Raw genomic sequence first — 121,814 nt, forward strand, 5'->3', positions numbered from 1 at the left:
GGGAGAGATTGGTTGTTAACCAGCTGAAAAACATCCTTGAACAAATTTTGAGAGGAGATATAAATGTGAACCAGAAACAGGAGGCATGACCCTTGGAGACTTGGGATAGTTTTGGCTGTTCATTGCTCCACTTCAAGACGCTCCGAGAGAGACCCACTTGAGGGAAGACTTCAGGGCTCTGGGCTCCAGCTGAGGTTCTGGGTTCACTTGCTCCAAGTTCTATCAGGAGAAATCCTGATGATTACACTAGGAGAGTCATTCCTTGGAGCTGATATCCTTACAGTTTCATTATTGTATTCTTTAATCTTCTTTTCCTATTGTTTAGGTTAGTTGGGTTATAAGTGAGGTACTTTCAGTTAATAAGTTTGTAAAAAAAAAAAAATATATATATATATATATATATATATATATATATATTTGTTAAGAACTTGAGCCTACAAGTGGTGCCCAATGTGGGGCATGAACCCATGACCCTAAGATTAAGAGTCTCATGCTCTACCGACTGAGCTAGCCGGGCTACACACACAAAGTTAGTCTTAGGAGGAAATTTAAAGTTTTGTATGCATACATTCAAAGAGTCCTATCTTAAGACCATGACAAAAGGGAAGCAGACTGAGCCTAACGGGAGCAGAATACAACTTAGTATAGAAATTAAGGGAAAAAAGAAAGTTGGACATTGTGGATTGGAACTTGGGGGTGCTGAGGTGGTTGGCTCATGAGTTTCAGACTAGCATTTTCTACATAGATCCTGAGATGTGGTGAGATGGTGGAAGGAGGTGGAATGAATGAAAGAGGAAGGAAGGAAGAGTAGAAGAAGGAGGAAAAAAGGGAAGAAAAACAAAGAATAGAAATAGTAAAGAGCCGGACATGGTGGCACACGCCTTTAATCCCAGCACTCGGGAGGCAGAGGCAGGCGGATCACTGTGAGTTCGAAGCCAGCCTGGTCTACAAAGTGAGTCCAGGACGGCCAAGGCTACACACAGAGAAACCCTGTCTCGAAAAACCAAAAAAAAAAAAAAAAAAAAAAAGCAAAGAAACTGAATGTTGGTTCTTTGATTTATTTCCATTCTGCAACATGGTCTCAAGTAGCTCAAGGTGGCCTCCAACTTACTACATACCTGAGCATGACCTTGTGTACTTTATTTCCTACCCGAATTCCTCCATTGAAGACTGTGTCACCATGCCGGATGTGATGACAATCAAGCTCATGGCTTCAGAGGGTCTACCCACAGGCCTTGGCTCCACACCCTGGTCTTCTCTGAGGAAGAGCATCATGGCAACAGGAATGAGGGGAAAGAGGGAAGAAAGCTGGAAAACTTTTGCTGTATTGACCGATAAATAAGAGAGATGACTCAAATTACCACAATCAGAAATGAATGGGAGAAAGGCAGCTCATGGTAGCTCATACCCATGATCCTAGCCCTGAAGTGGCTGAGGCAAGAGGATTAGCCCAGGAGTTGAGGGAGGTCTGGTTCTGAAGTGCCCTTCACAGGTTCATGTACTCAACTCTTGGCTCCACCCTCTTTTTTAGGGGGTCCTAGAAGCTTCAGGAAGTAGGGCCTAGCTGGAGGATGTAGGTCACTAAGGGGCCTTGGGGCTGTGTTTTGTCTCAGGCCTCACGCTTTCCTTCCTAAGGTAAACTGCCCTCTCTTCCACAAGTTCCTGTTGCCATAATGCTCTCCCTCAGAGAGATCAGGAGCGTGAGCCAAGGCCATTGGCTTGAACTCTCTGAAGTCATGAGCTAAGCAATCCTCTCTCTTACATTATTTCTCTCAGGTATTTGGGGACAGTAATGACCAGGCAACTATATGGAAGGGCAGATTATTACCATCCTTAGAGAAATAAAGTATAAAGCAATGTTGTGAGCCAGCCAGGTCTGGTGGCACACCTGTGATTCCAATACTCTGGGAGGCAGAGCCAGGTGGATCTCTGTCCGTTTGAGGCTAGCCTGGTCTACAAAGTGTGTCCAGGGCAGCCAGAGTGACACAGAGAAAACCTGTCTTGAAAAAACAAAAAAACAAAAAACGAAAGGAACTATAAGCCAGGCATGGTGGCATATGCCTTTAATCCCAGCTCTCGGGAGGCAGAGATGGGTGGATCTCTGTGAGTTCAAGGCCAGCCTGTTGTACAAAGAGAGTCCAGACCAACTAAGGCTACACAGAGAAACCCTGTCTCAAAAAACAACAACAAAAAGGAAACATTAAGAGCGAGGTGTTGGTAAAACATGCCTGCACTCCAGAGGTAGAGGCAGGTGGATATCTGTGAGTTATCAGGCCAGCCTGATCTACAGAGCAAGTTCCAGGATAGCCAGGGCTACACAGAGAAATCTTGTCTCGAAAAACCAAAATGTAGAAAACATAAACCAGGCAGATTTTAAGAAAGACATTATCAAAACTGACTGGGAAAGAAATAGGAGTCTAGATCAATCTACAGTGAGTAAAGAGATTGGAACAGCCATCCAATAACATCCCACCTGAGCACATGACAACAGTAGGGCATTCTAACAGACTCTAACAGAAGCACCAATGCTTCACAGACTCTTCCAAAAGCAGAAGAGGGCACTTCCCACTTTATTCTTCAGAGGCCAATATTAGATTGATACCCAAGTCAGAAGACACCACAAGTAAAGGAATCTGCAGCCCACACCTCCGCGCATGTGATTACTGAGATCCTAGCAAACTAGACATAAATCATAAAACTCTACGCTGAGACCAAGGTTGTTGAGATTTACCACTGTTGGACCCTCACACCCAACTCAGGAAGGGGGTCACCGTGAGAGACCACACGAGGCACAACGCACTGATACAAAGGCAAAGGTTTATTGCTGACACGCCAGGGTCCCTCAGCACTGGAGAGGCTAAGGACCCCAGTGACTGTTACAGGCTAGTTTTAAAGGCTAAAACCGCAAAGCAGGTGGGGTTGTTTATCAAGTTAGACCATATGGACATTAGGACATCTGGCATTGGGAAACCTCTTGTGGGGACTTGGGTGTGGGTCCCTAGGGCGGTTACTGGAAACCGTATGGGACCTCTGATATTTGGGAGCTCGCATGTAGCTATTCTGGGAACTAGGGTGGAACTCCTGAGGCTAGCAGTAATGAGAACTGGGAGAAGCTTCTGGGTAGGCAGGGCAAATAAGCGTTTTACATTTTATAATTTTACAGTTTCTCACCACAGCAATTCAAGGCAGGCTCAACATCTAAATATCAGATGTGACCTCGTCAATCCACATCTAACACACAGCGTCAACACAGTAAGAACTGAAGCCTCCTGTCCTCTCAAGAGACGGAGACAAAGCTTTTGGCAAGATGCCAAACTAATTCATGCTGAGGACAGTGAAGAGGACCAGAAGGCCGGTCCCCAACATTGCAGGGATCCAGGAAAACCCCAGTCAGCAGTGACAACAAAGGCCCCAGGGAAACACAAATGGGTTCATCCGAATTGCAGGCCACAAGGTTAACAAAAGAACCTAGCAGAAGTGAGTATGCGGCACACCTTTGCTGGGAGGGGTGGCAGCAGCAGGAGTGTGAGGCCAGCAGGGCTACTTAGGCAACTCCATCTCGAAACAGTAACAGCGGCCCCACTAAAAAAATCCCTTAGGAATTAATTATCAAAAGAAACGCAAACCTTATGGTATGAAAACCAGGCAGAACAACAGAAAGAAACTGCAGATGGGAGAAATGGACAGAGGCCATATGCTTTGACCATGGGCATTTGTTGGAGTGGTATCACTCTGCACTTGGACCTACACTGGGTTCTAGCTCACCCAAGGGCTTTTTAACGCACTGAAGTCACTGTTTACTATCTCAGTTCCTGTGGGGCAGGAACCCCCACAGCTTGGCTACTTCCTGCAGCTCAAGGTCTCACATGGGTTCCAGGCATCTCAAGATCCGACCAGATCAAGAAGATCCACTTGTGGCCATGCAATCAATTGGCAGTCTTTGTTTCTTCAAGGGCTGTGAGACTGAGGCTCTTGGGTCCTTCCTATGCCAGCCAGATTTCTCCCCCAAATCCGTTCACAGCATAGAAGCTTGCCTGCCCCAGCAGGAGTCATTCAACAGGAAGCCATGAGCTTGCTTGTGGTGGTTGTGTTTTCTTCTAAGACAGGGTCTCGGGCTGGAGAGATGGCTCAGAGGTTAGGAGCACTGCCTGCTCTTCCAAAGGTCCTGAGTTCAATTCCCAGCAACCACATGGTGGCTCATAACCATCTATAATGTGATCTGATGTCCTCTTCTAGTGTGCAGGTGTACATGGAGGCAGAACACTGTATAATAATAATAAATAAATAAATCTTTAAAAAATAAAAAGACAGGGTCTCACTGGGTAGCCCTGGCTGTCCTGTGCAGTGGGAATTTTGGTTTCTTTAAAAACACAGAAATGTTATATAAATATGTTTTTGTTTTAATCCCAGGTGTGAGATATGGGGCTGCTTCAGATTGTCCACAGCAGCTGACTATGACTTGTCTTGTGCTCTAGCAGGGGCATGATTTTGCCAGCTGCGGATAGTTTACATTTGGAATTCTGGGGGCTCTTCAGAGGGTATATAAATGCCAGAGCCCCAAGAGCAGAGCAGCTGCTCCCCCTGCTGCTGTTTGCTCCTCTTGCTGTTGCTGACAATGGAGGAATCAACTCGGCCCCAAGGAACTCGATGCCCCTGGTCAGCAGGAAGTAGTCTAACCATATCGATGCCCCCTTTCCCCTCTAACCTTCTTTCTCTCCTACCTGGTATTGGGGGGTTGAAAGGGATAGGGGTGGGATAGAGAGGTAGATAAAAGAACTCAATAAAATACTCAATATACAGCTACAGTCCTGGAACTCACTCTATAGACCAGGCTGGCCTCCAATTCACAAAACTCACCTGCCCTGTCTCCCGGATGCTGGGATTGAAGGTGAGTGCCATTGTGCTGGAAAATGTTTCTACAAGGAGTTTTGTCTTTGCTACAGAGTTTCTATAACCCAGTTTCAGAAGGTCATTTCATCTTGGTACTTCATTCATTATTGACGTTGAGCAAGTCGGGCATCTCCCTGACTCCCAAGGGGAAGGGATTGCATACAGCTGGCATTCTGGGAGGCAGGGATCATAGGCCACCCTGGAGGCTGCCCTTGATGACACACCTGTTACCCTCCTCACAGCCAGGGGATGAGGTAAACTGATGCAGGCATATGGCTTCGTTTGCTAGCATCTTCTACTGAGCTGTAAGCTCCACATACCCACAGGATATACACACACATATATATGCATATGATCATATATATGCTGCTACATTTTCTGTTTATTATGTGTGTGCATTTATTTGTATTATGTGCTTTTCCATTCTTGCCAATCTGGTAGGTGAACATGTGTGTGTGTGTGTGTGTGTGTGTGTGTTGTCATATGTTTCTTCATTATTTATGCAAATGGAAAATGAACATTTGTCACATGCTTAGGCGTGATTTGAATCCTAGGCTGCAGCAGGAGTGTGGAGAGTTTGGTACCTGTCTAGGCAACCCATTGACGTTAGTGAGCACATTACCGATGACAAGATGGGGGAGACTGTATTAAACAAACCTGTCCCCCAATTTTCTTTCCCATTTGCCCCTCTGTGCTAAACCAAGAACTGAAACAGCAAGAGCCCTTCACCTGCCATGGCAGACTCTGGAATTATGAGCAAATATGAACCTTTCTTTTTTAAAAACTACCAGTCTTGTGTATTCTGTTATAGCAACAGAAAATGGACTAAGGCAATGTGCACCTATCAATATGGAAAAAAGTCCACCATATGCTACGAGTGAAACATCTATAATGTCCACATTCTGACCTTAAGAATAAAATAGACTTGTGACCTGAGAAAACATGTAGTAAAATTTAGCATCTGTTATTGCTGGTAGTGAGTGAGATTATGGACATTTTATCCTTTTACTTATCTGTGTTTTAAAGCTTTTCTATAGTAAATGTGTGGTACTTGTAGAAATAAAAAAGAAATTAAAATTCTCTCTCTCTCTCTCTCTCTCTCTCTCTCTCTCTCTCTCTTTACTCTTCTATTGTGAGAGTTGCCTTTCTTAAGTTTTGTTTTTACATTTGTCACAGGATTTGGCTTTCTGTGCTGTAGGCTGGAATATGTGGCTGTTTCCTGCTGGAAAGGTTGGTTTTTTTCCAGGTTGCCTGAGAGGCTGAGGGTTTGGAACAAACAGGAGCTGCCCACTTCTCACCCCAGCAGCCCCCGAGGTCTGAGTCACACCCAGCCCTGGATTTCCAGCCTCACATGCTCACCCTGCGGCCCATGCGAGCCTCGTGCCCACTGCAAGCTGAGCAGAGCCTCCTGGCCTGTGCACGTGAGAGGCCATTTCTGAAACGGAGCTTCCAGGGGCCAGTCTTTAGGCCTGCAAAAGCCTGAGGCTCCTGTGGACCAACATTCTGTCTTCTGCACAGTCAGCCTGTCCAACACGTGCATGAGTTATGGTTGCCCCATTTTTGCTCATCAGATGGTAGAGCATCTCATTGAGTTTCAATCTTTTACCATCAAAGAGATTGGAGCTTGGTCTTCCGGGAGGTACCACAGCTGTGAAGACTGGAAGCCACAGGTCAGCCATCTCCAGACTACCTCCTCCCAGCCTAGGCGGGAGACACAGGGCTGTGGTTCCCAACCAGGCCACCCAGTAAACCAACCCTGCTGATTGACTTGCTAAAGTCCCCCATGCAAGTCTCTCACTGTGAGATGAACAAGCTGTTGGGGCTTACATTTCCTGGAAGTATGTTTCTCCTTATGACATAACATCCATGTAATTGCCTTCTCTACCAATGTGCTCCAACACTTAAAGAGTGCTTTCTCAAACCCTGTGTCATGATGCACACCTATAATCCCAGAACTAGAGAGGCCAGGGAGAAAAAGCCCAATGTCCAAGACCAGCCTGATCTACATAGCAAGAAACTCTAAAAACAAACAAACAAATAAATAAAACACTTAAAGCCCTTTCCTGGAACTAGACTACTAGACTTATCAAATATATGAATTGTAGATATTTTCTCCATTCTGAGCCTGTCTTTTTACTCTTATTAGTGTCTCTTTCAAAAAAAAATTTTTTTTTAATTTTTACCCAATGATGACCTTGACCTTCAGCTCCTTCTGTCTCTACCTCCAGAACACTGAGATTAAAGGCCTGTGCCACCATACCTGGCCTAAGCAGTGCTAGGGATCAAAGCCAAGGCTTCGAGCACTCTGCCAACTGAGCCCTCACTAACGTCTTCTGCTATGCAGACTTTTTTAGAGTAGCCCAGTTTATCTAGTCTTTCATTCATGGCATATGACTTCTGTGTCCTTTAAAACTGTTGTCAACGTTAAGGTTGTGGAGGTGTACTTCTGTAGCTCTGGCGAAAAGGAATATCCTGAGACTGGAGCCACCAGAGCAACAGGGGACTGGAGGCCAGGAACTTGGGACAGGCAAGCTGGCTGAAAGGTGTGCCCACCACTGACAGAACAAGGCTAAGTACCCCCCAAGAACCCAGAGCCTGGAACTGGGGTGAGGCAGAGATTGGTGCCTAGGGGCCCCTCACATACCTCTCAATGGCCGCCAGGACAGTGACCACCTCAAGGTGACATGGCTTACAGTGATTCTCCACAGGGTGATGGTGCCTGGTTGCCTCGTCTCAATTTGCCTATCTGTACCTCTGAGCCCACCATCTGTATACCAAGTTCCTGTGACCACCACATGCCCAGAAGATCTAGGAGCCGGTGTCTGCTATGCTTGAGGAAGTTATCTAATGGTTTGCACATTTAGATTTCTGTCTCTGAGGTACTTGTATTTGCGAGCAAAACCAGTGAAGTTCTACATTCATATAGTGGTTTAAATCCTGACTTTGCTCCCACTGTGGGACAGGAAGCTGAGGGCGAAGGCCACACTATTGCTTTGACCTGACCATGGCCAGGCTGTGCTTGGCTTACAGCCAGTTTGAGCAGGAAACACTTGTTGCTGGGAGTCCCAGACCCTTTGTGTCCAGGTTGCCAGGGCAAGGGCTTCCAGGGGAATCTCTGGGTGAAGTGGCTTTGTGGGCTGATATATAGGTCTCACTCATTCTACAGACCTAGGATATCTTTTTTTTCTTTTCTTTTAGTTTTTTGAGACAGGGTTTCTCTGTGTAGCCTTGGCTGTCCTGGACTCACTTTGTAGACCAGGCTGGCCTCGAACTCACAGCGATCCATACCTGCCTCTGCCTCCTGAGTGCTGGGATTAAATGCACGTGCCACGCCACCACCGCCCGGCTTATCTTTTTTTTTTTTTTTTTCAAGATAGAGTTTCTCTGTGTAGCCTTGGCTGTCCTGGACTCATTTTGTAGACCAGGCTGGTCTCGAACTCACAGCGATCTGCCAGCCTCTGCCTCCCGAGTGCTGGGATTGAAGGTGTGCGCCACCACGCCCAGCCCCTAGGATATCTTAGAAGTCCATTTTCATGCATTTTTTTCAGGTTTGGAACCCCTGCAGAACCTGGCTCTATGCCTCATCCCTTAGCAGACTCAAGTTGAAGTCCTCGGAGCCATGGGAGCCCAGTGTGTATTGCTAGCTTCCCCAAGCTAGTCACAGCCACTGTTTGGCTGGGGTGTGAACTTTGTGCACCTCCTTGAGAGAAAGCTGGAATTGTGTTCCCTACAGCCACTCATGGAAAATTCACACACTGAGAGCAAAGTAAACAGAGCCCCGGGGCACAGCCACCAGCAGTAGTAAGGCTATGGTGTGGAGGCTAGTGTGGGGAAGGAAGCCAGGGCTGGCTCCGTTTTACCTTTGAGAAAGAATCTGAGCTAGGGGGCTGTGGGATAGTCTAAGAAGGTCAGAAGCTCCCCCCCACCCCCACCCCACAAGGTTATTTAGCAAAGCAGGGTGAGAACCCAGGCCCCTCAGTTCCCAACCAGTTAGCATCTCTGAAGCATTTCTTTCTCAAGAAGGAGGGGGCGGGGGAGAAGGAGGAGCTTTATTTGTATGTTATATGTGTGAGTAATTTGCCTGCATATATGTCTGTAAACCATGTGCATGCAAAGCCTATGGAGGCCAGAAGATGGTGTTGGATCCCCTGGAACTATACGCTACTATGTGCTACTATGTGGGTGCTCCACAGGACGGAGTGCTCCTTCTTAAGGGGAAGGTGCGGAAGCCTACCCCATCGGAACTTGTGTTCGGTTGGTTGTGCAAGTCCAGACGCGGACGAGGGTGCTTGGATGTGATAGTGTCTTGTGTGCTTGTATTGTTTTTGTGCTTCTTGTTTTTTCTTTTCTTTTTCTTTAATGGGACAGACTGTGACGACCCCTTTATCTTTGACTTTGGACCACTGGACAGACATTAGGGCAAGAGGACATAATCTATCAGTGAAAGTTAAGAATGGACCCTCGGGCACTAGGAGCCGCCGTGGCGCGGCCCCTGAGGGGCCTGATTCTACCGTGGCTCTGCCCCTTAGGGCTGTTGGGCCGGCCCCTACAGGCCAAAATGAGTTACAACTCCTACAGTATTGGCCTTTTTCTTCCTCCAATCTCTATAATTGGAAAACTAACCACCCACCTTTTTCAGAGAACACTACGGGACTTACAGGTCTGATAGAGTCCCTGATGTTCTCCCACCAACCCACATGGGATGACTGTCAGCAGCTTCTACAGGTTTTATTCACCACCGAGGAGAGAGAAAGAATTCTCCTCGAGGCTCGAAAAAATGTCCAAGATGACACTGGACATCCCGTCCAGACCCTGGCTGAAATAGATGAAGGATTCCCCCTGACCCGTCCTCAGTGGGACTACAACACGGCAGAAGGTAGGGAATGGCTGTCCATTTACCACCGGGCTCTGGTGGCAGGTCTCAGAGGAGCCACAAGGAGGCCCACTAATTTGGCGAAGGTAAGAGAAGTCATGCAGGGAACAACCGAGCCCTCCCTCCTCGGTGTTTCTAGAGAGGCTCATGGAGGCTTACCGGAGATATACCCCTTTTGACCCTACATCAGAGGGACAGCGAGCCTCCATAATCATGGCTTTTATTGGACAGTCAGCACCTGATATTAGAAAGAAACTACAGCGCATTGAGGGCTTGCAAGATTATACCATTAGGGATGTGGTGAAGGAGGCTGAGAAAGTTTATCATAAAAGGGAGACAGAGGAAGAAAAACAGGAAAGAGAAAAGAAAGAGAGAGCTGAGGATTAGGAAAGAAAGAAGGCAGGAGAAGAATCTGACGAAAATATTGGCCGCAGTGATAGGAGAAGGAAGGCGTCAGGGAACAGGCAGGTCTAGGCAGACAGGGAACCTGGGCGACAACAGAAGGCAGGGGCCAAGGAGACCCAGAGAAGATCGATCATCTCTGGAAAGAAATCAGTGCGCATATTGCAAGGAGAAGGGCCATTGGGCCCGAGAGTGCCCTAAAAAGAAGGAGACAAAGGTACTGTCCTTAAAAGATAATGAAGATTAGGGGAGACAGGGCTCGGCCCCCATCCCCGAGCCTAGGGTAACCCTAAGAGTGGAGGGGACCCTCATAGACTTTCTAGTTGACACCGGAGCAGAATACTCTGTACTCAATAGACTTCTGGGAAAGATAAAAGACAAAAGGACGTTGGTAATTGGGGCAACAGGGCAAAAACAATATCCTTGGACCTCTTCTCGGACTATAGATCTCAGGAGGAATCAAGTATCCCACTCATTTTTAGTAATTCCAGAGTGCCCTACACCCTTACTAGGCAGAGACCTGTTAACCAAGTTAAAGGCCCAGATAAAATTTGCCCCCTCTGGACCAGAATTGTCCTGGGGGACAGAGACACCCCAAACTTTAGTGTTGTCCCTGCAGCTAGAAGAAAAATACCGGCTCCACCAAAAGAGAGGGAAGCCCCCTGAGGAACTGCGAGACTGACTAATTCGGTTTCCTCAGGCCTGGGCTGAGACAGGGGGAATGGGGATGGCCAGACAGGTCCTCCCTGTAGTAATTGAACTCAAGTCTGGAGCCACGCCCATTGGGGTCCGACAGTACCCCATGAACAAAGAGGCGAAGATTGTTACAACAGGGGATCTTAGTCCCTTGCAGGTCCTCATGGAACACTCCCTTATTGCCAGTAAAGAAGCCAGAGACCAATGATTATCGTCCAGTCCAAGACCTTAGGGAGGTTAATAAAGGGTATAAGACATCCACCCTACGGTGCCTACCCCCTACAACTTGCTCAGTACGCTGCCGCCTGAACAAACTTGGTATACAGTCCTAGATCTCAAAGATGCCTTCTTCTGTCTGAGATTACACCCTAACAGGCAATCCCTGTTTGCCTTTGAGTGGCGAGACCCCGAAAACGGAAGAACTGGACAGCTTACGTGGACAAGATTGCCCCAGGGGCTTAAAAACTCCCCCACCCTATTTGATGAAGCCCTACATCGGGACCTAGCCCCTTTCCATGCTAATAATCCCCAGGTGACACTTCTACAGTATGTAGATGATCTCCTATTGGCTGCAGAGACCCGTGAAGAATGCGAGCTTGTGACTCAGAAAATCTTGGCTGAGTTAGGTGAGTTGGGGTATCGGGCTTCTGTCAAAAAGGCACAACTGTGCCGGACTAAAGTGACATATCTGGGATACACCCTGAAAGATGGACAGCGGTGGCTCACAGAAGCCAGGAAACAAACAGTGACTCAGATCTCGACCCCAACCACCCTTCACCAGGTAAGAGAATTCCTAGGGACCACGGGATTCTGCAGGCTTTGGATTCCCAGGTTCGCCAGTCTGGCGGCCCCATTATACCCTCTAACAAGAGAAAAGGGGGTGTTCACTTGGACTAAGGAACATCAATTGGCTTTTGAGACCCTTAAAAAGGCACTGCTACTAGCCCCTGCCCTAGCACTGCCTGATCTGAATAAGCCTTTTACTCTGTACATCGACGAGCAGAAGGGGGTTGCCAGGGGGATCCTCACCCAAACTCTAGGACCCTGGAAGCCTGGAAGCTCCCAGTGGCCTATCTGTCAAAAAAACTGGATCCTGTGGCCAGTGGGTGGCCCTCTTGTCTGCGGGCGATAGCAACAATGGCTGTATTGGTAAAAGATGCCGATAAGTTAACCATGGGCCAAAATGTGATGGTGGTGGCCTCCCACGCCCTCGAGAGCACTATCAGACAACCACCAGATTGTTGGATGACCAGCACCCGGATGACCCACTACCAGAGCTTGTTGCTGACCGAGTGGGTGACTTTTGCTCCTCCCGCCATCCTTAACCCTGCCACCTTGCTACCCGAAGCTGGCAAGACCCCAGTACATCAATGTGAAGAGATATTGGCTGAAGAAACAGGGACTCGGTCAGACCTCACTGACCGGCTGTGGCCTGGGGTAAAAACTTGGTTCACCGACGGAAGTAGCTTCATGGTAGAAGGTAAGTGGAGGGCTGGGGCAGCGGTAGTAGACAAAAAGTCTGTCATCTGGGCCAGCAGTTTACCAGAAGGGACGTCGGCCCCAAAAGCTGAACTTACTGCTTTGACCCAAGCACTAAGACTGGTGGAGGGAAAAGCTATCAATATCTACACTGATAGCCGGTATGCTTTCGCAACAGCTCATGTCCACGGAGCGATTTATAGACAACGTGGGCTGCTGACTTTCAGCTGGCAAAGACATTAAAAATAAAAAAGAAATTCTTAGTTTGTTAGAGGCTGTCCATTTGCCCCGCAAGATGGCGATCATCCATTGCCAAGGACATCAAAAAGGGACCAGCCCCATAGAAAGGGGGAACCAAATGGCTGACCAGATGGCCAAAGAGGCGGCATAAGGACCAATGATTCTAATAGCTAAGGTTATGCCCCAACATGCTGAGGGGATTCCCCAGAGAAGGATCCTCACAGAAGAAGAGGGGCTAGAATACCTGGCTAATATACACCGCCTTACCCACCTAGGGCCCAAGAAGATGGCAGAACTGGTCAATAAGTCTCCCTATCACATCCCCAGACTACAAAAAACAGCAGAGGGTCTGGTAAAAAACTGCAAGGCTTGTGCCCTCACTAATGCCGGGTCCAGCAGACACTGTGCAGGAAAGCGCTTGCGGGGAGATCGACCTGGAACTTATTGGGAGGTTGATTTCACTGAAGTCAAACCGGCCCGATATAGTAATAAATACCTTCTAGTTTTCATAGACACCTTCTCAGGGTGGGTTGAAGCACTCCCCATGAAAAAAGAAACGGCAAATGTAGTGGCCAAGAAGATACTTGAAGAAATCCTTCCCCGGTTCAGGGATACCTAAGGTAATTGGATCAGACAACGGGCCTGCCTTCATCGCCCAGGTAAGTCAGGGACTGGCCAGACAAATAGGGATAAATTGGAAATTACATTGTGCTTATAGACCCCAGAGCTCAGGACAGGTAGAAAGGACAAATAGAACTCTAAAGGAGACCTTAACAAAACTGACCTTAGAGACCGGCGGGGGTGATTGGACAGCCCTTCTCTCCCTTGCCTTGTTCCGGGTATGGAACACACCTGGACCGTTGGGACTGACACCCTGTGAGATACTGTTTGGTGCACCACCACCTCTGTTTGAAACCCTAGAGAGTGTGGCGCATCCTGGTGACAGTTTTGTGCCTTCCACCCATCTTTTAACCCGTTTAAAGGCTCTTGAGATGATCAGGCGAGAGATTTGGGATCATGCTGCTGGTAATTTTAAAGATAAATTTGACTGTAGACCTAAAAGATACAAAAGAGAACCTGTATCCCTTACTTTAGCTATCTTACTGGGAGCAGGCATCACCGCTGGAATAGGGACAGGCGCTGCCGCATTAGCCACTGGACAGCAGGGCCTTAATGCTCTCAGTACTGCCATTAATGAAAATCTAAAGATACTAGAAAAATCCATCTCCAATTTAAAATAAAACAATACTCAAAAATTAGAACAGATATTCTAAGATTAGAATTATCAAGTAGAAGAAGAAGGGAATGAGAGAGAGAATTTTTAATTAGCTCTCTAAATGAGCCAAAACCCCTCATCCTATCTTATGGTGTTTGCTTAATCCCCCTTGAGGCCCGCACACAATGTTCCAGGTTTGAGTTTAACCAGATGTGTTGTTAGCTTAGATAAACATCTACCCTCGGGTGCTGAGGAAAACAGGAACTAAGGACGGTTCCCGTGTAACTAAGTCTGACCTTACCCCGGATCTGCCTACACAAAATGCTAATGTTCAAATGTTTGAAACAACCAATCGTGTGTGGCTGCGCCAAAATATCCCGCCCCCCCCCACCTTTGCCTATATAAACCCCAAGCCCCTGGGCTTCTGGGTTGACTCCTCTGTCTCCTGCACGTGTCGACCCAGAGCTCTGCCAATAAACTACCTCATGCGTTTACAGCAAGACGGTCGTTTGTGTGTCTTTGGGTCCGCGCCATCCTGAGGCTTGAGTGAGGGTCTCCCTTCGGGGATCTTTCACCACCATCAACACCCAGATGAAGCTGTGGTGATCCTAAATGAGCCTCTGTGCTGTTTAGTTTAAGTTCCTCAGAGCCCCCAGGGAGATGTTAGAACCTGGAAAACACCGGCACATAAAGACTGAGTGCAGGGGGAGGAGTGAGAGCAAGAGTAGGATTGGCACGTGGGAGGAGGGACCAGAACCAGGAAGACTTGAGTAAAGAAGAGTTAGGACAGTGCCAGTGTTGAGGGCCCATAGTCAAGGACAGTCTTGTGTAAACAGATGATGCCTCACACTGAGGATAAAAGTGTAGTGAGAACAGAGAGGGAGCCCAGAGAGGCAAACTGCTGCAGATTGATTGTGCTTCTTTGTGTGAAGTGTCAGCCATACTCCTTTGGAAGTGGTAGGGCCCCTGAGCAACCCTGGGGGTCATGGATGACATCAGCTTGCTTTCAGGAAGCTCCCGCTTCCTGTTTCTAAGAATAAGAGTAAACAGTGTTGCCTGAAGGATCTCCTGGCTGCCCAGGACTTGTGTGCTCAGCCCTTCATGCCCCAGCTGCTGCGACATTGCATTGCATCCCCTGGCTGTAGCGGTTGATGCTCACTGGGGTCCGGTTGGGCACTCAGGGACTTCCTTACCTCCCCTCTGGGCTGTCACAGCTGCTGAGAGAGCTGAACCCTCTTCTTGACCTGGCCTCCCTAGCTAGCTGTGGTAGCCACCATGTTCCTACCTGCTCACCAGCCCTTCCTCAGCTTCTGCATCTCGCCTGTCTATTGGGGAGCCCCACCTCTGGTTTCTGAGAACAGCTCCCCCTCATACCAGCTGGAGCAGGAAAGGGCATCAGCCCCATACCTGGAAAGCCTGGTGGCTCTTGGTTAAAAACTAGCAAAGAGAATTTCTTTCTGAAGTGGTCATGGAAGTGAGACCAGAAACCGGGTGTGGTGGTGCACGCCTTTAATCCCAGCACTTGGGAGGCAGAGGCAGAAGATTGTTGTGAGTTCGAGGCCAGCCTGGTCTACAAAGTGAATCTAGGACAGCCAAGGCTACACAGAAAAACCCTGTCTCGGAAAAAAAAAAAAAAAGTGAGACCAGAAATGAGTCCTCCTGAGGATAAAGGCTTGAGTCAGAGAAAGAGAAAGAGATTGTTGAAGTCGTTCTTTGAGATCTGTTGCCAGGACTTTTCAGTGAACAAGCCACTGATTTCCTGTTTGTGTATCAGCCACTTTGAATAGGGTTTCTGTCCCAGGGAGGACACTCTGCTGGACCCAGGGAGCCCCTTTCTTCTGGAAGAATGCCAGAAGGTGACTCCCAAGTAACCTGTTTGCAAACACTAAGATGTGAAAGAGCTAAGGAAGTAAGCCTGGCAGCTGGGTGGAGGCTGGGAGCCCACAGGTGTTCTTTGAGGTGGCCCAAGTACAGATGGAGATTTCCCGAGGCTCACACAGGGTTAGTGAGCCTACCTTATCCATCACCTGTTGCACTGACAATGGTCCCTGAGGCCCAAAGAGACAGGCATTGCCCAGGACCCAGCAATCAGATAGGCTCTGTCCACTCAGCAAATACAGGGGTCTCAGACCCCTGAGCCACAGCAGGGGGAGGCTTCCTGGGGACAAAGATTCTCCCTAAAACAGAAGCTTCATCAACCTGGAATGAACCAAGAGGCCCTGGCTCTACTTGTACACCCCGGGGTGCCGCAGTACAAGAGGGAAGCTAAGGTCTTGAGAGGGGTAGTATTCATCGGAATGGCCCAAGCTGTGACTGCAACAGAAGTCTGGGGCCTGGGCCAGGCTCTGCCTCAGCAAAGCCCACTCCTGAGGCGTGCGGCGGAGTATGGTAGCTGAGCGAGCTACTGAGATCAGAGCTCGAGGTCTGTGTGTGTATCTGTGTACCTGTTTAGCACTGTGTGCCAGTGTTTTTTGTTGTTGTTGTTGTTTGTTTTGTTTTGTTTTGTTGTTTTTCAAGACAGGGCCTCTCTGTGTAGCCTTGGCTGTCCTGGACTCGATTTGTAGACCAGGTTAGCCTCGAACTCACAGTGTGATCCACCTGCCTCTGCCTCCCGAGTGCTGGGATTAAAGGCGTGCACCACCACGCCCAGCCTATGCCAGTGTTTTTGACCCCAGACACAGTAAAAGGTTTGAACATTCTGACAAGGGCTCTCAGTTCCCAAGGAGCAGGAGGAATGGGGTGCGGGAGGTGGCCCCAAGATAGGCAGGATGTGTTGAATTGAGAGACACGGAGCAGGTAGGTATCTGAGCTGTGGCCAGAGCTCACTAGCTTCTCAGATGGCAAGTCAGGGTGGTGGGGTTGTTGTAGGCACCCCTCCCTTCCTTCACAGCTCCACCTTCAGGATGTCGCCTTCCAGGTCTCCTGCTAAGGAGCATTCCAAGTGAGGAGCCAAGGCAAGGAATCTGTGAGTGGAGTCATAGACTTTAGTAGAGGTGGGGAGTGGGGGGTGGGCGGGCTAGGGGTGTCTGTGATCATGGCTCAACTTAGAACACCACTGAGAAGATGTCTTTTTCCATGGCTGCAAAATCCTTCAGCTCTCCCACCTGCTTGTCCAGCCAGACTGAGCTCCCAAAAAGCCATCCCTTTAGCCCTGCATCCTGTGGGAGCCCACTCCAGAGGGCCACAGGCGTGACAGGACGTGGAGAGCAGGGCAGGGCAGGCACTCCCCGGACAGGTACAGCTGCATCTTCTTTACCTTCTCTGTGCCCTGGCCTTGTTTATCTGAAGAGGCAGAGACGCCCTTGTGGCTTGTTCCTTGATGTCTGGGCTGACAGTAGCTGACTGCTGTGGATTGAATCGGAAACATCTCCAACAGGGTGCCCAGTTGGGAGATTCTGACAGCTTTGGGAGTCAGGGTCTATCTGGAAGAAGTGGGTCGCTCAGGCTTGGCCTTTAGTTTATTATTCCTGGCTGCTGCTCGGCATTCTGTTTCCTGGCCCACTGTGCTGTGAACGGCCCCTCACATACTCCTGCTGCCATGAACCGAGTGTCTCACCCATGCCTGCCCAGCCATGTTAGGCAGAACCCTCTGAGACTATGAACCAAGCTAATTATTTCATCCTTCAAGTTGTTCTGCCAGGCATTTTGTCATGACAATGCACAATAACTGGGCCAGGTGTGATGGAACACACCTTTGATGCCAGCACTAAGGAGGCAGAGGTAGAGGAAGGTGGATCTCTGGGAGTTCAAGGCCAGCCTTATCTACATAGCCAGTTCCAGGACAGCCAGAACTACACAGTGAGACCCCCATGTCTTAGTAGTTATGGTTTCTATTACTGTGATGAAACACCATGACCAAAGGCAACCTAAAGAGGGAGGAGAGAGGAAAGGGTTTATATCATTCACAGTCCCATATAACAGTTCATTATCAAAGGCAGGAACTCAAAGCAGAAACCTGGAGACAGAAGCTGAGGACATGGAGGGGTGTTGCTTATTGGCTTGTTCCCCATGGCTTGCTCAGTCTGCTTTTCTTTTTTTGTTGTTGTTGTTGTTTTTGTTTTTTGTTTTGTTTTGTTTTGAGACAGGGTTTCTCTGTGTAGCCTTGGCTGTCCAGGACTTGCTTTGTAGACCAGGCTGGCCTCGAACTCACAGCGATCTGCCTGCCTCTGCCTCCTGAGTGCTGGGATTATAAGAGTGTATGACCACACCTGGGTGCCTGCTTTCTTATAGCACCCAGAACCACCAGTTCAAGAGTGTGCCCACTTCCAATGGCTGGACCCTTCCACTTCAATTGCTAATTGAGAAAATGCCCTACAGGCTTGCCTACAGCCTGATCTAATGGAGGCATTTTTAAAACTGACATTTCCTCTTCTCAGATGACTCTAGCTTGTGTCAGGTTGACATAAAACTAGCCAGTACACCCAGTCTCAAACCAAAACACCACCCCGCCACCACCACCGTCGTCACCACTACCACCACCACCACCCTCACCATCACCACCATCACCACCACCACCATCCCCACCACCACCATCACCATCACCACCATCACCACCATCACCACCCTCACCATTACCACCATCACCACCACCACCACCACCACCACCACCATCCCCACCACCACCACCATCACCACCACCATCACCACCACCACCATCACCACCATCACCACCACCACCATCACCACCATCACCACCATCACCACCATCACCACCACCACCATCACCACCATCACCACCATCACCACCATCACCACCACCATCACCACCACCATCATCACCACCATCACCACCACCACCACCACCATCACCACCACCACCATCCCCACCACCACCATCACCATCACCATCACCACCATCACCACCACCACCACCATCACCACCACCATCACCACCACCACCATCCCCACCACCACCATCACCATCACCATCACCACCATCACCACCACCACCACCATCACCACCACCATCACCACCACCACCACCACTACCATCATCACCACCACTACCACCACCACCATCACCACCATCACCACCATCACCACCACCATCACCACCACTACCACCACATGAACAAGAAAGAACACTCACAGTATACAGCTCACAATTCTATGACCATGGCCTGGGCTGTCCAGGTAGGAGGCATAGCATCTAGACTTGGTCTGTGGTTAGCACATTACTGTGAATCCCTAGGGCTGATATTTGAGGCAACATCACACCAATTTACTAAAATATAGACTTGGATCAGAGGAAAGGAGCCAGAACAGATTTGTTTCAGTAAGCCAAGACATACATGCGAGCATACATGCGCGTGCGCGCGCACACACACATGTTCTTACATCTTCCTGCTTCATCTGGGTTGAGATGTGCTTCAGTAGTAGAGCAAGCATTTTCATAGCACGTGTGAGGCTCTGGATTCAACCACCAGCACTATTGAGACAGAGAGAGAGAGAGAGAGAGAGAGAGAGAGGGAGAGATAGAAGTAGGGAGGGCAAAGTAGGCAAATACAGAAGGCAGAACCAACCCAGGAAGATGTACAATCTGGGATGGGGGGTCAAGGGTCAGAAGACAATTCCACATGGGCTTGGTCCTCTGGGCTCAGCTCCATTCTCTCCTCTCTCCACTGCTGCTTGTAGAGAGCTCCGCAGGTTTTGGCCCCTCAGACACTCCAGGCTTGCTAACTGCTATATTCAATCACCCGACAGTCTCTCATCTGTTCACACACAGAGGCCGTGTGAAACTCTCAGGTCCTAAGCTGGCTGTGCTCCTCTTCCATCTTGTCCCTGCAGGGCCACCCCTCTAGAAGTCCCAGGTGGGGGTCACTCCTGCCTGCAGCTTCCCTCCAGCTTGGCTTATGTGCACCTCTACAACTGTGACTCACACACAGGATCAATGTGCTCCTCAGAGTGCTTTAAATTTAGGGCATAGGCAAAAGTCAGGATGGAGCCAGGTGTGGCAGCACACCTGTAATCCGGTGTTTGGAGGCTGGAACAGGAAGATTGTGAGTTTGAGGGCAGCCAGAGCTGCGTGGCAAGACCCTGTGTCAAGCAACCGAATGAAACAACTACAAAACCACAATGGGCAAATGTTCCTTGAGACTGTGCAAGAACTGTGGTGACAGGTGACACCCCTTGTCAGTAAGTCCAGGCTCTCTGCCACTTGTAGTTAGAGTGGGTCCTGGTATCTCCAGTGGCGCTTCCAGACACTTTCCGTCTCTCTACTCTGAGGTCCTGAGAGACACTCGGGGCCCAAAGCCCCATCACGCTCACCTAGGGAGCAGGAAAGCCAGGGAAAACACCATGACCTCCCTCCCTGTCTGCCTCTTTGTTCTGGAGAGCACAGAGAGGAATGTGATGTCACAGCTGGCAGCACCAGGCTCAGACTGTGGTCTGAGAAGCAGAGTGCGCAGATCCTGACGGCTTTGAGTGAAAGCATTCAGAATCAGAGTCCGGAGGGCAGAACAAGAAGACCGGAGGTCAGTCATTTCAGGAGGTGCTGTTGCTCTGCCCGGGAGCTGAGGGGGCGGGGGAGAACGGGGGGGGGGGTGGGGGACAGCCAATGTCTGTCTACGTTTTACAGCCTTACACTGGATGCCTCGTGGACACAAAGCAGCTGCTGCAGCCCCCAGACATCCTAAGCATGTCACAGGCAGGAAGCATGAAAATCAAAGCTCTCTCATTCTCAGTATTTTATTCGAAAAGAAAAAAAAATTGTCCCAGCAAATTTTCTCTTTATACCTCATAGGCTAGAGTTTGGTGATGTGAGTCAGCCTGAGCTGCCCGGGAAGCCTGGAAAACCAGCATTTGGCAAGAGGAAGGACATGCGGCCTAGCCCATTTATGATTCATGCACTCAGCCTGGATAGTCGGCTACCTGAAGCAAATTTAGGCCTGTTAGCAAAAGGTGTGTCTGTCAGCAGCGGGGAGTGATCCTCGCTGGGTGACCAGCTGGCATCGCCCCACTCTTTCCTCAGTTAAACACGACACTCCACTGAGGTGGTGCCTGCCACTGCTCCTATTTTACAGATGATAAAGATGAGACTCAGAGACATGAATTGTGAGGTCATTATTTTCAACTTTGTATTTCACCAGTTCATCTAAGCAGCCATTCGGTTTGGATACTTGCTGCCTTGTAATGTATTTTAAAGCGCACAAACCTGCCGCCACCTTTAGCAATCCACCCACCAGCTCTGCACTGTTTTCCACTGGTCCCCAAAGGTTCCTGAAGTCCTGGGCACAATTCCAATGTAAATATCAGCAAACGATGGAAATTTGGGGGAAGGAGAGGAGGGTGAAAGACCAGTCGAGGCCCAAGAGTGTCAGTTCCTCATTAGCTTTGGAGCCATGGAAAGTTCTTTGTTCCTGCTTGCTGGCTTCTGGCCTCCAGGATCTGGGTGGGTATTGGCCTGGGCCAGCTTCCTGCTCAGATCACAGACAGTCTGGCGATCAGAGGCCAGAGCCAAGCTGGGTTCTTGAGAATAGACTTGGAGCCAGGGGGTCACTGCCCAGGAGCAACAGCCTGGTCTCCTCTGTGGGGGTCCCCACAGTCAGTTCCAAAGTGACTATGACAGGAAATGCCCACATTTCTCACTTGACATAGAGAAAAATGGGGTTGGGGACACAGTGAGCTCCTGGGATGGCCTTTGCTCCTCCCCCTAGTCAAGAGTGACTGGTAAGCCTTTTCCCAGGTTGTAACTCAGGGCTCAAGAGGAGGGCATTTGAGCCAGGCTGGCCTAACAGCCCAGCCCCACGGGGCCCAGTGCTCAGGTGCAAATAGCTGGCAGTTTCCATCCACAGTGCCTCAGCTAAGAGCTGGGACCCAAGGGCCAGAAGGCTGGGTGAGCTCCCTGCTCTACTGTCCACTAGGGTGTGGCTTTGCCTCCTCTGGCATAGAGAAGTTGCCCTTTGGAAGGACACAGTGAAGACGCCAGCTCTTCTAAGGCAGGAGAATGGTGAGCTTCAGGCCAGCCTGGCTAAGGAGACCCCATCTCACAGCAAGGTAGTTAGCTAACCTGCAGCGGGATCAGCTTAGAGCCAGGTCCCTAGTGGCTGTTGTGTGCTTCCCCACCCGAGGGGACCCCTCCTAGACAGAGATTCCCCACCCTGCCTCCAGCAGCTGCCTTCGTGAATAATCAACCAGGAGGGCCTGAACTGATTTGGATATGCAACTGAGGTGTGGAGCTCCAGGGAATTTGAGGCAAATAGAACTCAACTTGCAAATTCTGGTAGTTTCATGGAGTGTGGTGGTTGGGTGCCAAAGAACACGGTTCCACAGAAGCTTCCTTCCACCCCAAGGTCCAGTGATACCGGCTATGGCTAACCACTCTGGGAGACACCACACTCAGTGGTAACAGATTTCCCTAGTCTCCTGAGCCAGGGTTGGGTTGTAGCTTCAGGGAAAGTCCCCCAGAGAAGTAGAGGACATTCCTAGGTCACCCACAGGGTCAGGTCAGAGAGTTCTCCAAATATCTGCTTTGCACTGGCTAGGGCCCAGGCATCAAACGTCTTGGCCCTGCTCCGCTGAAGACCTGCCTGACTTTGTCAACTTTGCCCACATCTCTGAGCTCCAAGGAGCTACCTGGGGACCTGGAAAGGACCCAGAGCATTGCGGGGAGGGGGTGACCTGGCAGAAACGGAGCCCAGGCACTGAGCCACAATGACAGGATATCCCCAGGGAGCTGGGCTGGCTGCCCACACAGGGAACGCCGGGGTGGAGACCTGGCATAGCTGGACTAGAAGGCCCCAAAAGGCACAGAGAGGGAAAGTCAGGACAGCTGGTCCCTCCAGGCAGTGAATGGCCCAACATTGTCATGGAAAGTGTGACCACAAGTGAGAGTGAAGCAGAGGAAGTTGGGTGCCCACAAATAGAGATGTGAATTTTTTTCCACTGCCCCATTCTGAGAACCAAAGGCACCACTTTTTCCTGGGGTCTACATGACCACAGTCCACTAGCGATCTTAGAATTAGACTGGAGACTATTCCACCTGCCCTCCGGCTAGCTGTCTAGAGTACAAGGGGCTCTCCCCAACTCTGTAGCCAGGGCTCTGTTCAGAGGAATCCAAACTGGTCTGAGGATTTGACCAGCCATCCGAACTCGCCTGGAAGAACCTAGAAAAAGCACCCCAAGCCTCTACCCAATCCTGCACACAGTGCCTGGTTCTTAGGATCCCCAGAAACCTCCCCTCTGTTCCATGTGATAAATCCCACTTTTAAAGGCATGTCTCGGGGACCACAGCTTGGCTGGTGTGACAATTTCCAAGGCAAATCAAGATTCTGTGCCAACTCGCCTCTTGCTGAGGCTGTGCAAGCAGACTGGTCAGGTGAGTCCCCCACTTCCTGCCAGGCAGGCCCACTCCTCTCATTGCCAAGATGCTAGTAGTTGGAGCACATAACTGGCCAAGAGATTGTGCCTTCGTGACAGACACTGTGGTAGGTAAAGTAGCATGGAGGAGTCGTGGGCAGATTCCAGCTCCTCTCTGGGCCCTAAACCCCTGACTGCATGGCGTGATGCACCCCACTATATGAACACCCATAGATACGGTGTTCACTCATCCTCTTTTACTTGTCCTGACATCTCATCTGCTTCTCCTGCCCTATTGCACTGGCAAGGACGCATTAAACCCACGTCAATGAGAGTCTAGCAGGTGGTGGCTGAGGTGGTGGACGATTGGGTGCAACCCTCATTGCATCTCATTAGAGCGGAGCTCCAACAGCACCGCCCCCACCCTCTGGGCTCCTCATTAACCAGTGTGTTATGCTTCTGTGTTTGCCTGAATTCTCTCTGGCACCGTCCAATTGGCTTGTCCCTCCATTGTGGGTACCATCTGAACCATCACAGGTTGTCTCAGAGGCATCCTGGGCTAAAGGTCATTACAAAAACCAGCTTCCAGTCTGGGAATGTCATAAGAGGGTTTAGATGACAAAGAAGACTGGTCTCTCCCCACCCCCACCCCCACCCCCTGCGCCCCCAGAGAAGGTGACAGTGTGGACAAGGACAAAGAGAAAGCAAATCTTGGAGAAGGAATGGAACGGGTTGATGTGACTGGAATCTGAGGTGATGGAAGGGCAAGGGTATGAGATAAGCCTGGCAAGCTGGCCTTGAGGACAAGCCGTGGCATTGATCTTACTGAAGAAGGCTACAGGAGCCCTGGAAGGCTCTTAGCAAGGGTGAAGCCGCACAGCTGCTTTAGGAAGAAGAGGCTGTGGTTGCAACAAGGGAAGAGGAGGACCTTAAAAGTAGGCCTACCCTCTCATGACATGCTACTCTCCTGAGGTCCGGGGGTGCCTCTGGAGGGAAAGGACAACTTCCTTTCCTTAGTCTGGCTGAGGAGATAAGGGGGTGAGGACAGGAAGTTGCCTTAAGGAGTTAGCAGCATGGCTTGATGTCCCAGGCCTGGCCACTGTAGAGCCAGCCTATATGCAAGGGGAAGAGGCAGAAAATACAAAAAACAAACAACAACCAAAAACAAAACAAAACTCCATTTGGCACAAAATGTACAAGTGTCCTAGGCTGGCCAAAGTGGCACTGGACCCAAAGTGCCTCTCTCTGTTGTCCCCTGATGACAAGCCCCATTCCTTTGACCCTATAGGTAACATGCGCCCCTTCTAGGACAAGTATCATGCGTCTCCACAGTGAACAGCCATTCTAAGTCTAAGCCGAGTGTGGTGGCACACGCCTTTAATCCCAGCACTCAGGAGGCAGAAGCAGGCAGATCGCTGTGAGTTCGAGGCCAGCCTGGTCTACAAAGCTAGTCCAGGAGAGCCAAGGCTACACAGAGAAACTCTGTCTCAAAAAACCAAACCAAAAAAAAAAAAAAAAAAAAGCAAGTCCAGGATAGCCAGGACTGTTACACAGAGAAACCGTATCTTGAAAAACCTAAAATAATAATAACAATAACAACAATAATAAAAATCATTATGTAAATATCTGTGTTTGCTGAAGGTCTTAGGTGATCCCTGTAAAAGCATCACTTGATGCCCCGCTTCCAAAAGGTTGCAACCCACAGGTTGAGAACCATTGCTCTATGATCATCCTAGGTGGCCACTCTCAAGAGTGCCCACCAGATAGAGAATCAGGGGGAAAACAATAGCCAGGGTGCTGGTGAGAGCCGCACGGGGCTGTTAGAGCCCTGAAGATCTGGGAACACCCAGGAGTGAGCTGAAAGAGGAGGGACAGAATGAGTAAGAATTCAGAGGCCTGCCTCCTATTGTGAGCAGAGAACCAGATGTGTCCCCAAGGGTCCCCCATGGAGGCAGGAAGCGATCAGAAAAGGCCTGAAGACATGAGGATAAAGCGGGGTGAGGGAGCAGCTAGAGGAGGAGATAGGAGATGTGGGGACTCCTGGGAGGACCATCTCAGAGACAGAAAAAGAGGATATGAGGGTGGTTCCAGGCCAATGGGCTGATACCAGGAGGAGCGATGGAATATGCCAGAACATTCAAACAATACACCCAGGGTAGGGAAGGGTACCAGATGACTTAGGGGTCTCCCACTCTGAACCCCTGCCTGGAATCAAAGGGCTTGCCACCTGTACCCCCAAAAGTGGCTAACCAAGGGGAGGCCTGGGGCTTAAGACAATAGACTCAGCCAGATGGTGACACCCACCTTTAATCCCAGCACTAGGAAGGCAGAGGCAGGAGGATCTCTGTGTTGGAGGCCAGCCTGGTCTACAGAGTGAGCTCTAGGACAGCCAGGGCTACACAGAGAAACCCTGTCTCAAAAAAAAAAAAAAAAAAGAAAGAAAAAAGAGTCAAAGCAGTGCTCAGCAGTAGGGCTGAGGACACCTGAGGTGTCTGCAATGAGGTGCTTGTGGACCCCACCCCACCCCAGAAAAAAAATGGTAAGGTTCTCAAGCCTGTGAGCCTGAGTGGATTTTGTTTGGATTTTGTAAGGCATACCTGGGGTTGGCCCCAGCCTCCTGAGTGCAGGGACTAAAGGAATGCACTATCCCACCTGTGTGAAGGGACCAACTCTAAAGAGTTTAGTGCAGAGTCTGGCTGTGGTGCAGATACTCCTCAGCCGCCCTGATGACAGCTACATCCCTGCCTGGTGTGGAGGCTGCTCCCATCTCAAGGCCTTGGGTCTGAGCTCTGCTGCATCTAAGAGAAATCAGGGCTGTGGCCCCAGTGCCAGCCATAGAGCTCATGTGGAAGGCCTTTCTCCCCAGGAGCCATGTTTTCCATCTCCTTCTGTGGGAGTTATGCACTAACAGTCGCCTCAGGTCCCTCTGCAATTCCCACTATCATTTGGGTTAATTAATCTTAGTAAGTCTGTGCTGAACACATCCTGGTTCCCAACCCAATAGGTAGCCCCTGATTCTACCAATGCCTGTCTTCTACGTCCAGATACCAGAAGCCCCAGTAGACCCCTAGCTGGCATTTTACTGCCTCATGGGAGTGAAGAGACAGACTGAGCTCAGGCAGATCAAGGTACTCTTACGGCTCCATCAGACAACCATCTCTTTGTAGCACTGGGGATCAAAGCTGGGCTTTGGCTGTGTGGTGGTGGCACACTTGGGAGGCGGAGGCAGGTGGAGCTCTGTGAGTTCAAGGCCAGCCTGCTCTACATAGTGAGTTTCAGGACAGCCAAGGCTACACAGAGAAATCCTGTCTTAAAATCCAAAAACAAAATGAGTCTTTGCACATGTCAGCAGGTGCTCCACCATTAAAGTGTGTTATTCAGGCCAGAAATACCCCATCTCCTCTCTGCTGTGACACCCTCTTCCTCCTCCTCTTCTCTTTCCTCCTCTTCACCTCACATCATATAATTCAGCTGACCTCAAACTCCCAATCCTCTTGCCTGGGGTGTCCTGAACCCTAAGTTTCTGAGCCTGTCTGTGTTGCCGTGTTATCCTTGTAGCAACAAGCAAGATGGCTGCCAGCCCTCAGTAGATGACAGAGTGAAAATGTTCCCCCCATGTTTTAACAACATAAGTCAATATATCCGGTTAGAGGTGTTCTAGTCAATGCCACCTCTGAGATAACCAATCTCTGTGGCCAGGGAACTAAAGGTATCTCGTTGTCTAGGATCTCAGAAACAAGATCATTTCTAGGGCAGCCAGAGAATGGGAAGAGAAAGAAGGGGGCGGTTCTCAAGATGGAAACCAAAGAAAAGAGGATGCTGGTTGTAGGGCCCACTTCCTGGACTCTGGGAGTGGGCCGTTATGTCCATGTGTGGCTGAGAGCATTACCTTGTCCTCCTTCTCTTCTTCCTCCTTTCTTCTAAGCATAGATATACTACATTTCCCAGCTCCTCTTGCGGCTGAACTACAGCCTGTAGACTTTAGGAGTAAATGACATCATCACTCCCCAGGTCTGGCTGACGAAAACCTCCTACGACTGGGACCGTGTTCTTTCTCTCTCCTTGGCTCCATGACCTTGCCACCACAATGAAGAAGGCAGAGCCACCACAAAAAAAGCGCTTGTGTCTCAGGGTCGCCAGCCTGCTGAGTGTTCAGTAGGCCGCATGCTCTGCACCATCAGAAGCAAACTTTTGTCGCCTGTAGCCCTGATGTCTTTATTTTGGGATGTCTTTGTTGTGGCAGTTGACTTACCCTGACAAATGCTCCTGAGTAAAGTGAGGCCCAGAGCTGCGAAGCACCTTGTCCGAGGCCACACAGCCTAGAAGACTTGAAGCTCCTTGCCTCAGAAACCAAACCAGGTTGGGCTAAGCACTCGGGAGGAAGAGGCAGGTGAATCTCTGAGTATGAGGCCAGCCAAACCTACACAGAGAAACTTTGGCTCAAAAACAAAACAAAAAAAAATCAACCAACAAAACAAACAAACAAACAACAGAAAAAGACTACAAATGTCCAGAAATCTGTTCAAATACAGGCATGTCAATAGAAGGACATCACCTCAGGCCCCACGAACAGGGTGCCTCCCCGTCTCTCTACCCCACTCTCTCTCCCTCTCCCCACTTTCTGGATCTTTCTTAGCTCACTGCTCTCCTGCACTTAACTTTCCCTGCTTTTCCACCAGACACAACTCTGAGCCATACCCTCATGACCTCTGCTCTGAACACTGGTTCCCTCCTGGTAGGACCTCGGGCCTAAGGCTTAAACTGTCAGGAGAGAATCCTCTTGGCTCGCTTCATCCTGTTTGTACTGTTAGGTCCGGAGCTCTCTTCCCCTTGGTGTGTGTGTGGCAGAGGGGGTTTGGGGGGGCGGGGGTTTACAGGTGGCTTCGGCTGCCTCCCAGGAAACCCTCTTTATTCTCAAATAGAGAAGTGTTCTTTAACACCTCTCCCCGAGTACCTCAGGCCCCTGACACCCACTCGGCCTCCCAGGTTTCCTCTTTCTACCTCCTGTTGCCCTTCTCCCAGACCTGACCCCTACCCAGCAAGCTGAAGCCAGAAACTCTAGCTCAGATGTGACTCCACTTTTCTTTGCCCCACCCCCCACCCATCACTTCTCCATATTAGCTCGTGGAAGAATTTTCTAGAAAGCAAATCTGATCCTATCTCACATTGCTTAAAAGCCTTGAGGCCAAGACCAGGGTAATCAAGGCTTGTGTCCAAGCCTAGGCCCCTGATTTCTCTTCCAGACTGCCACCTCCTGCTCCCACAATGTAGTTGTGCTGGGTCTGGGTCTTTGTCTTCCACAGAAGGCTGATGCTTCTCGCATTTAATCCAAACAGCTTGTGACTGCTTTCAACACCCTCTTCATGTGTCCAAACCCTCCCAGGGAACACCTGCCTCCTCCTGACTATCCTGGCTCCTCACGTGAGGCAGCCAGGTGAGATTCTGCTGGGAAACTGCCGCCATCTGGCCTGTGGGAGAGTTAGAAAGACCTGGGACTAGCTAGGCCTGGAGCTGTGAGGCCATGACAGCTGCTGGAAAGTAGGGAGAACAGAGCTGCCCTTCGGACAACCTGCTTGTGACCATGCCACCATAGCCTTGAGCTGTCTGTCTAGGTGCAGGCAGAGGACAGAATTAGAAACACAGAAACGATGGGCAGGGGGTTGGAGCGTGTGTGGGACTTGAAGAAAGTGCAGAGGGGTGCTCAGAAGCCCTGATGAGGACAGCTGAGCAAGTGGGTACGCTGCCAGGTAGGAACCACCGTTTTATTCTGCCCATGGTGGTTTGAAGACAGGGTGGAGTGGGCTGGAGAAAAGGGTAGGGCTGCAAGAGCAAACAATCAGGCCTCAGGGCCCTGCCTTCTAGCAAACTCCAACTCACAGCTGTGGATGGAAGAGTGGGAGAGGTTAATGGGTTAATGTCCCCTAAGGTCAGCAGAGCAGGAATCAGCCCCAAACGTGTGCTGGGGAGGAAGTAGGGGTCTGCTGCTTGAATGCCTACAGCTTCATGTCTCGGATTGAGGTCTCTAGGATCGAGGTCTCTAGTGCGGAGCTATCCCTGGGTGGCTGTAGACAGCACAGTCTCACAGAGTTCTCTAGCAGCTTGCAAATGTAGAGACTGTCTGTGTGCTGTCCTGGTCAGAGGGAAAGGGATGGAGGAAGACACCTGGGCATGTTGGAGTTGAAACTTAAAATGTCAGAATAGGAGGCCAAGCATGGTAGCATACACGTGTAATCCTAACACCCTGGAAGCTGAGGCAGGAGGATTGCCAAGAGTTCGAAGACAGCCTGTACTACAGAGCAAGACCCTGTCTCAAAACAAACACCAAGTAAATAATCAGTTGGAAGAAGGCATGGGTATAAAAGCACCATTCCTTTATTGCTACACCAGCTGAGGCGCAGCTGATGTCAGAGAATCTGGACAGCCCTTCCAAAGCCACTAAAAGGCCCAACATGACCCTGTCCTCAACCACTCAATATTCGGAAGGCATAAAGAGGTGGAAGCACAGGTGAAAAACTCCCGGCTCTAGAGTGCCCTAGGTCAGGGCGCATGGATACTGTGGGCCCAGGTGCAAAGAGGCACGAACTGCCCTGGCAGCCGTAGCTACCCAGACACCGCCCTGAGTTCAGTAACGGGAGGAGCAGAGCTCACCTTCCAAAAGCTCCCCCTCTAATAAGGTTGGTGGTCTCTGTCTTCTCCCTCCTCCTCAGGCCTGCAGCCATTGGGCATTCCCTGGCAGTGCTGGTATTGGAGATTTCCCTTTGTCCCTGTCCCTCCATCTTTCAGGGTCCTGGGCACCCTAAGCAGGTAACCCCTCTGCCTCGCTCCTGCTCTTGGGGGATCTCCCTGAATCCCCACCCGCATCATTCACCTGCGGGGCTGAGGGATGGCGGGGGGCACGGAGACAGACCCTTGAATGGTACGTAACAGCTGGGTGCTCTTTACCTTTCTCCCTCCCTCCTGGGGCCTTTCTTAGGGTCTTAGAGACGCGAGTGCATGAGGAATGACCACTCAGTGCAGGACCTTTGCACACATTCAGCACCCGAGGAGGAAAGAGAGCATCAGGTGGCTTCCTCCGCAATAGACTCGCGAGTGCACTGCGTCTGCTTCCCGTCAGACCCCGGGTCCTGCGGTGCAGAGGTAGGACTGGGAAGTGGGGGGCACCCTATGGACAGCAGCAGTTTGCCCCGCCCCTAGTTCGAGACTTCCTGGCCTCAGCTTCAGTCCGGGGTTCGGTAGGACTGGAGGCGGCGGACTCGGTCCCCCGACTACCTCCCCCGCGCAGGGCGGGGCGGGCGGTGGCTGCGAGGGCGGCCGGAAGGGGTGTGGGTGCGGGGCGGGTCCCGCGCCGCCCCGCCCAGGGGACGGAGCCCCGGGCGCAGCATCCTGGCGCGGGCCGGGCCGCCTGCAGCCACTGCGGTCGGGGAAGGTCCCAGCGCGGTCATGGCCCCGCGAGGCGCCGGGCCCGGCCCAAGCGCACAGAACCCCGCGCAGTAGCCCGGAGGAGAGGCAGCCTGGACGTCGCGGACGGCCTGGCGGGCAGCATGGAGGAGGCGCACCTGCTCTCGGCTGCGGACGTGCTGCGCGGCTTCTCGGTGACAGCCGAGGGAGGCTTGAGCCAGGAGCAGGTGGCAGACGCGCGGGAGCGGTACGGCCCCAATGGTGAGCGCGGGTCCCCGCCCTGCGGTGGGGAGCGGTTGTCCCCCTCCTGGCAGGAAGCCGGGGCTCCATAAGCCTCACAGATGCGCGTGGGGCAACTGGCGGGGCCGCCTGGCCTCCTTCGCGGAAGAGGGCGGGTCTGGCTGCCTCCCTACTCCCCGTCACGATGCACCCCTGCAAACCCTAGCCCATTCAGTTCTAGGGCCTCTCTGGATGCCCGCAGCCGCGCTGCTGTGCGATCCGCGGGCACGCTGCAGGTGCAAGCTCTCAGGGACGCTAGCCAGCGACTCCGAAGCCCAGCCTATCAGCTGGCTCTGATGTCTCCCCGGAAAGTTCAATAAGGCGCCTGAGACGGTGCAGGTTGTCAGCTGTCAGCTTTGGTGCTCTTAAGCCCAGTCCCAGGTCTTCCTCTTTGTGCAACCTCAAGCGGATGTGGCTGGCGGGAGTTGATGTGGGTTTGAACTGCTGGGGCAAAGACCCACCTTCCTGGAGGGGCAGGTCAGAGGTCTGCAGGAGCTCCCTAGGAGGCTTCTCCCCAGCTGGTGGTCTTGGAGCGGTTCCTACCCCGTCTCTGGGCACAGAGGAAGCCCATGCACCCTTGCAGTTCACTGAGAAGAGGTATGGCTTCCTCACCTCCCTCAAAGGAGCATGGGATTCTCCTTCCTACCAAAAGCCTCACCGATGCCAGTAGACTGCACCCAGATGTGGCTCACACATTGCTAGGAGCCTGGAAGCAGGCATGCAGAGGTCCCCTGCAGTGTCCTGAGCAGGACCTGTCACTCCTGGCCCAGGGCCACAGCACCTGTAGGCCTGAATGGTTCAGAGAGAGACAGAGAGACAGAGACAGACAGAGAGAGAGAGAGAGACAGACACAGAGACAGAGAGAGAGACACACACACAGAGACAGAGAGACACAGAGACACAGACACACACACAGAGACAGAGAGACACAGACACACAGACACACACACACAGAGAAAGAGACAGAGAAAGACAGAGGGAGAGAGACAGACAGACACAGAGACAGAGAGAGACACACACAGAGAGAGACAGAGAGAGAGACAGAGAGACACAGACACACACACAGAGAAAGAGACAGAGAGACACAGACAGAGAGAGAGAGAGACAGAGACACACAGACACAAACACAAAGAGAGACAAAGACAGAGATACACAGAGACAGAGACACACAGAGGGAGACACACAGACACACACAGAGACAGAGAGACAGAGACACACACAGAGACGCACAGACACACATACACACACAACAGACACAGAGACAGAAACACACAGAGACAGACACACACACAGACGAACAGAGAGAGACACACAGACACAGAGACAAGAGACAGAGAGAGAGAATCCCACCGACCCCAAACTTGTATCTTTTTTGGAGAGCCTTGCCCTTCTTGCCCTTTCAGAGTTGCAATGCGCTGGGGGGAACCAGCGGGAACCACAGTCTGGTCTGGGCGTCCTGCTCAGACCAGGCTGGGAAACTAGGAAGAACCGTCAGAGAGGGTGCTTTGGGTTTGTATTGGTTTATGAAAAAACCCACCTCTTATGTAAATATTATCTTTCTGGAGCAGAAATCCTTTTTCAAAAAAATTAGTTGCTATATTTAGTTGAGCTGTGGGAGGAACTAGGAGATAAATATTATTTAATATCCCCCATTAATGACTTGGCAGTGAGGGTGTCCTTTGCCGAAGGAAGACAGGAGTAGCGCATCTGCCCTGACTCTGAGGGGGTGGAAGGCAGGTCTGGGGTCTGCAGTCTGTCTGATGTGACTTGTGGTGCTTGGCTCTCATACGAAGGTAGAGGCTCCGTCAGCCTTTAGTTCTGCCCCAGGTTACACGGGAGTCTGTTCCTGGGGGGCTCTGGCTCACACCTTCACTGGTCCAGAAGAGGAGATGAGCAGGAGAGAGGGAGCCCCCAGCCCTCTTACATCATGTAGTTTTGTTTGGTGAGGGAATCTCAGGGTGTATTGATGTGCATGATGCTGAGAGAGGACACTGGCTCAGTGTGGTATGAAAAGACATGGCAGAAAGGTTGGCATGGCGTTTCGGGAGCCTCTGCGATGAAGCTCCAAGGTCACAGTTGGTGATAGAGTTGGAGCCTCTCTTTAGGTCCCAGTTTTTCCTGTCTGGATCAGGCAGTTCTACCCCACCCCCACCCCACCCTACCCCCACCCCCCACCTCCCCAACCCCGGGCCGGCACCAGTACTAGGTGTTGGGGTTGTCTGGGAAGCAACTATTCCTGCTTCATTCCTCTGTCCGCTGAGTCCCTTTCATCCCTGGCTTGTTCTTCAGGAAGCTGGAAGTTGCCAGGTGAGCAGAGGGGAACCAGCTGTTCCTCCCTGCCTCCTGATCGCTGCCTGGGGATGGAGAGGGCTTTGGGTGTCCCCCAGTTTCTGCTCAGCCTCTGGCATGGAGCTGGTAGGGGTGAGCACCCTACCTGTGCTCTGTCCTAAGGCGGCCACTTGAACACTCTGCCTTGGCTTCCTTGTTGTGGGGCTACATACAGCGGAGCCCACGTCAGGGTTGTTTGTGCACAGTTAGTGAGGTCACTTATGTACAGTCATCCTGTCCTGTAGCCAGGAGGTGGGGCTGGGCTCTGGGCCAGAAGCTGGGTGATAGGGTAGGCAGGGTGTGCAGGCAAAGGGGACACCCCAGGGACTAGTGTTCCCCCTTCCCCAGGCAGCTATGCACCTGCAAGGTCATCAGCGCTGGAAACCACAAGGAAGTCATTTGCTTAAGTCCTCCAAAGTTTGCAAATTCTGCCTGGGGTGGAGAAAAGGTGGGGGCCCTGGGAGATCTCACCCTGCCGACTCCTCCCTTCCCTGATAGAAAACCTCAGAGACTGCTAGGAGCTTCACACAGCTATGGAACAGACCAGCCAGGAGGTCGGACACACATGAAAACACACCAGCCTTGCTAGCTTGGAACTTGGGGTTTTTCCTGCTTCAGTCTCCTGAGGGCTACGGTTATAGACCTGTGCCACCATGCTCAGCTTGAGTGATGTTTTGTTTTGTTTGTTTGTTTTGGGTTTTTGTTTTCTTTTGCTTGTTTTTCTAGACAGGGTTTCTCTGTGTAGCCTTAGCTGTCCTGGAACTTCCTTTGTAGGCCAGGCTGGCCTTGAACTCATTCAGAGATCCTCCTGCCTCTGCTGGGATTAAAGGTGTGAGCCAGCACCTCCAGCTTTTTTTTTTTTTCTTTTAACTGTGCTCAGGATTGACCCAGAGCTTTTCACATGTCAGGCAAGCTTTCTAACCACTGAGGTACATCCCTGAGGTACTTATTTTTAAATGAAAGGTTATACAAAGTATAATTTTCAAAGGGTTCAAAAAATATACAGTAAGGTCTCACCAACAAGCCCATTCCCAGGCACTACCTCCTTCATGGACACACAGAAGGGTGTGGAGGGAGTGGGGCTAGGATACAGGGTTTGTTTTTTACAGGGAAGGAGGTAGCCTGGTTGTGCTGGTCCTTTTGGCTAGAGCTCTTGGAGACATGTCCTAGGCAGCCTCTGAGTTTCCTTGTGCCTTCACAGCGTGTCACCACAGCAGGCTGCAGTTTCTTCACCCCATTTCCCGTGGCAGCTAGGTGGTTTGTGGCGTTTGCTGTTGCACACAGCATTATAAGGAACCCTCTGTCCCTACGTCATGTCACCATGGTACTGTGAATGGCATTCCAGGACAAGCTCCTAGTGGAAGTGGTGAGCAAAAATGTAGTGTTTTCACTTTTAGGCTCTGTGGCTGAGTGGCTGCCCGAGGGGTGGGGGTGTAACAGTCAACCCACCCACTTTACCGTCTAGCCAGTGGTGTCAAAGCCCATACTTGACCTGAGCTGATCTGACAGGAAAGTTCCTTTTATGGCTTTCCTTGCATTTTTGTTTTTTGGTTTTGTTTTGTTTTGTTTTGTTTTGTTTTTCTGTTTTCAAATCAGGTTCAGCATCTTTGGCTGCTCAGAAGCCATCTGACATCTGTATGTCCCTAAACAGCACAGGCCAAAGCTAGAGGCTAGATAGTGTTTGGCTCATCCTGACACAAACCCTCACCCCTGAGGACCCTTGGAGAGCCAAGGATGTTGGGTTGGGTGAAATCCCAGGAGGGATCAACAGTGCCTTGGCTGTGGCCTTGTTTCCTGCTTTCACCTCAGGCCCCAGCTGGCACCAGAAATAGGGGAAGCCCATATGCATGACCCCAGGAAACAAGTCAGTGAAGGGCATGGCAGGCACGGCCTCATGCTCCAGCTGACCTCTGGGATACCTTTTGGGTCCCAGCATCTTCTTAGGATCTGAAACTGCCTCTGTTGGGCAATATGTTACCTGCAGCCATTTTGGGCTTCACCCTAGTTGTCACATCTCCTGTCCTCTTACTGAGGACTGACAAGGGACAGTGTCAATCCTGCACCCAGGACCTCTCACTCCTGCGTACCCTTAGCAGTATGGGCTCTGCCCTGTGATGTGGCAAGACACACAGGTGTTGACAAGCCTTTCACCACCAGCTCTGGGTAGGCTGGTGTGCCTCTCTGCAGCACAGAAACCACCTCCCCCTTGGTCCCTCAGTGGGCCCCCTCAGAGCCAGGCCATCCACTCTAGGTGAACCTTGGAGACCGGGCAGAGCCAGGTGGGTTGGGCGGGCCCTGCCTGGCTAAAGTCTCTCCCTGCCTCGCTGCAAGTGACAATTTAATTGCTCTGTAAATTTGTCTTAGAGGAAGACCTTGGTGAGTGCCTGCCTCTCCCAGCTGCAACTGACATTTAGAAGCTGAAATTCCAGTTTTCAATGTTGAGAGAAGGAAGGATATTGGAGGGGGAAATTAGAGGCACAGGTGGTGCGTGGAGCCCAAGGTGGGAGGTAGGGGTACAGCCCAGTGGTGTGCCCGGCTCTGTACTCTCTGGTCTATAGCTCCTGGGTGTGGGCAGGCCCAGTCTCTGGCCTGAGCAACAGAGTAAACAATGGCCCTGAGGCAGCAGGTGGGGACATGACCGCACAATGTGGTTCCAGGGATGCCTCAGCCTGCCTTGGAGCTATAGTCTAGTGGCAGGAGGCCCAGTACTAACACCTGGTTAAAAACTGGTGTAGTGACAAGACGGGGATGAAAGCCCCCCCCCCCCCGGCTTCCTGGAGTCTTAATGAAGGGATGAGAAAGGTATATGGAGGAAAACAGAAGGTGGTGGCCCTCATGAGGCCTCTCGATGGGTTGTAGAGAAACATACACATAACATAGGGATGACTCTGGAACAGCAGGCTGGGCAGATCAGGAAAAGTCTCAGAGGCTGCTGTCAGGCTCTGAAGCTCTAGCTCTTGAGTGAGGCAGAGGCAGGGGCTCAGTGCTGTGTGCCAGGTGCTGCTCTTCCTGGTGCTGGAGATGTCGGCCAAGTCCTGCTTTGGAGCTGACATTTGGATCGCTGTCAGCGTGCCAATGTCTGATGATTATGCTGTGTCCCTCTCAGGAGCTTTCTGCCAACCAAGCAACTTTCAGTCAGCCTCAAGAGGCATTCCCATCATTACAGCCTTTATGCAGAAAGAGAAACAGATGTGGGCCGGTGAGGCCTGCCAGTGGCCTTGGCATAACAAGAATTAGATCAGGATTTGAACTCACGTCCTTGGAACCAAATTCTATGTCCTGAGTCTCTTTGTGTGAAACTCAGGGGCCCCATGCCTGGGCTGGTGCAGTGGGGATATGATCCTATCAGGTCACTCACTGCCTTTGCCCTGTGTAGCTGTTGGTACTATGGGGGGGCAGGACATGCATCCCTCAGTCCTTAGGATCCGCTGGGGACTTTTGCAGGCCTGGCATTCCTCTGTAACCCTTGGGACTTGCTCATGTGAACGAGGGAATCAGGCCTCCCACAGTCGTAGTGGAATTCAGATTTGAAGCAGAGCAGAACTGAGTGAGTAGGATGTAGTGGCCCCCAAGCCCCGCCTGTGAGGACAGCAGATCCTCTAGGACCAGGTGATCTGGGCAGCTAGATGTGTGCTCGCTACAGAGGAATAGGGCATCCGGTGAATATGCAGGATCCCAAGGTTTTTCAGGAACCAGGGAGAGGAAGGCAGGACTTCCTAAGAGTCATCACAGGAGGCCCAAAGCAGAGGTTGAGGGTCAGAAGGCCTGGGCATAGCAATGTCCCCTGACACTTTCCAGAATAGCATGGGCAAAGGGGTAGCTGGGCAGCTGGTGTGGCCCGTGCCGGCTGCTGGCGTCAGATCTGCAGGACACCTTGCAGGCTGTATGCCAGTCTTCCTGTCTATCCTCTGGACAAAGTATAGTAAGGCCATCTGTTGGTCATAGTAGATATGGATCCTGCCATTGTTGGAATTTGCCACACTAGCCCCTTTTCGGAAGCTGTGGCCACGCCATCTTTCCAGTCAGAGTCAGTTGCTTGCCAGATTAAAGTCTTCTGTGCCATGGGCAGGGGTCAGTACAGCCTCCCCCACCCCATCCCCTGACCACTGGGCTGGCTGAGCCTTTCTTGGAGTGGTTGGAGGGAACCTAGTTGTAAAAGCTGGGCTGGGTAGAGGCCAATCATTGCATTAACAATTTCAAAATCCTTCAAAATCTTAGTAGCTAGCCAGCTATGGTGGTGCCCACCTGGAAACTCAGGACTTGGGTGGCTGATGCTGGTGGCTCCTGAGTTCCAGGCAGCCTAGGCTATACAGAGTGAGACCCTATCTCATAAACCAACCAAACAAGAAAGCAGCCTCAAACACAAGCCTCTCAGTGTCCTAAGATGACAGGGTCTCACTTCCTGCTGTGTAGAGTGGCAGGTTGGTTATCTGTGATGTGAGGTAACATACCACCCCCTGACTCACGGGTTACAGACACTATAGTGGAAGGCCAGTATCCCAGATCATGTTATCCATGGTGACAGCCAGCTAGCTGCCTCATGTGGATACTTAAGTCAATAAAATTTAAAATGTCACCCTTAGCCACATCAGCCACATCCCCGAGGCTCTGTGTCTACACGTGGCTAGTGAGTGCTGTGCCAGATGGGACAGAGACTCCATCCGTATCCTCACAGAACCGTCTGTGGGACAGCGACCCTTAGGGAGCCTTGAACCAAAAACCCAGTCTGCCAACTGGGAACTAACACACATCCTTCTTTTGGAAACTCTCCTGGGCTGAGAAGTGCGTAGTTGCAGTGTGGCCTTGAGGGTGGGAGGTGGGGGAAACAGAAGAAGATGAAGAAATGTGATGGCTTTTAAAGAGTGGGTCTCTGTGGGTCAGTGACCCAGAGGGGGAGATTCAGGTAGGCAAGTAGAAAAGAGGAGCTGGAAGGAACCCCTAGGCAGGCAGAATGCACCTGCAAACTAGAACTGGTGTGTGTGTGCCTGTGACATATGTCCTGTCCCCAAGCCTGATCCTTGATCCTGCCCAATGTTTATAATAGGGAGCAAGGCAGCAGGGCGTGATGGGTGGGGGCTTGTCTCACAGCAAAAGACCAGAGAGACAGCATGAGGAAGTCGAGCTGACTGCTCTTCTCTTGGCCATGAGTTTTAGTAAGGTAAGAGACTGCTGGGTAGAGCCCAGGAGAAGCTGTTGATACGTGCTGTGGGGTGGGCACTGCTTTGTTTGATGCAGGGCATGGCTAAGATGACCTCTAAGGAACTCTGCTCCATTGGAGAACTGGCCCAGAAACCAGGCCTGGACCTCCCCCTACCTTTCCTGTTCACTTCAGTTAAATAGATCAGAAGGGAAAGTCTGTTTGATTTTAATCTCAATGCAGGACACTGGAGATTACATTTTCCGTGGAAAAATGTCAGCCATTGCCTAAAATAGGACTTTAGAGAAAACGCTAGAAAGTGTATTTTTAGGTTATGTGTTTTCCTCTTGGAGCCCTGGGGCCAGTGGCTGCTTGCTGCTGTCCACAGCTCAGCTGACAGGTGCAGACCCCAAACTTCCCTGGCGCATGGTTTGGGGAAAGAGTTCCCACAGGAAAAAAGAAATATCTGTGTGGCCAAAAACATGTGGACAGATGTGAGGAACTAGACCACGGTCAGGAAATGGAAAGGGGAGAGTGGGAGTCTCAGAGTCCTGGGTGCCTCCGAGGCTTCCAGCCTATGAGTTGCCGAGGGCAGAAGGAGGCAGAGTTCAGAAAGACTGGCTGTGTGGGGGCTTCGGCCAGCTTCAGCCGTGGGAGTCCATGAGAGCTCCAAGTCTGGGGGGCAGCTCCTGCCACGGGCACAGCTCAACACAGAGACTGACTTGCTGTGGCACTTGCTCCAGCTGTTTGTCCACTCTTAACCTCTGTCCTTATATATGTGAGCTAGGCCTGCAACCTCCTCCACGTGCCTCTGTTGGGAGGCTGCTAGGAAAAGTTTGGCAGAGGGGCTGGAGAGATGGCTCAGCAGTTAAAAGCACCGGGCTGCCCTTGCAAAGGACCCAGGTCCAATGTCCAGCACACACTGTCTGTAACTCTAGTTCCAGGAACTCTGACGTCCTCTTCTGGCCTCTTTGGGCAGTAGGCATGGATGTGGCACACAAGCAACACACTTACACATAAAACATAAAAATTAAAAGTAAACTTTTTTGTTGTTGGTTTTTTGAGACAAGGTTTCTCTGTGTAGTCTTGGCTATCCTGAACTCACTTTGTAGACCAGGCTGGCCTCGAACTCACAGTGATCCGCCTGCCTCTGCCTCCCAAATGCTGGGATTAAAGGCATGCGCCATCACCGCCCGGCTAAAAGTAAACTTTTAAAAGAAGTTAGGCAGGTAAATTGAGGCAGGTGCTGCTAGTGATTAGAGACAGCATTCTTCACAGTGTTGTGTGGGAGTGGACACACGAGGGCCATCGTCCTTGAGTTGACCCCTGGAAGGACCCAAACATGGCTGGTTCCTTGATGTTTAGAAATCCTAGGAGTGGCAGTTGGGAGGCAGAGGCAGACAGATCTCTATGAGTTCGAGGTCAGCCTGGTCTACAAAGTGAGTCCAAGGCTACACAGAGAAACCCTGTTTTGAAAGAAAGAAAGAAAGAAATCCTCAGAGTGTGCAGGGAAGCTGGGTGGGTGGGATTCCGAGGTTGTCTTTTCCTTGGCATCGGGAGGAGCAGATAGATTGGAGTCAGATAAGCATTGAGAACCTGTTAAGCCTGCAGGGAAGCTCCGGTCAGGGTTGGCAGCCATACAAGGAAGATCCAAGCCATGGGGTTGTGGGAACTACAGACTCTGTGACCTTGAATTCTTTCTCTTCTCCAGGCTTCAATTTCACTTGTATGACAAAGGGAGGGGCTGGAAGCCCCTGCTTCCCCTCTGGTCTCATTGTAAGGGCAGCCAGGCCACACTAGACACTTAACAGAGTCGGGTGGTGTAAAAGGTAGCTGTTGAGCTTGACTCTGTGACCTCAGAGCTAGGAAGACACGTGAGACACTATGGTGGGCCCAGTGTGTTCCATAGGAAAGCCTTCCAGACTCCAGAAGGTCCTAGTAGTAACCAGTCTCCTCTCTCTCTTCCTGTTGCTGTGGCTGCCTGGATCCTAAAGAGCTCCCTACTGAGGAAGGTGAGTGGTGGGCTGGGGAGGCTGCAGTCAGGCTGTGACACCCTGACTAACAGGGCGAGGGTCCCTAAAAGTCCCTAGTTCTGAGTGGGGAGGGTGATGAGGGTGGATGACCAAGGACCCGGGCCTCACACTCTCTCCTGTTCCAGGGAAGTCCCTGTGGGAGCTGGTGCTGGAGCAGTTTGAAGACCTCCTAGTACGCATCCTGCTGCTGGCGGCCCTGGTCTCCTTTGTAAGTAAGCCCTCCCTGCCGTCCTGTGAGCCAGGTCCTGCCCGTCCTCAGAGCCGTAGGCTGCTCTCCTCTCAGACATGGACACTCCTCAGGCTTCAGCTGCCCCACAGTGAACCCCTGCCTCCCACCTGAATCCCTCTAATCCATTAATGGCCTGGTGCGGATGGCTTTCCAAGCCCCAAGCCTGCCTGGCCTGTCCCTGCCCTGGCCAGGGTCTGTCAACCTCAGCATCCTTGACATTTGAACCAGATGGTTCTGGGTGGGGATGGGAGTGGTCTGATACACTGAGCATCCCTGGCCTCCCTATCAGATACCAGCTGCACCTCCCAGTGACAATCAAATGTGTCTTCAAACATTGCTACATGTCTGTGTAAGGGCCAGACTCCCTTTGGGCCCTTGGTCCCTTCTTGGATTCCTCAAACAGACTTTAGCCTCTATCTTGGCTTCTCTTTCTCTCTGCCTTTCACATTCTTGCCATCTGGACCGCCGTTTCTGGGCCCAGAGAGGGAGGTGGGGAGGGAGACAGTGACTGTCCTCCATGGCTGAGCAGCAGACACAGGCCAATGCAAGGTGCACAGGTCTGATTCCTGTTCCTGGGGAGGAGACTTCATCTTGGTGACTCAGAGTGTGCAGCCCCATGGGACTGGCTGAAACTGGCTCTTCCTGTCCAGTGGTGATTGGCTCACCTAGTAACTGTCCTTGTGAAAACTGGAACTCTTACAGAAGAAAAATCCCATCCATGTCTAAAATGGCAAAGATGAAGGGATGCCTCTACCCTTCCAAGAAAATAGATAGAAACACCAAGGACTTTGGAGGGAGGCAACAGGTCCCCAGTTGGGCCAAGAGGTGGACCAGGGACTTGACCTGAGTCCCATTAAAACTTAGATTCTGCCATGGGAATGGTGTTCGTCTTCCTGGAGGACGCTGAACATGACCACTCACCAGAATCTCGAAGGCTTGTTGACAGTTTCTGCTCAGGACGTCTGGGCTGGCCCGAGTACTTTGGTTCTAACAAGTTTCCGGGAGTGTCTGGGGCAGCTGAGGACAGGGAGGGGTCTCCAGCTGCCTCTGCCCCATTGGAGGTTGGTTTGGGTGGGATGAGGGCTGTGGCCACCCCATCTATAAGGTGAGCATCCTCCCTCCACCAAGGCCCTCTCTCTAAGCCCAGGATTCTCCAGGGGAGCAGATGGAATTTGGAGTATAAAAGCCAAGGGGCTTATCTCAGGGGCTCCCAGCACAGTCAGGCTGACCAGCTCTGTCTCTGCAGGTTCTGGCCTGGTTCGAGGAGGGTGAGGAGACCACGACCGCCTTTGTGGAACCCCTAGTCATCATGCTAATCCTCGTGGCCAATGCGATTGTGGGAGTGTGGCAGGTGGGAAGTTCTGGGAGCGGGCAGGGCCTTGGGATCTCACATCTGGGAGGTGTGCTTTCTACTTCCAGGTTCTTTTGTTTGTTTGTTTGTCTGTTTGTTTTGGTTTTTCAAGACAGGGTTTCTCTGTGTAGCCTTGGCTGTCCTGGACTCACTTTGTAGACCAGGCTGGCCTGGAACTCACAGCGATCCGCCTGCCTCTGCCTCCCGAGTGCTGGGATTAAAGGCGTGCACCACCACCCCGGGCTTCAGGTCTATCTTAAGCCCCAAAAGTTTTACCCTCAAGGGGAGGCCTCCCGGGACAGCAAAGGGAGACCACCTGCCCACTCCTGTTTTGCAGGAACGCAATGCCGAGAGTGCTATTGAGGCCTTGAAGGAGTATGAGCCCGAGATGGGTAAGGTGATCCGCTCTGACCGCAAGGGCGTGCAGAGGATCCGAGCCCGGGACATCGTCCCTGGGGACATTGTGGAAGTGGCAGGTGGGTATATCTGTCCAGGTCCTTCTCTTTTTACTACTTGACAGCAGAGAGCCTTGTTTCTCTCTGTGCCTCCATCATGCACCTGTTGGGCAGATCCAGAGATTCCGGCCTGAGTGGCTGGGATCCGCCTGAAGGGTCATAGCTCAGGACGCCGCCTCTGGCCTCAGTCTTGCCTCTGGGAGCCTTTCTGGCTTTGCTGGGACTGGAGCCCCAGAGTACCTTCAGCCGTGCTATTCTCCCTGTGCAGTGGGAGACAAGGTGCCTGCTGACCTCCGCCTCATTGAGATCAAGTCCACCACACTTCGAGTGGACCAGTCCATCCTGACAGGTGAGGCCCAGGGGCTATGGGTGAAACGGGAACAGGGCCAGGTGATGGCTCGTGTCCAGGTGGGGCTTCTCATATCCCGTCCTATAACCAGGGGAATCTGTGTCCGTGACCAAGCATACAGACGCCATTCCAGACCCCCGAGCCGTGAACCAGGACAAGAAGAACATGCTGTTCTCTGTAAGTTTTGGGGATGCTTGGGCCTCGGCCTGGACGGTAATAGTAGGTCCTATAGGAGCCCTGGTGGGATGGCTCAGCTGGTAAAGGTGCTGTCCACCCACTGAGCCTGAGTTTGATCCCCAGGGTGTGAAGGTTGAAAGATAACTGATTTCCACAGGTTGTCCTCCAGCCTCCACACTCATGGGGTGGCATATGCATGCTTACCCACCCCATACACACCAAAAAAAAAAAAAAAAAATGCTTGCCTACCCCATACACACCAAAAAATGAAGTAATACTTTTTTTTTTCAAGACAGGGTCTCTCTGTGTAGCCCTGGCTGTCCTGGACTCGCTTTGTAGACCCGGCTGGCCTCAAACTCACAGAGATCCACCTGCCTCTGCCTCCCAAGTGCTAGAATTATAGGCGTGCGCCACCACGCCCAGCTTTGTTTGTCACCTTTTAAATTTTATTTTTATTTAGTGTTTTTGAGACAAGGTCTCGCTGTGTAGTTCCTTCTAGCCTGGAACTACCTTTGAAGATCAGGCTGGCCTCTAACTCAGACATCCACCTGTCGCTGCCTCCTGAGTGTTGGGATTAGAGGTGTGCCTGGCATGTAAATTTTTTTTTTTTTTACATTTTCAAAATCCTATAGGAATGATCCTCTTGGTTATCAATAATACATGCAAATTTATAGTAGCCTTAACAGCTTGTGTTTACTGAGGCCTACTTGCTTGGCATTGGTCTAAGCCATTTAAACTTGATAGTTTTATTTAATCCACACATCAAGCCATTGAAATAAGGTTGTCTGTGTCTTGTTATCTATATTTCCCAGCGAGGAAATAAGAGGTTAAGTCCATTGCCCAAGTTCACACTGAACAAGCAACAGAGTTGGGATCTGAGCTCAGACATCTGGTCTTAGGGATTTCCCTTTCCTGCAAGGATACTGTGCTTAGAACTAGAGAGGGTCTGGGCTTGCCTTTAGCCACTCAGTGGATAACAGAGTGATGGGGCGAGCTGCGCGTCGTGTAGTAGACTATGCCCTAGCACACCCAGGCATAGGGGTCTGAGAGCCTCCTGGGAAGTGGACAGGAGTGGAGAGCACCATGGGTCCTCAGAGCTCCTGCAGGGAGCCCTGCTTTGAATGGGGAGGGAGGTGTGGCACACATGGAGCAGGTGTGGCTTGCTCTGGGTCTTTGCTTTAGTTGTGGGCAGCTAGCAGGGTAAAGCTGCATTGATCTGGGTGAAGGAAAGGCAGGGTTGCCTGCCACCAGCCCCTGTGCTCTTACCATCTCCCATCCACATCCCATCCGTCCGAAGGGGCACCAGGCAGTTGGCCTCTAAGGAGACTGCATCTTGGACCTCCGTGGGGCCATTTTGAAGGGTAGGACACTGGGATACAAGACTGCCTGATCTCGACACTGGGAGTTGTCCACCACTACACACACCCTGACCAGAGCCTTGGGGACTGGGAGTGCCACGTCTCAGGTTCTGTGGATTCTTCAGTAAACATTTACAAAGCATTGTCAGCCACGCTCCTTCCTGTGTGGCCACAGTGGCTGTTTATGAGTCTTATTTTGATGGGTCTTATGGGTTGGGCTTGAGACGTGTAGCTGATGTAATCCTCAAAGTCTTCTTTGTGCTAGGCACTGTGCTAGGCACAGGCCGTGTGACGACCCTCTAAATCCTTGACTTCATTAAACGGCAATCCAATAAGTGGAAGCACTGGCCACACAAAGGAGCCTGCTCTGGCTTGACGTCGGGGATTCCGGGCCCTGGCCAGAGACTGAGCAGCACTTCCTTCTTCTTCTCTGGTCAGGGCACCAATATTGCATCAGGCAAAGCGCTGGGCGTGGCTGTGGCTACAGGCCTGCACACAGAGCTGGGCAAGATTCGGAGCCAGATGGCGGCTGTGGAGCCTGAGCGGACACCACTGCAGCGCAAGTTGGATGAATTTGGGAGGCAGCTGTCTCATGCTATCTCTGTGATCTGTGTGGCTGTGTGGGTCATCAACATCGGCCACTTTGCTGACCCAGCCCACGGTGGATCCTGGCTCCGTGGTGCAGTCTACTACTTCAAGATTGCCGTGGCCCTGGCCGTGGCTGCTATCCCCGAGGGCCTGCCAGCAGTCATCACTACATGTCTGGCCCTGGGCACAAGGCGTATGGCACGTAAGAATGCCATTGTGCGGAGCCTGCCCTCTGTGGAGACCCTGGGCTGCACCTCAGTCATCTGCTCTGACAAGACAGGGACACTCACCACCAATCAGATGTCTGTCTGCAGGGTGAGTGGCAGCTGGGTTGGGAACCACTGGTGTTAGGTGAGGTTGGGCAGCTGGGTGGCTCCCTGATCTTCTTTTGGTAACCTGTGTGCTGTCTCCCAGCTGGGGTCGTCCATGTGGAAAACGCAGCACACCAGTCCTTGTCTACTGCATCCTTGGGGCCTAGTGTCACTGCAGTGTCCTGGGCAGGTTGTTTCCAGTCTGTGGACCTTAGTCTCCTCATCTGAAACCTACATATGAGCTGTGCCAGGGATCCCAGAGAGAGTCGAGTGCAGTCCTCATGTCATTGGACCCAGGTTCTATCCTGCTCTGTCTTGCCTATTCACCTGATGCCTGTCACCAGATAGGCTGGTTCCAGTGACCTTGGAAGGGCTAGGGCAGCAATTATTTATTCCTGGGCACTTGATCCCACATCCTGGGGCCACTGTCCATGTGTTCTAGGGATTCTGGCTGGAATTCCAAGGGACAGAGGCCCATTCTGGCTCAGAAGAGAGAAAGCTGGGGAGATGGTGACAGCGGTGGGTTTCACACCTTCCCAGGCACCCACCACACCCCTTCTGCCTCTGCTCTCAGAGTTTGTCTGCCTAGTAAGCCCTAGGAACAGGCCCAGGACTCTTGAGACCTTACAACCCCATGAAGGTCCACCAGGGCCTGATGTAAGGGAGAGGCATGGGCAAGCTCTGTTGTCCTGCGTCCTCTGAGTTGTTGGCGTCCCTAGTGGGATCTTATCTGTTCAGTGTTCCTCAGCTGAAATAAAGATTGGAGAAGCATGGTGTCGGGAAGTGGCAGTGGCTGAGCATGCTGGATAATGGACCACGCTTGTTGGAAGACTGCCCCAGAACAGAGAGGGCAAGAAGGAAGAGTTAGGACAGAGTACATTTGGGGTGCTAGGCTGGCTACTGGCTTGAGAATGAACTGCCAGGAAGTCTCTCTCAGCTGACTGATGGACCAGGAAATGGGGCTGCCCTGATAGGGGAGAGTGCAGCAGATAGGGGCTGAATGTCCTGGCAGGCCCTGAGAGCAGAGGCTCCTTCTTTGGGGTCACCTCTGGACCAGAGGAAACTGTACCTGAGAACAAGATACGGCTTTCTTCCTTGGAAGTAAAGAACTGATCCCTTGAAAGGAAGGTGCAGCTAGGCTCTCAGCCCACTTTCTCCCTACGTTACCCTTGGAGAAGTGAGGCGTAGATGCTTAAAAAGGGTTCGCACAGAGAGATGCACAAGGGCCCAGGGATCTTGCTCAGCTTGGGTCTTTCTCATGCTGCCAGCTGCCTCAAGCACTGAAAAACAGGCCACAATACCCTCAGGTGTCCTGAGCAAATGGCCAGTGAGAGCCAAATGCCGCTGGGCTGAACAGAATCTCAGGTGCCGAGCCTAGACCTTGGGCTCACTTCTTCACTCTCGTGGAGAAGGAAAGTCCTTTGGTGGTTCTTGTGGAAGTGCCTCAGATATCCTCCTGGGTCAGACTTTATTTAAGATGATGGCCAACAGAAAGGGAGCCACCCAGTAGCCTGAGCCCACCTTTGTGCTCGCAGATGTTCGTGGTAGCTGAAGCAGAGGCAGGCACCTGTCGTTTGCACGAATTCACCATCTCGGGTACCACGTATACCCCAGAGGGCGAAGTGTGAGTGTGGGAGTGAGGCCAGGGTGGGACCAAGTGGGCGGAGCTACCAGAGGGGTCCTTGGAAGTTGTTTCTTGGGGGCGGGGCCAATTCAGGACACCTCCCAGGGCACACACACCCTCCCACCAGGCCCTGTGTTGACTGGTCCCTCTCTGCAGGCGACAAGGGGAGCAGCCTGTGCGCTGTGGGCAGTTTGATGGACTTGTGGAGCTAGCGACCATCTGCGCCCTCTGCAATGATTCTGCACTGGACTACAGTGAGGTGGGCTTCCACTCCTTTTCACAACCCCCCTGGGTCCTGGTTCTCTCGGACAGACCTTTTTCCTTTGCTCAGAGTCTCGTTGCTTCCGGCTGATGGTCCTTGCTGCTTCAGAGGACAACACCACAGAAGCATGGTCAACCCTGCACACCCTCACTTCCAACCCTCCTCCTCATTCTGTTAAGGTTGTTTCTGTGACCTTGCCCCCGTCCCCCATGGCTCTTCAGCTAGGAGTGAGAGGCTGCCATGTAAGAGGCTGGAAGACTAGGGATGCTTTGGGAAGACACTGAGTGGGGGACAGGACAAGAGCAGACATTTAAAGCAGAAGGCGAGGCAGAGAAAGGACTCATTCTGCAAAAGCTAGAGGTGGCATGCATTGAATATCACTTGTGTGGCTGGAGCTGGGGAGTGGAGGGTATGGGAGGGTACTCCTGCCTTTCAGACGAGGCCAGCTCCCATGCCAAGCCAAGGACAAGCAGAGAGCCACAGGAGGGTTTTGTATAGCAGACTAGTGTGGCCACATTGCCTCTCCCAAAGATGCTCTGTGTAGACATTAGCACTGACAGATTAAAAACCCAGGAGCGAGGGAGCCCGGTGTGGTGATGGAGCAGGACTGAGGCTCAGCAAGAAGAATCCGGAATCGCCACGCCGAGGTGCTCACATAATCTTAGTACTCGGGGAGGCTGAGGCAGGCAGGCAGGCGGGTCCATGTGAACTCGAGGCCGTCCTGAGCACATAGCAAGACCTAGCTCAAAATAAATAATTAAAGGCTTCAGGGGGCCCTCACTCCCTGTGCACTCTGACCCTCCAGGCCAAGGGCATGTATGAGAAGGTGGGAGAGGCCACAGAGACAGCCCTGACTTGCCTAGTAGAGAAGATGAATGTATTTGACACGGACCTGAAATCACTGTCCCCGGTGGAGCGTGCTGGCGCCTGCAACTCGGTGGGTATAGCCAGGGGTTCTGGGGTATCTAGAGACAAAAGATGAAATCATAGGCCTGGGCAGGGAGGCGGGAGGGGAGGGATGGGGGCGGTGCTTCAAGGAAGAAGGAGGACCCTTGGGCACCTTGCCAGTGAATCTGTGGAGCAGAGAAAGGAAAAGGCTGAATGTGGGCACAGGCTTCCAGTCGGGAAATGCACACATTTTGGGAGAGGAAGGAAGGACCCCCTTTAAAGCTAATAGAGGGGCCCATCCTTAGCTTCATCTTTGAATGCCAGAGTCAGGGAGTATGGATAAAAGTCACAGGGAACAGGAGTCTTCTCTTGAGTGGCTAGTGGGGGCGTGCAAGAGTTCCAGCTGTGTCCTTCATGCCCTGACCTGCCTGGACCCCGCAGGTCATTAAGCAACTCATGCGGAAGGAGTTCACTCTTGAGTTCTCGAGGGACCGGAAGTCCATGTCTGTGTACTGCACACCTACCCGTCCTGACCCCAAGGCCCAGGGCAGCAAGATGTTTGTGAAGGTAGGGTCCTGCCTGCATGACCTAGGGTGACTCCTGGGATCTCAGGAGCGTTGGGGGGCAGCGGGGGAAATCTGGTCTCTAGTCCCTGAAGTCCCAGAGCGAGGGTAGCTCAGGTGGTAGCATGTTTGCCTAGAGTGCAAGAGGTCAGAAGTTTGTTTTTCAGCACGGGAGAAACCAGTTGTAGTGGTGTATACTTACAACCTCAGCGCCTGAGGAAATGGAGATGGGATGGGTGAGTTTGAGCTCATGAGCCTGGGCTACATGAGTCCCTGTCTCGGAAAGAAAAGAAAGACCGATAAACAAAAATCCAAACAAATAAAGCCCCACAAACTGCAGCTGTTGGGAGGCCCAGGGAGCTTTGAGGCTCATTGTTAAAGGGATGGCTCTAGAGTGGGGGTGGGCAACATGCCATGGGGAACTGAGGACGGCATCCAATGGCTGAGGGACCATAGTCCTAGCTCTAGCCTGAGGGCTACTCCCTGACCACAGGACCCTGGAGTCATGGGTGCTCCTCCGGCATCCCATGAGAGTGAGAAAGCTGTGCTAGAAGCTCTCAGAAGCCCTTTTGCCTCTGGTGGGTGCTGATGTAATTGATACTCCTGCTTTTGGAAGCTGAGACCTGGGAAGGGAACTAAAAGGTCCCAGCCCAGCCCTCCAGGGCCCCCTTTACACATAGTAGAGGGGTCCCGTCCTTAGCTTCATCCAAAAGTGGAGGTCTCAGTGCCTGTGAAATAACAGGGCTTCCATCCTGAGACCCCTGCCCATGTAGAGAAGGTGGCCCCTGGGTATTTAGGCTAAGGGAGAGGAAGAGCCAGAAACCAGCTGAGTGCCAAGGGGAGACCCTGATGAAACTAGAGTCAGTCACCTCTCCACCAACAGCCACCTGGCCAGGGCCACACCTGTTACACAGAATGCCTCTCTTTCTAGTGCCCAGTGGGGTCAGCATTGCCTCCCTGCTGCTATCGGGAGTTCTAGTGGTATGAGGCAGGCGGGGAGGCACGCAGGTTCCCGTGGGAGATGCTGATCCCACCCAAACCTCCAAACGGTTGCAACAAGCCTTCTCAGTTGTGCTCTGGTAGAGGCAGGGTCCACCCGCTGGGTGGCTATGACCTCACCTGCCACACCCCCTTAGGTTTTCTCATAGTGAGGTCCACCAGGTTCCCCCTTTGAGCTTACAAAGACTGGCTCTTCCTCCCCTGACCCACCCATCCCTCCCTCTCTCCACCTTTTTTTTTTTTTTTTTTTTTTTCAAAATAGGATTTTTCTGTGCAGCTTTAGCTGTCCTGGACTTGATTTGTAGACCAGGCTGGCCTTGAACTCACAAAACTCCAACCAGCTTCTGCCTCCCTGAGTACTGGGATTACAGGCCTGCTCCACCGTGCCTAGCAAAACAGTTTTTTGGGGTTTTTTGTTTGTTTGTTTGGTTGGTTGGTTGGTTGGTTTTGGTTTCGGTTTTTGGTTTGTCAAACAGGGTTTCTCTGTAAAACAGAGCCCTGGCTGTCCCAGACTCGCTTTATAGGTCATACTGGCCTCGAACTCCAAGACATCCCCTTGCCTCTGCCTCCTGACTACTGGAATTGAAGGCCTATGGTTCTTCCCTGCTGTAAGCTCTCTTGGTTGGCCATTTCCCACAGCGGCTTGCAGTTTCCTCTACTGATCAGCAAGGAGGGCCAGGGTCTTGGCTGGTAAGATGGACTGTTCTCCCTCCCCTCTACAGGGAGCTCCTGAGAGCGTAATTGAGCGCTGTAGCTCAGTCCGAGTGGGGAGCCGAACAGCACCCCTGAACGCCACCTCCAGAGAGCACATCCTGGCCAAGATCCGGGACTGGGGCTCAGGCTCTGACACCCTGCGCTGCTTAGCGCTGGCCACCAGGGACAGGCCCCCGAGGAAGGAGGACATGAGACTAGATGACTGCAGCCAGTTTGTACAGTACGAGGTGGGTGCTGGGAGCCAGGCTCTTCCTGTGGTGGCCGGGCACACAAGAAGCCAAGAACGGACTCAGGCTGTGCTTCTGTGCCCCCTCCCCACCACAGAAAGACCTGACCTTCGTGGGCTGCGTGGGCATGTTAGACCCGCCGAGACCAGAGGTGGCTGCTTGTATCAAGCGCTGCTCCCAGGCGGGCATCCGGGTGGTCATGATCACAGGAGACAACAAAGGCACAGCTGTGGCCATCTGCCGCCGGCTTGGCATCTTTGGGGACACAGAGGATGTGCTGGGCAAGGCCTACACAGGCCGCGAATTTGATGACCTCAGCCCGGAGCAGCAGCGCCTCGCTTGCCGCACGGCCCGCTGCTTTGCCCGTGTGGAGCCCGCACATAAGTCTCGCATCGTGGAGAACCTGCAGTCCTTTAATGAGATCACGGCCATGGTGAGGCTATAGGGGCAGAGCCTGGGAGCTGCTTAATTTGATTACAGCTGTAACCTAGTCTTGCTGTCAACTTTGACCTCTACACTGACCTTGATCTACAACTGTTTTTGTTAATCACATACTTTACCACTGAGGTGAACTCCGGCCCCTTGAGCCTCTTATCCTGATGTGTGTTTGAATCTTGGCCTGGTCTAGAACTGATGGCAGATACTGATATTGGTCCCTGCCGTCAACTATTCAATAATTTATGCTGACTTCAGTTTTTGGAAGTTTTGGGGTTTTTTTTTGTTTTTTGAGGCAGGGTTTCTCTGTGTAGCCTTGGCTGTCCTAGACTCACTTTGTAGACCAGGCTGGCCTTGACCTCAGAGCGATCCACCTGCCTCTGCCTCCCGAGTGCTGGGATTAAAGGCGTGCACCACCACGTGCCACCACGTCTGCCTCCTGACTTCAGTTTTGACCAGGTCTCCAGTCTTGACTTGCAAACTTGACTGTGATATCATGTATCACTCTGACATCCAGTTTGTGGTTTTTTTTTTAACTGTCAGCCTGAGTCCTGTCTAGAATATGTCTGGCCCTTGGCTTGAGCCACAACCGTAACCTCATCCCCGAACTGAGTTCAGCTTTCCCCGTAATCTCAGTTTCATAGTCTTCTCCATATCCAATCTGAATCACATGCCTGCCCTCAGTTTGGTCCGTCTCATCCCCACCCCTGCCTCACCGTCCTCTGTACCTTGGCTTCGTCTTGTCCAGCTTCACCCTATCCCACATCCCTTGCCTTCTCTAATCTCGTCTTCAACCCAATTTATAAGATCATGCTCACTTTTCCTTTCCTTTCTTTCTGTGTGTCTGCACATGTATAGAGGAGCAGGGGGCTGTTGAAGGAGATAGATCCCAGAACCCTCATGCTATCGCTGAGCCTCATCTTCTTCCTCTTTTCCACTTCCATTTCAAGACAGGTCTCAATAAATGACCAAGGCTGGTCTTGAACTCGTGATCCTTCTGCCTCTGTCTCATGAGTGACTGGGACTGCAGGCTTGCCCTCTGAGCTCATTCTTGCCTCCATCCTTTCTTCGGTCCATCTGTCTGAGTCCTTGGGCACACTCCCCACCGCTAGGATTGCTTGAGATAAGAGGAAGTAGGCAAGTCTCTCAGGTTGTGTACTACCTGGCCCGGCCCACAGACTGGCGATGGGGTAAACGACGCACCAGCCCTGAAGAAGGCAGAGATCGGCATTGCCATGGGCTCAGGCACTGCTGTGGCCAAGTCGGCGGCGGAGATGGTACTGTCCGATGACAACTTTGCCTCTATTGTGGCCGCAGTGGAGGAGGGGCGGGCCATCTACAGCAACATGAAGCAATTTATCCGCTACCTCATCTCCTCCAATGTCGGCGAGGTCGTCTGGTAAGGCTCCATGCCCCCTCCTTCCACGCCCCTGTACCAACCAACTCTGTGTCCCTGAGAAGGCCACCCCGGGCTGCAGTACACTCCAGCATCCTCTGCCATCCCTCCAGCCATGGTCTTCCCCCCTCATCACTTCTCGCCTTGAGACCTATGAGCCTGGAGAAGCAGCTTCGCCACAGGGCAACAGGGTATCTACGTGTGTGCGTGTATTGATCTGTGTGTGCGTGTACAGTGTGCTCAGGTGAGAGGTCTATGCTTAGGAACGTATGTGAACTCTTACGCGGCAGCATCGTTGAATATAAACATACTTGTTGGGCTGGAGAGATGGCTCAGTGGTTAAGAGTGCCGCCTGCTCTTCCAGAGGTCCTGAGTTCAATTCCCAGCAACCACATGGTGGCTCACAACCATCTATAATGTGATCTGATGCCCTCTTCTGGCCTGCAGGTATACATATATGCAGACAGAGCACTGTATACTTAATAAATAAATATATCTTTAAAAAAAAAAAAACATACTTGTTGACCATAAATATACATTGAGTATATAAACAGCGTATAACAGAGCGTGTTTATATTCACGTTACCGTTTGTACGAAGAGATGCCTGTTGGATGCCGTGAGCTCGTGTGTACTTGATGTGTGTGGATTCTCCACCTTGGCGCTTTTGGGCTGGCACATGGGCTGGCACATGGGCCGGCTTGTGTTTGTGTGATTGTATGACAGGTGTCAGGTGTTTGTACATGTCTGATATTTGGGCGTGTAGTATGTGTGCACACACAGCCAGCTGTCCTATGTTAGGCCTAAGGGGCAAATGTACCCAGTATACTCACATCCCTCACCCTTGGGCAGCAGAGGAAGCTGCAGAGCGCCCAACGCCAGCTGGGTGAGAACTGGCGTTCAGCCCTCTGATGGTGGCTGCCCTGCCCAGGGCTAAGCCAATGCCTCTGGTTTTAGCATCTTCCTCACGGCAATTCTGGGCCTACCCGAAGCCCTGATCCCTGTGCAGCTGCTTTGGGTGAACCTGGTGACAGATGGCCTACCTGCCACAGCACTTGGCTTCAACCCACCAGATCTGGACATCATGGAGAAGCTGCCCCGAAACCCACGTGAGGCGCTCATCAGCGGCTGGCTTTTTTTCCGATATTTGGCTATTGGAGGTGAGCATCCTTCAGGAGCGTTCCTATGCTTGCAGACTGCAGATAGTGTGACTCAGGCCATGTCTGCAGACCGACTGTGTGAGCTCATGTGACTGAAAAGACTAGGCACAGGGTATGGCTGGATCCAGGCTGTGGTCTGGTGTATCACTTTCTGCCTTGTTCCCTTCAGATAGGGTCTCTCACTAACATGAAACTTCTCTTTTGTGGGTGGGGGGATGGGGAGGACAGGCTGACTGGCTAGTAACCTCCAATGATCCTCCTGTCTGTGTCCCTACAAACCCATAGTCCTGGGGCCTCAGGTACACATGGCCACATCCAGTGTTTTACATGGGTAATGGAGACCCAAACTCATATTTTCTTTTTTCTTTCTTTCTTTCTTTCTTTTTTTTTTTTTAAGATTTATTTAGCCTGGCATAGTGGTGCACACCTTTAATCCTAGCCCTTGGGAGGCAGAGGCATGTGGATCGCTGTGAGTTCGAGGCCAGCCTGGTCTACAAAGCAAGTCCAGGACAGCCAAGGCTACACAGAGAAACCCTGTCTCAAAAAACCAAAACAAACAAACAAAAAAGATTTATTTATTTATTATACACAGGTTTTGCCTGCATGTAGGCCAGAAGAGGGCACCAGATCTCTTTATAGATGGTTGTGAGCCACCATGTGGTTGCTGGGAATTGAACTCAGGACCTTTGGAAGAGCAGCTTAGTGCTCCTAACCTGTGAGCCATCTCTCCAGCCCCAAATTCATATTTCCAATCATGTACATTGAGTCATCTCTCCAGCCCAGGGAAATTTTGGGTTTATTTTTATAAAAGCCTCAGGCCTGTTTTTATTAGTGCAAATAGAATCAGTCACTGTGCCTAAGAGTGTGGCTGATCAGGTTGCCATTCAGGGCCCTCCATTGGCACAGGGTAGATGTTAGCAGAACATGGCTTAGGGATGAAGAGGAGAATTCAAGGGATGGTTGGGAAGAGGGCATGGATGGCAAGGAACCTCAAGTGCCTACTACAGTGTCTCCCCCTTCCCCTGCCCACAGTGTATGTAGGCCTGGCTACAGTGGCTGCCGCCACCTGGTGGTTCCTGTATGACATCGAGGGACCTCAAGTCACCTTTTATCAACTGGTGAGTAAGTAGAGGCCAGACAGGTGGGCCTACAGATTACATGGTTGAGGGAGTTCCAGCGAGAGACTCAGCCTCCATGGCTGTCCTTAATACCATCCTCCAAGGAGGTAACTTCGTTGGCCCTAGAAGCCCCCAGATCAATGAGGAGACCTAGAGCCATAACTACGCAGAAGTATCTTACCTTTACCACAGAGCCCATGACACACTCAGGGCCCAGAGGTGTGAAGTCTGACATGGTGGGACTTCAGGCTGAGGGTCAAACCAAGGAGATCAAAGGGAGAGAGTGGCACCATCCACACAGTGTTTCTCAGATGGGACCCACTGACCTCTAGAGTCACGTGACCGGCAGGTACCTACGATAGCACAGTGTGGAACAGCTTTAGTTCAGCTCAGCTCTGGGAACAAGCCAGACCCCTTTTAGCAGCTGTCTGTCCTTCTGTCCCTTTGCTTGAGGCAGACGCCACAGAACGGTGTAGAGGGATAGCTGAGGTGGGTGGGTTCCTCCTGTGGAGCATGATTGGAGAGGAGTTAGCCCATGAGACCATCCCTTCTACCTCACAGAGCACCGCCCAACCTCCTTCAGAGGCTAATATCTCTCTCTCTCTCTCTCTCTCTCTCTCTCTCTCTCTGGCTGTTGTCCTCAGGCCGGGGTCAGGTCACCCTTGATCACCTCAGCACCTCTGGCTCCCATGGTAGCTTTGTACTTGGTCTCCACCCATCTCTGAGTATGCATCCATCTTTTAGACTAGAGACTCTCAACCTTCCTAATGCTGTGACCCTTTAATGCAGTTCCTCATGTTATGGTGACCCCCCCAATCATAACATTATTTTTGCTGCTACTTCATAACTGTAATTTTGTAACTGTTCTGAATCTTAATCTAACTATCTGATATGCAGATGGTCTTAGGTGACCCCTGTAAAAGGGTCATTTGACACTTTGCAGGGTGAGAACTGATGCTTCTCCAGGAACACTCCTTCCTCTGTTCTGAGATTCAACCTCATCAGTGCTGTTTACCTCCTTTGGCTCCGAGCCTCCATAAGGCTCACACCAAGGCTGTCTCCTTCTCACAGCAATCTCTCTCCTCCATCTCACTCAGATCCAATGTCTGCCTGGTCAGTCAACCTGACATCTGAGAGTCACATTAAGCATCTCCTTAAATCTTCCATGCATCAGTCAGCCTGATGGGATGTTTTCTTCTCAGCGGTCCTTAGGTCATTCCTTTTCTTATTCAGCCACTTGTTCAGGAAATGTCCATCAAATACCCACTGTGGCCAGGGCCCAAATTACTATGGAAGTACTTGTCATCAGGGGGTCTCCATATAAAGAACTGGCTGTCTGGGGGAGGGGCTGTGGAAATGGAGAATCCTATTCAGGGTGGACCATGCTCCAGGGGGAAGTTTAGGCAGAACTTTAGGCTGTAGTCACTGGTGTCTCTTCTCTGGCTCAGTGTCCGGGTCTGTGTCTGTGTGTCCCTCGCTCTGGCTCCCTCTCCCTCTCTCTCCGGTATTTATTTGTGTGGTGCAGAGGCCAGAGGTGGACATCGGGTATCTTACTTGATCTCTCTAATGTTTCTTGAGACAGAGTCTCTCACTGAACCTGAAACTCATAGATTTATAGACTCAGCTAAGCTAGCTGGCCAATGAGCCCCAGAGATCTCTCTGCCTGTCTCTGTCATCTCTCCAGCCTCAAGTTGTCATATGTCATGAGAAGGACCCTTGGAGAAAACACTGTGATACATGACTTTAAGATTTTTGTGTGTCTGTTTGCTTGTTTAATAATTTATCACTTTTATTTTATGTGCATTAGTATGAAGGTGTCATATCCCTTGGAACTGGAGTTATGGGCAGGTGTGAGCTGCCATGTGGGTGCTGGAAATGAACCCAGGTCCTTTGGAAAAGCAGACGGTGCTCTTAACCACTGAGCAATCTCTCCAGCCCTGTGTGTGTGTGTGTGTGTGTGTGTGTGTGTGTGTGTGTGTGTGTGTGTGTGTTTTGGTTTTTCTTTCTTTTTTTTTTTAAAGATTTATTTATTATGTATATAGTGCACATTAGATCGTGTTATAGATGGTTGTGAGCCAACATGTGGTTGCTGGGAATTGAACTCAGGTCCTCTGGAAAAGCAGTCAGTGCTCTTAACCATTGAGCCATCTCTCCAGCCCCATGTGTTTTGGTTTTTCAAGACAGGGTTTCTCTGTGTAACGGCTCTGGCTGTCCTGGAACTCCCTATGTAGTCCAGGCTAGCCTTGAACTCACAGAGATCCACCTGCCTCTGCCTCTGTGTGTTTGTTTTTAATTTCACGTGTAAGAATGGTTTGCCGCTTGTATGTCTGTCCACCACATGTGTCCCTGCTGCCTTTGGAGGCCAGAAGAGGGAGTCAGAGTCCTGGAATTGTAGTTGTAGTTGTAAGCTACCATGTGGGTGCTAGGTATCAAACATAGGCCTCTGGAAGAGCAGCAAATGCCCCTAACCACCAAGATATGCCTCCAGCCTCCTGCATCATGACTTTTAAACTTTTTATTTTGAAACCCCTTCTCAGCCAATTTTTTATATGACACCAAGTATATATGCATTAAAATACACATACAAAAAATTATTAATAGTAAATCATAAGGAAGTGTATTTTAAAACAGTTCTGCCAGCTGGGACTTTAATCCCAATACCCAGAAGGCAGAGGCAGGTGGATTTCTGTGAGTTTAGGCTAGTCTGGTCTACATAGCAAGTTGCAGACCAGCCAGATATACATAGTGAGACCCTGTCTCAAAGAAAAGCAAAAATGGGCTGGAGAGACAGCTCAGCAGTTAAGAACACTGTCTGCTCTTGCAGAGGACCTGGGTTCAATTCTCAGCGCATATGTAACAGTTCACAACTATCTGTAGCACCAGTTCTGGGGGATCTAATGGCCTCCGAGAGTATCAGGCACTCATATGGTGCACAGACACTCATAAAGGTAAAACACCCATACACGTAAATTTATATTTATATATATGTGTGTATATATTATAAATATATATGTATATATAGTATATACATATATAGTATATGATTATATATATGTGTATGTATGTATATATATTTAAAGTCAAAACTAAGGCTGGAAAGATGGCCCAGTGGTTAAGAGCACTGGCTGCTCTTACAGAGAACCCTGGTTCAGTTCCATTCCATAGGCTCACCATTGCCTATAGTTACAACTCTAGCTCCAGGAGATCTGACACCTTCACACAGACAAGCATATACCAATGCATACAAAATTGAATCATTAAGAAAATCAAAACCACCCCTTCCCAGATCTAGCCAATGGTCAGAATATTCTCCACAGTTGAGTGGAGAGTGTGATATGACTTTCTCACGTACTATGGTGCCTCACATTTGACCATGTCCCCTGGAGGGGGAGACCTGGTGGCACTCAGAGGAAGGACAGCAGGTAGCCAAGAAGAGACTTGATACCCTATGAGAATATATACAGGGGGAGGTGATCCCCCTCAGGAACAGTCATAGGGGAGGGGAATAATGGGAAAATGGGGGGGGGGAGGAATGGGAGGATACAAGGGATGGGATAAACATTGAGATGTAACAAGAATAAATTAATAAAAAAAAAAGAAAATCAAAACCACACCAGGCGGTAGTGGTGGCACACACCTTTAATCCCAGCACTCGGGAGGCAAAGGCAGGTGGATCTCTGTGAGTTTGAGGCCAGCCTGATCTACAAAGCAAGTCCAGGACAGTCAAGGCTACACAGAGAAACCATGTCTCAAAAAACAAACAAAAAAGAAAGAAAGAAAGAAAAGAACAGAAAAAGAAAAAAGAAAGAAAAAGAAAATAAAAACTAATACCAAACCTCAGTTCTTTGGTATAGATATAATTTCACATTAAAGAGGAAAGTGAGGTGCATGCAAATGAGCCGGAGCCACTCCCTCTCCCTGCCTTTGTATGGTCTAGGACCCACACCCAGGGAATGCTGCTGCCTGGTGTCAGACACCCACACTGATCAGCGTAATCAAGACAGTCCCCCACAGACATACCCACAGGCCGACCTGGTCTACAAATTCCCTCACCAGGACTCCTCCCAAGTGATTCTAAATTGTGTCAAGTCAACAATTAAAAGTAACCATCACACATCCTCAATCATATGACCCCTTAAAAGATCCAGCCCCATTTCAGAAGCTGGGCTTGGGCAAGGGTGCACCTCTATGTGTAGAGAGTTGCCTAACATGCGTGACAGACTGGGTTTGGATCATGGCACTAGGTGAACTGGGTGTAAGGAGCGCATGCACGTAATTTCAGCTTTTAGGAGGGACCTAGCCAAGCCGTAGTTGCTGGTAGTGTTTCTCCTGTATGGCAGCAGAGCCTCATGCACAGGGCCGACGATGCTGTACTTGCTGCTAGGTCACATCTCTTTTGGAGGACTTACCTCTACAGCACAATGCCTATGGCTAAGCCCTAGCCTTAAAGATCTTCAGGTTCAGACTGCTAAGAATAGAATTATGTGCAGAAGACCCAAGTGGATTAAGAATGGTTGCACTCATCGCCCCTCAGACATCCATCTCTTGAGGGAGGCCAGTGAGCAGAGAAAAAAAATCCATGGAGATGGAGGCGGGACACTTCCTGTGTGCACTGACAACTTGTTAATTACAGAGGAGGTGTATGTTAAGGCTGAATCCGTTCTCTGTTATAAGCAGAAAGCAGGGAGCAGAGAGTGAGGTAGGAATAGAACCTTGCATTATGACACTGAAGAGGGCACATGTAGGTTTTGTCTACTCTAGAGGTCCATTCTATTTAAGCATAACAGTGTTAATGGAAATGCACCAATTGTTTTATGTATTTACAAGGTCTCTTTTGATCACCTCCCCAACTCCCACACTTCAGAGTCGCAGGAGTCCCAGCCCAGACCCTTCCCCAAGCCCATGGCTTCCTAGTGCCTTCCCCAGCCTAACACCAGCTGCTCCTATGATCCACAAGTTTCTCCGCCCAGCATAGTCGCCGTTGACCCATCCCTTGCCATCCTGTGCTCACTAGTCATCCCCAGGTGCATCCAGAGTTGGGGGGAAGGCTTCCCTCTCCTCTGCCCAGCACCTCAGTGACAGCTGTTCTGCCACCCATCACCTCAGAGGAACTTCCTGAAGTGCTCTGAGGAGAACCCGCTCTTTGCTGGCATCGACTGCGAGGTGTTCGAGTCCCGCTTCCCCACAACCATGGCCTTATCGGTGCTTGTGACCATTGAAATGTGCAACGCCCTCAACAGGTAGGCCTGAGTTGGAATTAAGAGTCAGTGGAGTCCAAGACCGACTGAGGTCTAAGGTCGAAAGGGACCAGGATGGGTTTCCAAGCAGGTTGAAGATGAGGTCTCTAGTCGGAGGGGTCCATAATGGGTTCTGAGAGTCGGTGGGGCCAGAATTGGGATTTAAGGAAGAAAGGTCTGGGGTCTGATGAAATGGAGATCCAGGACTGAATCTGAGGGACAGAGAAAGTGGGCCCAAGCCCCGAGACGGGCCTCTGGGATGAATGAGGCGTACAACAGAAATATCCACCCTGGCTCTACAACATAGGTAGCGAGGTGTTTGCTAAAGTGGGTGGGCCCACCATGGCCTGACATCTTGCACTGACTAAGGCCCCGTCCCTTTGGTAGTGTGTCAGAGAACCAGTCACTGCTGCGTATGCCACCCTGGCTGAACCCTTGGCTGCTGGGGGCTGTGGCCATGTCCATGGCTCTACATTTTCTCATCCTTCTGGTGCCACCCCTGCCTGTGAGTTACCCCCATGCCTCTCCCCTCCATAGTCCCTTGGGTTACAGTCACCACGCAGCCCTTGGACACGTGAGACAGTAGGAGGGAGATGTGGCTAGCCATCATCTCGCAGATAGGTTCCCACCCTCCGGGGGGCAGAAATGGTGGCGCCTGCTTGCTGAGGGCACTGCCTGGGCCTGAGTGGAAGGATGGGGTGGGCAGGGGAATAGCACCTCCTCAGGGAAACCCAGTAGGCGAAGGTGTGCAGGAAGGGCTTCCAAGGACATGGCCATGAAGAGCCCACCAGCATCCAGGTGGGCGACGTGTACACACAGCTGGCAGCCTGTAACCGGGCCTCCCTGCCCCCACCAGCTTATTTTCCAGGTGACCCCACTGAGTGGTCGGCAGTGGGGGGTGGTGCTCCAGATGTCTCTGCCCGTCATCCTGCTCGATGAGGCCCTCAAATATCTGTCTAGGAATCACATGGATGGTAAGTGGACGGCCCAGCCCCTTCTGCTTCCTCACCATTGCCTCCAGCCTGCTGCTTCCCTCTCCGCCCGACTCCCACTTCATCGGATGCAAGGTACATGGTAGGAGAGCTAATTTTGGATCCTGAAGTGGAGGACATAAAGGGTCCTAGTGTTACCTAGAGAAGCATCTCACACCACACTTGTCTTAACTGGGCCTATTGGAAACACTGCTCAGGGCCACGCTGTCTCATTCTCCTCACTTGCCATCCCCTCTCCTCCCTCCTTGGGTACCCACTGCCTACCACGCCTTACACACTCATATGTGGAGAAGATGCTGCAGTTGTCCTGGATTTGGCCTCTGATGTCCCTGTACTGGCCTGTCTTTTTTTTTTTTTTTTTAAAGATTTATTTAATTTTCTTATGTATGAGTGCTCTGTTTGCATGCACACCTGCAGGCCAGAAGAGGGCATCAGATCACATTATAGAGGGTTGTGAGCCACCATGTGGTTGCTGGGATTTGAACTCAGGACCTCTGGAAGAGCAGATAGTGCTCGTAACCTCTGAGCCATCTCTCCAGCCCTGTACCAGCCTGGTTTTTCGAAACAGGGTCTCTCTGTGTTAGCCTTGGCTATCCTGGACTTGCTTTGTAGACCAGGCTGGCCTTGAACTCATAGCGATCTGCCTGCCTCTGCCTCCCAAATGCTGGGATTAAAGGCGTGCACCACCACACCTGGCCATACTGGCCTGTCTTAATCCAGATATTCTCGGGACAATCATGCAGACCCAGAATAGGTAACCACCAACCATATCCAGGACCTAATACAACGCTGGATTGGCTTCTTTGGGTGTCACCTTAATGGGCGAGAACAAGGGGCAGATCTGTCTTCCTCCAGGAGTGATGGACAGAAGCAGGTTAGGTGCAGAAAAGAAAGCTAGACTGCTAGGAGAAACCTGGGTTGGGCCCAGCAACCAGCTAAGACCTGCTTTGGGCAGCTGGGACTTTGGGGGCCACTTCTCAATGGAATGTGAGCCCTGACCCAGGAAATAGTGGAGACTATAAATAAACCCCGTGCCTATCATTCCATAAAGGCCCCCACACCATGCTGACCAAATCTTCTGGGTACTGAAAAAATTTGTCTTTAGAAAAAGGCCTCAGTGAGTGTTGTCCTCTTCTCTGCAGAAGCTGGCCTCTCAGAGCTCTGTACAGGAGGTAGATAGCTAGACGCACAGAGGCCAAGAGTGGGGCTGAGGGCAGCTGAACCAGGCCATCCTGCCCCCTCCATATATGGTTCTTTTGGGCTCACTATTGGTGGACCCTGGGAGATGCCCGGAAGAAATGGGTATGACCCTTGACCTTCAGAACTCCAGCTCTGGCCAGACAGTGTGTGTGTGTGTGTGTGTGTGTGTGTGTGTGTGTGTGTGTGTGTGTGTGTGTGTGTGTGTCCGTGTGTGTGTGTGTCCTCCCGGAAACCCCTCCACACACACTCAGCCTTGCAAAGCCTGCCCCTGCCCCCAGAAGCCTAGTCCTTGTGTGACAGCTCTCATCCCTGCTGACCACAGCAACCAAAGAGCTCTGCCCATTTTCTTAAGAAAATTTAAAAATGAAAAATTTCTCCCTGTGGCTAAAACTTCTCACTCCCTTGGGAAAACCCTGAGTCTGGGTTACAATTCCACACTGGATTCCTGGGCCCAACAGGAAGGGGTGTTCCTGGATGGGGAGATTAGAGGCCTGCCCAGTTGGAGCTAAGGGTAAATACTAGAAGATTCTGGATTAAAATAGATTACGTGGATAGGGTAGAACCTGGCAGGGTGGAGGCCGAGGTGTCTATAATGGAACTGGTACCTGGAGTGTGAGAGCAGAAGAGCAGAGGACACTGACGGCCCAAGAGGCCAAGACAAGGCCCTGGTTATGGGAGTGAGGACCACAAAAGGTGTGTAAGCATGGACAGGGGCGTGTGTGTGTGTGTGTGTGTGTGTGTGTGTGTGTGTGTGTGTGTGTGTTACTGAAACAACTGGGAAGATACTGAAGAGATGCTAGAATCGAAGCTGAAGTGGTTGTGAGGCCTGAGAAAGAAACGAAATCCTGGCCCAGGGTGAATTGGCCCGAAGCCATACCTTTACCAACTGTCTTGACCGGAAATGGTGACCACCATGGTCCCAGAGAAGGAGTGGGAGGGAGTGACCACAGGTCTTCAGGAGGGAACTGGGCTGGGCACCTGTGGCTGCCCCTGGGGAGCGGTGTGCTTGCTGGAAGTCCACACAGCTCTGCCTTGGGCCGGCAGGCGGCCCCGCAGTCCCTTGGGCCTCCTAAAGCTGGACAGGGCGGGGGTGAGAGAGGGGACCCTTGACGTTCCCAAGCCAGCTGAGCTGCCTTTTAGGGAAGTTTCTACTGAGGCCTGACGCTGGTGGTTTCTCTGTGATTTACGAGGATGTGTCCTGGGGAGAATTGTGGATGTAGGGTCAACCCTGGGACTGGGGGGTCCTCTCTCTCTCCACCCTTGGCGCTCTTCAGGTGTGACTGAGTGGCTGTCAGGATGCCTGTAGGCTGGGATGGAGAAGCTGAGAGGGGATGGATCTGGGAGAGACAAGGCCAACACAGAATTCATCTAAGGACACCAGAACCTCGGAAAGGATGAGGGGCCAGATTAAGGGGAGCTGTGTGATACCGGCAGCAGAAGGGAGGTAGTTAGGCACAGTGGACTGGAGTGGGGTCTTGGTCCTTGTGTGGGCTGCAAAGGTAAAGGCCAGCTTAAGCGTGCTTGGTTGTACTCAGACCACATGTGGCATGGGGAGGAGGCAAGGAGGATTCCGTTTGTGGACCTAACAGTGATGGGCTTGTTCCCCAAAGGAGTGTGAGCGTTTTCTCTAGGAGTCCTGAGGGGACACGGAGAGAGCAGCTGGATTCCTGGGGCTGTGGCTCAGGAGTGCCACTGAAACTAGGGGTGGACCAGGTGCAGAAGGTTCTAGGCCCTGGAAGGTGTGGGACGGTACAAGGCTGAAAGGGGAGCTCTAAGGAAGAGCTAGAATATCTCACTCTTTGTCTTAATTTGATCTATCTATCTGTCTGTCTATCTATCTATCTATCTATCTATGTCTGTCTCTGTCTCTGTCTCTGTCTCTCTCTCTCTCTCTCTGTCTCTCTCTCTCTCTCTCTCTGTCTGTCTCTCTCTCTCTCTCTCTCTCTCTCTCTCTCTCTCTCTCTCTCTCTCTCTCTCTCTCTCTCTCTCTCTCGTAGTCTTTGGCTGTCCTGGACTCACTTTGTAGAGCAGGATGGCCGCGAACTCACATCGATCTGCCTGCCTCTGCCTCCCAAGTGCTGGGATTACAGGTGTGTGCCACCACACCAGTTTATGATTTCTCCTTTTTGTTTGTGTTTTTTTTTTTTTTCTCCAGAAAAAAACGACCTGAAGTAAACCTTGGGAACAGAGAGGAGTCCCCAGTGTGGCCCTCGGACTGATAGTGTCCAAGCATTCGTCCCCATTCCCACCCCTGCCACCACACTCAGCCACCTGTCTACTGGACCCTGCTGGACATAACAGGCCTGAAATGAGAATGGCCACCTCTAGGCCCGATTCCAAGCTCCTGTCTCCATTCCTCTCCTTCCCTGCTGCTCTGGCCCAGGAGGGGCAGCTAAGAAGCCAGAGCTGGCTGCAGGGCCACCCCACATCCCCCCACAGCTCTGCGACCTTTCCCTTGCTTGGAGGCTGACATTTGCTCACTTGGTTTGCTTGGTAACTAGTACCTCTGCCCTGATGGAGGACCCACGGGGGCCTTCTTACAGACTCTGACCTCTTACTGAGTTTGGCCTCTGGACCCTGGTCAACTGTGAGATGAAGGAGTCAGTAGGGACCATCTGGGTCCAGCTGTGAACATGAGGAGGGACACCCCTTCCACTTGGCTCTGCCTCCACCAAGTCCACTCCTGAGAGCCAGAGCCTCGGTCTGTTTATATATGTGCCGGCCCCAGGGGTTTGAGGGATCACAGACAGATAGGAGCACATGACACAGGCGCAGGCAGAGGGTCTGGATGAGGACTCCCTTCACCAGGAAGCAGCTCCTTCCACTCGGCTCACTTCCTCGGCTGAGGTCGTTTCAGGATGTCCTAGCTTTACTGTCCATGCCCCTGGTGCCTGAGACTCCAGACATCCCTGGGTCCATGGCAGCTTGTCCTGCCACCCAGCCTGGTGTGAGGCCGTGTCCCACAAGGGACTTGCTCCCCTACCTCCCCACTGAAAGAAAGTATCTCATGGGGAAGGGTGTTATTTGGGATTTTTTTTTTTTTTTTTTTTTTTTTTCTCTCTTAACTCTGCTTTTTCTCCTTTAACAAAAACTAGCTAAGTAGCACAGAAAGTGGAGAAAGCGCCTGTCCGGGTGACCTAGCTCTTCCCTATGTGTGTATAATGTGATTGATTATTTTGTATATAAATCAAGAATCACATCACTGTCCTGATCCCCAGTAACCAAAGCCCCCTCAGCCCGCCTTGCAGACAGATGAACTCCTTGTGTGGCAGCCCGCTCTCCTGCGCATCCTCCCTTTCCTCTGGCGGGTTCTGGAGGGGCCTCAGAAAGAAATAGAGTTGGAGGGAGGGCTTGGCAGGAACAGAGCCCTGTGCCCACCTGCTGATGTGCTTTCTGGTAGAGAAATAAAGGCATGTGTCTGGGAGATTGGAGCTAGCAGTGTGTTGTGTGAACTGTGGGCCCCTATCTCTGTGGCTACCAGGGGCCCATCCACCTGGAACCAGCAAAGCCAAACCCCATCCCAAACCCAGAATCCATCTCTTACTCAAAGATGGAGCTTTGAGAAACACTAAGTTAGAATCACAATACCAGAACCACACCCCAATAGCAGAAATGGGGTGAGCCTGAGCCTTGTAGGGCAGCCTACTTACTGCTCCACTGGTTGGCAGTTTAAGAACTGTGCTCAACACTGTTCAATCACATATTTTATGATTAACATGTCACCTCAAAGAAAAAGGAGCTGGAGATGGGATGAGATAGAATTGGGCCTGGAGCCTGCTTCTCAGAAGCCTGCTGGACCTCAGAGTCCCTGGCAAATATCTGAAATTCCTGTGACTCTCCGTGGGGTTTCTTTCTTGCTATGTGTTTTATCCCCTTGGTCCCCAGTAATCTAGCAATCTATATCCCATCTCCAGTCCTAAGCTTAGCTGTCCTGGGACCCTGCAACACAAGGAAGAGGCAGGACAGACTGTTTCATTTGCAGAGCCCATTGGAAAGAGAAAACCTGGAGCCCACAAATTAGCCACCGAGCTAGGCTGGGGATAGAAATCAGTAGCAGGGCAATTTGAGGCCCTGGGGTTAGAGGAAGGAAGAAAACCAGAAATCCAGTGTCACGTGCAGGGCTTTTCTTTGTGTGGGCCTGTTACCTTATCACACACCTATGAAGCTAGTTGTGGCGAAGGAGATAGCTCTCACCCCAAGGAACTCCCAAGGATTTATTCCTCCAATAGAATGGTCAGAGGTGTTCTTGGTTGTACAGATATCTGAAAACCCTCTCAAATATAAAACCTTGACTTCCTATGGTCTTAATGAGCCCCGTGACACGGGCAGGGCAAGGACTAACAAATGAGGAACCCATGGGCCTATCTGGGTTTATTGTGACAGGATGTGGAAGATAAGATAGCCTAAGCCTTAAGGGAACTTGCAGAAGAGGCATGAGGCTCCAGCATCCCCAGCACTCTCTGGGGCATGGTGGCATGGTCCATTTTGCCTCCACCCCCACCAAGGCCCGTCCAAATCCATCTCTGTCCAGCGCACAGCATGGTGTCTACAGCCCAAGGCAGGGCGGCCAAGGTAAACAGCAAGGTTCCCTCACCTCACCCAGGAGGGAATTCCCGGGCAACCCTGGCATTCTCCTCTCTGGTTCCAAGGTGGCAGCTGGCAAAATGCCCCTGGGTCCCCTTGCTTCTCTGGAAACCAAGATTTTGTGTTCTTCAGGCCCCCTCTTCAGGAGGAGGGAGTAAGTTGGGGCTGTGTTATTGAGAAACGGAAAAGCAAAATGAACAGCAGAACAGAGAAAGGAATATAGGCATCCCAAGACCTGCGCCCAAAAGGCTGCGCACTTTGACCATTCTGGGACTACAGAGTCCATCTTCAGATGGATGAATCTCCCATGATATGTTTGTACAACAGAAAATCTTCAGCAACAAAGTGGCACAAATTACCAACATATACAGGGTTGGAAGAACCCTGTTGTTTGAGGGTACAGTTCTCCCAGTCCAGAGAGCCACTCTGAGCTTGGAAGCATTAGGTGCAGGACTCCTCCCCAGCAGGGCCTCTGGCTCTCTTCCTGACTCCATCTGGCGAGTGTCTTTAGACACAGATGCCCCTAACCACACTTGATATATGGCCCTTGACACAACTCCCTACTAGCCCTCCCCCTCCCTGCACCTATAGTATAATTAGGTACTGTGTTCCCGTACATGTGCTGGGAGCGTCCTTGAAGTGCCTGCTTTCAACCAATTATGAACACTTATCCTGGAAGCCCCCACCCACTCCCCAAGGGCTATAGAGCCTTTGTTCTCCCTGAGTAAAATTGAACTAGGTCCTGAAGCGGTCCCTGGAGTGTTTGATCTCTGTCCTGTTTACGGCCTTCCAGCCCCTGCTTCTCATCTTCTGCTCCTCCTGTCTTGGTGGGATGCTCTTGGCCAACAGCCCCCAGCCCCAAGGAAGAGGAGAACCACAGCCGGTGCCCAACATGGGCCACGAACCCATGACCCTGAAATTAAGAGTCTCATGCTCTACCAACTGAGTGTAAAATAATTGTGATAGGTCAGCGTGGTGGTACGCATCTAAAACCTCAACACTATAGGTTGGGGCAGAAGAATTTCAGCAAAGGTCTGGGCCAGCCTGGGCTACAAAATGAAATCCTGTATCAAAGAAAGAAAGAAAGAATCATTGACCCGGGCATGGTGTCACACACCTTTAATCCAGTACTCACGAGGCAGAGGCAGATGGATCCCTGTGAGTCTGAGGCTAGCCTGATTTACCAAGTGAGTCCAGGACAGCCAAGGCTACATAGAGAAAACCTGTATCAAAAAAGGAAAAAAACAAAAACAAAAACCAGACGTTATCATTGTGTTGGATGAAAGAGGCCAGATACAAATAGAGTTCATCCCGTGTGCTTTCTCCTCCATGGAATTCCGCAAAAAACAGGATAAATATAAATGGCAGATCAGTGGTTGCTGGACCTAGGTTCTGGGAAAGGAGTGACTACAACAGGGTAGGAGGATCCTGCCATAGTGACACACACCTTTATCCCAGCACTAAGGAAGCAGAGGTGGGCAGATCTCTGGATTTAATGCTAACCAGATTTACAGGTCAAGATCTAGGACAACCAGGGCTACACAGAGAACCCCTCAAAAAACAAAAGTGAGAGGGGATAGGAGGGACCCTTCAAGGATGATGGGTCGCCGGGTGTGGTGGCACACACCTTTAATCCCAGCAGTCGGGAGACAGAGGCAGATGGATCCCTGTGAGTTTGAGACTAGCCTGTCTACCAAGTGAGTCCAGGACAGCCAAGGCTCCACAGAGAAACTCTGTCTCGAAAAACAAAAACAAAACAAACAAACAAAAAGAATGATGGGTCAGAGAGAATAGCTACATGTATTTGTCAGAATTTATCAAACTGTCAAATGTGGAAAAAAAAAATCGAATTCCACCTCAACTTAGTTTGACTTATAAATAAATAAATAAATAAAAAGGAGCCAGATGTGTAGCTTGCTTGTTAGGGTGTTTGCCTGGCATGTACAATACCTGAGGTTGGGGTTTAATCTCCATCTCTGCATAAACTGCACTTGGTGGTGCATGTCCGTAATACCAGCACTTGGGAAGTACAGGTGGGAGGATCCAAAGCTCAAGGCCATTCCCCACTACATGGCAAGTGCAAGGTAAGTTCTAGGATACATGAGACAATATCTTAAATAAATAAGAAAGAGCCGTACAAGAGGCATGTGGGCCTGTGCTGCCTATGGCGGCACAGGGGCCACAACCTTGAGAGCTGATGAAGAAATAAGCCTCCTGAGTGAGTGCTTAGTGTTTGGGGAGAGGGACCCGAGTCAGCCAGAAACCCCTTATTACTGGACAGAAGTGTTCTGTGGAGAAAGATCCAGAAAGAATAGAAATGGACTAGCAGCTCATGATGCCTCGGGCACTGAAGGATTGGCGCCAGCCTGGTCATGGCCCACCGTGGGAGGGAGGAGATCTGAAAAATTCAGACAATGGAGAGAAGCTAGGCCTGGGGCCATGGCTGGTACCCAACCTTCTCCATAGACCTCCCCTTGACTCTTAGGTCAAGACCTCTGTCCCAACAGCAGTAGAGGGGCTGTTGAGTGTTGAGGTGACTCCCCGAAGACACCAGGGTATGGGAGTCAAACTGCTAGGGATAAGCCTTTGGGACCCTGAGTGGCTAAGGAGACCAGTTGGAGCGGATGCTACCCACCCTGTTAAGAGCTCAGGCTGTCCTCCAGGCCTGGGCAGTGGCTCCAGGATGGGCACTGACCCCCTCCATACCCACACAGCCGCTAAATTTAGCCAAGCAGGAGAGGCTGTCCTGGGACCGAGTCCTTGGCAGCAGGGCCATGTCTCCCTACAAGGCCCGGCCCAGGACCGGAGCTGGTCACCCGGCCTTTGGGCTTATAAGGCAGGCCTGGCAGATCTCAAGAGCTGGAGTCTTCAGGTGGGATCTGGGCCAAGCCCTTAGACTTTGGGGAGCCTCTCTTCCAGCCACAGGCAAACTTGAGAACTACTTGTTCCATGACCTTTGACCAGGTGTTCAACTTCCAGAGCCTCGGTTTCTGCATCTGTCTAATGGGCGTTCTAGTATCTATTTTACAGGGCCATAGTAAAGAAAAGACTATTGAACTCCATTGTGTGGAATCTGACATCAAGTGTCTTCCTCAATGGTTCTCCACCTTATTTTTTTTTAAAGGTCTTTTTTTTTTTTAAGATTTATTTATTATTATGTATATGTTGCTCTGCCGGCATGCCAGAAGAGGGCATCAGATCACATTACAGATGGTTGTGAGCTCTGAAACAGGGTCTTTCATTGAACCTAGAGCACAGAGATTGAGCTCGGATGCTGGCTAATGAACTCTAGGGCTCTGCCTCTCTCTACCAGTCCAGTGCTGGGTTACAGATGTGTGCCACTGAGCCCCCATGAGTGCTGGGGAGCCACGCTTGGGCCCTTGTGCCCGTTGAGCCATCCCTATAGTCTCATGTGGCTGGCTTACTTTTGCAGGATGACTATCAAGAAAAGAAAATTGTGTCTTTGGTCCCACTTGGGTCATTTAGCACCTTCAAATGGTCCTCTGCTGTATTTCCCCAGTGCCAGGGCTGATGGAGGATGGAGAAGACACAGGTCTGATGGTCTATCCAACTAACTATAAACCTGGCTTCTTGAGGATGGGATGAAAAGGGAGAGGAAGAGGAAAAGTAAGAGGGAGGAGAATATAGAGAAAGAAGAGCAGGGGGGAAGAAAGCGAAGGGAAGGGAAGGGAGGAAGAAGAAGTGACATGGGGGAGGAAGATGAGGAGTGTGAGGAAAGGTGGCTGTGGCATGAAGCAACATGCTGGGCAGTGACGGCCTTCCTCTTCTGTCTTCTCTCAACCCTTCTCTTCTCCCTCATTTGGGGCTGGCCCCTCTAGCGTATGCTGTGAGTGTCATGGAGGAGGGCACAGGGATGGGTCACATTCAGCACCCACTCACTCCTGTCACAAGCAGTCCATCTCTGGGGCCTCCTGTTCCAGCCGCTGGACATGAAATCCACTGGGAGAGGAGGGACAAGATCTTTTGTTTAGGTTCAAGACAAGGTCAAGGAGACTGAAGCAGCCTCAGCTGCTCAGGAGGAGAGCAGAAGATGTGGGTCTCACCACCCCCAACACGGCGTCAGGCAGTTGAGAGAGTTCCTACTGGAATGTCAGTGACTCTGTGTGTGTGTGTGTGTGTGTGTGTGTGTGTGTGTGTGTGTGTGTGTCTTTCTGTCTGTCTGTCTGTGAGTGTATGTTTGTGAGTGTGTATGTGAATATATGTGTGAGTGAGTGTGTATATGAGTGTGTATGAGAGTGTGAATGTGTCTGAGTGTATGTGTGTTATGAATGTGTGTGAGTGTGTGTGACAGTGTGTGTATGAGTAAATGTCTGTCTGTGTGTGTATGTGAGAGAGAGAGAGAGAGAGAGCATATGTATGAATCAGTGTATGTGCATGTGAGAATGTGTGTGTGAAAGCATGTGTATGAGTGAGTTTATGTGTGTGTGAGTGTGTGTTTTTTATCCAAGAGGGAGGGAATGGTACTGAGTGTTGGGAGGGGACATCCAGAAAGCAGGCCTGCTTGCATAGAGGGTTGGTGCCCTGCCCAGGACCATTTTCTCCTTGCTAGTAAGTAGCTCATGAGGAAGAAGATTCCTTATCAGCATATAGGGTAGATCAGCTTGTCCTGGGGTGCAGGGCAGTGAAGGCTACCAAGGAGGGCTGTGCTTCAAGCTGGCTCTTCCAGTAGGCCCAGAGTGAGATTGCTCCCCTCTGACCCTAAGGGTACAGTGTGAACCAACCTCAGATCTGGTTCTTGGGACCCCTGTGCTCGGGGTCTGGGTTACTACTGAGGAAGGCAAGGGCTGCACTGAACTTGACCCCCTAACTCAACAGCTGTTTCAAGTTCTCCATCCCTGGGGCTGCTGGGACCCATCGTCCAAGGATTTCACTCTGTAAGGAAAGTGTAATATTGCCCTACTTTACAGAAAGCAGACTTAGAGAGGCCAGGCATTGTCCCCAAGCCTTCAACAGGTGGCAAAACTGCCTAATATTAGGCTTTTCCAGCTGGGTCTTTGGACTCCTTAGGAATATGTGTCCCTAGCCTTGTCTAGACATCTATCTCCCTATTCCTTCTGGTGGCAGGGATGGGATGGGAGTGGTGTCAGGAGGCTCAATCATGCAGGTCAGATGGAAGGACAGCACGGCTGCAGATGGAGACGGCAGCCTGATGCTGGACGTAGTGAGTATAGGCCAGGCTTGGATTTGGAGGGACTGGTAGGCAGGGGTGTCCAAGGGCAGGTCTAGGCTACAGGACTTGACATCCACTTCCTCCCACCTCCCTACAGGTCCCCAGGGCCCCAGAGTTGCCAACTCTGAGACTGTGGGGATGGAGATAGGGATCTGAGGGGTTTCACCTCAAGTCCTGGCCAGGCACTGCCCCCCTCCCACCCAAGTTCTGTCCGGTCAGGTTCCTGGAGTGGGGCTAGCCAGTAGCTTTATCTCTGTCCCTGTGACTGGTGGTCATGGTGGTTTCCGGCCAGCAGCTCCTGTTTCCGGAGGCCTAGCAGAAACCAGGCGGAGCCTAGATGGGCAGTAGGGCTGGGCCTGGGTGGCCCCACTGGCTCCGCCTCTGTCTATCTTTGGGAATTTATTTCACGGGGCACCACTGGCCGGTACTCCACCGACTGCCAGCAGCCAAAAGCTGTTCTGATCATCCAGGGGGGGTTCCCAATCCAGACCCCTCCAACTAACCCCAGCCTCCTGGCCTCTGGCCCCACCTAGCCTGCTCTGTTCTTAAGGGGTTGGGAAGCCTCCAGTCACTACACTGCTATAGTTGTAGGCGCAGATGCTGGCTGGTCCTTGACCACAGAGGCCGTGTGGGGGCTCATCTCTGAGCCCCTCCTGGCCCAGCATGGCTCGGCGGCTGCAGGATGAACTGTCAGCCTTCTTCTTTGAGTATGACACTCCCCGGATGGTGCTGGTGCGAAACAAGAAGGTGGGCGTCATTTTCCGTCTGATCCAGTTGGTGGTTCTGGTCTACGTCATTGGGTGAGTCTAAGTCCCCTCCTCACTCCCTTTGGGTACCAGTCCTCTGAGCTCTGGGGTATTGAGGAGCCCCTCATCTCTCTATACACTGGAAAGCCTTTCTGGTGAGCCACCATGCTATTAGGAAGGAATAGGCCCTGTTAAGCCACTGTCAAGATGGAGACACCAAGGCAAGATGGGACACACTGCTCTGGGTGCAAGGTGACCAAGAGGCGACACTGTTGTGGGTCCTGAGGAAGTGACATTGTAAATGGCCCTTTCTGGTGAGTGAGTGATGCTCACTGCAAGAGCCCCTTTCACCTCCAACACCCCACACACAGCTACCGAGACAGCAACACCCCATTTTACTAGCCAGAAGATAGGCTCTGCTCCTGTCTCCAGTCTGAATGAAGGCAACTTGAGTATCTGGGACCCTGGGAGCTGAAAGACCCTTGGATTCTGAACACTCAGCATCTAGACCAGGGCATGAAGCAGGAAGTCGTCTCCATGCTCAACTGCGGCATCTTCTCCCCTGGCACAAGGTCAGAGCGGCACAGGTCTCCCTCAGCCATCTGGCTAGCCTGAGAACCATGCAAAGGCCACATTTTAAAGTTGAGTCTGGTTTTCCTGGACGCAGGATCTTGCATGTGTGTTGTGTTATGGTGCCGTGTGAATGTACCTGTGTCCTGCCCATGTCTTGTATGTCTAGGCATGTACCAAGGGCATTATGTACCTATTGATGCATGAGCAAACATATGGCTGTGTTTCTGTCTGCCCTGGGTCTGAGGTAGCTGGGTGCCTGATGTGTCACAAGTAAGAGGTGTTATGTTTATTCACAGTCATGCTGAAAAGAGCTCCTAGAGGCCCTGGGTCACTAAAAGGTTTGGGTCCTGATGGGAGCCTGCGAACATCCAGCTCTCTGGTGTGAGGGGGTTCTGAGGGCTTTGCAAATTCCCATTTGGGGGATTGGGACCAAGGGCCCAAAGAGTTACCCATGTGGTACTGACTTTGTGGGAGCATCTAGCACCCAGAGCAGCCTCCTGCTCACTGGTCCCTTAAGATGCAGAGCTGATCAGATGCAGCCAAGGCTTTTCTGCTGCCTTTCAAGCTTTGCCTCCTTCTTACTCACAAATCAATTTGGCGGAGCTCACAAGGAAAACTAAGGCCCAGGGAGGAAGCCTGGAATTTCTGGGTCACAAGGCAAATCATCCCAGGGCCTTTTCTCTGCCCCCTCACTTCCTCCTACCCCTTCATGGCTTCTAGGAAACACTCTAATGGGCACCAATGGTCACACTGAGCACAAGAGGAGCCTAAAAGTCCACCGTTGACTTAGTTCTAGTTCCTCCAGAAAAGGAGAAGCCACTACTCTCAGACTTAGCCTATTTCTCACAAGGGGAGGCCAAAAAGATGGTCCCTACTCAGGCCCTGAGGGCTCTCAGCTGTGTCTTCAGAACCAGGGCTGTGAGCAATTCCTGGCTGTCACACAGTGTCAGAACAGAAGGGACAGTCCAGCTACCCAGCCATGCTGTAGGTTGAGCCCCCTCCCTTCCTCCCTGCCCACGGCCCTGATATAAACCTCCTGAGATAGGAATCTCACCCTCTCCCTCTTTCCTTTCTTCTGACCCAAAATGGTCCGTCAGCTTCAAATTGATGTAGTCCTAGTTGGTGTGAAGGTGGGGGTATCAGAGGTGAAGGATGCAACCAGTCTCATTAAAATGCCCAAATCATACACCAGAGCCCAAAGCAAGGTTTTCAGGTACCCATATCCAGGCTTTCCTGCCCACTGGAGGAGGGGGAGGGTCTCTTCCTAGCTCCAGCTGTGGCCCTTACTGTCTCTGTCGCCCTCATCTGGCCACTGTCTGGTGCTACACTGACCCTTGCAGCTAAGACTCGCAGAGCCTTGGCATCTCGGGCTTCAGTTTCCCCATTGTCACAGAGGACAGCGGTAGGAGATGGCCATGCTCTTCCTTGTGAGGGGAAGGGCTTTGCTCTAAGGATCCTCCTCTTTTCTAGATATTTGTCTGGCTTCCCCGTCCTGTGGGTGGTGCAGGGATGACAGGGATGCAGGGACAGGAGAGTCAGTCTCTGGGCACCAGACGCAGCGAAGCCCACGTTGGAGATGGGCAGTGTGAAGGTGGAGATGGACAGAGAGACAAACAGAAGGACACTGATGAAAGAGGCCCTGAGGTCGGGCGGTGGTGGCACACGCCTTTAATCCCAGCACTCGGGAGGCAGAGGCAGATGGATCTTTGTGAGTTCGAGGCCAGCTTGGTATACAAAGTAAGTCCAGGACAGTCAAGGTTACACAGAGAAACCCTGTCACGGAAAAAAAAAAAACAAACAAACAAAAATAAAAAGAAAAGAAAAGAAAGAGGCTCTGAGACTTAGGAAAAGAGATAGATGGATGGATTAACAGTCAAGAAGCTGAGATGCCAAGACCTGGAACAGTCTTAGAGTAGGGATGCCTCTGGTCTCTATTGGTCATGTTCTTCCTGTAGGTCCAAGGCTAGGGGAAGAAACTCCGGAAGGTGGAGCCTCTGCTGGCCCAGGCTAACATGATGTCACAGGTGGAGTGCTCTTTTTAGAGGGGTTGGGCCCCTCCTGCTGGAAAGCAGAGAGGACACAGGGAACAAACCCTGCTGGGTGAGTTTAGGTGTGCCAGACTGGCCTGGTATGGAAGTGCACACACATTTAACCCTAGCACACACCCTTAATCCCAGCACTTGGGAGGCAGAGGCAGGTGGACGTCTATGAGACTGAGGCCAGCCTGGCCTACGTAGTGAGTTCTAGAAAAGCTAGGGCTATGTAGAGAGACTTTATTTCTACCTCAAACACCAAATAAATAAAAAAACAAAATTCAACTGGATCTTTTTTTTTTTACACTGGGTCTCACTGTGTAGCCTTGGTTGCCTTAGAGTCTTAGAACTCACTATGTAGACCAGCCTGTCCTCGAACTCACAGAGACCCATCTGCCTTTGCCTCCCAAGTGCTGGGATTAAGGGTGTGTACCACCGTGCCTGGCTCCAGTTGCATGGTTTTTTGTTCTGTTTTTGTGACTGGAACTTACATGAGACTTCAAATACCATACTATCCTGTCTTCTAATTAACTTGTCTTTCATTTTTTTTAATGCTAGGGCCTTGCACAAGCTAAGCACATGCTTACCACTGAGCTACTCCTTAGTCTTCATACACACACACACACACACACACACACACACACACACACGCACACTTCTGACTTGACCATGTTTGATGGGTGAGATTTACCTGTAATCCCAGCACTCGATATGGTAAGGCAGCCCAATCACGATTTCAAGGTTAGCCTGAGCTACATGGTGAATTCCAAGCCAGTTTAGAGTACAGGATGATACTGTCTCAAAACAAAACCTCACAAGTCTGTGGTCATTATTATACACAAAGCTGTACAATTATTATGTCTAATTATATTCCCATCACTCTAAAAAGAAACATTGTATCCCTTAGTAATCACCGCTCCCCCATTCTCCTCATGGCTTGCCTTGCCTATTCTGGGCATTTCCTATAAATAGAACCACATACCATGTGCCTTTTTGTATCTGGCTTCTTTTACTTGCTATGTTGGTTGTAATGTGTACCAATAACCCAATGCTCTTTGTTTGGTTGGGGTTTCTGGGTTTTTTTGGGGGGGTTCAAAACAGGGTTTCTCTGTGTAGCCTTGGCTGTCCTGGACTCACTTTGTAGACCAGGCTGGCCTCGAACTCACAGCGATCCGCCTGCCTCTGCCTCCTGAGTGCTGAGATTAAAGGTGTGCGCCACTATGCCCAGCCCTAATGCTTTTTATTCCATATGTTGATCCATCATATTTTATTAGAGTACCTGTGGTTGGACATTTTATGCTGTTTCCACCTTTTGTCTCCTATAAGCATTGCTGCCTTGGTATTGGTGAACTAGTACTTTGGTGGATTTTTTTTCTCTGAGGTATGTATCTAGTAGTGGGGTTGGATCACATGAAATCCCATGTTTAAATTTTGAGGAACTACAGAGCTGTTTTCCAAACAGTCCTGTTGTATCTGGTGCAAGATGTGGGTCCCCACACACATCAGTTACCCCTTTTGTAGCTGTGACAAATTGACAGATAAAGGCAGTTAAATGTGAAAGGGTTAATGGTGGCGCATGGTTTGAGGATACAGTCTTTCCTGGTGGTGACAGCATCTTTGGCTGTGGCAGCAGGAGCCTATGGTACCGGTCTCCCTGCGCCTGCAGTCAGGAAGCAGAGAGAATGGTAGCTTCCACTTTGCTTTTTCTCCTTTGTATTCAGTTTACCGCATCGTGTTGCTCAGGTTCAGGGTTGGTGTCCCCTGTGCAGCTAAACCTTCCTTGCTGGGTATGTAGCTCAGTTGGGACTGTACTTGCATAGCAGGCACAAGAGCCCTGGATTCCATCCCCAGTACACATAAACATGGGGGTGCATCCCTGTAGGTCTAGCACTCTGCAGGTGGGGGCAGAAGTTCAAGGTCATCCTTAGCTACACAGTGAGCTCTAGGCCAACCAGGGATGTTTGAAACTTTGTCTCCCCAAAAACTAGCTTATTGTTAGTTTTCAGCCTCATTTAAGTTCTCAGGACGGGGGGCAGAATGAGGTCAGGTTCTTTGGCAGTATATAGCAGGAATGACCCAGATGGCCCAGTTCCCAAAAGAGCTTTTGCTCCTCTGTGAGACCTCATGATCTGAGCCCCCACTGGCTGCATTTCTCTTAGCATTCTTGTCTTTTAAATTCCCACCAGAATGTCCTATTAGGCTCTGTTTACAATATCCACTGACTTCTCTAGTCCCACAGTTCCAGACACTTCCACAGACCAGTCTCAAAGGCCCAAGGTATATGTGGTCAGGCTCATTGAAGCAATGGCCCCTGCTCCTCAGTGACCGGATCTGTACTAGGAAGGGTCCTCTGCAGGAACAGCACTGACAGAATGTTTGTGCAGCATAGAAGGGGAGTCACTAGATTGACTTACACAGTAGGTAGGGGCCAGGTAGTTTAACAATGGCTGTCTGCATGTTGGAGAGGCCAGGAGCCTGGTAGCTGATCAGTCCACGAAGCTGGAGAGCTCAGAGGTCCCAGTATGGCACTGGAGACCTGGAAGATTCCTGGAGAGCTAGTAGTCCTCAGTTCACATTGGAAGAGCAAAGAAGCTGGGGTGTGAAGCCAGTGGAGGGTGTCAGCCACAAGAGACACACACTCCAGAAGGGAATGAAGGTTTTTTCTCTGCATCTTTATCTCTGGGCCTGATGGAAGCCACTGCTCACTCTGTTTTGTTTTTTGTGTTTTTTGAGGGGTGTTTTTTGTTTGGTTGTTTGGTTGGTTTGGTCTGGGTTTTGGTCTCTCTGTGAAGTCCTGGCTGTCCTGGACTCGCTTTGTAGACCAGGCTGGCCTCGAACTCACAGTAATCCACCTACTTCTGCCTCCCAAGTGCTGGGATTACAGGCGTGTGCCACCGCACCCAGCGGGCACTGTTCACTCTGAGTTAACTTCCCTTCTCATTTAATCCTCTGTGGGCAAATCTTGAGGAGAGCCTCCTAGGCAACTCTGGGTGCAATCAAGCCGACAATATTAACCAACAAGCAAACAGAGATGCAGACATCTTTGCAGACTTCTTGAGGGCATGCTCTTGGGTTTTGCACACTTCTGTGGTTTTAGTGTGAAGAAGATGACCCAGAAGATGGGCTACCTACATGCATGTAGGCTGTGTAGGGCTGAGCTGTAGGCACAGACCACAGATGTGGAGGTAGATTCGCCAGACAGTGCCTGTGACAGCTCACTCAGAGCTTGCCCTGGGCTGAGAATAGAGGGGAGGGAAACAGAGAGGATTTGATGAGAGATTTTCATTTCATGTGTCTACTGCACACCAGTCACTTTGCTAATTTACTTAAAGAGAACTTATAGAGCCCTCTGTAGGCAATCACCAAGATGCTTTTGTCTCATGGACCTGGCCTGGGGCATCCTCTGTTTTCCTAAGAAAGTCAGGGCTCAGAGAGGTTTAGCCTTTAGCATGGAGCTAAACATCAGGCAAAAGGTAGGTCTAGTACTTTAACATGGGCCGCCTCAATGTGTGTCCCCTTCCCAGGAACATTGGAGAAAGGAGCCCCAGGAGAGGTAGAGAGACTGTCAAGGGTCACACCTGGGAGCGTGGGGGTGGAACTTCTGAAGATGCCAGTGTCTTTAACCTCTCACCACCTCCTCTTCCTCCTCTTCTTCCTCCTCCTCTTCTTCCTCCTCCTCCTTCTTCTCCTCCTCCTCCTTCTTCTTTTTCCTTCCTCCTTCTTTTCTTTTCTTGTTTTTTCAAGACAGGGTTTCTCTGTGTAGCCTTGGCTGTCCTGGACTCACTTTGTAGACCAGGCTGACTTCAAACTCTCAGAGATCTGCCTGCCTCTACCTCCCCGAGTGCTGGGATTAAACTCCTGTACCACCACACCCAGCTGACCTCTGACCTCTTTGATGGCCTTCCCAGAGTAGTAACTATAAGGCCACGCCGAGGCATAGCTTTAGGGGAGATGACTCAGCAATTAATAGTGTATGTACAGCTCTTGCAGAAAATCTGAGTTCAGTTCCCAGCAGCTCACACTTACCTGTAATTCTGGCTCCACAGCAGTCAATGTTTTTCTCTTGGTCTTCATTGTTATCTATAGTTAAGTGTTCAAGCCCATCCACAGACACACACACACACACACACACACATATACATAGTTAAAGATAAACTCTTTTTTAAAGAAAAACACACACACAGAATACATAGCTTCGAAACAGCAGGACCTTTGCTGCCACGCCAAAGCTAATATTACCAGAACTAAGGTAACAAATATCTGATTTGACATTTCCTTTTGACCATCAAGACCCAAGGGGCAGACCTAGGCCAGAAACTGTGTATTGGTCCCAACCAACAGCTGAGGCCAGGAAGGAGCTTTGGGAGACACACTCATACCAGTGTGATAGGATGCTCCTGATTGACTTCTGACTTTCTCTTTTCTTTTTCTTTCTTTCTTTTCTTTTTTTTTTTTTTTTTTTTTTTTTTTGGTTTTTTTTTTTTTTTTTTTTTTTTTTTTTTTTTTTTTGAGACAGGGTCTCTCTGTGTAGCCTTGGCTGTCCTGGACTCGCTTTGTAGACCCGGCTGGCCTCGAACTCACAGCGATCCTCCTGCCTCTGCCTCCCGAGTGCTGGGATTAAAGGCGTGCGCCACCACGCCCGGCTTTGGTATGTTTTTTGAGACAGGGTCTCTCTGTGTAGCCTTGGCTGTCCTGGACTCACTTTGTAGACCTCTCTGGCCTCCAACTCACAAAGACCCACCTGCCTCTGCCTTCCGAGTGCTGAGATTAAAGATGTGCGCCACCACTCCTGGCGTTGACCTCTGACTTTCAGGAGGGGCATGCACAGACTTCAGTTTCTCCACCTGTTGTGTGATATGTTGCTCTTGGGCAAAGAGAGAAATTTGAGGTTCTGAGGATGGAGATGTGAAGGGGGGGAACCAGTGACTTCTCTAGGAGGGCTCAGAATGTGCAACATCCCCCCTCCTCCACAGCAGCCCCTTTAAGATGGGGTGCAGGGAAGAACCCTGAGTGCAGAAAGGGAACAAGGGAGTGGGGATGCCCGCTGAGGACTTGGCTTCCAGCAGGGCAGCCAGGCAGGCAGCCTTAAAAGAACTCAGACCTTTGTTGGGTCTCACCTGTTGCTATTTGGAGCCTGCAGGGGGCAGCAGTGACCACACTTAGGATTGGAAGAGGGATAAGTAAGTCCCAACGGATTTCTGGACAGGAGAGCATTGAAGTAGCGACAAAACAGCGGTCTAGATACTTCCCTGGAGCCCAGGACTTAGAAATGACAGTGACTCTGTGACTATGGCTTAGAGAATCCTATCCACAGAACAGATGACTCTGAGCTCTTTGTCTAGGTGAGGTAAAGGATGGAGGGAGCATACACCCACTGTTTTCTTCCTGCGGAGGGCTGTAGGTACATGCTCCAATGGGCAACACATCCTGAATCTACACAGTCTCTTCTAAAGAAAGAGGCTATGCCTGGAGAGACATGAGATGCAAAACTCCTAGTGTAAGCAACAGAAATGAAACCTAAGCTAGTTCACACAATGGCTCATGTCCTAGGAAAGTCCAGAAACTCCCCGCCTCCAGGGGTTCCAGCAACATCGTCAAGAGTCTGGTCCTCTTCACCTCCTGGTTGCATCCTCAGGCTTGTGCTTGGGGATGGAAAAAAAAAAATGGCCAACAGTAATGGTGTCACAGCCAGCCTGTTTAGCCACCCAGCACAGAGGAAGTTTCGTTTCTTTCCTAGAAAAATTCCAGAAAACAACAGCGACAACAACAAAAACTGGTTTGGCTACTGCCACTCTTCTAATGACAGTTAGACTCATTACTTCTGCCAGAGGGTGGAGAGGGTGGGACATTGATTGGCAAGCCTTGGCCACGTTATCTTCCCTGAGAGTGAGATCAGTTCCTCTGAACCTCCTGGATTAAACGTGAGCCACTCACACAACAGCCTGGGGGAGGGGCTAGATGCTGCAAGGCGGGGCAGGCAGCCTCAGTGAAAACCAAACCTTTGTTGGGTCTCACCTGTTGCTGTATAGGACCTGCAGGGGCACCTCCTTTGTCCTGGCGTCCTTTCCCCTTCCCACTGTCCTCCTCCCCCTCTTTCTGGGTAACCTTTGTTAGGTGCCAGCAGCATTCTAACAACTTCTCTGCACTAACTCATTCAACATAGACAAGCACTGATGTTATTCCTGTCTTATAGCGGAATATAGAGGAAGAGGAAGAACCCACTCCAAACCTCATGGCACTGAGGAGCAGGGCTGGGAGGCAAAGCCAGTCTCCTGGGTGGTCCTCATACTTTGCTGAAAGTAGTGTAGAAAGAAACAGGGTGTTGGGAAGGTGGATTGGGGTCAAGAGCTGACCAGCTAGCCCTGGCAAACAGCTCTTGGAGAAGGATTAGGAGGGGATAGTCAGTCAGAAGCTGCATGGATTGGTGGAGTGGTGGGAAATTAGGCACAGGCCAGCAGGGGGCAGCTGTCTTGCCTCCAGCCTGGGAAAACACTTGGGGGGAAAAAAAAAAAGCTCAGAAATGTATCTGAAGCAGTCAAGAGGAGGTCCAGAGGATGCCAGAAAAGACGGAGGCCCTCACAGCCATTCACATCCTTGGATGCCCTGCCCAGCGATGCACAGAACCCTAACTCCCATGTCTCCCCTGGCCTTTGGCAGGTGGGTGTTCGTCTATGAGAAGGGATACCAGACTTCAAGCAGCCTCATCAGCAGCGTGTCAGTGAAACTCAAGGGCCTGGCTGTGACCCAGCTCCAGGGCATGGGGCCCCAGGTCTGGGATGTGGCTGATTATGTCTTCCCAGCACAGGTGAGCTGACTCAGGGCTTTCTCATCCTTCCTCCCATAAGCCCTGGCTCAGAGTGACCAGTCCTGTTTCCTGCTCTCTGGGCCTCAGTCTCTCTTCCTTTGAGATGAGTCTTTTCACTCCACAGCGATATCATGGGATGTGGTATCTGCTGGGTGTCAGATGGGGTTCAGAGTCCTGCTGGGGCGGCGTTTAGATTCTTGGGGCAGTTCTACCAACTCTCTCATCTCCCTGCCCTTCACTTCCAGGGGGACAGCTCCTTTGTAGTTATGACCAATTTCATCGTGACCCCTCAGCAGGTTCAAGGCCACTGTGCAGAGGTGAGGACCCCATCCCTCTCCTGGACCCACAGGGGAGATAATGTAATGGAATTCCCTTGGGCCTTGGTGGTGACATGGGACAAGTTTTCTGATGAGGTTATGATGCAATGTTAGACAGAGAGTCATACAAAATAACGCTCAGCCATTTGTTAGCATCATTGTTGGGCACTGGGCCTCTCCATCCCAACCTCCAGTCCCCTGCCAGTGGATACTGACTCAGCAGCTGAGCAGAAACCTAGGATAAATATGGGAGAAGGAGCCTGTGAGCAGGGGTCTCCCACAGAATAGAAGATTTTGCTCCTCATTTACACTGTGGCCCTGGGGGCAGGAGAGGGTCCTCCTTAGGACCACACCCCAGGGCCTGGAGCCAGCAGCTCTTCCCTCCCCCAGAACCCAGAAGGTGGCATATGCCAGGATGACAGTGGCTGCACTCCAGGAAAAGCAGAAAGGAAAGCCCAAGGTAAGACCAGCCCCTTCCTGTCACCTCCACAGCTACCTTGCTGTGTCTGCTTCTCTCTGTACCCCACATCCCACCAAGCCGCTCTCCACTGAGAGGGTCCATCCTGTCTCTCTGTTACCATGCTGTGGAAACTCAGAGTGGGGTGGGAACGCAGGGGTTCCTTTCTCCCTGCAGGTATTCGCACAGGCAACTGTGTGCCCTTCAATGACACTGTGAAGACCTGTGAGATCTTTGGCTGGTGTCCCGTAGAGGTGGATGACAAGATCCCAAGGTAACTGATGTCCTGCCCTTCCAGGGAGCTAGAGACAGGGTTCTGATCCGCAGACATCTGGATCTAGCAAGAATGGGATCTTCATACTTCTGATCCCACGCCTCATCCTATCCATGTCGCCTAGGCCAAAGCGTCTCCCTGGTCTCAGAGATTATAAGCTTCTGGTCCATCAGCAGTGTGGCCACAGCAACCCCAGAGCACACCGATGCACTGATGCACTCTGCGGGAGAGCCCCTGTACTCCCTGTCTCCTGACAAGCTATTCAGGGCTTGCAAACACTCTTGGGGAGGGTCACTGAATGAGTGCTCTTTCCGCCAGCCCCGCTCTTCTCCACGAGGCTGAGAACTTCACCCTCTACATCAAAAACAGCATCAGCTTTCCACGCTTCAAGGTCAACAGGTTCGTGGGAAAAGAGGGCAGAGACGCAGGTGGCTTGACGAAGCTGCAGCCGCTCTCAACATGCTGTCTCCCTCTATCTCTGCTGCTTGCACTCAGCCGACCTCCTGCAGGGCGGCTTTCTCTGGAGGAGGGTTACTCCAGAGCTCTTGGGCGGTCCTAGTGCTGAGTGGCATGAGCACCCTCCCAGCCGACACATGGCTGCTCCCTACACCCTCCACACAGGCACAACCTGGTGGAGGAAGTGAATGGCACCTACATGAAGAAATGCCTCTATCACAAGACTCTTCACCCACTGTGCCCAGTCTTCAGCCTCGGCTATGTGGTGCGAGAGTCAGGCCAGGACTTCCGCAGCCTGGCTGAGAAGGTATGGATGGGATGGGGTACTTACCAGCAAGAAGAGTCCAGCTGGGCGTCACAACACAGGCCTGCCAGCCCCGTTCTGCCTCTCAGACCTCCCTGGCACAGGCCAAGTGTATGCATGGGGCTGTCCCCTAGTGCTACAGCCCCTGAGGTTCCTCCTGGTCGGAACCTGCCATGAGGGAGGTGCTAAGAATGAAGAGAGTGGGCAGACAGTGTCACTTGGATGTTCAATAGTTTCTCTCTCTCTCTCTCTCTCTCTCTCTCTCTCTCTCTCTCTCTCTCCTCTCCCTCCCTCCCTCAGTCACACCTTTCCATTATTCTTTGTTGTTTTGAGTCAAGGTCTCCTCCCTATGTAGCCTAGGCTGGTCTCAAACTCCTAATCCTTCTGCATCCAGTGTACCCTAACACTGAGCTGTGCTATGGCCTAAAATCAGTGTGCTGCTTTGTTTTTTCCCCCATAGTGGGGATGGAACTGAGGGCCTCATGTGTTCCCTGGGTCCCAAAACCACAGTAAGGCTCTCAGAGATGCAGCCTAGGTCCAAACCCTGCTCTGCCTCCCAGCTAGGGTGTGCCTTCAGATAGGCCTAAGTTCAGCGTCTGTGATTCATCACCGAGGACACTAATCGCTCCATTCCTTCCCTTGGGAGTGCTGTGAGGATCACGTGAGCATGAGCACGCACCTGTTAGTGAGCACTTCAGCTCTACCCCGTTGGGATAATCCTACACCCTGTTCTTGCTGGGTCTTTCTTGCACATGCTCCTGTAGCTGCCTATGTGGGGAGGGCAACCAGTCGCTTTTCTGTGAGGTCACCATTCATGACACACTTGTATATGACAGAGCTCTGCAGATGTTTGCTATCAAAAGCCACATAGAGGTAAAGCAGCTAGACAGTGGTTAACCCTAGGTGCTCAAGCCTCAGTTTGCCTGACCCGCCATCAGGATGATTTATAACCCACCTGGTTTTAGAACCCACGCCTGCCCTCACCAACTAAAAGCGTTTGCATCTCTGTTCCTGCCTCCCTGCTGAGCTGCTCAGCTCCCCGCCCACTTCTCTGATCACCTCTCCACTCAGCCTGAGGCACCCACTTGTCCTGTTCCATGCTTCACTTCACTCTCTCAAGTGTTTTCTTCCCAGACCTAACAGGTCACTTTAGTTCAGAGGCTGCTTGCTTGTCTCCCCACACCACTGTGACTTGAGCCAGAAACAGTGATGAATGCCAGATGGCTCTGTCCCCTTGGACCAGAGAGGTCAATAAGCAATCACACAGAATACACATATGACAAGGCAGGTGTGCTAGCACACGCCTAAAGTCCCAGCACACAGGAGTCAGAAGGAGGAAGATCAGGAGTTCAAGGCCAGCCTAGGCTACACAGTAATATCCAGTTTCAAAACACTAAGGAACTGGAGCGATGACTCGGCAATTAAAAGCACTTGCTGTCCTTTCAGAGCACCCAACTCTGTCCTTCCCAGCACCCACATCAGGTGGTTTACCTGTAACTCCATCTCCAGGGAACCCAACAGCCTCTCCTGAGCCTTGAGAGCACCCCAAGGCATGGCAGACATTCACACAGATACGTGCACACATGAACGGAAAAGTAACAAAAACCAGTCAACCAACCAAGGAAATAAAACCATAAATGACAAATGGCCTAAAAAAAAAAAACCTGAGGCTGGGCATGGTGGCCCACAATTTTAATCCCAGCCCTCGAGAGGCACAGGCAGGTGGATCGCTATGAATTCGGGGCCAGCCTGGTCTACAAAGTGGGTCCAGGACTGCCAGGGCCACACAGAGAAACCTTGTCTCAACCCCCCCCCCACCAAAATAAAACCCAAACCAAACCAAAACAAAATTAAAAAAACAAAACAACAACAACAACAAAACCCTGGGCTTTGTTTAGAAAAGGACATATTTTAGGCTGAGGTGGTGGTCAGTGGTCAGGGAAGCCTTCAAGATAAATAGCCAAATAATGAGAAAGAGGCAGGTTTGTGAAAGAAGATCAGGCACAAAGGCCCTGTGGTAGGAAAAACTTGATCAGTGGTGGGAGGTGAGAGCAGAGACGGTGACAGACCTTCAGCATGATCTCAGCGTCCTTTCTCAAATAAAGAATATTCTCTCTTTGAGATGGTGCCAATGGTAGCTGAGTTGGCTGAGGTGCTTGGTTGAATGCTTAATGATTTGAATTTACTCCCTGATCCCACATGATAGAAGGATGAAGTCCACCCTTCCAAACTGTCCTTTGACCTCCATAGTCATACTGTGCACACTGTGCACATCTTTTTTGGGTTTTGTTTGTTTGATTTTTGAGACAGAGTGTCTCTGTGTAGCCTTGGGTGTCCTAGACTCACTTTGTACACTAGACTGGCCTTGAACTCAGAGAGATCCGTCTGTCTCTGCTTCCCTAAGTGCTGGGATTACAGGTGTGCCACACCACACCTGGTTCAGTGTTTATGTATCTACACACAAAATCATAATGTAAAAAACAGTTTTCTAAAGAGAAATGCCTATAAGACATATTCTCTCTCTCTCTCTCTCTCTCTCTCTCTCTCTCTCTCTCTCTCTCTCTCTCTCAGATTTATTTATTTATTTATTTATTTATTACGTATATAGTGCTCTGTCTGCCTCTCTCTCTCTCTCTCTCTCTCAGATTTATTTATTTATTTATTTATTACGTATATAGTGCTCTGTCTGCCCCTCTCTCTCTCTCTCTCTCTCTCTCTCTCTCTCTCTCTCTCTCTCTCAGATTTATTTATTTATTTATTTATTTATTATGTATATAGTGCTCTGTCTGCCTGTACACCTGCAAGTCAGAAGAGGGCATCAGATCACATTATAGATGGTTGTGAGCCACCGTGTGGTTGCTGGGAATTGAACTCAGCAGTCAGTGTTCTTAACTGCCTAGCCATCTCTCCAGCCCAAGGTCACCCCGCCCCTGTTTTTTGAGACAGGGTTTCGCTGTGTAGCCTTGGCTATCCTAGACTCACTTTGTAGACCAGGCTGGCCTCAAACTCACAGAGATCTGCCTGCCTCTGCCTCCCGAGTGCTGGGATTATAAAGGCGTGCGCCACATGCCCGGCTTCTCTCTGTCTTTGAAACTCATGAAGCTGTTTTGCCAATCTAGACAGGAGTGTTAGAATCCTGAAACCCAGTTCTTAAGTGCCTATGTCCCTGGCAGGGCGGAGTGGTTGGCATCACCATCGACTGGGAATGTGACCTGGATTGGCATGTGCGGCACTGCAAACCCATCTACCAGTTCCACGGACTGTATGGGGAGAAAAATCTGTCTCTAGGATTCAACTTCAGGTACCTGACAGGCCCCTGCCTATTTCTGAAATGCCATGGGTTGACAAATGTTCCCAGGGGGAACAAGAAGACCCTAGATGGCCTCCATCCTGTGTGAGTTGTCAAACAGGAGCCAAGCAGGAAACAAGACCTTAAGTGCTTGAGTCATCTGCCCCCTGGAGGTCTTCCTGGTGGTCTCCTGCAATGACACTGGCCATCCTCCTTCAGCAGTGCTGGAGGGTCCCTTCCTAATGTTCCAGCAACCCATGTGTTTTTGTCACCATCTCCTGCTATCTGCCCATCCCCCACCCCCAGATTTGCCAGGTACTTTGTGCAGAATGGGACCAACCGTCGTCACCTCTTCAAGGTGTTTGGGATTCGCTTTGACATCCTCGTGGATGGCAAGGTAATTGCCCTTTCCGCTTTGTATGTCTATTGCTATGGGTGGTATGAAATGGGAAGGGATGGGTGTGTTCAGAGATCTGCTTCTAATGACAATGGACGTGGGTGATGACCTGGCCATCCTCCCTTACCATTACCTTGGGTCCAGGGATGCAGGGGCTAAGGACAAAGCACAGGCTTACTGACCAGGAGCTAGATATCAGGAAAGCCATGGGCAGGAGCCAGTGGGAATAGTTTGGAGTTGAGGGAGGAGGGCTTGACTTTTTCTAGCTGGGCCCCTCCTGTTGACCTGGCTGTCCCTTGGGCCCTGCCACCAGGCCGGGAAGTTTGACATCATCCCTACTATGACTACCATTGGCTCCGGGATTGGCATCTTTGGAGTGGTAAGTGCTGGGGGACACATGTTTGCTATCCAGGGTTTGGCTACTTCGCTTCTATGTTCAGCGGCAGAACCCCAAAACGTGACCATAGCTGCCCACCGTGACTAGGGCAGCAGCTGCTTCCCCCACCACCCTAGACCAACAGTGTATCTGGAGAAACTGAGGCTCAGAGCTAAGGCAGGAGAGAAGTAGGACCCCGGAAGGGCTTGCAACCCTTATCCTGTCCGGGAAACTAGGGTCTGGAGTGGCAGGATTCAGCCAAGACTACAGTCAGTAGGGACATGCATGGAAGGTCTGTATCTGCCACAGAGTCCATATCCTTGCCCCTCCCTGTCCTCAGGCCACAGTCCTTTGTGACCTCCTATTGCTTCACATCCTGCCCAAGAGGCACTACTACAAGCAGAAGAAGTTCAAGTATGCGGAGGACATGGGGCCTGAAGAGGTGAGCGAACTTCTGAACTCTGTGAGCAGGACCCTTCAAGGACCTCAAGCTTGTGTGTCTGTGCTGCCAGGCACTGTCCCGCATGGCTTGGCGCAGCAGGGCAGCGTTTCAGCGGTCTGACTTGCGTAACCACGTTGCATACACAGGGTGGACATGACCCCGCGGCCACCAGCTCTACTCTGGTCCTGCAGGAGAACATGAGGACCTCCTGACCTCAGCCTTGAGCTCCGGACTTGACTCAGTGCGTGGCTTCCGGCGAGGGCTGGTGGCTTTGAGCCAGGGCAGAGGCCATTCTCAGGGGCTTTCCTGCCAGGCAGACACCAAGTTGCCCCATAGTTCAGAGTGGAGACAGGCAAGGCATTGCAATTCTGAGCTCTGGGTCCAATTCCACACTTCCCCTCCGTTCAACCCCTCAGAGTCCGTGCGGCTGGGCTCCTCACACACCTACACCCTAGCTCTGTGCTTATGGCCAAGACCCTTACTGCCCATCCCACAGCCTCACCTGCGTAGCTCAATGCTCTTCCACATGGTAGCCACTAGCCAGATGTAACAATTTGAACTTAAATTATTTAAAATACAATAAATAGATGGCTCGATTGAACTAGTCAGGGGGACACTTTTGGCCTGTGGCTGGCATACTGGACAGCACAGGGTGTTTTCATTGTAGGAATCCCCCGGGAGGCTCATCAACAGTGTAGGTGCCTGGTACATACCCCATCTCCTAAACCAGAAGCACAGGCCACTTTGTGCCTGAGGCTTAAGAGTTGTTATCCTGGAGCTTCCTGACTCTTAAGCTCCCAGTCAGCCTTGGGTCAGCACCAACTGCCAGGCGTAGGCACTAAGCCGGGGGGGGGGTGGGGGGGGGTGGGGGGGGGGGGGAGATCTCAAACACCCACAGCAAGTGTGTAGTGTGCTCATGTGCCACACGGGATCCACGAACCCCCATGTGCACACCACCCCCCTCTACACACACACACAACCTTCCACCCCCACTGTGGGCTGGAACAGCTTGGGTACTGCAAGTGCAGCCATCTGAACACACCTACACCCCTAGGCAGGGACACATGGTCTCCATACAGTATCACCCCCCGCAGGGCGATGCTCCTTCCTGAGGGAGTCAGGCCAGCCCAGCCCTTCAAGTCACGGAACCTTACTCAGCTACCTCAGGTAGGGATGTACCCTGATGAATCCTGGCTCCTTGCCTGTGGCCCAGTCCCAGTTTCCACGGCTTGCCCAGCTTGGTTGGAACACAAAGGCTGAGGAGGCAAGGGATGGGACATAATAAAAAGAAATGAGGACAAATTCCTGTCTTCTTTGCTTTCCTTTCAAACCCATCTGAATTCAGTGCTCACCTGCCAGATGCACAGCTGAGCTGAGTGGCTGAGGTCCTTGTGGGCAGGCTGGTGAGAGGTGCCTGGGCCCAGCTGAGCTCACAGCAGTCCCGGGGCTTTGTCTCTGCACAGGACAGGGCACCTGCACTCTTCCCAGTGCTGAGCAAGCTCTTCTCCTGGCTGTGGGGGCAGTTGAGCACACCAGAAGCAGCCTTGGAAAAACAGAGCTGAGGAAGGGGCTTGTTGTCCCAGGGGTTTAGAGGCCCTGCCACAGAAGAAGTGAGGCTCGTGGCTGGAGAGTGGAGAAGGCTCCACGTGGGCACACCCTCCAGCCTGGGCTCTCAGCCAGCCAGGGGTTCTGAGTGCCCCTACACTTCTCTGTCTAGACCAGTCTGTCCAGCACAGCTCCTCATAGGGATGGATCTGCACATCCAATGTGCTGGCCACTTGCCAAGGGTAGCCAATGAGCACCTGGAGTCATTTCGCTTTTATTTATTTTTTATTTATTTGGTTTTTTCAAGACAGGGTTTCTCTGTGTAGCCTTGGCTGTCCTAGACTCACTTTGTAGACCAGGCTGGCCTCGAACTCACAGCGATCCGCCTGCCTCTGCCTCCTGAGAGCTGGGACTAAAGGCTGCACCACCATGCCCAGCTCTCACCATTTCACTTTTTAATTTTTTTTTTCCTTAAACAGTGCCGTGCTATGTGGCCTAGTTTGAAACTCAAGATTCTCTCTCGCCTCAGCTTCTCAAATGCTAGGATCACAGATATTCATCACCGTACCAGGTTCTTACGGACTTTTAATTCACCGAAGTAGCCGTGTGTAGCTAGTGACTAGCAGAGTGGGCAGGCCAGGACAGTCGTTCTCTCAGGCCTTGGCCTTCCGCCATCTTCCCCAGCCAACAACCTTCCACATCCTCTCTCCCAGCCCCCAAAGCCCGTGCCTCCTGTCCCTTTGCTCGGGAGTGGAAGAACAAAAAAAAAAAAAAAAAGTGTCCAACCAGTCCAGATACCCCTGGCTGAGGCAGCCTCCTCTCGCTCACCCCGTGTCCTGTGTGTTTTCCTCTCCTGCCTCCTCTGGCTCTTGTTCTCCTGCAGAACAGCCTACTCCCTCTTCATTGCCTTCCAGAAAGACCAGTTTGCCATTGTCCAAAACTTGCCTCCACCCTGTCACTTTTAGATTCCCCTGCCAAGGTCACCAGCAGAGTCCTTTATGCAAAACCTACAGGGACACTGAGGCCTGCATCCAGTTGTTCAAGGATCCTTATAGCAGCCCCGGTGCAGCCTCTCCTGATTTCCTGATTTCCTGGCAAGCATGGAGTGTAGGGGAGGAAGGCCTCTCGCAGCTCTCACGGAGCTCACCCTGTGTCCTTGGCAAGTGGCTTCTCTCCAAGGCTCCTCTGTGTGTCAGGAGTAACGGCAAATTCCGCTAAGGTTGGGGTAAGAGCAATATACACTGGGATCTGTGTGGTACACACTATCACTTACTGTCTCTGAATATGTATGTATGTATGTATGTATGTATGTATGTATGTATGTATGTATTTTATTTTCTTGGCGCTGCAACCCTTGCTCCTTGATTGAACATGTGACTGCCTATAATGGAGGTTACATTTCCATTTGTTGCTGTGTTTTTTGTTTTGTGTGTGTGTGTGTGTGTGTGTGTGTTTGAGACAGGGCTTCTCTGTGTAGCCCAGGCTGTTCTGGAACCTCCTCTGTAGACCAGGCTGGCCTTGAACTTGGAGATCCACCTGCCTCTGCTTCCTGAGTGCTGGGATTAAAGGTGTGCACCACCACTGCTCAGTGCCTTTCCATGTTCTGTCTCTTGTGACTGGGTCTGGTTATGTGACAAAATTCGAGTTAGTGGAATGTACAGGGAATGTTCTGTGGCACTTTCTGGGTACTTTCTTTAAAAGAGTTAGCATTGGGCTGGAGAGATGGCTCAGTGATTAGGATCATGTGCTATTCTTGCAGAGGACCCAGGTTCAGTTCCCAGAACCCACGTAATGACTCACAACCACCCACAGGCACACACATACATGCAGGCAAAGCATTCATCCACACAAAGAATTTTTTTTAAAAGGAAAGAGCTGGTGTTGAGCCTTTGTAGTTTTTCTCCATTACAAAACCTAGAATGCATATGTGATAACTGGCGCTCTGGCCCCTATTTAGAACCATGAGGACAAAAGCTATTGCCAGGGTTTGCTGGTGCAGGGGTTGGATGGAGTCACATCTGGAAGGTTCTTTGGAGCAGAGCCATCATGTCAGCCCAGAGCTGTCCCTCAAGGCTTACACGCGAGATTCCTCTGTTGCCTTGGTCAGAATTCTGATCCTACTTGGGACAATGATTTTACTCTTGTCCTTGCTTCAGCTGATCTGTTTGATCCTTCCCATGGCTCTACTTATTACACTGGGTCCTTGAGGACTCTCAAAACCGTTTCTCTGATGTTAGGGTGTAGCTCAGCATTAGCACACTTGCTTAAATGTAGGAAGTCCTGGATTCAATCTTCAAAATTAGAAGAGGAAAAAATGTCTCTATGGCCCAGGTCTTTCCTGTACTCTTGTCCTACAGATCCAATCCTCTGATTGCTGGACCCAGTTAGTTATTCATTCGACAAACATATGCTGGAGGCTCATCAGGAGTCAGGCTGTGCTGGGTGAATCAAGAATAGTCCTTGTTCTCAAGAGTTCCCAGCCCTGATGAGAAAGACTCAGGCAAAGAAGCTAGCTGGAGGGGGGGGGGCGGTGTGAGGGTGGGGAGGCGGTTATGGCTGGCCATCCTGGGTATCCAGAAAGTAGTGGGAAAGGCTGGGGGTTAGGCAAGCTAGTGGTGAGGAGTGAGCTATGAAGGGCTTGAGGGGACCTATTCTCAAGGGATCAGGGAGCAATGGAGATCCTAGGTGTCTGGTGTTTCTGAAGCCCCAGAAAGTCCAGTGGGAAGTGAGAGCTGGTGGAGGTGAGAGGCCAGGGAGTGGAGTGGCAGCTACACTCACCGAGTGACTGCGGTGGCCAAGTTCAGGCAGGGGAGAAGGTGGAATGAGATGGATAGACTTTAGGGACCCTTAAGAGGTAGCATGGCAGAGCTTTGAGCTACACTGGTTGGATCAGAAAACCTGCTACACTGGCAACTCCTGGTTTCTGACCCCAGTTTGAGACAGGGGCACAGGCAAGAAGAGGTTGGAGCCTACAATATGGGTCAATATGGGTCTGGGTTTAAGGCAAGCAGTGATGTGGGGAATCCCCAAGAGACTAATAGCAGGATCCAACGGAGTGTTGGAATCCCCACGCACAACCACAGCCAAGACCACTTGGTCCTGCCGGGGGGCGGGGAGGGGGCTCTTTTCCATTCCCTCAGCCCCAGTTAGGGCTCCCCCCCCCCCATCCCGACAGAGTTTTTCTCTGTGTAGCCTTGGCTGTCCTAGACTCACTTTATAGACCAGGCTGGCCTCGAACTCACATTGATTCTCCTGCCTCTGCCTCCTGAGTGCTGGAATTAAAGGCGTGTGCCACCACACCCAGTTTAGTTAGGGGCTGCTTGCCTCCCCAGACCTGAGTGCCGGCCCACCTTAGCACTCTGACGAACCTTCCTCCTCCTGGCTTACCTCCACCCTCTACCCCAAGAGAACACTCCTAGTTCTTCCCTCTTCCTAGCTTCTCCCTGGTGCGCACGGGGCCACCCCCCGAGGGAGGGATGCTCTTGCCTCTACTGGCTAGGACACCGGATTGAGGGCTCTGGGGGCCAGGGAGAGTACGGTATGCTTCAGGCAAGGCTGAGGGGCCCACGACTTGTACCGAGGGATTTAGGATTTCCCTAGCCTGCCTGTCTGCGGCCGCCGGGGGCGTGACGCGTCGGGGCCCAGCCGCAGGGCCCCTCCCGAGCCGCCTCCTCCAGCTCTTGTTGAGACCCGCCCCCCTCCACCCGTAGGCGGGAGGACCGGGCTCTGATTGGACGGTGCTGAGCGGCGCAGCCAATGATCGCGGGCCGGCGCCGCGGCGGGCGGGGGAGCGAGTGCTGCCTGGAGCTGCGGCGCCGGCGGGTTGAGCGGGGCGATCCCGGCCGGGCTAGGCGGGCAGGGCGGGGCACACACAGCCTGAGCGAGCCTGGAGCCCACCGCGGAGACTGTCACCAGGTGCCGAGGTAGGGGTCGGAGGCAAGGACTTGGAATGGGGAGCTAGGGTGCGGACGGCTGAGCCGCCCTGTGCAGCGAGCGTGCTATAGAGGGGTGGTCTGCGAGGCCGCGTCTACGTGGGCAGCGGGGACCTGGCGTGCAGCGATCCCCGCTGTGCCTGCAGGGCCAGGTCCGCGGGTGGCTCCCACATCAGTCTAAGCTGGCTATGCGAGTGCCTGGCCACCTGCGTCCCTTCCGCAGCTACTGTCTGCGGAACTGCATAGGAGCCCCAAACGGGGTGCCTCGCCCCGGCTCTGGGTGGAGGCCGTATCTATTTGGAGTGGGCCTGGACGGGTACACCCACGTGTAGATCTCGGTGGAGCGCTCCTCCCACGGCCCTCCCGTGAGTCTTCCGTGGAGAGTTGGGGGGGCGGGGTGATGAATGGGACCGATGCGGCGAAGGATTTCAGCTGCTGCGCAGTCGTCCCCTGGCTGAGGGTGGCGGAGGCGGCGCTGCGGTTTCTGGGTCTGGTGGGCACAGGATTGGTGCACCGAGGGTGCACACGTGCGCGGGGAGCTGTGTGTGGTGTTTGGAGGCGGGTGTTCGTGCGTCACGTGGACACAAAAGTGTGCATGTGTACGTGGGGTGGGGGGCGTGAGTTTCAGGATGGAGTGGTGTGTGAACAAGGATCACGAGGACATGGGTTACATCTGTCAGGGAAGGGGTGTGCTTGCCTTGAGAGTGTTGCAGAGTGAGCAGAGCTTGCTGTCACATGCCCTGGGTCCCAGGACAGAGTGCCAGTGAATGCCTCTCTTTGCCTTGGCCAGGTTCAGGGTTGTAAGAGAAGCACACAGCTTGTGTCCTTGAAAATCCCAGGGAAAAGGAAGAGGCTGGGCCTTCTGCACATTCTTACCTCCCCCTTCCAGCACACACTGTGGGTCAGACTGTTCTAGACCCCACTACCTGCTCCTTGGTGTTCTCACAGCAGGAGTGGGGCTTATTTTAAACCTCATCCAACTGAATGGCCTCTCTGCTTAAGAGTCCTCTGGCGTTAGAAGCCTTCTGGTTTCTCCACAAAGCCCTGCCCAACCCTAAACCAAGCCTGAGTCCCACTTTGGGAAGGGATCTCTCTTAGGCACAGGACAAACTCCCATCATCCCCCCCCCCAATCCTGCTGAGTGCTCAAAAAAGGAATTTCAATGTCACCTCCTCCAGGAAAACACCCCTAAGGCAAGTGTAAGTGGGCCTTGGCTTCTGGCCAGATGCGCCCCTTCACCAAGGACCTCTTCCCTACTGCCCCATCTGCTGGGCATCTTCCCATCTCATGGCACTTGCACCTTTAGGCTGGCCCCTTTGACTAGAGGCGCTCTTAGATGTCCACACTGCTTACTGCCTTACTCCTTTCGTAGCGGCTTGGAGCTTGTGTTGAAAACAAGTGCTTCCTGCTCAACCTCAGTAGTGTCCCCCAGCGTCTTAACTCCTGCCCGGTCTTGTTCCAGTAGCTGTCTTCCCAGAGCATCCCATGTAGCCTGTCATATAGCCATTACTAGTATTCTTATTTGTTGCTTCCTGGCTCTACCAGAAAGCAAAAGTTGAGAGCGGGGGTGGGGGGCTGGGGAGGGGCTTGCTTTTTGGGCTCCCTGGTTTGTCTCTTAGCACTTGGGTAGCAGATACCCAACGAGTAGTTGTGGCAGGAATGCATGAGTCTGGATTTGCACGCCAGGAGTCAGTGTGCCTGTCTGTTTCCTAGACTCTGAGGCCCCTGAAGAACTAGGGGCAAACTCCAGACATATTTGCATGTTAGAAATCCTCCCACTAGCAACTGGTGTGGAGGGGGGCAGTGGGATATGAATCCTGAGGGAGGGAGACCCCAGCAAGTAATGAAGGGGCAGAGGAGGTCAGAGACTGACAATTTTGTCCCCAGATCTGTGCCATTTAAGAGGTTCAACTTAGTGAGCTCAGCCAGCCAGCAGTGGGGAGATCAAAGATACATTTCAAAGGCAGTGATGTCTGAACTGGTCTTCAGGCAGCGAAGCCAAGGGAGGTGTGTTCCTGGCAGAAGACACAGCTTGTACAAAGGCCTGGTGACACAGAGCAAGCAGTTTTGGGAAGCTTGAAGTAGTGGGGTGCAGCCAGAGTGGGGAGGGGTGCTGCAGGAGGTGTGGAGGTGGTGACAGAGAGGGAGAAAGGGGAAATGATCCCTCTGGCTCTTGCCTTTCTAGCCCAGGCTGTATGAAAACTTGGAATGGAGTTCCCACTTCTGTGAGGGGTGGGGAGGGGGCAGAGAAGGATAACCCATACGGGGATGTTACTGAATCGGACGGCTCCCTGATGGAGCTGAGCTGCCCAGGAACAGGGAAAGGAGGAACTCTCTAGAAAGAGTGATGTACAAAAGGAGGCCTAGGGACATCTGTTTCCACAGGTGGGCCGAGGGATGCCTTAAGGATAGCTGCAAAAGGGGAGGCGCAGCCCACCTGGGTATTAGGGGATCCCCAGAGGTAGTGGGAGGGCCATCCTCACTCACAGCAGGCATCCTTGAGCATGACTTGGCACCAGACTGCTGGGTCTCCCTTAAGGGGACTGAGTCATCCCAGGCAGGGGCGGGAGCTGCAGCAGGCTGTACTGCCAGAGCCATTAGACCCTTGTCAGAAGCATAAACAGGCGACAGCGAAGTGGTCCTGAGATGTCACGACTACTTTGATGTGTAGCCCACATAGCCACCACCTCTTTGCACCCCCCCCCCCACACACACACCAGTAGTTTGCTGACAGGGCTGCCCACCTTCTGCCTGGATGGTGATTGGTCACTGGCTCAGCCTGCCACTGAAATACTCTAACAGAATTCAGAATGACATCTGAAGTCACTGGTCCCTGAAGTAACCGTGGATAACGATGCTTGGACCCATACAGGTGACAGCAGGGTCTTCTTGCTCTTTCCTCTTTTGGCCTCTGTTGAAGGACCTAGCTGGATGGGGCATGTCCTCAGAAAGAGGTCAGATGAAGTGGGCTTCTAAAGCCAAGAGCTTGTGTTCTTGGGAGTGGCAGACACTTGGAGGGTGGAGTGCTTGGAGGGGAAGCTGAGTCAGGCCAGTCTGGAGCCAGGCACCTAAAGTGGGTCGTGTTTGGTGGAGTGGGGCCCACTCTGGGTTGCCTTCTGCTACACACACATTCCAGCCACCTACTGCTCATGCACAGACTGCTTCTGTGTCCATAGCTTCATCTACTTCCTTCCAGGGCAGAGAAGGTGGGACGGTAACCATCTGTGTGAGACACACGCCTTTAATCCCAGCACTCGGGAGGCAGAGGCAGGCAGATCTTTGTGAAGTCGAGGCCAGCCTGGTCTACAGAGTGAGTTCCAGGACAGTTAGGGCTACACAGAGAAAGCCTGTTTCAACCCCCCCCATAATAAAAATATAAACAAAATGCTTAGTGTCCTAACCCAGGTAGGACAGCTCCCATCTGGGAGGACAGGATTTGAGCCTAACAAGGGAGGATCTATGGCTGGGGCTGCTCACTAGGCCAATGGAGGAACCCCTTGCCCACAACTGCTATGCCCTGAGACAGTGCCTGGGTTTTAACCTGTCTCTCCATCTTTCTGTTTGTCCACTTGACCCCTGTTTACCTGCTGAGTCAGCTTCTAAAAAGCATTCTCAAGGCCTTAGTTTGGGCAGAGCCTTGAGGAGATCCATTGGGTGAGCTGCCAAGGAGGAGTGGACCCTCAGGGCAGCCTTACAAACCAGCACCAGTAGAAGGCTTGTAGGACAGATGACTTTGTGGGGTAATGAAAATTTAAGCTTTGAAGTCTGGCTTCCCTGGCCCTGGCCATATGGATGTGCAGGCCCAAAGCAATAGAAGTGCACATGATCAGCTAGGTAGTAAAAGATCTTCAGAGAGACAGACACAGACACAGACACACAGACACACAGAGGCAGGGAGAAGGAGAGACAGAGACAGAGACAGACAGCGAGTGAGAAACTTGTCTGCATAGATGTGCTCTTAGGTACAATCCACAGCACACTCAGACCAGCCCCTAACCTCCACCAGGATGTTCCTTCCCTGTCAGACACAGGCTTTCATGCATACAGCACAGCCACAGGCCAGGCACAAGGCCCTGTCTCCTGGACACTCGGCAGAAACTTTGGGCCTCCCTCCAGCCAAGCCCTGCTTAGTCACCTGAATTTGATCCAGGCAGAGGGAGGGATGGATGGAGAACCTGACGTCAGCTCTCACAACCTCCTCCCACGGCCACCCTCACATCCATCTGGGCCCCAGCTCAGCCCACGCAGTCACAACTCACTTCTTTGGAGCTTGTTAGTAGCAAGCGCTGTTTTGCGTTCCTAACAGGCGTCAGCTTCTTTACACCTCATGGCCACATGGGTGTGAGACCTGCCTCGTGGCCCATCTCACCAATGAGGAACACTCAGAGTAATCCGCCTTGCACCCCTAACAGCTGGGAAGCAGACAGCCCGGCACCCCAGCTTGGGTAATAGTCTTTAGACTAGAACAGGAAGCCTTCTGTATCCACTTGCTGTGGAACTCCAGATTACCCTCATCTGAGGAAAGGGAGTGAAAGGGATGTGGCCTTTTAGAAGTCATAGCCTTAGGGAAATTATATGCAAACGTTGTGGGCCACTGCAGCCTGTGGCTACTGTCTGCTGGGAGCCCACAGGTCCCTGCCTGAGAGCAGAGGGCAGGAACTTCTGACTGCCCTCCATCCTTTCATGTGGTCTTGTAGCCTGAGGCCGCTTTCCCATCTATGTAATGGGACTTAGGGCTGTAGAGATCACTATGGCGACCACTTGTATTCAGCAAATATTTATCAGGCTCTCAAGTGCCAGGCACTGCTGAAGACAAGAGTGATCTTGTGGAGACAAAGCAGGCTGAATCTCAGTGCTTAGGACCTGGTGGGGAGGCCGCCCTATAGGGAATGGAAGAGGGAAGGGAGGAGGAGTCAGACTCTTCTCAGCCTTGAAGCCCTGCTCACCCTTCTCACCTCTTCCAGGGGGTCCCCTCAAGGCTTTAGCCTCTCAAGCACACACCCGCCCCCTTGTCTCTGCTGCCTCCTGGCTCCGAGTCATTCAGCATATGTGGTCCCAGGCTCTGACCTTTGTCCCATTACAGTGTACCTCCAAGCCTAGTGGTAGCCAGGGCGGCTAGGGAGGCATAGCATCCACAGTACAGAAGTCTGGCTTGCTTTAGAGCTGTGGTAGGTTGGCAGCAGAGGTGGCTTCCCTACTAGGGGGCTAGGGCATTCCAGCCAGCCCTGCCATCTTGGCATTGTTCGCAGCAACGGATGAAGAGCCAAAGGTAGAATGAACGTGGCACCCATGGGACCTGTGTTCTGTGAGTTGCAATCAGGATAGAGGAAGTCACCAACAGGCCGGAAGGGCAGAGGTTCAGGAGTCCACTTACTTCCTTTTCTGAGAAGATGCAGAGTGAGGCCCAGTAAGGAGGGAGCACTGGGTGGGGGTGGAGCCAGAATATGGGCTGTGGCAAGATGGTGGTCCTGATCAGAGAGTAGGTAAGGCAGGGCTTGGCCAGGCCCAGTGTGTATATAGCTAAGGGTCAAGGCTGAGGTGAGGGGTGGGCGTCAGGCTCAAGCCAGGGCTACTGCAAGGGTTTTGAGCTGGTTGGAGGACCTTAGGCTGCAATACATGGAAGGTGTGTGTGTCTCAGCCCCAGCAGCGCATCTATAAGGGACATTTGGTCACATGAGTAGGCTGGAAGAAAAAAACAGGAGGAATACAGAAACTGCACTAGTGTCTTGTGTGGCAGGTCCCAAGGTGGCACCCTATACCCTAGTGTAGCCCCCTGGGCTGGCAGCTCTACTGGGGCAGGAAGGTAAATGACCAGATTTCCCTTGGGGTCTTGAAGATGGTGAGAGGAGATGACAGAGACCAGAGACCTCAGAAAATATTTCTGAAAACAGTGAGAGGGACTGGAATGAAGGTCTGGGACATCCAGGAGGCCTTCCTGGAGGAGGTGTCTGGGTCTGCAGCTCCAACGCCCAGCCTGCTTCTATGGGGCTATACTGGAAGGCTCTGTCAGCAAGGGTAGTGACATACTGGGCTGCCTGTATGGTTGGGACTGAACTGATGTGGGACTCCATGCCTTTTTGTGGCTAGGCCTCCAGGCATGCCTACATCTTATCTGTCCCGACTGCAGAGTCAGTTTTGTTGCATTTCTCTATGTTGCCATCAGAGCAGAAGTGACCGTACCTCTTTTACAGGCAGGGACACTGAGGGCTAGAGGGCTTTGGCACTAGCAAGCGAGGCCAAGAGAACAGCTGGGGGCGGGGGGTAGCTGTGCCTGTAGTATAGCACTGTGGCTATGGTGGGAAAAGGATCTAGGCCCAATCCACTGGTCTGGTAGTGACACTTTGTCCTCTCTCAGGTCCCCAACAAAGTTATACAAAAGAGAATCCACTGACTGAAGTGATGGAGAGCGGCCCGGCTGTCTGCTGCCAGGACCCTCGGGCGGAGCTGGTAGATCGGGTAGCAGCCATCAGTGTGGCTCACTTGGAAGAGGCAGATGAAAGCGCAGAGCCTGCCAGGAATGGTGTGGACCCTCCGGCCCGGGCCAGAGCTGCCTCTGTGATCCCTGGCAGTACGTCAAGACCCACACTGGTGCGGCCCAGCCTCTCGGCTAGAAAGTTCTCCCTGCAGGAACGGCCAGCTGGAAGCTGTCTGGAGGCCCAAGCTGGACCTTACTCTACAGGACCTGCCAGTCACATCTCTCCGCGGGCCTGGCGGAGACCCACCATTGAGTCCCACCGTGTGGCCATCTCGGACACGGAGGTTGGTGAGGTGGAGGAGTTGCTCTCGGATATGTCAGGAAAGCCTGGGGTTTTGTTTTTTTGTTTTGGTTTGGTGTTTTGCCCATTCTCTGTACCACATACTTAGCTTTCTTTGGTTTGCATACCTTTACAGCTGAAGAGTTCAGTACATAACAGGGGCTTCTTCCTACGCAGGGAAGGGCTGCCTCCTGTCCTCTTCCCACCCTCAGCCCAGCCATAGGACCCTCTCTTGCTCCTAAGAAGCCTTCTTAGGGCTCTGGAAACAGATTGTGTATGCCCCTACCCCTACGTGAGCCTTAATCCCACTTTCAAGAGCCTGCTCTCACTTAAAAGCTGCAGTGTGCTTCCAGTGTCTGGTCTTTTGCGGGCTTGGATCTGAATGCGACCTTGGGAGCACAGCATAGCTAGACCTTCACCTTTAATATTTTCACATATCACCCCAGGCTTCTTGTAGCTCACGGTTGGTGCTTGCTACCCTCCAGTCTTCCCCAGTCCAAACTGGAAAGGCTGGTGGTGAGCATTTAGGATCTGGGAAGTAGGAACTAGGCCCTGAACAGCCTCCCAAGATGGGAGCACTGCTGCATCTGAACAAGCTGTTCCTGATGCTGCCCTCTCCCCCAGGACTGTGTGCAGCTGAACCAGTACAAGCTGCAGAGTGAGATTGGCAAGGTAAGATGCAGGCAGGATGCGGGGGGGAGGGGCAGGGGGGGCGGTCAGGGAGGGGAACCAGGAACACCGCAGCCTGACTGGGAGATCACTAGAGGAGGGCGGAGATAGCTTTTCTGACTCCTCACTCCCAGGGTTCTGGATGGAAAACAGGGGAGACGAGAGGTTGCATGGAGCTGTGAGGCAGGTGCACGGGGTTGGGGATGGGGTGGTTTCCAGGGCAGAGGAGTCCTCTCCTCACCTGTTGGAAGGGTGAGCCCAAGAACCAGGTGGTGGGAAATAGGGTGATGGTGGGGTGCAGAGGCTGGGACCAAAGTTGTCAGGCCTGTCATTTCCTGAGCTAGACCCAGAGAGAAGGTGGCTGTGCCTTGTGGGGCTGACCAATGGCTGTCTGCAGGGTGCCTACGGTGTGGTGAGGCTGGCCTACAACGAAAGCGAAGATAGACACTATGTAAGTCTGGGGCTGGGAAGGGGTGTTCCCTTGGTCTGGCCCTAGATGCCCGGGTAGTAGGCACAGGTGCTAGGGAGAGAGAGGTCAGGGCTACTTCTTATGGGGAGGGTTCCTGTTCCTAGGTGTGCTAAGGGAATGAGCTTCCTGGTCCTTGGGGTATGTACGCAGAGCTGGCTTCCTCTGAAGGGAGAACAGAGGGAAGGCCTAGACTCAGCTATAGCGTAGACACATACCTGGCCACGTGCTCAGTGCCAGTGGCAGCCGCCACTGTGCCCATCTGGACCCCAGTCCCCATGTAACCAGCCTTTTCTAGCCCCCAGTGGCTACACACGTGATGCTCCTTTCTCCATAGGCAATGAAAGTTCTTTCCAAAAAGAAGTTATTGAAGCAGTACGGCTTTCCTCGTATGTATGCCTTGACCTTGGGAGCTCCTGGGCTGGGGTCAGTGGAGGAGGGAATGGTCCCTAACTACTTTTGTCTGGGAGTGGGGACAGAGGATAGGAAACAGGAGCCATGGCCTGGGGATGGACTAAGCTTGGTGAAGTTGGCAAGATCTCAGCCTTGTGAGGGTCTTCCACCGGGAACATCTCCTTGACTCACTTTTTGGTCACAGGCCGTCCTCCCCCTAGAGGGTCCCAAGCTGCTCAGGGAGGGCCAACCAAGCAGCTGCTGCCTCTGGAGCGTGTGTACCAGGAGATTGCTATTCTGAAGAAGCTGGACCACGTGAATGTAGTCAAATTGATCGAGGTAGGAGGGGTGGAGAGGGTACTGGTGCTTGGTGGGTGGGGTGGGTGCTCAGCCTACCAGGGCTAGGGAGCAGGTGGGTGAGGCACTGAGGACCATCCTTGCACGGGACTGTGGAGATACTGAGGCAGTCCAGGCCGGTCCAGGGTGTTCTTGTTGAGGGTGAGGTAACTGTGAATCCCTTTTCCATCGGGGAGGGAAGGTCCAGTGTTATATGGAGGGCTAAGGGGAGGCCAGTGACACTGAGGCCTCTCTCTTGGCCTCTGTTCAGTTCCTGCTGTGTCCAGGGGCTGCAGAGCACAGTAGGAGTCTTGGGTTAGGAAATGATAGGAGGTCTGGATTCCCCTAACCCCATTCCTCCTCAAGCTCTGTGTCCGTGTCTGCTTTCTCTGACCAGGTCCTGGATGACCCTGCTGAGGACAATCTGTATTTGGGTGAGTGATCCAGCTCACTCCCACGACAGCGCATCTAGGGCTGATCTCAGTGAGGGCTCCCCAGAAACACAGCACGTTAGGTGGCCGTGATCTCCTGTACTCTCAAGCCCTGGATTCCCTTGCCCCGCACTGGAGAATTAGGCTTAGATTAAAAAGATTCAGTGACTGTTCCTGGGCGCCCCCCCTCCCTGCCCCTTCCTGTCCCCCATTACCAGTCCCAGGCAGTGTGGTTCTGCTCTCAGTAGGCGCAGGAAGCTGGCTGAGTTGGTGAGTTTGGGCATCCTGTTTTAGTTACTTGACCTATAAAATGGGATAATAGGGTTGGAAGTATAACTCAGCAGTAAAGGACTTCCCCAGCATGGTTGGGGAACTGGGTTCAATACCCAGCTCTTCCAAAAATAAAAAAAAAAAAATGATAGTTATAATAACAAACTAATAAAATGAGATAACGGTGGTATGTATCTCATAGGGTTGACATCAGATGTGCACGTTGGTAATTACCCGTGTCAATATTGGATGTTACTACTTAAATTCCTTATCCTGATTGAGGCTTAGCTTTTTCCGGAGGAGGTTTGGAGAAATGGGCTGGAGGTGAAGGTCTAGAGATTGCCCAGCACGCTGCCGCTGCTGGCCAGGTGTGGTGGCACACTCCTTTAATCCCAGCACTTGGGAGGCAGAGGCAGGCAGATCCATGTGAGTTCGAGGCCAGCCTGGACTACAAAGCGAGTCCAGGACAGCCAGGGCTACACAGAGAAACCCTGTCTTGAAAAACCAGAGAGGGAGGGGGTGTGCCCAGCACGAGCAAGACCCTGGGTGTCTGTGCCATCACAGAAATGGGCCAGGGCAGAAGAGCTGGCTGAGGCGTCAGGAGGCAAGGCTTTAGTCAGGAGTGTTAGACTGTGTGCCCCCTCTCAAGCTTCAGGTCCTCCCTGGGGAAGGAGTCCTTGCTGACAGTCTCACTTGGCACCGTGAGCCCACTCCCACCTGTCCTGCCCCTCTGCCCCTCTGCAGAACAGGGAGGGACCTTGGCACTGGCTACCCTACAGCCTTACAACACCTTCCCTTCTCTTCTTTTCTTTCAGTGTTTGACCTCCTGAGAAAGGGGTGAGTTCCCCGGCCCAGTCAGGCAGGTCTTTCTAACCCTGGTCTCCCTATCCTCCCCTTTGTCTCCCTGCCCAGGGGCCAGCTAGTGTAAGAGAAAGCAGAGCTGTGCACCTGCCCTCGAGAACTCTTGCCTCAGGGGTAAATAAGACACCTGGGACCAGTCTATGAAGGCCAGTGGGGGTTGCTGAGACTGGGGGAGCCAGGCCTTGAAAACCTAGGGAGATATTTGCATGGAAGCGAGGGGTGGGGGGGGGGAGGCATGTTTACAGGTAAAAGTGTAGCTATAGGTTACAACGCACACTTGCATTTAAATCACCAAGCGTTCTTTGAGCCTTACTACCAACTCAAGATTGTGGGAGGGAAAAGCCAAGGATGAGAGAAGGAAAATGGCTCGCCCAAGGTTTCACAGCAAATTGTTGGTGTTCCAATACTGTCTTGCCTGCCCTCTTTGATCTGCCAGAACATTTGCAGAGCAGCTAACATAGACTAGTGGGCACAGGGCTGGGTGGACCGGAACCTCTCACTGCCAAGCCTCTAATGATGGCTGTGAGCTATCCCTCTGCCTGGTACTTTCCTGAAAGGCTATTTAAAAAACAAACAAAAAACTGCATTTAAAACAAGAGGGTTTAGTGGGCATGGTGGCGCACGCCTTTAATCCCAGCACTCGGGAGGCAGAGGCAGGCGGATTGCTGTGAGTTCAAGGCCAGCCTGGTCTACAAAGCGAGTCCAGGACAGCCAAGGCTACACAGAGAAACCCTGTCTCGGAAAAACAAAAACAAAAAAAAAAAAAACCAAGAGGGTTTTAGGGGCCGAGCCTGAAGCTGAGCTGCTAGACTGCTTACCTAGCATGCACCACACCAGGGGGCCAGTCCCTAGCATTGCATAAAAGCAAGGATGGCAGCTACTTACTATAATCAGGAGGTGGAGGCAGAAGGATCAGAACTTCTTAACTTAAAGTCATCTTTAGCTACGTATTGAATTCCAGGCCAGCCTGGGCTACATGAGGCCCTGTCTCAAAACAACAACAAGAAGTATATGTTTTGTGCGTTCATTTGTTTGTTTGTTTTGGAGACAGGATCTCACTATGTAGACTTGACTGAATTTGAACTCCTAGGCCATCCTCCTGCGTCTGCCTCTGAAGTGCTGGGATTACAGGCGTTTGCAGTAACACCATGCTGTTTTGTTTTGAGACAGGGTCTCACTATGTGGCTCTGGCTTCTTAGAACTTGCTGTGTAAACTAGGGTGATGTCCAATTGACAGAGATCCTCCTGCCTCTGCCTCCTGAATGCTGGAGTTAAAAGTGTGCAGCACCATACTAGATTTAAAAAATAGAAGTTTGTGTTGCTGTCCATATCTGTAACTGATCATCTGGAACCATGTGCTATAACAATTCTGAAACATTCAATTTCATTAGAAGAAGAGAAACAGACCCCTTGATTGATTTCATGACTTGGGTCTGGGTCCACAGTTTTAAAGTTACCGGTTTCAATGGCCCCTTTGTAGTTATGTGGTTACACTTAATTTTTGCAAGAACTCTGAGCCAGTAGAAATGGAGACAAAGCTGCGTTGAAATTATGATTGAAAGGATATAGATAGGTCACAACTTTTTGGCATATGAGAGAAGCCAACATCTTGAGTTCTATGAACCCATGAGCACTAGGGTCCCCGTTCCCTCCCTCCCCCCCCCCCCCCCCCTGCGCGCGCTTCCCCCATCACTGCAGCCATCTGTACACCTGATGCCGCTGAATAGCCCTCCTCCCTCCTTCCTCACAGGCCGGTCATGGAAGTGCCCTGCGACAAGCCCTTTCCGGAGGAGCAAGCTCGCCTCTACCTGCGGGACATCATCCTGGGCCTTGAGTACCGTGAGTGAGACCGCCTGTCCAGTGGGACTGGAGCTAGAGGACGTAGAAGGAGGGCAGTGCCCACGCTAGGCAGCCACTGAGCCCGTCCTGTCCGTCAGCGCTGATCTACCAATCAGCTTTAGTGGAGATGGGGGCGGGGAGGTGTGGGTGGTGGCCATAGTGGATTTCACTGGGCATGCGCTAGATCCTTCGCTGTGCATTGCATTCACCACTGGGTGGCCCTGGGTTTTCTGGCCTTGTCTTTTTTTTTTTTTTTTTTTTTTTTTTTCCCGAGACAGGGTTTCTTCTCTGGCCTTGTCTTTTCTGCAGGGTTCTATCCAAGCTTCCCCTCTCCCCAGGGCGTCAGGATTTGTGGGATGGAAGCCCATGTGTCCAGCTGCTTGGGGAAGAGTGTGTCCTTGCATGGTGCCTGTGGTGGTAGCAGGGTGGATTTATCTGTGAGGAGCCTTAAGGCAAAAGCTCAGGGGCGCATAGTGTCTGTGCCAGAAATTCATTCACTTATTTATTTATTCACTTCACTGATTTACGTGCACATACTTGGGGCACATAGATGATGGTCTCCGACCAAGGGAGTTTTGCTCAGGAGTGGCCAGTGATGCATGCCAAGGCTGGGGAGGCACGGTGCCGGGTCTGGCTTTCTGGAAGAGGCTGAGAACAGGTCCTGAAGGAAGAGTGGGAGTTCACCGGCCAGCTTTGAGGGCTGATCGCGGGAGAGCCTATCTGGCAGAGGCAAGAGAGGAGTGGGGCTGTACTGAAGTTTAGAATTCAGTCTGGATGGTACATGCAAGCGGTATGGCCTGGTGCCTAGGACAGTAGTGTTGGAACACTGTCCAGCCCACACTGTGGGGGCCGGAAACGTCTCTGAGGAAGACTTTCTGACAATGCCTGCCAGTATTATGAGAGCTCTGAGCAGGGGAAAGGCGTGACAGGATTTGCTTCTTAGAAAGCTCTGCCTGGCAGCTGTGTGATGACTGGACAGGGTGTGAGAGGCAGCCAGCTGGCCAGGGTAAAGGCTATCTGTCACAACTCAAGTGACAGATGGTAGGGTCAGGATTAGGGCAGTAGCAATGGGATGTGAAGGAGATGGGGTGGCCGGCATGGGATAACTGGCTGGTCTAGGAAGAGGAGTGCCCTCAGAAACCTACGGTTCGGGCCTGAGGTGGGGGCAGGGGTGGGGGTAGGGATGCTGCCCATGTCTTTTAACATCTTATCTGGACTTGTGAGTGTATTTGTGTGACCCACAGTGACATGGGGCATCTTTGTGCTGCTGAGTTGCTCTAGTGGCTTTAGACTGATGCTCTCTTTGTACATGTAGGGAAACTGAGGCACACAGAGGAAAGTAAGGGCCTAGTCAATGCTGGGCAGGAACAGCTTTTCCAGAGTGTGCCTCCACCCCCTTCCTTTTCTTCAGCTCACTCCAGAAGTATGCTAATCTGGGGTTCTAGGCTCCAACCTCCTCAGGGTCCAGCTCTCTGAGGTGAGTGTTAGCACCAGGGACTGGAGAGGTGGATGAGGTAGGCGCTTGGGCCCCTGCCACGGACCGTCTCAGTCAGGTATTGAAATGTCAGTGGACAAAGATAGGCGAGTGACAAACAGACAAACCAGGCGTAGTTTTTGAATCTGAGTGTGTTTTGCAGACAAGCAAGCTAGGTTTTTATACATTTTTTTGAAACAGGGGCGGGGGAGGTTTCTGTGGTTACATTATTTTTTATACAATTCAAAATACAGGATGCAGAGTAATCATGTCATCAATCTTGAATAATCATTCTTAAGTCATTAGATTGGTACCAGTGCATGTGCCCTCTTAACAAAGGTCAGTGTTCTCTCATTATGCCAAACATCTGTAAGTCAAGACAGTTTTTTCTTAACTCTTCCGTCACTATCTGGAGCTTTCTTAAACACTTTATTTGTAAGTCACAATATAAACTATGATTAATTCTTAGCCATGTTTTTATTAACAAGTGGAACAGAACTTGGTGGTCAAACAGCCTGAATGACCCTTGGCTGCAGTCCCAAGTTAAAGGTCTCCTAGCAACACAGTCACGTTTGAAAAAGTTCTTGATATGACAGTAGGTCAGAAGAACAAAACCAAAGACAGGATACTCCAAAACAAATGAGTGAGAAGAAAAACAGCAATCGTTTCCTCCTGGCAGGAACATCAGACCCATTCTAGGAGGCTCTCCCTTGGGTAGGGGCCTTCGCCTTGGGTCCTACAGTATTATTTGTCACACAGACTCCACTGAAGGGGTCGTGACAGGCCCCAAACACTTGTGATTATGGTATGTGGAGAAACAGTTGTGGCTAGTCAGAAATGACTAGATGATAGAGGCAGGTGCATTAAGATAGACACTAAGATACAACACACACACACACACACACACACACACACACACACACACACAAACTACTTTGGGGTTACTGTGTTGCCCAAGCTGGCCTCAAATTCCTTGTCTACCACAGTCTTTTAAGTACCTCAGATTATGGTGGGTGACAATGTATACTGCTGTACCCAGCATGGCCTATTTTCACCTTATGCTCCCGTGGCTACTTGCTCTGAGGTCGAGAGGAGGGCGAGCTGAGCTAGCCTTGAATTCTTTGAAACCAGTCTTTAGGATCAGAGAACAGGAGAGGAAAACATGGAGTTTCTTTTTCCCTCTTCTTTTTTGAGACAGGGTATTGCTATATAGCCCAGGCTGATCTTGAGTTTGCGCTCCTCCTCTCTCAGCTGGGATTACTCTGCCTGGCTAGCACAGGGGTTTTCTCTTTTGCTGGTGATGGGGGTTGTAGACAGATGTCAAGTTCAAAGTTCAGATGTATGTTGATAGTGATATCTATTGGAGAAAAGAACTTAAGGCCATATTGCATGGTCAAATGTGCATCATTTGGGGCTTCAGGGCTAGACCTTGGAGACAAGACAAGCTCGTAGTGTTCTGTGCTATTTCTGACTTTGGCTTCATTCTATCGGAGATGCCTGACCTTCACCCCAACCATCTTTATCCTGGTGGTACCGAGGCCTGGCGCCTTCTCTGAAACCCTGCTATTCCAGATCCCAGGGCCGAGGCAGTGCTGTTGTGTCTGTAGCATAATACACAAGCCAGGCATCCATCCTGGGAGCGGGGATTCCCTTGATGAGGCTGGGTGTGGGATGGAACTGGGAATAGGTTTGGATGGGGTTGGGGCCTGCAGACAGCACTGATGTGGGAAAGGCCCATGGAAAAATTCTTCCCTGTATTTTCCTTTGACTTCCCTCCTCAGCAAGAAATGCCTTATTTGTTGTGGAAAGAGCACTGGACTCGGAGTCTAAAGACTCTCAAGATCCCCCTCAGTGTCTTCATTTGAATAATGGAGCAGTTGCCCCCCCACCCCCACCCCATGTCACCTTCTGAGGTCCTCTCATGACAAGAGTGGACGTAGGCTGGGAGGCAACAGCTTGCTTCCTAGGCCGGGTGAAGGCAGGAGAGGGGCTCTGGGGCAGTGGTCCCCCCAGGCTTGAATATATATCTCCTGCTTCCCTCTACAGTGCACTGCCAGAAGATTGTCCACAGGGACATCAAACCATCCAATCTGCTCCTGGGGGATGACGGGCATGTGAAGATTGCCGACTTCGGCGTCAGCAACCAGTTCGAGGGGAATGATGCTCAGCTGTCTAGCACGGCAGGGACCCCAGCATTCATGGCCCCCGAGGCCATTTCTGATTCTGGCCAGAGCTTCAGTGGGAAGGTGACTCCCAGGGCCTGGGCTTGGTTGAGGGCTGGTTTGGGTGGAGGGCAGAACAGCTTGCAATGGGCGGTGGGGTACTTTGCAAGCTGAGGGTTCCAGGCTTCTTGTATCAAGGTAGCGGCATGTCTGCCTCCTTCCTGGAGCCCAGCGCATACCCCATCTGGGGCTCCTCTCATTTCCTAGCAAATGGTTACGACGGCGCTTATATCTGTTACTACCGCCTGTACTGTGTGGGGATCTGTGCTGGCCTGTGGGGCAGGCAGAACCAGAGCAGTCCCATTCCTATCCTTCTGTGTGGTGGTGAGGGCTGAGAGTCACAGTCAGAGGAAGGTGGAGGCTTCCTTGGGTCCTAGACATGGCAGGGTCTAGACTGGGCCACAAAAACAGAGAATATGGTGGGGGAGGGGGAAGGGAAGAATTTGAGCTGGAAGCAGAATCTAGAGATGTGCAAGAAGAGGATTGAGAGGCCTAGGGTTTAGACTCTCATGTGCCTAAGGGTAGTTATGAATGCAACCCAACAAAGAATTGTAAGCTTACTTACAACCCATATGGGGGGTGGGAAGAGAGAGACAGACAGAGACAGAGAGAGATAGATTGTTACTTGGTTGCATGGTTCTCCAGTATCATCATTGTAGAGGTGCCTGGTTTAGAGGGCCTGAAAGTTCTGGCTTTGCCAAAGTGACAGGCATGTTTCCTAAGGGTACTGCAACAGTATGCATGCCTGCCCTCACTGCCTGGAGCTTATTGCAGCAGTGTACATGCCTACCCTCACTCCCTGAAGTTTACTGCAGTGTGTTTGCATGCCTGCCCTCACTGCCTGGAGCTTACTGCAGCAGTGTGCATGCCTGCCCTCACTGCCTAGAGATTACTGCAGCATTGCATGCTGTCATGCAGGGGAGGAGAGGAGGCAATTGGACAGTGTGGGGCTTGGAACTCAAGCAGAGGCCAGGGGTATACATTATTTTTTTCAACTTTTTATTCGAGGCCAGGTACAGAACTCAGTAGTAGAAAGAACATTTGCTTAATATGTGTGCGCTGGGGTTCATTCCTCAATGCTGCAAAACAAAAAGGATTTTTAATTTTGCTATAATTCTAAATGTATTGAAAAGCTCTAAGAATGGTACAAAGGAATATTATGTAGCTTTTAAAAAATCGTTTTATTTTATGTTGTGGGTGTTTGGCTTGTATGTATGTCAGTGTATGAATCATGTGTCCGATGCCAGCAGAGGCCAGAAAAGGTGTTCAATCCTCTGGAATGGAGTTACAGAGAGCCGTGAGCCACCATGTGGGTGCTGGGAACCGAACCCACATCCTCTGGAAGAGCAACCAATGCTCTTAGCCGCTGAGCCATCTCTCCAGCCCCCCTATGTAACTTTTTACTCAGCCTCATTAGCATTGCCGCATTAGGTTTTCATCATCTTTATGTTTCTGCATATCCCTGTTACGTTTTTCTGAGCCCTTCAGAAGTTTGCTTTGAGACAGTGTGCTTGTTCACCACTGTGCACTTTAGTGGCTCTCCTAAGGTGAGGGCACGCTCCTAGATAGTCTCAGTACAGTGGCCAAGCTCAGGGGCTTATCGCTGATCAGACTGTTCTACAATGGATCACACACGTTTAAGTTGTTATGAAATAGTATTTAAATGTCAGCTTGCCTGGCGTCATTTTTTATTATTATTATTATTCTAATTTTTTGTATCCCGGGGAGCCACTTGTCACATCTCCTTAGAGTCCTCTGACCTGGAGGAGTTTCTCTTCCTGGGGTGACGGGTGAGGACAGGGCGCACGTAGCTGATGCTGCCCTAGAGCTTGCTGTGTAGTTGAGAACGATGACCTTGAACTTGTGATTCTCCAGCTGCCTTCTCCCAAGTGTTAGTTTACAGACGCGCTCTCCTGGGCTCTCCCCACCTTCCAGCCTCTCAGTCTCTCTCTGTCATTCTGACCTTGGGTTTTTTTTTTTTTTTTTTTTTTTTTTGAAAAGCAACCTGATGTCCTGCAGAACATACCAGTTTGCACTTGTCTGGTGTTCCCTGCATGGGTGAGGGTGGTGACGATGATGATGATGATGACGATGACGATGGGTGCCTGTGTCAGGGGCCGCACATGTGTGGATGCTATGTGGAGCCCTACCTAGGCCTGAGAGGAGTTGTAGGAGGGCATGGGGACAGGGTGGGCAGGGGTAGCTGCACAATAGCTGAAGTGAGACTCTCCTGAACCCAGAGCTAGTTACTGAGCAAAGTTCAATACACACTGCTGTTTAGGGAGTAGATCTGTGTCACAGAGGCAGCAGATCGAACCTGTTGAGTTAGAAACAACATCTGTTCTGGCCCTGTCCCTAGAACGTTCCACAATCCCAGGACTATTGCAGCTCTGTTCTGGTCATCCTCCAGTGTTTAGCACAGGGCTCAGCATAGAGCAAGCCCCAGGAAGGACTTGTTGACTGATGCCTGCCTGGGGAAAGAGGGTCCCTGCAGGGCTCTTCCATAGCCTGGTAAAGCTGGATGGGGTGGAAGTAGTAGCCATATGTACTGACGTGGCCATGTTTCTTTCTAGGCCTTGGATGTTTGGGCCACTGGTGTTACGCTGTATTGCTTTGTCTATGGGAAGGTGAGTCCTGAGGGGCCTGGAAAACTGACTGTGTGACTGGATCCAAGAAGCCAGGAGCAGGTGACAGATGTAGGGCCTTCTAGACAAAATGGCTTTTTGAAAAAGCCCACCTGGGTGTGGGGTGGGGGCCCGGGTCACTGGAGAGATGGCTCAGTGGTTAAGAACACCGACTGCTCTTCCAGAGGTCCTGAGTTCAATTCCCAGCAACTACATGGTGGCTCACAGCCATCTGTAATGGTATCTGCTTCCGTCTTCTGGTGCGCATAAAGACAGAGCACTCATGAATAAAATACATGCATAAATAAATCTTAAAAGAAAAAGCCCACCTGGGTGACAGTGGTTGCTGCCTCCTCTCCAGGCAGTGAGCCCTGTTCTCTCTTGATGCAACTTATTTCATCCATCGATTATTTATTCAAATGCTTGGGTCTTGAGGACCTCTGACACTGACATGATCAAGATTCCTGCCCACAGGTGCTCTGGTGACCACACTTAAGGAGACAGGAGGATCTTAGTGAACATGTCCCCAAACCCCAGGCCCTGAGAGAATGAAGGCTTTGCTGGTGGCAGGTGCAGCCAGCCTAGTTCTCCAGTGACTCACCCGCTCAGTTACATTTGCTGAGCCCTTGCTGTGTGCCCTGAACAAGTTAAGTGGGGCCCTTCCCATCTGCCAGGGCGCTAAGCTGCCTCCCACCACTGGCCCCCTGTGGTGTGGATCAAGGCCTGCATCCTGTCTGTCTCTTCTTCCCACAGTGCCCCTTCATTGATGACTACATCCTGGGCCTGCATAGGAAGATTAAGACTGAGGCTGTGGTGTTCCCTGAGGAGTGAGTTGTCCATGGAGGGACTGTGGAGGCTCCTGCCCACTCCTGGGGAGGGTAGCTAAATCCTACCAGAACATTTGACTCAGGAGGGGTCCCACCTCAGCCTTCGGAGTTATAGTGGGGCTACCAATCCCTGGGAGCAGCCAGAACAGATGGGTGGCCTCCTGTCCTTCAAAGTGGTTAGGTTTATTCCTGCTCCCAAGGATGGGGGGCCCCTCCTCAACGATGACATACGGATTCCTTTCCTTCCCTCTGCCTAGGCCAGAGGTCAGCGAGGAGCTTAAAGACTTGATCCTGAAGATGCTAGACAAGAGCCCTGAAACAAGAATTGGGGTGTCAGATATCAAGGTGGGAGAACGAGAGGCCGTGGCCTAGGCCAAGGTCTGTGCCCCTTCTGGGGGGGGGCCTACAATGGGGCATGTGTATTGGGTTTGAGGTGTGTGGGTTGAGGGGACTCCTTCAAGGTCAATACAGGGATGCCTGGGCACCATTGCTGTCTGGCGTCTGTATGCCTATGGCCCTGAGCCCTCCCCATCTCCTCGGCTCTACAGTTACACCCATGGGTGACCAAGCATGGAGAGGAACCCCTCCCTTCGGAGGAGGAGCACTGCAGTGTGGTGGAGGTGACTGAGGAGGAGGTGAAGAACTCGGTCAGGCTCATCCCGAGCTGGACCACTGTGGTAAGAGGGTGAGGGGTGGGGCTCTTGCCTAGAAGGGTGTGGCCACTGCCTGGGACTTGCTCTACTCTTGGCCTTTGAGGCAAGTCAGCCCTTGCTCCATTGGAGTCTAATGGGGAAAGATCACCTTATTTGGCCTGACGGTGGAGAGACCTGAGCCTTGGCGAGGGCCAAGGCAGGAAGCAGCGGTCCCTTGCTTGCGTGCATTTGGTGAGCTGCCGCTCTTCCTGAAGTACCACAGAGGTGCCAAGCACGACAGTGAAAAGCCTGGGGACATGGCTGTAGGCCCCCACGGGTCAATTAGACCACGTGCTACCCCCAGAAGCCAGATGCTTGCCTAGGCTAGGACCGGCTGACCAGGCCTGTTCCCCATTCTGACTTGTGTTCTCTAGATCCTGGTCAAGTCCATGCTGAGAAAGCGTTCCTTTGGGAACCCATTCGAGACCCAAGCACGCAGGGAAGAAAGATCCATGTCGGCGCCTGGAAACTTACTAATGTAAGTACAGTGGGCTCAGGCCTGTGGGCTGCTCCCTGGGCGGAGGTGTGGCACTGAGGTATGTTCCCATGTGCTAGCAGGCAGCTGTCCCTAGAGCCTGGCATATATCCAAGTTCAGAGCAGGGGCCCATTTGCAATCTGTCCTGGCCCAGTGTCCTTCACACACACACTGGACTTACCTCAGCCCTCCCTGGGACAGATCTTTCTGGAAGCTTGCTGGGGAATGCTCTGCTCCAGGCTGGGTGGGCATTTGATGCCCTCCTGAGTGGAGAGGAACCCTTGTTAACTAAGGGGTACCTACTTTGAACAATATGTATGCCACTTTGTGGGAGAGGCCAAGAAAGCCGTTCTCTGAACATTGATTCTGACTTCCAGTTTTTCTGCCTTAGTAAAATTCACCTGCCAGTTATGGAGTCTGCACAGACCTTCAGAGAGAACTGTGAGGCACTGTGAACCAGACTATCACAGTCCTAGGGCAGTTGGGCACTCTTTCTGGGCTATGAAGGGAGCTCTCGGGAGGGGTATACTTGCCCTGTGGTAAAGGAACTTCCCAAGAAGGTGAGCATGGACATTGCACAGGTTCTCTCCTCTCTGCTCTTACAAGGAGTGGCCACACAGGGAGAGGTGGGGCTGGGAGAGCTAGCTTTAATAGCTACACATTTCCTGACTCCTCTTTGAGGTAATTGGTCTCAGGGCCCTGATGCTCAAGTTGCACTGGTGGGGGGCGTCATATAGACTTTGACAAACAAACTGGGACAGATACGAGAGTGAAAGGAAGTCTGTTAATGATTATGTAGGGAGAACAGTCTAAATCACAATTGTTCAGAAAACTGGACCACGCCAGCTCAGTGCTTGTGTCCTGGCGCCCCCTGGCGGCACAGTGAGGCAGCTATCGGTTAAGGATTGGTCCGACATCTAGTTTATTCCCCGGAACTGAACAAAAACAGGGATAAAGTACACTTTAACCTCATCAAGAACGTTGGGGCCCTTGGTAGACCCCATTTTTAAAAAACATTTTTATGATAATTTTATTCCAGCTCAGTGATATTGATCCTTTGATTGAATATTTTTTTAAACAAAGGTTGGGAGTGGCGATGGATGATCAGATTCAGGGATCTGTTGAATAATGGAATTCCAAGATTGAGCCCTGTGAACAAGGCAAAGAAAGCCCTTATGTTCGCTGGGGGCCAGTCAAAGTCAATGCAGAAGACCTTTGACCTGGCCAGTACTCATGGGATACCAGGAAGTCATCTGGGTGAGGTCATGAGAGGCTCTTGAGAGGTTTAGATTTCATCCCAGAGCAGTGGATATCCACGGGAGGCTTGTGGTTTGAGCCTGGGGCCAGGAGAACTAGCGAGAAGGAACACCATGATGGAAGAAGTCCTAGGGAGGCCTAGCATGGAGTGTGAGTGTGAAAGGCTATAGGACAGTGATCCATATGTGAATGTGTGTGTGTGAACCTCCGGTGCATACACTCTGACTCCTGGGGTCCCTCTGCCCCTCGTGTTTCCTGACAGGAAAGAAGGATGTGGAGAAGGAAGCAAAAGCCCAGAGCTTCCCGGAGTCCAGGAAGACGAAGCTGCGTCCTGAGTCCCTGCATGTGCCCAGGGCCATCGGCAGCATGCTCATCCCGCCTCCAGAGGCCCACCGCCCTCATGCAATAGTTGCCCCTGCAGGCAGGGGGCTGGGCACTGCAGCCCCTCCCCCAGCCCCCTTCACCCATTGTGCTGCATGACCTGCGCACAAGCACATCCAGGGACAGGATCAGAATGTGTTACCATTTGGGGCTCGGGGGTCCTGGTTGGTTTGCTCTGTTCTGATCCATCTTGTGGGGAAGCCTGGGGCCCACAGGATGTTAGAAACCCTACCCAACTGGCTGGTGAGGCCCAGGGCAGAAGACAAGAGACCAGAATGGCTGAAGGAGGCCTGGTGGGCTGCACCTCAGAGAACTGCCATAGGGCTAGGTGGCCCTGTCCAGCTGCCACACACAAGGAGGGGCGATGCCTTCACCTCTGTGTGGAAGGTGCCGAGTGCTGGCCTACTCAGATCTCTAGCACTGATGCTACAAATAATGACGTGTGCCTCAGAGAGGACTGATTGCGGAGAATTCGGGTTCCTCTTTTTTGTGTCCTTGACCTGAGGGCCAGAGTCGGAGCAGCTCTTGTGAGGAACATTTTCCTCCAGCTTTGGATAGTTCCTGGCACGTTGTCTGGGAGTCACATGGACCTGACGTTCATGGGCTGTGTTTTATACTTGGCAGTAGCTGGGAAAAGGGCTGAACTGAATCCCGCTCAGAGCATAGGCCTAGGCTGGGAGAGGTGGGGGTGGGGGTAGCAGAGCACCTCCCCTGCTGCCCTCCCTTCCTCCCTTACACATCTCCAGAGCGAAAAGACAGCTGGAGCAGCACTGAGGGCCACGGACTCTCAGAACCCTGGCCCTGCAGATGTGGAAGTAACTGGGATCCAGGCTCCAGCCCTACGCTGGCTTACCCATCACTTGATGAAGAATTAAACTGCTCAGGTGGGAGGCCCGCCACGTGAGGGACCTTCCAGGACGCACACCCTGTCAGGAAGATGGCCCTTCTGCCAGTGGCTTCAATACAGAATATCAGACAGCCCGCGCAAGGCAGAGCCGCACAACTGAGACACATGTGGACCTCGCCCTTCCAGAACAGATGTCAGCTCGCTGGGTTCTGTGGTCGTCTGGCTATTTTAATGTTTACTGACAATGCTCATAAGGATTAGTCCCCAAAGGGAGATGAGCAGGACTCAGGTATCCCCCCCTCTGAAAGCATTCCCACAAGGAGATCCCAGCTGCCCACATGGGTTTCAGAATGCAAGTGCTGGACTAGAAAAGAGAGAGGCTGGGCGGGAGCATGGTGTCCCACCGCATCTCTGTGCCCATGGGTGTGCATTGCTCCTTCATGTACACGTGTGTGTGCGTGCGTGCGTGCGTGCCCATCTGCTGTACACAGCACACTTGCATATCTTATACCGGCACATGCATCTGTAATATAGTTTCTATGTCTATTTACCACCTAGGAGCAGAAGGTAACACATTGTTAATGGGCTCCCATTTCAACCCAGCTCCTCTGCACTAAGGCAGCCAGTGTAACCTAGAGCTTAAAAACAGATTATCTAATGCTATCTGATGTATGTTTTTTTTTTTGTTTTTTGTTTGGTGTTATTGTTTTTTGTTTTTGTTTGTTTTGTTTTTGTTTTGTTTTGAGACAGTGTTTCTCTGTGTAGCCCTGGCTGTCCTGGACTCACTCACTTTGTAGACCAGGCTGGTCTCCAATTCACAGAGATCCGCCTGCCTCTGGGACTATAGGTGTGTGCCACTGTGCCTGGCTACGTCTAATCCTATCTCTAAAAATACTTTTACAGAGTGAATGAGAAGCAAGTTAAATGCCAGTCATTAAATAACAAGGAATCAGGGAGCTTTGTGGATGGGACCCATGTGGAAAAAGGAGGGAAAAGTCTAGAGTTGGGTGGCTGGCCTCACTGTCCCCAGCAGAGCCAGGAAGGCATGCTCACTGTCACCTGTTTCTGACAGCTTTGGTTGGCATTGGTTTTGAATGTAGCACACGTGAACAAACTCCGTAAGCGTGTTTTTAAAAAGTAACTTCTTAGGAAGGGAATTAAAAACAATAAAAAGCCCTTTGTTGAGTTAAAAAAAAAAAAAAAAGGCTTTGCATGTTTTCTGTATCTGGGAGTGTTTTTCTTAGCACAGCTGACTTGGCTTAATTTTCTGGAAGGCTCTGAGGCACTGTAGGCCCCCGAGCACCGTGGTAGGGGTATTGAGAGGTGGGGAGAGGAGAAGGGGAGGAAAGAAGGAAGTGGAAGGTGGGCTCAGGAGGCTAAGGAACTCTGATCTCGGGCTGGAGAGATGGCTCAGAGGTTAAGAACACTGCCTGTTCTTCCAAAGGTCCTGAGTTCAATTCCCAGCAACCACATGGTGACTCACCACCATCTATAATGAAATCTGGTGCCCTCTTCTGGTATGCATGCAAACAAAACACTGTATACTTAATAAATAAATGAGTCTTAAAAAAAAAAAAAAAAGAACTCTGATCTCCTATGCAGCCCCTATGTGGGGAGAATTGGGTGCTTGAGGACCAGAGGGCTGGCGGTAGGATACACTTCCTGTTTCATAGTGACTCAGGGAGGCTACGATGGGGAGCTGGCATGCCTAGTGTCTCCCCTGTAACTTCTTAGCCTCAGCACTAGTACGCTAGTCATAGGGTCCTCCAGGGTAGTGATATCAAGTGTCATCCTTGAGATCAGGCAGCCTTGAGATTAAACACAGTTTGGTTACCTACCTAGTAGCTGTAACACCTTTGGCAGGTCGTTGCAGGAGCCTCAATTTTTTTTTTTTTTTTTTATGGCATAGTGCGAATAGTATGCGCACTTTTGTGGAGTTTCTGTGACAGTAAATTAAGTTCTTGTTACAAGAGCCTGGCTTGTAATAAATACTCAGTAAGTGAGCACCTTAAGGGGTAACCTGGGAGCCAGTGCCCAGCAGGCCCTATTTGGCTGCTGTTGGTGTGTCTGTGGGTGGCTTTGTTTACTTGCGTACCGCACACTCGGAGGCCAGGGGAGGGTGGAAGATCTCCTGGAGCTGGAGTTGTAGGTGGCTGTGAGCTGCCTGATGTGGGTTCTGGGAACTGAACTTGGGTCCTTTGCAAGAACATCATGTACTCTTAACCACTGAGCCATGTCTTCAGCCCCCTCCACTTTATTGTTTTAGACACTTGTGCCATCTGTCTGAACCTTATGTGCTTTGTTGAACTACTTTAAGGGTTCGTTTTAGCTTTTGAGACGGGCTCACAATGAATCTGGTGTGGCTAGGATGGCTGGCCAGTGGGCGCTGGGATCTGCCCGTCCAGCACACGGGGTGGGAGTGGGGGTAGGGAGAGTGGTTTAGATGCTCATCACTTTGCCAGGCTTTTACATGCGTGCTGAGGGCTTAGAATCAGATCTTTGCACTGGAGGATCTACCAGGTGAGCAGTCTTTCCAGCCCCATTAACTGTAACTTTCTGAAGATAATTCTTTACCACCTCCTAAATTCTCTGTGGTTTCACCTCATTGGCCTGCACCGGACAGGGAGGCAGGTGAAGTGAGTTGGAGGATTGAGTAGAGAAAGGTATAGGGCTGTCCCGGGAGCAGCCTGGGGGTTGACTGCCTGTGTCTCCTGCTAGCTGCGGGTGCTCCACAGCCTCGAGGAACTGCAATTCCAAATCCCTCTAAATTGAACCCTCAAGCACAAGTCTCCTTAAGGGAGAGAGGCCTGTGCAGTTGAGTAATTAACTGCTTTCGTGTCTCCTGCCTCCCACTCTGTAGGCCTAGAGAGATAGCGTAATGATGGGGTTCATGACTGTCGCCCACAGCCGGCCATCGAGAACACAAACATCTCTTTAAAATGCACACTAGGGAGCCAGGCCTGGTGTTAGAAGTCTGCAGTCCCATCACTCAGGAGGTGGAGGTGCTACACTGCAAGATCCTGTCTCAAAACAAGAGAGTTGGGGTATGGCTCACTGAAAAGAAAGGGCTTTGTCAATGTGCTCAAGCCTCTGGGTTCCACTGTCAGCACAGCCAAAGGGCGGGGGGGGGGGGGGGAGGAAAAAGGAGAAAATACATTCCATTCTTTCAATCCAATTTTATACTTAGGTTTGCATTACATTCAATCAATGGTACCCTTCTAAGGAACTCCATCTTGTTTGTCCTGTGATGTAGGCCCATTTTTAGAAAACCTCTGACGTACACCACTTCTGTTGGATCTTATAACCACATATACTTAGCCTATTTAAGTCCTTACATCCTTCTCTGCAGGTGGGTGTCACTGGTCTATTTTCTGATGAAGGAACTGAGACTTGGAGGTTAAATGGCATGCTCAAGGCCACCTGGTGCATCTGATTCTGTAAAAGTAACTATTATTTGCCTGAAGTGATTGTCATCTTGGAGGCTGACTGCCTCTATATGCTAACCAAAGCCTAGTTCTGGACATTTCTAGCCTCCATACAGTTTAATCTAGGCCCAGAATGTTTTCAGCCTCTGAGGCTTACTACTGCTGACTAAGCTCACCCTTTCATGTTCTTCTGAACTTTGACTGACTGGTTCAACTCAGTTGTTCTGGGTCAGATGCCTCTCCAAGATCACTGATTCAATCTGTCTTCTCTCTCGGCCTCTGACTGAATTGTTCAGCTTGGCCTCAAGCTTTGGCAATATGTTCTTTTTTTCAAAAAAGATTCTTCATGTACAGTGTTTTGCCTGCATGTATGCCTGAAGGCCAGAAGAGGGCACCAGATCTCAATTTAGACAGTTATGAGGCACCATGTGGTTGCTGGGAATTGAACTCAGGACCTCTGGAAGAGTAACCTGTGCTCTTAACCTCTGAGCCATCTCTCCAGCCACCGGCTCATTCTGTCTTCACTTGTGTCTAGCTTGTTCTCTCTATGACCTTTCTCTGTAAAAACTCTCCTGGTAAAAATTGCCTCTGGGCTGGGTGGTGGTGGTACATGCCTTTAATCCCAGCAGTTGGGAGGCAGAGGCAGGCGGATCTCCCGGAGCTGAAGGCCAGCCTGGTCTACAAAGTGAGTCCAGGACAGCCAGGACGACACAGAGAAACCCTGTCTCAGAAAACAAACAAACAAACAGAAAAAAAACTCTGCCTCTGAATTCCACAAAGTGAACCTCCACGAACTTCAACTCCACTGCACTGCCTCTCAACTCATTGACTCAATCAAACTAACTAGAACTCAGAGACCTGCATGCCTGTCCCGAGTGCTGGCATGTACCACCACACCTGGACCTAAACTTTTCTTTGCCTGAAAGTTGCTCTATACCAGGCTGGCTGTGAACTCAGAAATCTGCTTGCTTCTGTCTCCTGGGACTAAAGCCATGCCTGTATGTAGCTGGATCACACAGGCTTAGAAAGTCTTTGGATGTGATCTTTTGCCAGAGCAGCCATGTTCTGAATTTAAATGAAAGGATTCTTGTGTTTTTCTGTTTTAGAATTGTCTCTCTGTAAAAATATTTTTAGAGGCCCAGATATGCTATGGTCCTATTTATTCCACCTTCAGATTGGGAGACAGGTCTAGAAAGGACCTAAAGGTGATGTAGGAGGAACGAAATCTGGGCTCACGACAGGGAAGAGGCGCCTTTCATATGTGTGGATAAGTTTTTCCTTTGTCCCAGCCAGACTCTTACCTAGAAACATCTTTAAGAACCCATGCTTATGAGTCTTTGATGGAGAGAGCCCCCAGAAGTGAGAAAATGGGTTCTAAACCTGGCTCTGCCCTTTGGGTAGGTCACTACTATCTTGGAGAACCCCCCCCCCCTTAAATTACGGTCTTCTTTAACTTAAGCTAGCCTTAAGCTAGCCACGTATTGAAAGACAATATTGAACTCCTAATCCTCCTGCCTGTATCTCCCAAGTACTGGGAATACAATTTTGCACCACCATGCCCAGTTTAAATTTAGGCAGGGTCTCACCTTGGAGCCCTACCATGGCCTGGAGTTCACTATGTAAACTAGGATGGCCTGGAACTCATAGAGATGTGCCTGCCTTTGATTCCTGAGTGCTGGGACTAAAGGCATGTAACCCTACACTGGACCCCAGTTCAAATTTTTGAATACATAAAATGGCTCAATTACTGAAAGACTTGACAGGGACAAGGTTTACCACGCAGATAAATTTGTAAACGTTCGGATTGCCAAGATGTGGATTATAGTACATTCCGGGCTCTGAAACCCGATTGCCTAGGCTCAGATCCAGGTAATCATTTAAGTAGCCTATCTTGAGAAAACCTGTGCCCCAGTTTTCTCCTATGCGAAATGAAAATAATTATAAAATCT

At 51.4% G+C, this 121,814-nt stretch overlaps 4 protein-coding genes, 1 non-coding gene and 1 pseudogene across 5 annotated transcripts; 5 read left to right on the forward strand and 1 right to left on the reverse strand.

Annotated features, from left to right (window-relative positions):
• Positions 1–444: 444 nt before the first annotated feature.
• Trnak-cuu (transfer RNA lysine (anticodon CUU)) lies at positions 445–517 on the reverse strand. Its single transcript has one exon. It is a non-coding gene; the product is annotated as a tRNA-Lys (tRNA).
• Positions 518–9,056: 8,539 nt separating this feature from the next.
• On the forward strand, positions 9,057–30,587 carry LOC127200182 (uncharacterized; annotated as a pseudogene).
• Positions 30,464–40,716, forward strand: LOC127199915 (sarcoplasmic/endoplasmic reticulum calcium ATPase 3-like). The gene is made up of 3 exons (XM_051157901.1): positions 30,464–30,752; positions 40,230–40,247; positions 40,394–40,716. Exons 1-3 carry the CDS (start codon positions 30,635–30,637, stop codon positions 40,606–40,608), a joined length of 351 nt encoding a protein of 116 aa, XP_051013858.1. The 5' UTR covers positions 30,464–30,634; the 3' UTR covers positions 40,609–40,716.
• A 971-nt stretch (positions 40,717–41,687) lies between these two features.
• Positions 41,688–64,331, forward strand: LOC127199914 (sarcoplasmic/endoplasmic reticulum calcium ATPase 3). The gene is made up of 18 exons (XM_051157900.1): positions 41,688–41,848; positions 42,186–42,324; positions 42,572–42,652; positions 42,744–42,829; positions 44,626–45,090; positions 46,622–46,710; positions 46,867–46,969; positions 47,778–47,909; positions 48,302–48,427; positions 50,145–50,363; positions 50,461–50,796; positions 51,977–52,197; positions 53,150–53,352; positions 54,385–54,470; positions 59,577–59,710; positions 60,095–60,212; positions 60,564–60,681; positions 64,055–64,331. Exons 1-18 carry the CDS (start codon positions 41,807–41,809, stop codon positions 64,072–64,074), a joined length of 2,718 nt encoding a protein of 905 aa, XP_051013857.1. The 5' UTR covers positions 41,688–41,806; the 3' UTR covers positions 64,075–64,331.
• Positions 64,332–72,315: 7,984 nt separating this feature from the next.
• On the forward strand, positions 72,316–88,694 carry P2rx1 (purinergic receptor P2X 1). Its single transcript, XM_051157909.1, has 12 exons — positions 72,316–72,474; positions 81,684–81,831; positions 82,077–82,148; positions 82,539–82,608; positions 82,783–82,879; positions 83,198–83,278; positions 83,501–83,642; positions 86,813–86,940; positions 87,235–87,325; positions 87,639–87,704; positions 88,042–88,143; positions 88,290–88,694. The coding sequence occupies exons 1-12, from the start codon at positions 72,338–72,340 to the stop codon at positions 88,353–88,355; spliced, it is 1,200 nt and encodes a 399-aa protein (XP_051013866.1). The 5' UTR covers positions 72,316–72,337; the 3' UTR covers positions 88,356–88,694.
• Positions 88,695–93,825: 5,131 nt separating this feature from the next.
• Positions 93,826–116,076, forward strand: Camkk1 (calcium/calmodulin dependent protein kinase kinase 1). The gene is made up of 16 exons (XM_051157906.1): positions 93,826–93,985; positions 99,976–100,379; positions 101,000–101,047; positions 101,442–101,495; positions 101,848–101,899; positions 102,109–102,242; positions 102,637–102,673; positions 103,756–103,777; positions 105,552–105,640; positions 109,161–109,360; positions 111,910–111,963; positions 112,714–112,787; positions 113,045–113,132; positions 113,336–113,464; positions 113,854–113,957; positions 115,475–116,076. The coding sequence occupies exons 2-16, from the start codon at positions 100,020–100,022 to the stop codon at positions 115,545–115,547; spliced, it is 1,518 nt and encodes a 505-aa protein (XP_051013863.1). The 5' UTR covers positions 93,826–93,985; positions 99,976–100,019; the 3' UTR covers positions 115,548–116,076.
• The last annotated feature ends 5,738 nt before the right edge of the window (positions 116,077–121,814 follow it).

The sequence above is a fragment of the Acomys russatus genome, chromosome 16 (genome assembly GCF_903995435.1).
Source record: "Acomys russatus chromosome 16, mAcoRus1.1, whole genome shotgun sequence".
In the NCBI taxonomy this organism is placed as follows: Eukaryota; Metazoa; Chordata; class Mammalia; order Rodentia; family Muridae; genus Acomys; species Acomys russatus.

Coding starts and splice junctions, on each gene's coding strand:
- LOC127199915 (XM_051157901.1), top strand. CDS start 30,635: ATGGAGGAGGCGCACCTGCTCTCGGCTGCGGACGTGCTGCGCGGCTTC.
- LOC127199914 (XM_051157900.1), top strand. CDS start 41,807: ATGCTAATCCTCGTGGCCAATGCGATTGTGGGAGTGTGGCAG. Junction 50,797..51,976: donor TTAATGAGATCACGGCCATG/GTGAGGCTATAG, acceptor CCCGGCCCACAG/ACTGGCGATGGGGTAAACGA. Junction 53,353..54,384: donor CCGATATTTGGCTATTGGAG/GTGAGCATCCTT, acceptor CCCTGCCCACAG/TGTATGTAGGCCTGGCTACA.
- P2rx1 (XM_051157909.1), top strand. CDS start 72,338: ATGGCTCGGCGGCTGCAGGATGAACTGTCAGCCTTCTTCTTTGAGTAT. Junction 81,832..82,076: donor ATTATGTCTTCCCAGCACAG/GTGAGCTGACTC, acceptor CTTCACTTCCAG/GGGGACAGCTCCTTTGTAGT. Junction 83,279..83,500: donor CCACGCTTCAAGGTCAACAG/GTTCGTGGGAAA, acceptor CCCTCCACACAG/GCACAACCTGGTGGAGGAAG.
- Camkk1 (XM_051157906.1), top strand. CDS start 100,020: ATGGAGAGCGGCCCGGCTGTCTGCTGCCAGGACCCTCGGGCGGAGCTG. Junction 101,048..101,441: donor TGCAGAGTGAGATTGGCAAG/GTAAGATGCAGG, acceptor GGCTGTCTGCAG/GGTGCCTACGGTGTGGTGAG. Junction 113,133..113,335: donor TTGGGGTGTCAGATATCAAG/GTGGGAGAACGA, acceptor TCGGCTCTACAG/TTACACCCATGGGTGACCAA.